Source organism: Symsagittifera roscoffensis, chromosome 1 (genome assembly GCF_963678635.1).
Source record: "Symsagittifera roscoffensis chromosome 1, txSymRosc1.1, whole genome shotgun sequence".
Classification (NCBI taxonomy): Eukaryota; Metazoa; Xenacoelomorpha; order Acoela; family Convolutidae; genus Symsagittifera; species Symsagittifera roscoffensis.
The window spans coordinates 12,521,346-12,661,414 of record NC_087062.1 but is presented as its reverse complement, the minus strand read 5'-3'; the positions used below and the strand labels follow the sequence as shown (position 1 = coordinate 12,661,414).

At 35.5% G+C, this 140,069-nt stretch overlaps 15 protein-coding genes and 1 non-coding gene across 17 annotated transcripts; 8 read left to right on the top strand and 8 right to left on the bottom strand.

Moving 5' to 3' along the window:
- The first annotated feature begins 32,084 nt into the window (after positions 1-32,084).
- LOC134854635 (all trans-polyprenyl-diphosphate synthase PDSS1-like) lies at positions 32,085-33,206 on the top strand. Its single transcript, XM_063870988.1, has one exon. The coding sequence runs from the start codon at positions 32,090-32,092 to the stop codon at positions 33,191-33,193; it is 1,104 nt and encodes a 367-aa protein (XP_063727058.1). The 5' UTR covers positions 32,085-32,089; the 3' UTR covers positions 33,194-33,206.
- A 694-nt stretch (positions 33,207-33,900) lies between these two features.
- On the top strand, positions 33,901-39,971 carry LOC134854630 (nuclear migration protein nudC-like). The gene is made up of 4 exons (XM_063870975.1): positions 33,901-34,342; positions 37,757-37,950; positions 39,008-39,244; positions 39,629-39,971. Exons 1-4 carry the CDS (start codon positions 33,943-33,945, stop codon positions 39,818-39,820), a joined length of 1,023 nt encoding a protein of 340 aa, XP_063727045.1. The 5' UTR covers positions 33,901-33,942; the 3' UTR covers positions 39,821-39,971.
- A 377-nt stretch (positions 39,972-40,348) lies between these two features.
- On the top strand, positions 40,349-41,870 carry LOC134854626 (small ribosomal subunit protein mS35-like). Its single transcript, XM_063870963.1, has 3 exons — positions 40,349-40,643; positions 40,960-41,336; positions 41,473-41,870. Exons 1-3 carry the CDS (start codon positions 40,365-40,367, stop codon positions 41,861-41,863), a joined length of 1,047 nt encoding a protein of 348 aa, XP_063727033.1. The 5' UTR covers positions 40,349-40,364; the 3' UTR covers positions 41,864-41,870.
- Positions 41,871-41,988: 118 nt separating this feature from the next.
- Positions 41,989-47,781, top strand: LOC134838561 (DNA polymerase kappa-like). Of its 2 annotated transcripts, none has more exons than XM_063857606.1 (5): positions 41,989-42,158; positions 42,453-42,710; positions 43,232-43,537; positions 43,778-44,224; positions 46,506-47,781. In XM_063857606.1, the coding sequence occupies exons 1-5, from the start codon at positions 42,057-42,059 to the stop codon at positions 47,721-47,723; spliced, it is 2,331 nt and encodes a 776-aa protein (XP_063713676.1). In that variant the 5' UTR covers positions 41,989-42,056; the 3' UTR covers positions 47,724-47,781. The 2 variants fall into 2 exon arrangements, with proteins under 2 accessions (XP_063713676.1, XP_063720734.1); XM_063864664.1 differs by having other exon boundaries at positions 42,047-42,158; positions 42,586-42,710.
- An 83-nt stretch (positions 47,782-47,864) lies between these two features.
- On the top strand, positions 47,865-54,641 carry LOC134857332 (protein NipSnap homolog 2-like). The gene is made up of 3 exons (XM_063873724.1): positions 47,865-48,171; positions 49,373-49,561; positions 53,904-54,641. Exons 1-3 carry the CDS (start codon positions 47,878-47,880, stop codon positions 54,318-54,320), a joined length of 900 nt encoding a protein of 299 aa, XP_063729794.1. The 5' UTR covers positions 47,865-47,877; the 3' UTR covers positions 54,321-54,641.
- A 117-nt stretch (positions 54,642-54,758) lies between these two features.
- Positions 54,759-56,671, top strand: LOC134854613 (splicing factor YJU2-like). The gene is made up of 3 exons (XM_063870954.1): positions 54,759-55,080; positions 55,376-55,634; positions 55,960-56,671. Exons 1-3 carry the CDS (start codon positions 54,764-54,766, stop codon positions 56,602-56,604), a joined length of 1,221 nt encoding a protein of 406 aa, XP_063727024.1. The 5' UTR covers positions 54,759-54,763; the 3' UTR covers positions 56,605-56,671.
- A 14,192-nt stretch (positions 56,672-70,863) lies between these two features.
- LOC134857330 (NAD kinase-like) lies at positions 70,864-80,352 on the top strand. Its single transcript, XM_063873722.1, has 7 exons — positions 70,864-71,911; positions 72,407-72,506; positions 73,073-73,273; positions 73,470-73,664; positions 76,079-76,236; positions 76,674-76,768; positions 79,160-80,352. The coding sequence occupies exons 1-7, from the start codon at positions 71,552-71,554 to the stop codon at positions 79,548-79,550; spliced, it is 1,500 nt and encodes a 499-aa protein (XP_063729792.1). The 5' UTR covers positions 70,864-71,551; the 3' UTR covers positions 79,551-80,352.
- Positions 80,260-90,879, bottom strand: LOC134857331 (uncharacterized). Its single transcript, XM_063873723.1, has 3 exons — positions 90,296-90,879; positions 82,336-82,515; positions 80,260-81,086 (listed from the first exon to the last, which is right to left on the bottom strand). Exons 1-3 carry the CDS (start codon positions 90,372-90,374, stop codon positions 80,935-80,937), a joined length of 411 nt encoding a protein of 136 aa, XP_063729793.1. The 5' UTR covers positions 90,375-90,879; the 3' UTR covers positions 80,260-80,934.
- Trnam-cau (transfer RNA methionine (anticodon CAU)) lies at positions 82,594-82,666 on the bottom strand. The gene has a single exon. It is a non-coding gene; the product is annotated as a tRNA-Met (tRNA).
- A 1,266-nt stretch (positions 90,880-92,145) lies between the features above and the next one.
- LOC134846943 (regulator of G-protein signaling rgs-7-like) lies at positions 92,146-93,180 on the bottom strand. Its single transcript, XM_063864427.1, has one exon. It carries the CDS (start codon positions 93,178-93,180, stop codon positions 92,146-92,148), a length of 1,035 nt encoding a protein of 344 aa, XP_063720497.1.
- Positions 93,181-99,455: 6,275 nt separating this feature from the next.
- On the bottom strand, positions 99,456-101,957 carry LOC134854605 (N(4)-(beta-N-acetylglucosaminyl)-L-asparaginase-like). The gene is made up of 5 exons (XM_063870943.1): positions 101,848-101,957; positions 101,370-101,456; positions 100,831-101,122; positions 100,130-100,365; positions 99,456-99,757 (listed from the first exon to the last, which is right to left on the bottom strand). Exons 2-5 carry the CDS (start codon positions 101,388-101,390, stop codon positions 99,527-99,529), a joined length of 780 nt encoding a protein of 259 aa, XP_063727013.1. The 5' UTR covers positions 101,391-101,456; positions 101,848-101,957; the 3' UTR covers positions 99,456-99,526.
- LOC134846862 (N(4)-(beta-N-acetylglucosaminyl)-L-asparaginase-like) lies at positions 101,839-110,078 on the bottom strand. Its single transcript, XM_063864303.1, has 7 exons — positions 109,954-110,078; positions 106,163-106,305; positions 105,687-105,773; positions 105,148-105,439; positions 104,458-104,693; positions 103,890-104,091; positions 101,839-101,990 (listed from the first exon to the last, which is right to left on the bottom strand). The coding sequence occupies exons 1-7, from the start codon at positions 110,033-110,035 to the stop codon at positions 101,839-101,841; spliced, it is 1,194 nt and encodes a 397-aa protein (XP_063720373.1). The 5' UTR covers positions 110,036-110,078.
- A 1,985-nt stretch (positions 110,079-112,063) lies between these two features.
- LOC134857327 (peptidyl-glycine alpha-amidating monooxygenase A-like) lies at positions 112,064-119,144 on the top strand. Its single transcript, XM_063873718.1, has 3 exons — positions 112,064-112,945; positions 117,224-117,432; positions 117,777-119,144. The coding sequence occupies exons 1-3, from the start codon at positions 112,829-112,831 to the stop codon at positions 118,972-118,974; spliced, it is 1,524 nt and encodes a 507-aa protein (XP_063729788.1). The 5' UTR covers positions 112,064-112,828; the 3' UTR covers positions 118,975-119,144.
- Positions 119,145-119,342: 198 nt separating this feature from the next.
- LOC134857328 (ferrochelatase, mitochondrial-like) lies at positions 119,343-120,756 on the bottom strand. Its single transcript, XM_063873719.1, has one exon. It carries the CDS (start codon positions 120,743-120,745, stop codon positions 119,600-119,602), a length of 1,146 nt encoding a protein of 381 aa, XP_063729789.1. The 5' UTR covers positions 120,746-120,756; the 3' UTR covers positions 119,343-119,599.
- Positions 120,757-123,513: 2,757 nt separating this feature from the next.
- On the bottom strand, positions 123,514-126,056 carry LOC134854598 (zinc transporter ZIP1-like). The gene is made up of 2 exons (XM_063870931.1): positions 124,878-126,056; positions 123,514-124,398 (listed from the first exon to the last, which is right to left on the bottom strand). The coding sequence occupies exons 1-2, from the start codon at positions 125,157-125,159 to the stop codon at positions 123,613-123,615; spliced, it is 1,068 nt and encodes a 355-aa protein (XP_063727001.1). The 5' UTR covers positions 125,160-126,056; the 3' UTR covers positions 123,514-123,612.
- Positions 126,057-135,187: 9,131 nt separating this feature from the next.
- Positions 135,188-139,754, bottom strand: LOC134857325 (uncharacterized). Its single transcript, XM_063873717.1, has 2 exons — positions 138,565-139,754; positions 135,188-137,392 (listed from the first exon to the last, which is right to left on the bottom strand). Exons 1-2 carry the CDS (start codon positions 138,932-138,934, stop codon positions 135,216-135,218), a joined length of 2,547 nt encoding a protein of 848 aa, XP_063729787.1. The 5' UTR covers positions 138,935-139,754; the 3' UTR covers positions 135,188-135,215.
- Positions 139,755-140,069: the final 315 nt, after the last annotated feature.

Genomic DNA, 140,069 nt, shown 5'->3' with positions numbered 1-140,069 from the left:
GAAAACTTGAAAAAAAAATGATTCATTTTTACCGATTTACAAAAGAAAAAAAGAAAAAAAACCGTTTTTCAATTCAATTGAAAACTTACAATTTTTCTCATCATTATCCCTTACTAGTTTTCAACAACCGCATTTGTAACCGCCTAACATCAGTTGTTCTTGGAAGCAATGATTAATAAAATCAATTTTTTTAAAATTAATACAGCTTCTCATGAGGAATTGAAAACAAGCATTAGTGTAAAAAAATTTTGTGAAAAATTAAGAACAACTATCCGTTAACCTGGATCGAGGTAGGATGCTCACTCGGTCCCTCTGGGACCTGTAGAGGGAGCAGCCGTAACCGTAAATTCTACGCTTAAATTCTGAAATCAGCCTGATCTGAATTATGATTTGAGCGGAGATCAAATAAGTTTTTGATGTTGCGTTCTTATTTTCAACAATTTTTTTCTTTCCTTTTTCTTCATTTTCTATTTTACTTTTGCCAACATCAGTCTCATTGCAAGCCCGGTATTGGCCAAAATTTGATAGTTTTACACCTTGAAATCTTTGCGTTTTTTGGTGGTAGTTGAAAATAAAGTTTAGGAGAACTTTTTAATTAATTTATTGTTTCACCTGGCAAAATTAATTGAGCATTGGCATTTGCGCCCGAAGTGCGCATTGCTAATGGGAATGCGTAGAAGTCCACGTATTTGCTTGACCACATGATGTCGATGCTTGACGACACTCTCTTTTGGTTCCAGACAATTTTAAAAACCAAAATCAAGCCACTAGTACGTGATTGTGCTAGGTGGTCGTCGCGCTTCGGCGTCAGAGATACGGCGAGGCAAGGGTAGGGTCCCTGCCGGTTCTCGTTTCTTATAACCTTATACCCCTGTCGGCGGAATCGGGGCTGATCTCCAAAACGTTTCGTCAGAATTTCTTTAAAATTGGCATGCGGCTACAAAATGCAATTTTAAGGATACGATTGGACGCCGTTTGGCCAGAAAAACTCTATATGTTGACTTATGGCGGGAAATGGGGGGCAAAAACGGAAAAACGAAACACGATTTTTGGTTAAAATGACTCAATAACTCAATTTGGGTCCAAAAAATGGGATAGATTGTTTAGTATTGGATGAAAGAAGACTGTTTAGGGAGTCTAATTGTGTAGAAATTAGAATTACTTTATTTTTAAAAATTTTTTTTTTTCAGGACCGTCTCCTAATTTTTTGGTTATTTTTTTGGAAAAATTAACCAAAAAGGTGTTTTTTTCGTCTTTTCTCTAAATATGGAAATTTTATGGCTTTGATCATGCTAACACTTCTAAACAAGTCCACAAAGCGTGGCCTATTGAAACAATTTGATTGGAACAACTTTTTTTGACTTTTTGAGAAAAATTGGTTTTTCATGTTTCTGACTCAACATTTTATATCAAAAAAACAAAAATTTTAAAAAGTGAGAAAAAATGAGTTTTGATAGCATATTCGAGCTTGCCATAGTCATTTTAGTAGGTTTAGAGTATTTAATTGTCAAAATTGGATGAAAATTTTGGTTTTGACAACTTTTTTTTCTCGGGTCGTTTTTTACTACTTTACTACAAATAAAACTGGCTAAATTTCGAAAAAAAAGACTTGTTTTCGGAAGTGGCTACCACAATTGTTGTAATTTTTTGCAAGCGGCCTTACAAGGACACTACATGTATGCCCTAATTAATTCATTTTTTGATCCTTTATGTTTAAAGACGACTTTACCCGATTTATCTACCTTTATGAGTTAACCAAAAACGTGTTTTTTTTTTACTTTTCTCCAAATATGGAAATTTTACGGCTTTGCTTGTGAAAACCATTCTGAACAGGTTCATACATTGTAGCCTAGTGATTCAATTCAATTGGAACTATTTTTGATGACTTTTGAAAAAAAGAGATTTTTCACGTTTCTATTTCAACTATATTTATCAAATAAAAAAAAAATGTTTTTTTTTTCTATTGCTTCTAATCATTTCGAGACAAAATTAACTTTTAGGACCTAATTCAGGTCCAATAGCCTACTGAAAACAACTAAAAGTCGATAAATTTAAAAACGAGATCAAAAATAAGTTAACAGGACTGTTTCCGAAAACTTGTTTTCGTCGAAACAGTCTTCTTCAAGAATCACAATGTTTTGCATTGTTAACTGATCAAGGCGCAGAGTGACTTGTCATTATAATCAGCCAGCAATGCAAGTTAGCGATCATGGTTAATAGTCTCAGTGAGTAATGAAGAAGGAAAAGTCAAAAAATGTTTGACAAAATGTGAAGGATAAGAAAAAATTAATTGACCTAGAGTTTTCGAGCAGAAAAGAGCACCCTTCGGGTGCTCTTTTTCTGCGAGTGCCACATGCCTTGAAGCCAATGGCCCCCAGGCCACACTTCAAAACTTACACCCGCAAACACCGATGCACCGCAGGTAAAATATTGACCTAGGTGGCCGTCCGCTTTCCGGCGTCTCAGAGCAAGGAGGACAGGGGAAGGGGCCCCGTCCGGTCTCTGAACCTCACCCCAGATACATAGTATTACGGACTTGAAAAAATAATCTACTTTCTCGAAAACTGTCCGTCAGATTTTTTTTATTTTTTGCATGCGGCCCTAACTCGAAATTCTAAGGATACGATTCTTTTTCTTTTTTCCGAAAAAATGTTATGTGTTGACTTCCAGGGGGAAATGGGGGGCAAAAATGGGAAAAATCACGTTTTTTTCTAAAAACGACTAGTTAGCTTTGTTTTGTGCAAGAAATTGAGGTAAACTGTGGTCAAGCGAATGAATGGGCACTGTTTGAGTGTCTGAATGGCGTTATGAAAGGAATTTTGTGAAAAACAAATTTTTGAGATTTTTGACATTTTTTAGAATTTTTTTTTGTCAAATTTCAGATAAGTCTATGTTCCAGTCGTTTTTCGACAATTTTACTGATGACAAAAAATGGTTGTCGTGGCCGAATTAGTTCATAGGAGTGATGAAAGAGAAAACTTGATTTTTATTTTTTTGAGAATTTCCCCGCCAAAAACTGATTTTTTCACTATTTTTTCTATTTTTTCAAAAAAGTCCTTGTCCTTGTTTATTTTTTTATTATAACCAATTTGCTATTTTATATACCACATTGAGCCATACTTATGGCCTCAGAACAAATTTTTCGCTACTCCATCATAAAATGCACTTTTCGAACGCCATAAGTGAAAAAAAATCGTTTTTTCAAATTTTTCAAGTTTTTTTCAAAAATTAACCAAAAATTATATATTAACTGGATAATTTTATCAAATACCTGAAAAACCCTTGACTTGTCTGTTCTGATGCAAAAAAAATTGTCTATATTATCTGAGTAGTTCAGGAGTTATGGATTTTTGATTTTAATCAAAATTCGTGTATGTCGAACAAACACCAAACTTAGTCGACTTTTGTTTGTTGTTTTGATATCGAAACAGGCTTACACTGTTGAAACGAGTCATATTGGGCTCCTCAGGTATCCTTTCCTTAATATGAAGCATTTTATGATATATTGGAGGAGACTTTTTTGATTTTTTGCAAATTTTTTTGATACTTTTTTTTAGTTTTTCTCTTGAGTGTTTTTTTTAAATTAGTACACCTTTAAGATCGTTGTTCTGTGTTTCAACAGTTAATAAACGCAACAGCATAAAGTGGGATCTATTATAATAACCTAGGAATTTGATTTCTCTCTGTTTGCTTTTGTGATCTCAAGTAAAAAAATTGGACTGTTTACGAAAACTTGTTTTCGTTGAAACAGTCCATTTCGTGAATCTAAATAAATTTGATAATTGACTGATCAAGTCACCTAGTGACTTGTAAACACAATCAAGCCACACAACAGTTTTAGGTTTGTCTGACAGTGTAATTAAGAATTTTTTAATTGGACCAATTATAAAAAAGACAAGTCATGAAACTTACAAAAGTGGGTAGATTTACTTTTCGAGCAAAAAGAGAGCACCCGCAGGGTGCTCTTTTTTGAGAGTGCCACATGCCTCAAACTGATAGCACCCAGTCCGCGCAGCAAAAACTTACCCAAAAACACCAACGCACCGCAGGTAAAGGATTGACCTAGGTGGCCGCCGCGTCCGGCTATGGCGTTCAGCAGAGACAGGGGAAGGGGCCCCGTCGGTTCGAAGGAACAATTACCTTTTACCCTTTTCATGGAGAATAAGTCCTGTTCTCGAAAACTGTAGGTCAGAATTCCCTAATTTTTTGCATGCAGCCTCGTATTGAAATTCTAAGGATACACTTTTGCCCCGTTTTGCCAAAATTTTGTTATGTGTTGACTTATAGAGGGAAATGGGGGGCAAAAATGGTAAAAAACACGTTTTTTGATAAAAATCACCTATTAACTCTGTTTTGGTTCAAAAAATGGGGTATATTGACAATAAATGGATGAAAGTAGACTGTTTGGGGAGCCTAAATATAAAGGTTTGAGAAAATTTTTTTTCCTCAAAAATATGATTTTTTCCAAAAACTGCAACAAAAATGATGGTTTTTTTGTAACTAAAAAGGTGTTTTTTCCACTTTTCTCAAAATGGGTGAATTTTCGGCTCTAACCCAAAAACACATTCTGAACAGGTTCATAAAGTGTGTTTTAGTGAAACAAATTGATCGGATCACTTTATTTTGACTTTTTGAAAAAAATTGATTTTTTACGTTTCTGACTCAACATTGTAAATCAAAAAAACAAAAATTTTAAAAAGTGAGAAAAAATGAATTTTGATGGCTTATTTGAGCTTGCCATAGACATTTTAGTACGTATAGAGTATTTAAACGTCAAAATTGAATAAAAATTATGGTTTTTACAATTTTTTTTCTCGGCTATTTTACTACTATTTTACTACAAATTAAAATGGCCAAATTTCGAAAAAAAAGTCTTAATTTCGGAAGTGGCCAACAAAACTGTTCTAGTTTTTTGCATGCGACCTAACAGGGACACTACATATATACCCTATTTAGATCACTTCTCGATCCTATAGGTCTGAAGACGACTTTACCCGATTTATCTACCTCTTTGAGTTAACCAAAAACGTGTTTTTTTTGCCTTTTCTCTAAATATGGAAGTTTTACGGCTTTGGTCTTGAAAACCATTCTGAACAGGTTCATATATTGTAGTCTAGTGATTTAAGCCAATTGGAGCTACTTTTAGTGACTTTTGAATAAAGGGTTTTTTCACGTTTCTGACTCAACTTTTTTTTCCAAATAAAAATTTTTTTTAATTTTTCTTTTGCTTCTAATCAATTTGAGACAAACTTAACCTCTTTGGGACAAATTCCAAGTCCAATTCAGCTATTAGTCACAATTGAAAGTCCACGTACTTTACAATGTGCTCGAAAAAAAATATGAGGACTGTTTCCGAAAACTTGTTTTCGTTGGAACGGTCCTCTTCATGAATCACTGAAAAACATAAGTTACTTTGGTTTAGAGTTCTCTAGAGACTTATCAGGTGTAGATTCAGTCATTGAAAGTATGAGAAATCTTTTTTGATCTTTTCTAATCACATACAGAAAGTTTTTTGTTGTTGCTTTTGTGACACCTAACAAAGTTCATCAGATACCGTTTCAGAAAACTTTCGAGCAAAAAAGAGCACCCGAAGGGTGCTCCTTTTGCGAGTGCGTTAAGCGTTCCCCTGCTCCGCCCCCCGCGGAACCCACTCGTCAAAAAAAAGTCACTTACTTAGCGGGGCCACAGTGACAACTAGGTGGCCGCCGCGTCCGGCTTTGGCGTTCAGTAGAGACAGGGGAAGGGGCCCCGTCGGTTCGAAAGAACATTTACCTATATTACCTTTCGTGCAGAATAAGTCGTGTTCTCGAAAACTGGAGGTCAGAATTCCCTAATTTTTTGCATGCAGCCCCGTATTGAAATTCTAAGGATACACTTTTGCCCCGTTTTGCCAAAATTTTGTTATGTGTTGACTTATAGAGGGAAATGGGGGGCAAAAATGGTAAAAAACACGTTTTTCGATAAAAATCACCTATTAACTCTGTTTTGGTTCAAAAAACGGGGTATATTGACAAGGAATGGATGAAAGTAGACTGTTTGGGGAGCCCAAATAAAAAAGTTTGAGAAAAGATTTTCCTCTCAAAAATTTGAGTTTTTTCAAAAACTGCAACAAAAATGATGGTTTTTTTGTAACTAAAAAGGTGTTTTTTCCACTTTTCTCAAAATAGGTCAATTTTCGGCTTCAACCCAAAAAACCATTCTGAACAGGTTCATAAAGTGTGTTTTAGTGAAACAAATTGATTGGAACACTTTATTTTGACTTTTTGAAAAAAATTGATTTTTCACGTTTCTGACTCAACATTGTATATCAAAAAAACAAAAATTTTAAAAAGTGAGAAAAAATGAATTTTGATGGCTTATTTGAGCTTGCCATAGACATTTTAGTAGGTATAGAGTATTTAAACGTCAAAATTGGATAAAAATTATGGTTTTTACAATTTTTTTTCTCGGCTATTTTACTACTATTTTACTACAAATAAAAATGGCCAAATTTCGAATAAAAGTCTTAATTTCTGAAGTGGCCAACAAAACTGTTCTAGTTTTTTGCATGCGACCTAACAAGGACACTACATATATACCCTATTTAGATCACTTTTCGATCCTATAGGTTTGAAGACGACTTTACCCGATTTATCTACCTTTTTGAGTTAACCAAAAAGTTGTTTTTTTTTTGCCTTTTCTCTAAATATGGAAATTTTACGGCTTTGGTCATGGAAACCATCCTAAACAGGTTCTTATATTGTAGCCTAGTGATTTAGAAAAATTGGAGCTCCTTTTTATGACTTTTGAAAAAAGGATTTTTTCACGTTTCTGACTCAACTTTTTTTTCCAAATAAAAAAAATGTTTTTTTTTTCTTTTGCTTCTAATCAATTTGAGACAAACTTAACCTTTTTGGGACAAATTCCAAGTCCAATTCAGCTATAATTCACAATTGAAAGTTCACGTACTTGACAATGGGCTCGAAAAAAAATATGAGGACTGTTTCCGAAAACTTGTTTTCGTTGGAACGGTCCTCTTCATGAATCACTGAAAAACAAAAGTTACTTTGGTTTAGAGTTCTCTAGAGACTGATCAGGTGTAGATTCAATCATTGAAAGTATGAGAATTTTTTTTTGACCTTTTCTAATCATATACAGAACGTTTTGTGTTGTTGCTTTTGTGACACCTTACAAAGTTCATCAGATACCGTTTCAGAAAACTTTCGAGCAAAAAAGAGCACCCGAAGGGTGCTCCTTTTGCGAGTGCGTTAAGCGTTCCCCTGCTCCGCCCCCCGCGGAACCTTCTCCTCAAAAGTCAAGAAAACAGCGGGGCCACAGTGACAACTAGGTGGCCGCCGCGTCCGGCTATGGCGTTCAGCAGAGACAGGGGAAGGGGCCCCGTCGGTTCGAAGGAACAATTACCTTTTACCCTTTTCATGCAGAATAAGTCGTGTTCTCGAAAACTGGAGGTCAGAATTCCCTAATTTTTTGCATGCAGCCCCGTATTGAAATTCTAAGGATACACTTTTGCCCCGTTTTGCCAAAATTTTGTTATGTGTTGACTTATAGAGGGAAATGGGGGGCAAAAATGGTAAAAAACACGTTTTTTGATAAAAATCACATATTAACTCTGTTTTGGTTCAAAAAATGGGGTATATTGACAAGGAATGAATGAAAGAAGACTGTTTGGGGAGCCTAAATATGAAAGTTTGAGAAAAAATTTTTCTCTCAAAAATTTGATTTTTTTCAAAAACTGCAACAAAAATGATTGTTTTTTTGTAACTAAAAAGGTGTTTTTTCCACTTTTCTCAAAATGGGTGAATTTTCGTCTTTAACCCAAAAACCCATTCTGAACAGGATCATAAAGTGTGTTTTAGTGAAACAATTTGATTGGAACACTTTGTTTTGACTTTTTGAAAAAAAATGATTTTTCACGTTTCTGACTCAACATTGTATATCAAAAAAACAAAAATTTTAAAAAGTGAGAAAAAATGAATTTTGATGGCTTATTTGAGCTTGCCATAGACATTTTAGCAGGTATAGAGTATTTAAACGTCAAAATTGGATAAAAATTATGGTTTTTACAATTTTTTTTCTCGGCTATTTTACTACTATTTTACTACAAATAAAAATGGTCAAATTTCGAAAAAAAATGTCTTAATTTCGGAAGTGGCCGACAAAACTGTTCTAGTTTTTTGCATGCGACCTAACAAGGACACTACATATATACCCTATTTAGATCATTTTTCGATCCTATAGGTTTGAAGACGACTTCACCCGATTTATCTACCTTTTTGAGTTAACCAAAAATTTTTTTTTTTTGCCTTTTCTCTAAATATGGAAATTTTGCGGCTTTGGTCATGAAAACCATTCTGAACAGGTTCATATATTGTAGCCTAGTGATTTAAGCCAATTGGAGCTACTTTTTATGACTTATGAAAAAAGGGTTTTTTCACGTTTCTGACTCAACTTTTTTTTCCAAATAAAAAAAAAGTTTTTTATTTCGTTTGCTTCAAATCAATTTGAGACAAACTTAAACTTTTTGGGACAAATTCCAAGTCCAATTCAGCTATAAGTCACAATTGAAAGTCCACGTACTTGACAATGGGCTCGAATAAAAATATGAGGACTGTTTCCGAAAACTTGTTTTCGTTGGAACGGTCCTCTTCATGAATCACTGAAAAACATAAGTTACTTTGGTTTAGAGTTCTCTAGAGACTGACCAGGTGTAGATTCAGTCATTGAAAGTATGAGAAAACTTTTTTGACCTTTTCTAATCACATACAGAACGTTTTGTGTTGTTGCTTTTGTGACACCTTACAAAGTTCATCAGATACCGTTTCAGAAAACTTTCGAGCAAAAAAGAGCACCCGAAGGGTGCTCCTTTTGCGAGTGCTTTAAGCGTTCCCCTGCTCCGCCCCCCGCGGAACCTTCTCCTCAAAAGTCAAGAAATTAGCGGGGCCACAGTGACAACTAGGTGGTCGTCGCGGTCCGGCTTTGTGAATCCTTTAGGCAAGGGTAGGGTTTCCTTGCCGGTCAACTAGAAAAAATACCTAAATAGGAAAAAAAAAAAATTATTCAAGTTCTCGAAAACGGCAGTATAGAATTTCTTCAAACTTTGCATGTAGGTAGAGGACAAAATTCTAAGATATAACTTGGGAAGGCGTTTTTCCGAAATAATGTTATGAGTTGCACTTTTTGGGGAAAAAGGGGTTGTTTTTTTTGGTCAAAATCACGATTTTTTTCAAAAATGCCCCAATAAATCAATTTTGGTTGAGAAAATGCGAAAAAGTGATGTTTTTTTTGGACACTAGCACAGTTAAGGGAATCGAATGGTGTATTGTTTGCCAAAATTTTTTCTGCAATTTTTTCGAGATTTTTGATGTTTTTTTGCGGTTTTTTTGAAGTTTTTTGTCAAATTTCAAAAAAGTCAATGTTCCGGTCGTTTTTTGACATTTTTACTGATCACAAAAAATGATTGTCGTGGCCGAAATAATTTATTGGAGTAAAGAGAGAGAAAACTTGATTTTTGATTTTTTGAGAATTTTCCCGCCAAAAACTGATTTTTTTACGTTTTTTTCTTTTTTTTTCAAAAAATCACTGTTCTTGTAAACTTTTTTATTATAAACATTTTGCCAGTTTGTATACCCTAGTGACCCAAACTTATGACCTAGAAACAAATTTTTTGCTGGTCCATCATAGAAGGCACTTTTTGATCGCCAAATCTGAAAAAAAAAAATTTTTTGTCAAATTTTTTAATTTTTTTTCAAAAATTAGCCAAAAAATCATTATTTAACTGGAGACAATTTTTATATACCTCAAAAACCCTTGACAAGTTAGTTTTGATGCAAAAATTTTCATCAATTTGTTCAAGAGGTTTAGAAGTAATGAAATTTTGATTGTGGTAAAAAAAAGCGTGTTTGTAAAACAAACGTAAAAGTTAATCGATCATTGTGAGTTGCGAAGTCAAAACGTGCCTAAACTGTAGTAACGCGTCAAAACGGGCCTCTCAGGTATCATCTTTTTCAAACTGAGGTTTTTGTGATATTTAAAAAAAGAAATAAGTGATTTTTTTTGCATATTTTTTTGATGAACTTAAATTTCTTTCTCGATTATTTGTTTTGTTTTTATTTTAATAATATTGTTTTTAACATAGTTGTTATGTGTTTGAACAGTCAATAAACACAAAGACATGGGCTGGGCTCTTTAAGTTTAACCAACGCATTAGGTTTCTCTTTGTTTGTATTTGGGATCATAATTTAAAATTTGGACTGTTTCCGAAAACTTGTTTTCGTTGAAACAGTCCATTTCGTAAATCAAAACGTATTTGGTAGTTAATTGATCGAACCACAGAGTGACTTATAAAAATGCCCTTCCAGGAATATAATTTGAGGTATCATGGGAGTTTAACTGAGAACAACTAGAAAAAAAGTTAAATTTCGGACGAAATATGTAAGATTTAAATCGACTTACAGTTCTCGAGCAAAAAGAGCACCCGCAGGGTGCTCTTTCTGCGAGTGCGTTGAGCGCTGTTCGTATTCTTCCCCACGCAATGCAAGTAACTAAAGTCGAGAATAGACCACACAACCCTGCCCCCTAGGTGGTCGTCGCGCTTCGGCGTCAGAGATACGGCGAGGCAAGGGTAGGGTCCCTGCCGGTTCTCGTAACTTATAACCTTATACCCCTGTCGGCGGAATCGGGGCTGATCTCCAAAACGTTTCGTCAGAATTTCTTTAAAATTGGCATGCGGCTACAAAATGCAATTCTAAGGATACGATTGGACGCCGTTTGGCCAGAAAAACTCTATATGTTGACTTATGGCGGGAAATGGGGGGCAAAAACGGAAAAACGAAACACGATTTTTGGTTAAAATGACTCAATAACTCAATTTGAGTCCAAAAAATGGGATAGATTGTTTAGTATTGGATGAAAGAGGACTGCTTAGGGAGTCTAACTATGTAAAAATTAGAAATACTTTCTCTTTAAATTTTTTTTTTTTTCAGGACCGTCTCCTAATTTTTTGGTCATTTTTTTTGGAAAAATTAACCAAAAAGGTGTTTTTTTCGCCTTTTCTCTAAATATGGAAATTTTATGACTTTGATCATGCTAACACTTCTAATCAAGTCCACAGAGCGTGGCCTATTGAAACAATTTGATTGGAACATCTTTTTTTTACTTTTTGATAAAAACTGATTTTTCACGTTTCTGACTCAACATTTTATATCAAAAAATCAAAAATTTTAAAAAATGAGAAAAAATGAGTTTTGATGACATATTCGAGCTTGCCATAGTCATTTCAGTAGGTTTAGAGTATTTAATTGTTAAATTTGGATGAAAATTTTGGTTTTTACAACTTTTTTTTCTCGGGTAGCTTTTTACTACTTTACTACAAATAAAACTGGCCAAATTTCGAAAAAAAAGACTTGTTTTCGGAAGTGGCTACCACAATTGTTGTAATTTTTTGCAAGCGACCTTACAAGGAAACTACATGTATGCCCTAAATAATTCATTTTTTGATCCTATAGGTATAAAGTCGACTTTACCCGATTTATCTACCTTTTTGAGTTAACCAAAAACGTGTTTTTTTGACTTTTCTCTAAATATTGAAAATTTTACGGCTTTGGTCTTGAAAACCATTCTGAACAGGTTCATACATTGTAGCCTAGTGATTCAATTCAATTGGAACTACTTTTGATGACTTTTGAAAAAAAAAGAGATTTTTCACGTTTCTATTTCAACTATTTTTATCAAATAAAAAAAATGTTTTTTTTTTCTATTGCTTCTAAACATTTTGAGACAAAATTAACCTTTTAGGACCTAATTCAGGTCCAAATAGCCTTCTGAAAACAACTAAAAGTCGATAAACTTAAAAACGAGATCAAAAATAAGTTAACAGGACTGTTTCCGAAAACTTGTTTTTGTTGAAACAGTCCTCTTCAAGAATCACAATGTTTTGCATTGTTAACTGATCAAGGCGCAGAGTGACTTGTCATTATAATCAGCCAGCAATGCAAGTTAGCGATCATGGCTAATAGTCTCAATGAGAAATGAATAAGGAAAGGTCAAAAATGTTAGACAAAGTGTGAGGGTTAAGAAAAAATTAATTGACTTAGAGTTTTCGAGCAGAAAAGAGCACCCTTCGGGTGCTCTTCTTCTGCGAGTGCCACATGCCTTGAAGCCAATGGCCTCCAGGCCTTACTTCAAAGCTTACACCCGCAAACACGGATGCACCGCAGGTCAAAGAGGGTGCTAGGTGGTCGTCGCGCTTCGGCGTCAGAGATACGGCGAGGCAAGGGTAGGGTCCCTGCCGGTTCTCGTTTCTTATAACCTTATACCCCTGTCGGCGGAATCGGGGCTGATCTCCAAAACGTTTCGTCAGAATTTCTTTAAAATTGGCATGCGGCTACAAAATGCAATTTTAAGGATACGATTGGACGCCGTTTGGCCAGAAAAACTCTATATGTTGACTTATGGCGGGAAATGGGGGGCAAAAACGGAAAAACAAAACACGATTTTTGGTTAAAATGACTCAATAACTCAATTTGAGTCCAAAAAATAGGATAGATTGTTTAGTATTGGATGAGAGAAGACTGTTTAGGGAGTCTAACTGTATAAAAATTAGAATTACTTTCTTTTTAAAATTTTTTTTTTTTCAGGACCGTCTCCTAATTTTTTGGTCATTTTTTTTGGAAAAATTAACCAAAAAGGTGTTTTTTTCGCCTTTTCTCTAAATATGGAAATTTTATGACTTTGATCATGCTAACAATTCTAATTCAGTCCACAGAGCGTGACCTATTGAAACAATTTGATTGGAACAACTTTTTTTTACTTTTTGAGAAAAACTGATTTTTCACGTTTCTGACTCAACATTTTATATCAAAAAATCAAAAATTTTAAAAAGTGAGAAAAAATGAGTTTTGATAGCATATTCGAGCTTGCCGTAGTCATTTTAGTAGGTTTAGAGTATTTAATTGTCAAAATTGGATGAAAATTTTGGTTTTTACAACTTTTTTTTCTCGGGACGCTTTTTACTACTTTACTACAAATAAAACTGGCCAAATTTCGAAAAAAAAAGACTTGTTTTCGGAAGTGGCTACCACAATTGTTGTATTTTTGCAAGCGACCTTACAAGGACACTACATGTATGCCCTAAATAATTCATTTTTTGATCCTATAGGTATAAAGTCGACTTTACCCGGTTTATCTACCTTTTTGAGTTAACCAAAAACGTGTTTTTTTGACTTTTCTCTAAATATGGAAATTTTACGGCTTTGGTGTTGAAAACCATTCTGAACAGGTTCATACATTGTAGCCCAGTGATTCAATTCAATTGGAACTACTTTTGATGACTTTTGAAAAAAAAGAAATTTTTCACGTTTCTATTTCAACTATTTTTATCAAATAAAAAAAATGTTTTTTTTTCTATTGCTTCTAATCATTTTGAGACAAAATTAACCTTTTGGGACCTAATTCAGGTCGAAATAGCCTACTGAAAACAACTAAAAGTCGATAAACTTAAAAATGAGATCAAAAATAAGTTAACAGGACTGTTTCCGAAAACTTGTTTTTGTTGAAACAGTCCTCTTCAAGAATCACAATGTTTTGCATTGTTAACTGATCAGGCGCAGAGTGACTTGTCATTATTATCAGCCAGCAATGCAAGTTAGCGATCATGGCTGATAGTCTCAGTGAGAAACAAAGAAGGTAAGGTTATAAAATGTTAAACAAAACGTGGAGGTTAAGAAAATATTAATTGGCTTAGAGTTTTCGAGCAGAAAAGAGCACCCTTCGGGTGCTCTTTTTCTGCGAGTGCCACATGCCTTGAAGCCAATGGCCCCCAGGCCACACCTAAAACTTACACCCGCAAACACCGATGCACCGCAGGTCAAAGAAGGTGCTAGGTGGCCGCCGCGTCCGGCTATGGCGTTCAGCAGAGACAGGGGAAGGGGCCCCGTCGGTTCGAAGGAACAATTACCTTTTACCCTTTTCATGCAGAATAAGTCGTGTTCTCGAAAACTGGAGGTCAGAATTCCCTAATTTTTTGCATGCAGCCCCGTATTGAAATTCTAAGGATACACTTTTGCCCCGTTTTGCCAAAATTTTGTTATGTGTTGACTTATAGAGGGAAATGGGGGGCAAAAATGGTAAAAAACACGTTTTTTGATAAAAATCACCTATTAACTCTGTTTTGGTTCAAAAAATGGGGTATATTGACAAGAAATGGATGAAAGTAGACTGTTTGGGGAGCCCAATTATAAAAGTTTGAGAAAAAATTTTCTTCTCAAAAATTTGAGTTTTTTCAAAAACTGCAACAAAAATGATGGTTTTTTTGTAACTAAAAAGCTGTTTTTTCCACTTTTCTCAAAATGGGTGAATTTTCGGCTCTAACCCAAAAACACATTCTGAACAGGTTCATAAAGTGTGTTTTAGTGAAACAAATTGATTGGAACACTTTATTTTGACTTTTTGAAAAAAATTGATTTTTTACGTTTTTGACTCAACATTGTATATCAAAAAAACAAAAATTTTAAAAAGTGAGAAAAAATGAATTTTAATGGCTTATTTGAGCTTGCCATAGACATTTTAGTAGGTATAGAGTATTTAAACGTCAAAATTGAATAAAAATTATGGTTTTTACAATTTTTTTTCTCGGCTAATTTACTACTATTTTACTACAAAAAAAAATGGCCAAATTTCGAAAAAAAAGTCTTAATTTCGGAAGTGGCCAACAAAACTGTTCTAGTTTTTTGCATGCGACCTAACAAGGACACTACATATATACTCTACACCCTATTTATATCACTGCTCAATCCTATAGGTTTGAAGACGACTTTACCCGATTTATCTACCTTTTTGAGTTAACCAAAAAGTTGTTTTTTTTGCCTTTTCTCTAAATATGGAAATTTTACGGCTTTGGTCTTGAAAACCATTCTGAACAGGTTCATATATTGTAGTCTAGTGATTTAAGCCAATCGGAGCTACTTTTAATGACTTTTGAAAAATGGGTTTTTTCACGTTTCTGTCTCAACTTTTTTTTCCAAATAAAAAATTTTTTTATTTTTTCTTTTGCTTCTAATCAATTTGAGACAAACTTAACCTCTTTGGGACAAATTCCAAGTCCAATTCAGCTATTAGTCACAATTGAAAGTCCACGTACTTGACAATGGCTTCGAAAAAAATATGAGGACTGTTTCCGAAAACTTGTTTTCGTTGGAACGGTCCTCTTCATGAATCACTGAAAAACATAATTTACTTTGGTTTAGAGTTCTCTAGAGACTGATCAGGTGTAGATTCAGTCATTGAAAGTATGAGAAATCTTTTTCGATCTTTTCTAATCACATACAGAATGTTTTGTGTTGTTGCTTTTGTGACACCTTACAAAGTTCATCAGATACCGTTTCAGAAAACTTTCGAGCAAAAAAGAGCACCCGAAGGGTGCTCCTTTTTGCGAGTGCGTTTAGCGTTCCCCTGCTCCGCCCCCCGCGGAACCTTCTCTTCAAAAGTCAAGAAATTAGCGGGGCCACAGTGACAACTAGGTGGCCGCCGCGTCCGGCTATGGCGTTCAGCAGAGACAGGGGAAGGGGCCCCGTCGGTTCGAAGGAACAATTACCTTTTACCCTTTTCATGGAGAATAAGTCGTGTTCTCGAAAACTGGAGGTCAGAATTCCCTAATTTTTTGCATGCAGCCCCGTATTAAAATTCTAAGGATACACTTTTGCCCCGTTTTGCCAAAATTTTGTTATGTGTTGACTTATAGAGGGAAATGGGGGGCAAAAATGGTAAAAAACACGTTTTTTGATAAAAATCACCTATTAACTCTGTTTTGGTTCAAAAAATGGGGTATATTGACAAGGAATGGATGAAAGTAGACTGTTTGGGGAGCCCAAATATGAAAGTTTGAGAAAAAATTTTTCTCTCAAAAATTTGAGTTTTTTCAAAAACTGCAACAAAAATGATGGTTTTTTTGTAACTAAAAAGGTGTTTTTTCCACTTTTCTCAAAATAGATGAATTTTCGGCTTCAACCCAAAAAACCATTCTGAACAGGTTCATAAAGTGTGTTTTAGTGAAATAAATTGATTGGAACACTTTATTTTGACTTTTTGAAAAAAATTGATTTTTCACGTTTCTGACTCAACATTGTATATCAAAAAAACAAAAATTTTAAAAAGTGAGAAAAAATGATTTTTGATGGCTTATTTGAGCTTGCCATAGACATTTTAGTAGGCCTAGAGTATTTAAACGTCAAAATTGGATAAAAATTGTGGTTTTTACAATTTTTTTTCTCGGCTATTTTACTACTATTTTACTACAAATAAAAATGGCCAAATTTCGAAAAAAAGTCTTAATTTCGGAAGTGGCCAACAAAACTGTTCTAGTTTTTTGCATGCGACCTAACAAGGACACTATATATATACCCTATTTAGATCACTTCTCGATCCTATAGGTTTGAAGACGACTTTACCCGATTTATCTAACTTTTTGAGTTAACCAAAAAGTTGTTTTTTTTTTGCCTTTTCTCTAAATATGGAAATTTTAGGGCTTTGGTCTTGAAAACCATTCTGAACAGGTTCATATATTGTAGTCTAGTGATTTAAGCCAATTGGAGTTACTTTTAATGACTTTTGAAAAAAGGGTTTTTTCACGTTTCTGACTCAACTTTTTTTTCCAAATAAAAAAAAATGTTTTTTTTTCTTTTGCTTCTAATCAGTTTGAGACAAACTTAACCTTTTTGGGAAAAATTCCAAGTCCAATTCAGCTATTAGTCACAATTGAAAGTCCACGTACTTGACAATGGGCTCGAAAAAAAATATGAGGACTGTTTCCGAAAACTTGTTTTCGTTGGAACGGTCCTCTTCATGAATCAATGAAAAACATAAGTTACTTTGGTTTGGAGTTCTCTAGAGACTGATCAGGTGTAGATTCAGTCATTGAAAGTATGAGAAATCTTTTTTGACCTTTTCTAATCACATACAGAATGTTTTGTGTTGTTGCTTTTGTGACACCTTACAAAGTTCATCAGATACCGTTTCAGAAAACTTTCGAGCAAAAAAGAGCACCCGAAGGGTGCTCCTTTTGCGAGTGCGTTTAGCGTTCCCCTGCTCCGCCCCCCGCGGAAACTACTCCTTCGAAAGTCACTGATATAGCGGGGCCACAGTGACAACTAGGTGGCCGCCGCGTCCGGCTTTGGCGTTCAGCAGAGACAGGGGAAGGGGCCCCGTCGGTTCGAAGGAACATTTACCTTTTACCCTTTTCATGCAGAATAAGTCGTGTTCTCGAAAACTGGAGGTCAGAATTCCCTAATTTTTTGCATGCAGCCCCGTATTGAAATTCTAAGGATACACTTTTGCCCCGTTTTGCCAAAATTTTGTTATGTGTTGACTTATAGAGGGAAATGGGGGGCAAAAATGGTAAAAAACACGATTTTTGATAAAAATCACCTAGTAACTCTGTTTTGGTTCAAAAAATGGGGTATATTGATAAGGAATGGATGAAAGTAGACTGTTTGGGGAACCTAAATATAAAGGTTTGAGAAAAAATTTTTCTCTCAAAAATTTGAGTTTTTTCAAAAACTGCAACAAAAATGATGGTTTTTTTGTAACTAAAAAGGTGTTTTTTCCACTTTTCTCAAAATGGGTGAATTTTCGGCTTTAACCCAAAAACCCATTCTGAACAGGTTCATAAAGTGTGTTTTAGTGAAACAAATTGATTGGAACACTTTATTTTGACTTTTTGAAAAAAATTGATTTTTCACGTTTCTGACTCAACATTGTTTATCAAAAAAACAAAAATTTTAAAAAGTGAGAAAAAATGAGTTTTGATGGCATATTTGAGCTTGCCATAGCCATTTTAGTAGGTATAGAGTATTTAAACGTCAAAATTGGATAAAAATTTTGGTTTTTACAGTTTTTTTTCTCGGCTATTTTACTACTATTTTACTACAAATAAAAATGGCCAAATTTCGAAAAAAAAGTATTAATATCGGAAGTGGCCAACAAAACTGTTCTATTTTTTTTGCATGCTACCTAACAAGGACACTACATATATACCCTATATAGATCACTTTTCGATCCTATAGGTTTGAAGACGACTTTACCCGATTTATCTACCTTTTTGAGTTAACCAAAAAGATGTTTTTTTTTGCCTTTTCTCTAAATATCGAAATTTTACGGCTTTGGTCATGAAAACCATTCTGAACAGGTTCATATTTTGTAGCCTAGTGATTTAAGCCAATTGGAGTTACTTTTTATGAATCTTGAAAAAAGGGGTTTTTCACGTTTCTGACTCAACTTTTTTTTTCCAAATAAAAAAAATATAATTTTTTTCTTTTGCTTCTAATCAATTTGAGACAAACTTAACCTTTTTGGGACAAATTCCAAGTCCAATTCAGCTATAATTCACAATTGAAAGTTCACGTACTTGACAATGGGCTCGAACAAAAATTTGAGGACTGTTTCCGAAAACTTGTTTTCGTTGGAACGGTCCTCTTCATGAATCACTGAAAAACATAAGTTACTTTGGTTTAGAGTTCTCTAGAGACTGATCAGGTGTAGATTCAGTCATTGAAAGTATGAGAAATCTTTTTTGACCTTTTCTAATCACATACAGAATGTTTTGAGTTGTTGCTTTTGTGACACCTTACAAAGTTCATCAGATACCGTTTCAGAAAACTTTCGAGCAAAAAAGAGCACCCGAAGGGTGCTCCTTTTGCGAGTGCGTTAAGCGTTCCCCTGCTCCGCCCCCCGCGGAACCCACTCGTCAACAGTCACTGATATAGCGGGGCCACAAAAACCTCTAGGTGGCCGCCGCGTCCGGCTATGGCGTTCAGCAGAGACAGGGGAAGGGGCCCCGTCGGTTCGAAGGAACAATTACCTTTTACCCTTTTCATGGAGAATAAGTCCTGTTCTCGAAAACTGTAGGTCAGAATTCCCTAATTTTTTGCATGCAGCCTCGTATTGAAATTCTAAGGATACACTTTTGCCCCGTTTTGCCAAAATTTTGTTATGTGTTGACTTATAGAGGGAAATGGGGGGCAAAAATGGTAAAAAACACGTTTTTTGATAAAAATCACCTATTAACTCTGTTTTGGTTCAAAAAATGGGGTATATTGACAATAAATGGATGAAAGTAGACTGTTTGGGGAGCCTAAATATAAAGGTTTGAGAAATTTTTTTTTCCTCAAAAATATGATTTTTTCCAAAAACTGCAACAAAAATGATGGTTTTTTTGTAACTAAAAAGGTGTTTTTTCCACTTTTCTCAAAATGGGTGAATTTTCGGCTCTAACCCAAAAACACATTCTGAACAGGTTCATAAAGTGTGTTTTAGTGAAACAAATTGATCGGATCACTTTATTTTTACTTTTTGAAAAAAATTGATTTTTTACGTTTCTGACTCAACATTGTAAATCAAAAAAACAAAAATTTTAAAAAGTGAGAAAAAATGAATTTTGATGGCTTATTTGAGCTTGCCATAGACATTTTAGTACGTATAGAGTATTTAAACGTCAAAATTGAATAAAAATTATGGTTTTTACAATTTTTTTTCTCGGCTATTTTACTACTATTTTACTACAAATTAAAATGGCCAAATTTCGAAAAAAAAGTCTTAATTTCGGAAGTGGCCAACAAAACTGTTCTAGTTTTTTGCATGCGACCTAACAGGGACACTACATATATACCCTATTTAGATCACTTCTCGATCCTATAGGTCTGAAGACGACTTTACCCGATTTATCTACCTCTTTGAGTTAACCAAAAACGTGTTTTTTTTGCCTTTTCTCTAAATATGGAAGTTTTACGGCTTTGGTCTTGAAAACCATTCTGAACAGGTTCATATATTGTAGTCTAGTGATTTAAGCCAATTGGAGCTACTTTTAGTGACTTTTGAATAAAGGGTTTTTTCACGTTTCTGACTCAACTTTTTTTTCCAAATAAAAATTTTTTTTATTTTTTCTTTTGCTTCTAATCAATTTGAGACAAACTTAACCTCTTTGGGACAAATTCCAAGTCCAATTCAGCTATTAGTCACAATTGAAAGTCCACGTACTTTACAATGTGCTCGAAAAAAAATATGAGGACTGTTTCCGAAAACTTGTTTTCGTTGGAACGGTCCTCTTCATGAATCACTGAAAAACATAAGTTACTTTGGTTTAGAGTTCTCTAGAGACTTATCAGGTGTAGATTCAGTCAATGAAAGTATGAGAAATCTTTTTTGATCTTTTCTAATCACATACAGAAAGTTTTTTGTTGTTGCTTTTGTGACACCTAACAAAGTTCATCAGATACCGTTTCAGAAAACTTTCGAGCAAAAACGAGCACCCGAAGGGTGCTCCTTTTGCGAGTGCGTTAAGCGTTCCCCTGCTCCGCCCCCCGCGGAACCCACTCGTCAAAAAAAAGTCACTTACTTAGCGGGGCCACAGTGACAACTAGGTGGCCGCGTTCCAGCATTACAAAATTTTTTGAGGTGGGGTAGGGGCCCCCACCGGTACAAGTAATATCCCTCAAATGGACTATAGAGAAATTTTGCAAAAAAGTCGATTCTCAAAATTGTCAGGTTAGATTGGTCTAATTTTTTGCATGCGGCCCTAAAATGGCAAACGAATAGGGGTTTCCTTTTGTGATTTTTTGACCCAACAATTTTTAACAGGTGTTTGGGCTAATTTGGGCTTTTTGCCCAATTTGGGAAAAGTTTTTATTTTGCTTAATTCTCAAAAATAAGTAAAAATTTTGATATACTTATGAAAATACGTCTAAATTGGTTTCAGCAGTCCTATCTAGCGAACTAATCATCATGGTAGTGGAGGTTTTTGAATGTGCGAAAATTGATTTTTTTGACTTTTTTTTACCCATTTTTGAATACTTTTTCAAAATAAAAGCCTTTAACGAAAAAACTTGAAAATAATCTGCTTAATTAATTTATTTGAGCTTAAAGGGCATTGCTTTGGCTTTATTAGCTAAAATGAAAAGTTTCAGCTAAAAATTGGCACTTTTTCAAAACAATCATTTTTTTCAAAAAAATTTTAACTTTTTGATTTTTTTAAAATTTTTTGTTCAGAAATAAAGTTAAAAAACGATTTTTGAGTCAGAGTCAATTTTTTGTTTCCAACCTAATGTACCTTATGTGAGAGTACTGTTTGTACTAATTTTAGGCCCTCATTTTTGTTTTTAGCCAAGATATCGCTTTAGGAATTCTGTCAAAAAAACCGAAAAAACATGTTTTTTTGACCTTTCTCTAATTTTTAAAATAAGTGACCCACTTGTTGTTAGCCGCCAGATAAGGTCTCCCAAAACCTCGAAGACTCCAATAAACAGACTGATGAGATTTTTTTACAAATTTTTTCAAAATTTGAATTTTTTGATTTTTTTTGAACTTTTCAGCTGAAAAATTATTCTAAGTATCGCCATTTGAAGAAGAAAAAAGGTTAAAGTTCAAAATTCCCTTTCTTTTCTGCAGTTTTTTTTCTTCCAGGGGTGTTATCACGCTGAAAATGGCTCATTCAGACTATCTGTATAGCTTGTTTAGGTTCCAGTTTCTCAAGTTGGCTCAAAGGTGCCTTAAGTGGAGGCGAAAAGGAAAAATAGCCAAAATGAAAACTTCATAAAATCTACAATTTTCAACATTTTTTGGTAATTTAAAATGCTAGACCCACTAAGTTGGGTACGCTGAATCGTAATATGCAATTAATTTTCACTTTTTTTCAATTTTGAAAATTACAAATTTTTTGATTTAAAAAAAAATCATAATTTTTAATTTTTTCTCTTTTTTAAAACATTTTACATCATATTGATGTTTTTTCTGCCAAAGTGTTATAAACGGCTAGAGAAGGAATCTTCATTACTTAAGAACAGTGGGTGGTGCGAGGAAAACTTGAAAAAAAATAATTCATTTCTACCGATTTACAAAAGAAAAAAAGGAAAAAAACCGTTTTTCAATTCATTTGAAAACTTACAATTTTTCTCATCATTATCCCTTACTAGTTTTCAACAACCGCATTTGTAACCGCCTAACATCAGTTGTTCTTGGAAGCATTGATTAATAAAATCAATTTTTTTAATATTAATACAGCTTCTCATGAGGAATTGAAAACAAGCATTAGTGTAAAAAATTTTGTGAAAAATTAAGAACAACTATCCGTTAACCTGGATCGAGGTAGGATGCTCACTCGGTCCCTCTGGGACCTTTAGAGGGAGCAGCCGTAACCGTAAATTCTACGCTTAAAATCTGAAATCAGCCTGATCTGAATTATGATTTGAGCGGAGATCAAATAAGTTTTTGATGTTGCGTTCTTATTTTCAACAATTTTTTTCTTTCCATTTTCTTCATTTTCTATTTTACTTTTGCCAACATCAGTCTCATTGCAAGCCCGGTATTGGCCAAAATTTGATAGTTTTACACCTTAAAATCTTTGCGTTTTTTGGTGGTAGTTGAAAATAAAGTTTAGGAGAACTTTTTAATTAATTTATTTTTTCACCAGGCAAAATTAATTGAGCATTGGCATTTGCGCCCGAAGGGCGCATTGCGAATGGGAATGCGTAGAAGTCCACGTATTTGCTTGACCACATGATGTCGTTGCTTGACGACACTCTCTTTTGGTTCCAGAAATTACTAAAAACTCAAAACAAGCCACTAGTACCTGATTGTGCTAGGTGGCCGCGTTCCAGCATTACAAAATTTTTTGAGGTGGGGTAGGGGCCCCCACCGGTACAAGTAATATCCCTCAAATGGACTATAGAGAAATTTTGCAAAAAAGTCGATTCTCGAAATTGTCAGGTTAGAATGGTCTAATTTTTTGCATGCGGCCCTAAAATGTCAAATGAATAGGGGTTTCCTTTTGTGATTTTTTGACCCAACAATTTTTAACAGGTGTTTGGGCTAATTTGGGCTTTTTGCCCAATTTGGGAAAAGTTTTTATATTGCTTAATTCTCAAAAATAAGTAAAAATTTTGATATGCTTATGAAAATACGTCTAAATTGGTTTTAGCAGTCCTATCTAGCGAACTAATCGTCATGGTAGTGGAGGTTTTTGAATGTGAGAAAATTGATTTTTTTGACTTTTTTTTACCCATTTTTGAATACTTTCTCAAAATAAAAGCCTTTAACGAAAAAACTTGAAAATAAATTGCTTAATTAATTTATTTGAGCTTAAAGGGCCTTGCTCTGGCGTTTTTAGCTAAAATGAAAAGTTTCAGCTGAAAATTGGCACTTTTTCGAAACAATCATTTTTTTCAAAAAATTTTGAAGTTTTTGATTTTTTTACAATTTTTTGTTCAGAATTAAAGTTAAAAAACGATTTTTGAATCAGAGTCAATTTTTTGTTTCCCACCTAATGTACTTTATGTGGGAGTACTGTTTGTACTATTTTTAGGCCCTCGTTTTTGTTTTAAGCCAAGATATTGCTTTCGGATTTCTGTCTAAAAAATCGTAAAAACAGGTTTTTTTGACCTTTCTCAAAATTTTAAAATAAGTGACCCACTTGTTGTTAGCCGCCAGATAAGGTCTCCCAAAACCTCGAAGACTCCAATAAACAGACTGATGAGATTTTTTTACTAATTTTTCAAATTTTGAATTTTTTGATTTTTTTTGAACTTTTCAGCTGAAAAATTATTCTAAGTATCGCCATTTGAAGAAGAAAAAAGGTTAAAGTTCAAAATTCCCTTTCTTTTCTGTAGTTTTTTTTCTTCCAGGGGTGTTATCACGCTGAAAATGGCTCATTCAGACTATGTGTATAGCTTGTTTAGGTTCCAGTTTCTCAAGTTGGCTCAAAGGTGCCTTAAGTGGAGGCGAAAAGGAAAAATAGCCAAAATGAAAACTTCATAAAATCTACAATTTTCAACATTTTTTGGTAATTTAAAATGCTAGACCCACTAAGTTGGGTACGCTGAATCGTAATATGCAATTAATTTTCACTTTTTTTCAATTTTGAAAATTACAAATTTTTTGATTTTTAAAAAAAAAACATAATTTTTAAATTTTTCTCTTTTTTAAAACATTTTACATCATATTGATGTTTTTTCTGCCAAATTGTTATTAACGGCTAGAACATGAATCTTCATTATTTAATCACAGTGGGTGGTGCGAGGAAAACTAAAAAAAAACTGATTCATTTCTCCCGATTTACAAAAGAAAAAAAGAAGAAAACTGTTTTTAAATTCATTTGAAATCTTGCAATTTTTCTCATCATTATCCCTTACTACTTTTCACCAACCGCATTTGTAACCGCCTAACATCAGTTGTTCTTGAAAGCATTGATTATTAAAATCAGTTTTTCTAAAAATTTATACAGCTTCTAATGAGGAAGTGAAAACAAGCATTAGTGAAAAAAAAATTGTGAAAAACTAAAAACAACTATCCGTTATCCTGGATCGAGGTAGGATGCTCACTCGGTCCCTCTGGGACCTGTAGAGAGAGCAGCCGTAACTGTAAACCCTACGCTTAAAATCTGAAATCAGCCTGATCGGAATTATGACATTAGCGGAGATCAAATAAGTTTTTGATAATGCGTTCTTGTTTTGAACAATTTTTTTCTTTCCATTTCCTTCATTTTCCATTTTATTTTTGCCGAAATCAGTCTCTCTGCATGCCCAGTATTAGCAAAAACTTGATTATTTCACACTTTGAAAACTTTGCGTTTTTTGGTGGTAGTTTAAGTTAAAATTCATCAGAATTTTTCTTTAAAAAAAAATTTTCACCTGGCAAAATTAATTATGCATTGGCATTTTCGCCCGAAGGGCGCATTGCGAATGGGAATGCGTACAAGTCCACGTATTTGCTTGAGCACATGATTTCGATGCATGACCACGCTCTCTTTTGGTTTCAGAAAATACCAAAAACAAAAAAAAGTCACGTGACCTTGAGGGTGCTAGGTGGCCGCCGCGTCCGGCTATGGCGTTCAGTAGAGACAGGGGAAGGGGCCCCGTCGGTTCGAAGGAACAATTACCTTTTACCCTTTTCATGCAGAATAAGTTGTGTTCTCGAAAACTGGAGGTCAGAATTCCCTAATTTTTTGCATGCAGCCCCGTATGGAAATTCTAAGGATACACTTTTGCCCCGTTTTGCCAAAATTTTGTTATGTGTTGACTTATAGAGGGAAATGGGGGGCAAAAATGGTAAAAAACACGTTTTTTGATAAAAATCACCTATTAACTCTGTTTTGGTTCAAAAAATGGGGTATATTGATGGAGAATCGATGAAAGTAGTCTGTTTGGGGAGCCTAAATATAAAGGTTTGAGAAAAAATTTTTCTCTCAAAAATTTGAGTTTTTTCAAAAACTGCAACAAAAATGATGGTTTTTTTGTAACTAAAAAGGTGTTTTTTCCACTTTTCTCAAAATGGGTGAATTTTCAGCTTTAACCCCAAAAACCATTCTGAACAGGTTCATAAAGTGTGTTTTAGTGAAACAAATTGATTGGAACACTTTATTTTGACTTTTTGAAAAAAATTGATTTTTCACGTTTCTGACTCAACATTGTATATCAAAAAAACAAAAATTTTAAAAAGTGAGAAAAAATGAATTTTGATGGCTTATTTGAGCTTGCCATAGACATTTTAGTAGGTATAGAGTATTTAAACGTCAAAATTGGATAAAAATTTTGGTTTTTACAATTTTTTTTCTCGGCTAATTTACTACTATTTTACTACAAATAAAAATGGCCAAATTTCGAAAAAAAAGTCTTAATTTCGGAAGTGGCCAACAAAACTGTTCTATTTTTTTGCATGCGACCTAACAACGACACTACATATATACCCTATATAGATCACTTTTCGATCCTATAGGTTTGAAGACGACTTTACCCGATTTATCTACCTTTTTGAGTTAACCAAAAAGTTGTTTTTTTTGCCTTTTCTCTAAATATGGAAGTTGTACGGCTTTGGTCATGAAAACCATTCTGAACAGGTTCATATATTGTAGCCTAGTGATTTAAGCCAATTGGAGCTACTTTTTATGACTTTTGAAAAAAGGGTTTTTTCACGTTTCTGACTCAACTTTTTTTTCCAAATAAAAAAATGTTTTTTTTTCTTTTGCTTCTAATCAATTTGAGACAAACTTAACCTTTTTGGGACAAATTCCAAGTTCAATTCAGCTATAAGTCACAATTGAAAGTCCACGTACTTGACAATGGGCTCGAAAAAAATTATGAGGACTGTTTCCGAAAACTTGTTTTCGTTGGAACGGTCCTCTTCATGAATCACTGAAAAACATAAGTTACTTTGGCTTAGAGTTCTCTAGAGACTGATCAGGGGTAGATTCAGTCATTGAAAGTATAAAAAATTTTTTTTGACATTTTCTAATCACATACAGAACGTTTTGTGTTGTTGTTTTTGTGACACCTTACAAAGCTCATCAGATACCGTTTCAGAAAACTTTCGAGCAAAAAAGGGCACCCGAAGGGTGCTCCTTTTGCGAGTGCGTTAAGCGTTCCCCTGCTCCGCCCCCCGCGGAACCCACACGTCAAGAGTCAAGGACACAGCGGGGCCACAAAAACCTCTAGGTGGCCGCCGCGTCCGGCTATGGCGTTCAGCAGAGACAGGGGAAGGGGCCCCGTCGGTTCGAAGGAACAATTACCTTTTACCCTTTTCATGGAGAATAAGTCGTGTTCTCGAAAACTGGAGGTCAGAATTCCCTAATTTTTTGCATGCAGCCCCGTATTGAAATTCTAAGGATACACTTTTGCCCCGTTTTGCCAAAATTTTGTTATGTGTTGACTTATAGAGGGAAATGGGGGGCAAAAATGGTAAAAAACACGTTTTTTGATAAAAATCACCTTTTAACTCTGTTTTGGTTCAAAAAATGGGGTATATTGACAGAGAATGGATGAAAGTAGACTGTTTGGGGAGCCTAAATATAAAGGTTTGAGAAAAAAATTTTTTCTCAAAAATTTGAGTTTTTTCAAAAACTGCAACAAAAATGATGGTTTTTTTGTAACTAAAAAGGTGTTTTTTCCAATTTTCTCAAAATAGGTAAGGTTTCCGGCTTTAACCCACAAACCCATTCTGAACAGGTTCATAAAGTGTGTTTCAGTGAAACAAATTGATTGGAACACTTTAATTTGACTTTTTAAAAAAAATAGTTTTTTCACGTTTCTGACTCAACATTGTATATCAAAAAAACTAAAATTTTAAAAAGTGAGAAAAAATGATTTTTGATGGCATATTTGAGCTTGCCATAGACATTTTAGTAGGTATTGGGTATTTAAACGTCAAAATTGGATAAAAATTGTGGTTTTTACAATTTTTTTTTCTCGGCTATTTTACTACTATTTTACTACAAATAAAATCGGCCAAATTTCGAAGAAAAAAGTCTTAATTTCGGAAGTGGCCAACAAAAATGTTCTCGTTTTCTGCATGCGACCTAACAAGGACACTACATATATACCCCATTTTGATCACTTTTCGATGCTATAGGTTTGAAGACGACTTTACCCGATTTATCTACCTTTTTGAGTTAATCGAAAAGTTGTTTTTTTTGCCTTTTCTCTAAATACGGAAATTTTACGGCTTTGGTCATGAAAACCATTCTGAACAGGTTCATATATTGTAGCCTAGTGAATTAAGCCATTTGGAGTTTTTTTGATAACTTTTGAAAAAAAGGGTTTTTTACGTTTCTGACTCAACTATTTTTGTCAAATAAAAAAATTTCTTTTTTTTCTATTGCTTCTAATCAGTTAGAGACAAACTTAACCTTTTTGGGACAAATTCCAAGTCCAATTCAGCTATAAGTCACAAATGAAAGTCCACGTACTTGACAATGGGCTCGAAAAAGATTGTTGGGACTGTTTCCGAAAACTTGTTTTCGTTGGAACAGTCCTCTTCATGAGTCACTGAAAAATATAAGTTACTTGTAACACATCGGTTTTGGGATGTTTAGGAGGTTGAGCAGGCCACGAGTCAAGTAATGAAGCTGTCAGAAGAGATTGTGTCGTTGACTAATCTGATGCAAATCGTTTGGTGAAATCCATTCCAACACTTGCAGTACAAAACCGTTTCACAAGACTTTCGAGCAAAAAAGAGCACCCGTAGGGTGCTCCTTTTTGCGAGTTCCACATTCCTTGAAGCCAACGGCCCCCAGGCCACACATCAGAACCTGAACGGCAATCACCCATGCACCGCAGGTCAATAACTGGTGCTAGATGGTCGCGTGTAGCACAAAAAGCAATTAGGAAGGGGTAGGGGCCCCTTCCGGTCAAAAAGCAAAAAATTTTTTACGGTGGTAAATATTCCTAGAAACTATCGAGTTCTGCTAAACCGCCCGTCAGAATTTCCTAATTTTTTGCATGCGGGTCTGAATTTGGAAAATAATGGCAGTTTGTTAATGCCATTTTTTGATGGTTTCATTTTGAAGACCCCTTTTCCCACTTTTTCCACTTTTTTGAGTTAACTAAAAATGCGTTTTTTCGACTTTTCTCAAAATGGGTAAATTTTGCTGCGAAGTTCATGAAAACCATTCTGAACAGGTTCCTAACGTGTGGACTGATGAGTTAGTTTAAATGGAACAATTTTTTTTGACTTTTTGAAAAAATATGTTTTTTCCCGTTTGTGACTCAACATTTATCTTTTAAAAAATGAAAGTTTTCAGAAATGGGAGAAAATGGTTTCTGATGGTAGATTCGAACTTGCCATAGCCAATTTAGTGGGTTTTGATCATTTATTTGTCAAAATTGATTAAAAATTGTAGTTTTTACGACTTTTTGATTTGACTTTAATTATAAGTACAGTAATGAAATTAGTACTACCAAAATTCCGGAGAAACTAATCTGTTCTCAAAAACTTCCCGTAGGATTTTCGTAAATTTTTGCATGCGGGTCTGAATTTACAAAATAATGGCAGTTTCTCAATGCCACTTTTGGATGGTTTCATTTTGAAGACCCCTTTACCCATTTTTTCCACTTTTTTGAGTTAACTAAAAAGGTGTTTTTTCGACTTTTCTCAAAATGGGTAAATTTTGCTGCTTTGATTATGAAAACCATTCAAAACGGGTTCTCAACGTGTGGCCTAATGAATTAGCTTAAATGGAACAACTTTTTTTGACTTTTTGAAAAAATATGATTTTTCCCGTTTGTGACTCAACATTAATTTTCAAAAAAATGAAAATTTTCAAAAATGGGAAAAAAATGGTTTCTGATGGTATATTCGAACTTGCCATAGCCATTTTAGTGGGTTTTGATCATTTATTTGTCAAAATTGATTAAAAATTGTAGTTTTTACGACTTTTAGATTTGACTTTAATTATAATTATAGTAATAAAAATAGTACTACCAAATTCCGGAGCAACTAATCTGTTCTCAAAAAGTTCCCGTAAAATTTTCGTAATTTTTTGCATGCGGGTCTAAATTTTAAAAATAATGGCAGTTAGTTAATGCAACTTTTGGATGGTTTCGTTTTGAAGACCCCTTTTCCCACTTTTTCCGCTTTTTTGAGTTAACCAAAAACGTGTTTTTTGAATTTTTCTCAAAAAGGGTAGTTTTTTCGGCATTGCTCAACAAAACCTTTCTGAATAGGTTCATAAAAAGTGTTTCTATGGATGAGGCAGTTTGACACCAATTTTTTCATATTCAGAAATTTTTTTTTTTTTCAATTTCATCTCTAACTTTTTTTGGTCGAAAAATAATTTAAATTTTAAAAGTGAACAAAAGTGTTTTTGATGTATGTTTTCAGCTTGCCATAAGCAATTTAGAGTAGTTTGATCATTTTTCTGGTCAGTATTGAACAAAAATTGCATGTGTTTTTTTGTTGTCTTTGCTCAATTTCAATTATTAATTGACGTGATCCTAATTAAAAATCGAACAAAAAAACATTGAATTTAACAAACCAGATTCAGTTGTCAGTTTTTTTGTACTATTTTTTACATTCACTAGTGTAGCTAGAGTGCACTGACTTAGTAACTGCAAAAAAATGCGAGGGTTCCTTTTGTTTCAAATTTGAAAATTTGTTTGAAATACGAAAAAAAAACAATGTAAATTTTATCAAAAAGTTTGTTTGATAAAAAAACAGGCTCTTCAAATTTTAAATGTAATAGTTTACTGATTGTTGAGCAAAATGAAATAAGGAAAATTGTAACAAATGATTAGAATTTCCCTTTCCACGATTTTACGTTTAGTGCTTTAATCCCTATAGGATGCGCCCTGGGACCCTTCTGGTCCCAGGTAGGGGCATCCGGGACCTCGAATAAAGAGCAGAGAAATAGAGAGCAGCCGCTATGTTGTGCTGATATGTTTCAGCTTATACATTTTTTTGGAAAACTTGCACCCTAGGAGAGCGTTTTCTTTTCCTTCAGGAGACATTTAATATCAAATTTAATAGAAAGGTATTTTAGTTTTCCTGCTTCTTAGCCTTGTGGATACTGGGTTACATTTATGGAACCAACACGGTACTCTATTTGCTTCGATGACATATATCATGAAGGCGCATGATTATTTTCAGGATAAATTTCTCAAAATCTATTAGAAAAAGTTATCCGAAAAATTCTCTATCAAGCAGCTGTGTCTGTCAAACTTTTATTTCTTAGGCAATAACATTAATCGATTCCAGCTACGGAATGAATCAAATTTAAAAAGACGACAAGGAAGTGGCCTGACTGATCAGGTGGGTGGGTAAAGTCTTAGGTCGGGTGGGTGGGGCGAAACAATTTCCTCTAGGTCGAGCACATTGAAACACGGTCGAGCACCGACGGAACATAGCTGATTTTGGTCGAGAAAATCGAAACATAGGTCGAGCTCAGTCAAACGTAAGACGAGCAAAAACTAAACATAGTTCGAGCACAGTTGAAACATACAGTGAGCACAGTCGAATCATGGATCGAGCACAGTCGAATCACAGGTCGAGAACCGACAGAACATACCTCATTTTGGTCGAGAAAGTCGAAACATAGGTCGAGCTCAGTCATACATAAGACGAGCAAAAAATAAACATAGGTCGAGCAGAGATAAATGATACATTGAGCACAGGTCGAGCAGTCGAAACATAGGTTGAGCGAACTGTAAAACATAGGTCAAGTAGAGTCGAAAAAAGTGACCAGTCATTCAAACTTGGGTAGCTTTTCTTTAACCAGGCAAAAATTGGTTTTTTAACTTGCCATTTCCGCCAAAGTACTTGATAACAAACTAAACTCAAATTTCAACTCAAATTGTTGTGATAAAAAGAGTTGACAGAATCTTTACATATCACAATTTAGTCACGCTGCTTGAAAAGAAGCTTGAGATGAATCAAATAATTTTGGAAATTTTTTGTCTGTTGATTAAATCGAGACAATCGAAACAGTCATTTCTGTTCGAGAAAATTGAAACATATCTATACGGGTCGAACAAGCTAACTTTTTAAAATGCCGGTCAAGACAGTCGAGAAACTCGAAACATATCTATGCGGGGTCGAACAAATAAACTTGCTAAAAACGTCGGTCGATATTGACTTGTGGTCAAGGAAGTCGAAACATACCAAAAATTGGTCGAGAAAGTCGAAACATACTAAAATTTGGTCGAGAAAGTCGAAACATACCGAAAATTAGTCGAGACGGTCGAAACATACCGATTTTTGGTCGAGAAAGTCACAACATAAATCGATCACCTCGGCCGGGGTAATTCTCCTATTATAGTTTCCTAGTCACTGCTTGTTCGCAAAGTTTGCTGACATGGATTGAAATAATTTGGAAGTGAAGCATCGTAATGAACTTCAATGGCTGAATTAATCGTCCGATGTTGATACACCAATATTCTTCTCTGCTGGTCTTCAAAGTGAGAAAGACACCACATTGGAGCGCATAGATTCTTGAAATTGTCTATTATTTTTGCGCTAGCAGTAAAATGCTGTCTACTGCTGCCGGAAACTTTTTTGTTATCTCATTGACTGATTGCAAGTCCCCGTCCACTCGTATTTTTTTGGGATGAGCAGCAAAGGAGCACGATTTTTTGTTTGTGCTTACGAGAAACTTTTTGCTTGTACGTTTTCATATTCCTTGGGGAATTTTTTCTTATAACCTTCCTGCAAGTTCTTTGTGAATTTATGTAAAAGTAATTTCAATTTGGCTTACACTTGCTTCATGGAATTTATTTCAGTTTGCTAATAAATTGTTCTTTTTTCATATAAGAGAAATCAGTAATGTTATTATTATAGAGTTGTTATGATTATATTGCGGAGGTTTAAATGTCATCAGTGGAGCAAAAATTTGAAATTATACAGACATTGTGCTTCTTTAGCTTCTCGAAGCTCACTGGATCCTAAGTCCGTTACGAGTTATCTACAAGGAAAAGTTGATGGATTTCAAAGCTACCTTAGTTCATTGACTCATCTAGATAAGTTTCATTTGAATGAAGTCTCCAGTCATGCTTTTGAGGGCAAAGGGAAGTTTTTCAGGCCACGTCTAGTGTCCCTAGTGTCTATGTGCTGTAATTGCGCGACAATAAATTCCAAATTTAGTCTCCAGCCAAATCAGCTTAAACTTGCTTACATATCCGAAATGATCCACGTCGCTAGTTTGATACACGATGACGTGGTAGATAACTCTTCAGTTCGTAGAAGCTGTCCATCTCTTAGCGCACAGTACGGCGAGTCGACCGCAGTCTTTGCAGGAAATTTTGTGATGGCTCAAGCGTCAGTTGAGGTAGCGTCTTTAAAGAATACAGTAGTCACTAAATTACTTAGTCAGGTAACTGAAGATTTGGTATCCGGAGAGTTGATGCAGCTGGGAGTAAAGAAAAACTCTGAAGAAAGGCTAACTCATTATCTTGAGAAGTCGTACAGAAAAACAGCCAGCTTAATGGCACATAGTTGCAAAGCGTCCAGTATTTTAAATGCTCCTGATTTCTTCGAACGACATGAAGCGTGCTTCCAAATAGGTAAAAATATTGGATTAGCTTTTCAATTAGCAGATGACCTTCTTGATTTTGTCAGTGCAGCCTCCCAATCCGATAAACCAACAAATGCCGATCTTGCCTCTGGTCTTGCTACGGCGCCTGTTTTGTTCGCAGCATTCGAACACAATGACCTGAATACTCTTATCATGCGACAATTTAGCGCAAAAGGCGACGTTAAGTTAGCCAGAGACTTGACATTAGATTCGTCTGGCGTTCGAGACACAGAAGTAATGATTCATAATCATATCGAATCTGCACAAAAATTGACACACAAATATTTTGTTGACCACCCAGTTAGAACTGAACTCTTAAATCTACAAGATACGATACTAAATAGAATTAGCAAAGAAAAAATAGAAACTATGAAATAATCAATTCAAGCTACCCTACTGTTGACTTTTTTTTGAGCTGGATAGTTTAGCTATTAGGAATGTTGATAGCTCTTGTAATTTAGTCTGATCGCCCAAAAAAGACAAATTAATATTACTTTTCAACGTAGTTTTTGGGCGTCCGGTAAAAGGAAAATTTTTCCTAAAGTTGATTAAGAGTAATGAACGTAGTGAAGACTCTTATATAAGTCTTGCTGATTTTTGTTTGTTTTTTTTTTAGAAAAAGTCTTAAAAGTCTCTACTAACTACAGATGTCCATTCATACATATTGATGCATTTATGAAGGCACTTAGGTATAAATGCGTTTTTAAGTTCAATTGAAAGTCATCTGCTGAAAGTGACGTAAATAGCTTTCCCCAAATACGAACGTGGAAATGGCGCAAAAAAAAAACATGAACGATTTCTAGTTTCGAAAGTGGAATTAAGTTTTTAGATTTCCAGCGGAAAGAGCTTAAAGGGCATCTATTTTTTCTTTGAAGTTCGAAAGTTGAGATTTTTTTCAAGAAAGTCAAGTGTTTTTTTTTTTGCTTACTTGCGTTCATAACCGTTTCTAATCTTCGATTGGCTATCTTTTAAGACTTAAAGTAGAAAAAAATTAGAAGTTCGATCGAACCAATTTGGTCGGTTGATGCTAAATGAGCGACCAACATTTGGATATTGTTTTCTTAATGAGATCTGGTTTTCAGATACTTTGTTAGCCCTGTGGGCCTGTATATATATTTTTGAGAAAAATGCCTGACAATGAAGTGATTTACAACACGCTTGCGAGTCTAGCCCAGAACCCAGACTTGGGCGGTGTACATGGGATGCTGGATTGTGTTTTTGGCTTCCTAGCTGAACGAACTGATTTTTTCTCTGGCGGAAATCCGGGAGAGGCTAAGAAAATTGTGGATGCTGCGTATGAAAAATGGGCTAAGAAATCAGCATCTATTGCTGCCGAGAAAGAGAAAGAAAAAGAGAAAGCCGAAGAGAAGTTGAAAGCCAGATTAGCAGCTCAAAAACAAAAAGAAGAAGCAGAAATTAAAGCGAACAAAGCAAGCAAAGAAGATGAGCCCAAAATCCAAGAGTTGACCGATGAGCAGGCGGAGGAGCTGCAGAAAAAGTTGGACGCTGAGAAGGCAGAAGCGCCCGGTAAGTAGGACTACTAAGTTGTGTTAGTGCTTTCAAGAGAAACAAATTATTAAGAGTCGATGAACGTAGTTCAGACGCTTTTATAAGTCGCGATGTTTTTTTTTCGTTTTTTTTCAAGAAAAGCTTGGAATGTTTGTTCAGGCTCAATATTTTTTTTGTGGCTGGATTTTTGATTTCTTTACGCTTGCGATTAGTAAGCGTTATCAAATCGGAATGTAGACTTTCGGGTTAACAACTTATTTCACGAATCCAGTGATTCATATGATGCTGCTATGAAGAGGTCATATGGTGCTGCTATTCAGCTGACACGCTAAATTTCATGAAAGTTCAAATTAAACTACTGGGTGGGTACTAGTTACTATCGGGTGGTTTCATTGGGGACTTGAAATTTCTAAAGTTTTTTTTTTTTACAAAATCAAGTTTTTTTTCCGTCTAAACTGGTGTTTGCTCAAAGATTGTCCGCCGTGTTTCCGCTTCGTAAGTTTTGTTCAGTTGCTAATTTGAATTTCAAATCCCTTGATTGGCATGCTTGTCTAGAATTCCTGTTTGATAAAAATAGGCATTATGAAAGTGTATGGGATAGGGTTTTTACTTTACTTTTTTGAGAAGCTTTGGAAAATTTTGTCACTTTTTTCTCAAAAACCCTTCTATCGATTTTCACAAAAGGGAAAACCATAGAAAGAGCGCATACATGTTTTGTGCCCCTGCATACTCCCCTGAACTGTTTTTGTTTTACCCCTTTGTCAACAGCCTTCGAAAAAGTCAGTGGGGAAATATTTGACCAATATTTTGGATTTTTTTTTTGTTTTGTCAAACACAAACCTACCTAATCTAAAACGCGGATTTGAAATGCTTCCCTACAAGGCTGTAGTTTTTTTTACACATAAAATTATGGCACTCTGCACAAATTATGGCACAAATTTTTGATTTTTTTTAAAGAATTTTTTCTAAATCTTTTCAAAACTTTTTGCGAAAACTAACCAAACCAAATTTGAGGTTGTGGGTTCAAAGGAGATAAAGGGTAGTGGGGAGCTCCCCTGCATTGGCGGCCACTCACAATTTTTTTACGAGAAAATTTATTGTCCTCCGAAAGCCAATTTATTGATTTTTGAGTGTTTTCCAAGTTTTAGGATTTTTCCGATAAATACTTTCACATATCTGAGATTTTGGTTCACTCCAAAGAATTGGTTGTGGGAAGCTCCTTTGCATACGCGATAGTCCTCGGAAAAGTCAAAGTTTCGGTTTTTTTACCGTTTTTTGAAACTTTTTGACTTTTCTCGAGAACTACTCTGCCAAACCTGGATTTTTGGGGTCAATCGAAATAAGTTTCAAGTTGGGTCAAGCTGTTCTGCTTAAGCGGCCACGCCCAATTTTTTTTAAAACAAAAAAGCTATGATTCTCGGAAAGGTCAGCTTTCTGATTTTTTGACCGTTTTTGGATTTTTCTCGATAACTATCTTTCCAATACTGATATTATTAGTTTAATCGATACATCAGATTGTTGGAAGCTTAGTTTCATAATTTGTTAAGCCCATTTTCTTTCAGAACAAGTTATGGATTTCAATGAAAGGTTTGAAACTTTAACCGTTTTTGGAATTTTTTTTCGGCTCTACTCGAAAATTACTGTGTTAAGTCTCAGTTTAAGTGTTCAACCGAGAAACCTGATTATGGGAATCTTTTCTACTTTACCAGCCACGACTTGCTTTTTACAAGTTGTAACAGAAAGAAGTTACGGATTGCAGAGAGTCAAGTTTTGACCGTTTTTTTTTAGAATGACCGAACTTTTTGAATGTTTTTAAAAACTACCCTATCAAATCTGAGATAAAAATTGCAATCGAAAGAAGCAAGGTTTACTGCAGAAGCGGCTGCTCCCAATTTTTTTTGTGAGAGTAATCTTATGTTTTTAGGAAAGTTTCAAAAGTTTTTTTTCAGCATTTTTTGTTTTTATTTTGCTTCTGTATGATTGTGTTGCATCGAATTGTTGCGAAGCTCCGCTTCGCCTCTGTGCTTCAAATTCAGTTCATTTCCTTGTTAAAAGGAAGGTAAACTCCACTATCGCATAGCGAAAGTGCGGGTCACGAAAAACGTCATGGATTTCTAATTTCGAAAATGGAATTTAATGATCAGATTTCCCACCGAAATAAGTTTTTCACCGTTGGCTATGTTTTTAGCTTTAAGAGGCTTGTTTCTAAGGGGTTTAAGAAGCAGGTGCCAAAATTTTCGTAGATTTTTGGCCAAACACTCACAGATCTAATAACTACAGTAGTGCATCGTACTTATTAATGCCTTCGAATGCGCTTAGATGTATATACACTTTTTGATTTCAATTCATTCGCTAAAAGGCAAACAAATGGCTCCATTTTCGTTAGTGTAAGCTGTGCGAAAATCGTGATCGATTTCTTGTTTCGAAAAAGATCCTAACTTAAAGATTTCCAGTGGAATAAAATGTTTATTTAGTGATCATGTTTTCTCAAATTGGGTTAATTTTATCGAAAAAGTGTCAATCATAAGTTGTTTTTAAATTTTTTTTTCAAGTTTGTGAAAAAGGATATTTGCTTTATCGAACCTTAAGTACATCGAGGCCCTTCCCGCTTGGTCTGGAGGTAATGCGGTTGCCTTTGCACCCTATGGTCTGGAATCCCGGCCAGAGCTTGTTTATTTTTCCGTGTCTGAATTTGCGTTTCGAAACGTCCAGGCTGGACCTTTTACGTTTCGAGTCCTGGCCGGACCTTTTTTTTTCAGCGTCTGAAATTGATTTTTTGTTCGGGAAAAGTTGATTAGTCTGACTATAGTTTGTCGGCTTAGTTCCACACAACAGCACTTTTCATTGTAGTCTGAAGTGTCCTTCCTTGATTAACTCCTGCTGTTTGGAAATTGACTAACTCTGAATGGTATATTTTCCACTTCCTTGTTTTTTTTTGCTTAGAATTTATGTTCGGCCTAAATGATTTTGGTTTATGTTTTATCGGTTTGGTGAAACGATTTTGCATCGGCTTAAGGCCGGCTTTTTTTTCAATCGACTTTATCAGTTCGGTTGAAATAAAGTTAAAAATGCAAATAATTAAACCGCTCATTTACGACAATAGTTTCCTGTGGCATTTTTGTTTTCGGATTAATGGGCGTCTAGTCTCGTGTTGTCGGCTGAAAGAACGTTCGGTAAAGAATTAAGCTTGCTTAAGGCTAGTGGTAGTGTTTCTGGTCGCTATTTTTCTGAAATTGAGTTTTCCTTTTTTTTCGGTTTGCTTATTTTCATCTCATTTTCTACTTAGTAGCTTGCAATGCTACGCTTCGCCTCTGTGTTTAATGATTAGTTTCCCAAAAGCAAGCTTGATAACTAAATTTTTTTAAAATCCATACGAGTTTGTTACAATAAAAGCAAGCAATATTAATGGATGGAAGGAAAAATCGATTTAAGGTGAAGCATCATCTTCGTCCTCATCTAGTTCCAAAACATCGGAGGGTGCCAAGAAAGACGAAGACAAAGATGAGGACGAGGAGAGTGAAGAAGACAAGGGCAAACTGAAGCCCAACTCCGGCAACGGAGGAGACTATGAAAACTACAGCTTCACACAGACACTCAGTGAACTGGATGTCAGAGTTCCCCTGAAGGTAAGCGCAGTTTTCTTTAAAAAATAACAAGACTAGGTTTGGCAGTTCGTCTTGGTATTTTCGGTGAACAGAGTATACTTGAGATCGTTGTTCCGACTACAAAAAATGGGGCGGAACTTTGTCTTCGGATGTTATTTTAGTTGTTTTTGTTTTCCACGAAGTTAGGTATCACAATAATTATTGGAATGAGTCTAGTGATATATCATGTTAAAGCTCTTTTAGTCGGGATTCGAGCGACCTTAAAAAAAGGTTCAAAAAATGTTCGAGCAAGTACAGCTTTAATTTAATCATTTTTTTCCGTATCCAGTTTTCGCAAATAGGGTTATTTTTATTAAAATTTTTCTAGAAATTCAAAGAACTTTAAGACTTAAAAACGTTTTTTTTTTTAAATTCGGAAGCTGACATTTTTTCAAAAAATCAAGTCAGTATTTTTTTTGTTTATTTGCCTTCATTGACTCTTTTTCATTTGTCTATTAGCTATTTTTCATTTTTTTCCATTTTTTCGTTAATTGTCATTTTGCTGGACGCAACTAATATCGGTTATGCCTAATTCACTAACTTTCAACGCGTTTGTAAAGTTATCTCAGCAGGCCACACCTCATAAAACGACGCTAATTTTGAAGAAAAAGAAAAAACAACTTTTGTAGTTTTTTATGAATTGGTCGGAATATTCTGTGGTAATCGCCCAGCTACCGGATGTCTTTGTTCAATTTTATCATTGGTTAGGATGGTATTTTTGATATACAGAATATAATGTTTATAAAGTAACAGGAATCATTATCTGCAGGAATCATTTTTAATGGGATCGGCGGCGAAGTGGCTAAGTCTCCATCTGTCAATCGAAACTAAGGTAGTTTGAGGCCGTGCTCATTGCTTGAGGGCGTGGCAAATTTACCCAGCTCAGAAAAATATCCGAAAAATGCATGTAATTCTGATTCTGGGGCACAGCAGCGGTTGTCCCCGGAGAGCTGAACAGCTTGCATGTTGGTCCTTTCCCTCGTGGATAATATGTCTTTACATAATGATTTGAATATGTGCGTACTTGTTCACTGAGTAGGTTGACTTCAAAGTGCGTGCACGTGACTGTGCGGTGGACATCCAGAAGAAACGCCTGAAAGTGGGCATCAAAGGGAAGGAGCCAGTGATAGATGGAGAACTGCACAAGGAGGTCAAATTGGAGGAGTGTATGTGGAATATAGAAGGGCAGGCTATTGTGTTGACTATGGAGAAGGTGGACAAAATGAGTTGGTGGTCTCAAGTGGTCACTTCAGATCCTCACATCAACACTAAAAAGGTGAATCTATCAATAACATTAACCTAGATTGTTATCCACCGTTTTGATAAATCTAAAAAGTTCGTCCGCTGATAGCAGTTAATCAAACAGGTTGTCCGCTAGTAATATAGTTGCTTAACTGGCTGTGCAATATTTAGAGGAAACCCGTTTGTCGACTCGTTCTGTTTCATTGCGCTGATTTTTGTACTCTATTTTTTGGCTGCCTATATATGATTCAAGGTAAAGCATATATATTCAATCATGTCTAACAGTTTTCTATATATTTTTCAGAGTGTTTTTAGATATCAACAAATAAGCATGTTTGAAGGGCCAGAAAGTTGTGTTTCAAAACCAGCTCTAATTGATATCTGAAAAGGAGATTGGAGTGATTTTATTGTGTTGCAGGTTGAGCCCGAGAACTCTAAACTATCGGACTTAGACGGGGAGACGAGGGCTATGGTGGAGAAGATGATGTACGACCAGAGACAGAAGGAGATGGGACTGCCCACCTCGGAGGACCAGAAGAAGAACGACATCCTGCAGAAGTTCATGGCACAACACCCCGAGATGGACTTCTCAAAGGCCAAGATATCCTAACATTACAGTTGCCGTCGCCATTACCAACACCATCATCAGTACAATAGATTCTTTTTCTTACCAAGGATTGAATGCTTTCAGTGAAGTCCTTCATATTATGTGTTTCTTCTGATTGAACACGGAAGATTATGAATAAAATTATTGAAACGAATTGGTTTTTTTTTTAATAGTAAAAAGGCTTTCTAATAAATACTACTTTTTATATTCGGAATGGTTAAGGGTTTTAACAGTATCTCAAGGGATTTTAAAAGCGCGCGCTAAAAAACACAATTTTTGGTCAACATTCAGAAAATGCTCAAAACGACGTTCTAGTTTCGACACATCTCGAGACTAGAATGATCTCGGTGATTCCAGAGTTTTGGCAAGTCCCGCGAAACTTTTTTCAACCCCTCCTCCGTTAAAAAGTTTTAACGAATTCCTCGGGATCTCATAATATATAAGTTATTTCCTGTCAATCAATGGTGAATCTATGTCTGAAACAGTCTTTTCGATTGGTATAAATTGACAATTGTTGTCAAAAGTATTTCATTTTCAGATTTTGAAAATGCGACATTTTCGCGACGCAGTGTCGCTATGTACGCTCTGCTCAAAAGTCAGGTTATTGACCCAGTATGATCCCGGTATCTCAATTTCAAGAGGCAATGTGTTTCGGGCGTTCGAACCAAAGCCAGATAGACGAAGTCGGCAAACAGGTGCACAATCAAAGCAAAAGTTTATCAAAAATCCAGAAGATCGAGACTACGAATTGTCTCTCAACCCACAGCCGCGGGAGGAGAGGATGCCAGTTGATCAGGACTGGACTGCAGTTTGGCCAACTGCACAGGTAGGCCAAGACCAAATAGTTAAGAACGCATTCTAGGTTGTAAAAATTGGGAGGATAGTTGGTATGTTGGTAGTATTAAGTTTCGATTCGAGCGAAAAGAAAAATGAGCTGAGAAATTAACTAGCTGTTGAATGCGACTCACTCTCCCTCAGTAATAAAAAGTTACAAAAAAAGACGTCCGACACTTTTAGGAACAATAGCAGTAGTTGTAAATGTTTTTGCAACTGCAGGAATTGCTGCTTTAGTTCGTCTTGCAGATATCCTGTAAAATATTAGGGATGAATTGATCCATTATAACTCTTTATTTTTATCATAGGTGTTTCGTCCCTCTGTCGTGCCTCTTCCGATTAGAATGGGCAAAGGCGCCAGTGTAGTGACAGGGTTCGTCCCTCCTTCAAAGTACGCGAATGTGGAACTGCTCAAAATCAACAACTTCCTACATCTTACTCCTCCAGCAGTTGAGAAACACTGCAATACAATCAAGAAATTTATGACGAAGTTTCCGGAAGAGTTGAAGGATGAGCATCTAAGAAGAGAGCACTTTCCTCTGGAGATCACGACGAGTGACTTCTGTTTTTCGGGCCCAGCTGTACGTCATCCGGATTCAAGAATATGCACCCTGAAAATAAATTTGACTGATTTGAATTTGGAGGAAAGAGCGAGGAATAAATTGATACTTCTGCTCGAAGACAGGTAATTAGACATGCGTTTCTGTGAATTTTTATTAGAATTGAATATGCTTCGTGATGTAATTAAAATTATGGACCAACAATAAAAGTTAGTACACAAAATTGAAGTAAACATTTTGGATCAGCTGTTTTTTTTGTAGGTACGACGTAGAAAATGACACCATGACCATAGTGACAGACAGGTGTCCGACGAGGAAACAGAACAGAGACTACGCCATCTATCTACTCACTGTTCTCTACCACGAGAGCAACCGAGTTCAACCCTTCGAGGAGTCCAAATCAGAACATGACGATGAGAAATTCATTTGGGATCGAAGTAAAGCCAAAGCTGCACTGGAGGAATATCTCGAAATATGCAAAGAAACTGACGAAAGAGATTCGAGTTCAAACATTGAGAAGTTTGGATGTGTGATGACCAAATTAGTGGACGAAGGAGAAACGCAGGAAAACTTGGAAGAGTTGAAAAATGCATCTATTGAGTTTCTCGAGTTGAAACCGTTTTCAATTGAAGCAAAAGAGATATCTAATTAATTTTATTATTCCCATCTTGTTTCTGTAGCGCTTCCTGGATGTAAGTGGCTTACTATTGAAACGTAATTAAACATGCTGTATCTACGGTATTACCCATTGTAGATAGCAAACCTATTTTCAGATAACTTTGAAATGTGATTGAAGCTGTGATTTTTTTATTGTGTATTTGCGAAGGAAAAGAAGGTACTTGGCAATGGAATTGGAATCAGGTGCTGCGAACGTTTCTTTGATTGGACTCAAGCTGAATACTAACAAGGCTGGGCTGGAAAAAGTTGACAAGGAAAAAGTCAATCAGGTGAGTTAATGAAAGTTTATCTGATTTTTGGTTAAGACCATCAGCTTGATTTTTAACAAATATATTTTGTTAAAAATTAGCTTTTCGAAAAGCCAGGCCTATAACTTTTTTTTCTAATAGAAAGTGTCTATTTATGAGGATTTTGAAGATATTAGCGAAATCCTTTCAGGTTAACAAAATCCTGGCGTTTCAGATCTTTTAAACAATATGGAGATCGCTAATATCATCATAATTCTTAATTTTGCTCTCACCAAAAGCGTGGAATTCTAAGAAGCTTTGAAAATTTGTATTCAGATCATTTTGGAGGCGTCGAAGAACTCCAGATTTTACGAAAACGAGAAACGCAAATCAGCCGAGATAGCCAAACAGGTGTCCCAATTGGTGGAAAAACGAAAATCGATCAGCCAATCAGATTTGTTGTTTGCAGCTCAAGAAGTGGAGCTTCAGATGATGTTGATTGAAGCGCAGAGAGATTTGAGTCACTTTGTGGTTCATGTGGATATGGATGCATTTTATGCTGCAGTCGAAGAGAGAGATTGTCCTCAGCTGAAAGTAAGTTGTTAACTCCTCCCCCAATTTTCAAACAAGCCGCCCCTTCCCACTTTTCCAAGATTCTGAGCATCAGGTGGTCAAAAGAGTTTCGGCTCAAAATTAAAATAAAATTAGTGCTCCATCACTAGAATCATGACATTCTTTAGCATCTGAAAACAAAAAGGACATCATTTCTGGCTGAATTATATTATCATGGAGCACTTGCATTGAGCAAGCGAAATTAGTTTCCTAACTGCAATTATATGACTGTTTCAAATTTGACTGAAACTGGTCTATTCAAAACAGCGTTTTAGCATGGCTTAGATCTGCTTTAAAAATGTCTAACTAAAAATAAAAAGAGCAGCGTGAAATTTTGGGAATAGCCTACTTTTGGTTGCATGGACTATTGGATTACACCTACGAGATTTTTTAGAAAGAAAGAAAGAAAGAATTTATTTCTTCAGACAAACAAAAACATTTACAAAATATAAATCAAATAAATTAAGCATTTTTGAATTTGTACGAATGAAAATACATTTTAGACAGTCCCATTGGGCGTCGGAAGTGAATCAATGCTGTCAACGTCTAACTACATCGCGAGGCAGTACGGCGTACGGGCAGCCATGCCTGGATTCATTGCGCGGAAACTCTGTCCGGAACTGAATATAGTGGCTCCTGATTTCGACAAGTACAGATCGGCTAGTAACCTAGTCCAAGATGTGTTCAGAAGGTTCGATCCCAATTTCAGGATGGTCAGTTTGGATGAAGCGTATCTTGATTTGAGTGTCCACATGAGTCAACGAGACACTTCAACAGAGGAAGAAAGAACAGTGGAGTATGTTGATCAGGTAAGTCCTTACATTAATCATTTCTGTAAACTTCAGTCACTATATATACGTCATCGAAGTAACTGCGTCAAGAAGCAGAAGTTTTTCTCAAATGCGGAGTTTCAATTTCTCAACCATCCCTTTAATTAAAGCAATCTTGTAGCTGCTTGTTGGTAGCCAAGTTACAACGTTTTGCTACCTTTGTTTTTGGTATCTAGATTGTTTAACTTTGCAAAATAGATATAACTTATTATTTTTTAGGATTCTGGCGACAAGATCTCGAAAATTTTTGGACGGGATGTTGAATCTGCAGTTGAAGAAATGCGATTCAGAGTATTCTGTGAAACAAAACTAACATGCAGTGCTGGAATAGCTGCGAATTGTCTTTTGGCCAAAATATGCAGTGACAAAAACAAACCGAACGGACAATTTTACCTATCTAGCTCACGTGATAAAATTGTTGATTTCATGAAGACGTTACCAATTCGAAGTGTGAACGGTATCGGAAAAGTAACTGAAAGTTTGCTGAATAGTCTCGGAGTTACAACGTGTGGCGATCTCTATAAGAAAAGAAATGAGTTGTTTTTGATGTTTTCGAAGTCGTCTTTCCAGTACTTTTTGAGGGTTTCGATGGGCATTGGGGCTGTGCCTGATCCTGACGATACCAAGGAAGAAAGAAAAAGCATGAGTTGCGAACGAACGTTTCAGGTAAATAAAATCTGATTAAGCTTGTGCGATCTTTAAAACGAGTGTTTGTTTTTTGCTGATTATTTTTTATTAAAATGAGCGAATTTTAATCTTTAACAACAGTAGACAGCTTTATTGCTTCTAGCACAAAGTTTCGACCACATAATATGAAAAATAATTTATTTTTTCTGGGGGATGAATTGTCAGACTTTCGTTTGTCTGCTCATTTTTTGTTGGCTAAATTTCCAAAAATGCTATTTTCCTCCGATTTAAAAAATTTTCACTACAGTTGAAACTTGTTCTCTTATTTGTAAAGTTATCAACTAGGTATTCGAAAATCGGAGTTGATACCTTTTCGTTTCCAATTTGTCCTAATTTTTTTCCAACGAAATGTTTCGGCTTACGTTTATCGGCTTAGTCACCATATTTTGCTAAGTTTGTTAGTAAAAAATTGTGTTTTCGAATTTTATTGTAATTAAATTCTTTCAAATTAAAAAAGTTAATATTATTTTTTTGAAGTGATTTGCGTCTCCTTTTTTTCGCTACCTTGAAATATTATGCTTGCATTTAAGTTAATGCTCCGTTTTGCCTGCCTCTATATCGTAAAATGAAAATAAAACCAAAATTTTGAAAAAAATCTTGTTTTTCACGGCTAATAGCCAAACATAGCTCGATAGTAGACTTAAAGCAAAAAGTTCACACTTATTTTTCTCGACGCTGAGAGTTTTTTGAAGGCCGATAATTGAAGACAAGGCTTTGATGTGCTATACCTATTGACGCATTTGGATAATTTTTTGTGTTATCTGTTGGAAAACAAGTACTTCCGTGCATTTGCGTGGCGAAAACACACCCAAAGACAAAGTTCCCCTCCACATTGAGCGGTTGAAACAACTTTCAGAAGATCAAACGTAGCAAGAATTTCATCTAATAAAATGATTCTTAGGTGCTCAATACGAATAAATTTTTTGTTTGCTGGCCATACGTTAAAGCTTTCAGTTTCGCTATTAAGCTTTTGTGTAACTAAGTTATTACGCATCGTCCATCATTTAGTTACGTTTGCGATCAGCACAAGTTATCAAATTGGAATTTAGCTTTTCGATGTTTACAATTGCTTAACAAAATCACATAAATGTTTTTTACACTTGCGAGAGCAAGTGTCTTGGAATCGGGAACTAGATTTTTTTCCCATAAACAACTTTGCTTGCAAGAAATTGAGCTTGCTTTATTATTGAACCTCAACAATTTGTAGGTTTGTTCCCCCCTTTATCTGGAAGTAACGCTTAAACGGTCCGGTGTTGGAGTCCTATCACGACTTTGTTTTTTCAGTATCTATGAAATAATAAGATTTTTTCCGTTAGAAATTGAATTCTAGGACTTATTTGTCTGCTCAAATTTTGTCGGCTGCGGTGTCATATTAAAGAATTCTGTTATGCCGTAAGCAAGTGTCATTGTGGTTTCAGGGGGACTTGAAAATTTTTTTTGTAAAATCAATTTTTTTTCGGCTCAACTGGTGTCTGCTCAATGATGGTAAGCTTTGTTTCCCCTTTTGATCCGTTGCTAATTACGCTTGCGATTAGAAAGCGTTATCAAATCCGAAAATAGACTGCTTTCGGGTGAATAACTTGCTTAACACAATCACTGGAATCACTTGGTCTCTTGGTTCATAATGAATTTAAGTTTGTAAGTGTCTCCGGCACACTTAGTCTTGCGGTAACGAATACGCCTGGGACGGCAAAGGTTTTGGGTTCGAATCTAAACAGGGCCTGTAAACTCTACTATAGGACAGAAAAACGTGGTCGCCTTCTAGTTTCGAAAATGGGTTTCAATTTTCAGATTTCACAACGGAATAAAAAATACCTATTGATCCAGTTTTCTCAAATTGGATTTTTATCAGAAATTTTTTTACAGAAAACTGCTGTGGAGTTTTAAAACCATATTCAGAGTTTTAAGACATATGTTTTTTTGAAAATCAAAAGATGAAGTTTTTTAAAGCTATATGTTTTTAAGGCCATATATTTTTCATGTTTTCCCAAAGAATCTGAAGTTTTATAAAGCCATTTTCACAGAGTTTTATGGCCGTTTTGTTTCATAAAAGAAGTCAGTGTTTTCGGTTTCCTTGCTTTCACTAATTCTTTTCCAGCTATCAACATAATTTAGCGGCTTTAGTCTTATTCTCTATGGCTAGTGCTACGAAGCTCCGCTTCGCCTTTGTGTAAAAATTGTCTGTTATCTCAAACATTAGATTTTGGTATTTGGCTCAGCCGAATAGTCGCAATCAGTTTTTAAGATTCTGTGTTTTCAGCGACTGTCAAGCAAAGAAGATCTGAAGTCGGTGATCAAAAGTCTCAGCCAAGAACTCAGTCAAGATTTGACAAAAGAGAAACTCTACGGTCTGAATTTGACCTTGAAGGTGAAATTGACATCATTTGTTGTCAAAACCAGAGCTATCATGTTGCCATATGCCTTACATGACGAGGAAAACTTGTACATCTATGGATGTAAAATTCTGGATCGCTTTTTGAAAGATCTAAATGATAAGAAGTTTGGAGTTCGACTTGTGGGTTTAAGAATGGCTAAGTTTGCGAAGAAAGGAACTGTGTCAAATTCGAAAAAAGCTGTTGCGAACAACTGCTTAATTGATAAGTTGGTTGCGAATTCAAAATCAGTTTCAGCTAAATCGACATCAAAACAAGCTGAAGTTTTAGGAAACAGATACGCTGAAGATATTACATCGTGTGATCAGATATTAAGTTCTGTCGTGGGTGAAAAAGATATAGTTGGTGGCACAGAAGCTGCGAGTTGTTCTAAAGATACCTCAGCAGACAATCCGTTAGATTCTTCGCTTTGTCTTTTCGATGATGACGAAGATGAACTCGAAAATAGCAATAAAATCACACTTCCAACAATTGTTGAAGAATCGCCAAAGTTAGTTCGAGGTGTTTGTGCTGAAATACAACCGCAAATGGAGGAGCAAAATGAATTCAATTTTGTGCATGAAATGAACTCTGATGAACTGACCAGAAAACAATGTATTAACAAAGGTCAGAAAGGACCTGTTATAGGTCATGTTATAAGAAGTAATTCTACTACTACTGATATTTCACCTCAGACAAGCTCCAAACCGAAAAACTATTTGGAGACCAATTCAGCTGCAGAAGATTTAAATGAAGATTTACTTGTCGAGGAAACATTTTGTCCAATTTGTGGCCAACTTGTTTCAGCGAATGAGGATATAAATGCGCATGTAGATAACTGTTTAGCAATTATGGAAGTTCGAAATGTTCTAAAAGAGCAATCTGGCCATTCAAACGCAAAAACTGGAAACTTTGCCAGTCCAGAAGTCGGAAGCCGTCAGCAGTCAAAAAAGAGAACAAGGAATGAAGCAACAAAAGCGCAGAGATCTCCGAATTCAAGTAATGTCGGTAAAAAACGAAAAAATGTGGTGGAAAAACGAAGTCGAAATACGGCCAATAAATCAGATTCTCAAGCTAGTTTGAGTACCTTTTTGCGTCGTAAATGACCTGAATTGAAATGAATTTGTTTTGTTTTGTTTGATTTGATTGCTTGAATAAAGTTAGAATAAGATTGATATAGAATTTGTTTTTTTGAGCTTGTTTTTTTTCCAAGCCTTGTTGTTTTTCATATAATAGTTGTTTAGTTTTACAGATTCGAAAATGAGTTTGGTAACACATAGCAGTACAATCAAACTAGCCGGTAATCTGGCTAGGTCTTCCATTGTTTTCACACAAAATATGTCGAACAGAAGTCAGATTTTTAATCCCTTCAGTAATAATGATTCACCATCATCAGGGTTAGTGCAGACTCAGAGGGAAATGTCATCAGGGGGTAAGGAGACTTGGTTGCAGAAGTTCTTCACTGTGGATACGACCAAGACAGCTCACAGTGACGTAGTCGGCAGTCCAAACTTGTACCGACTGGTGTACTTGAGCACGATTCCGGAACGAAATGTAAGTGTCCTAAATGACATCGAAATCAAAGAATGAAAAAACTTGTGTGGTAGATCTGAAATCTAGTTGCGGTTCGAAAACAGCAAGAATAATGGATTTCATGTTTCTGTTCTTCGTTGCTCTCTCTCTCTCTCTCTCTCTCTCTCTCTGTAGTCGTGGTACCTTGGTATAATTAAGCTTTGTAATAAGCTTCGTTGAGTATAAAGGAAAAAAATTATCCTGTGAAAGTTACATAGGCTCCGAATTTAAACCAATCTGATACTCTGACAGGCGGAAATATAAAATAATGACGAAAATATAACGTCCCTGTACCAATTTAAACTTCAGAGGAAACGGGACGATCATAATTGAAGAGGCTATTTCATTCAGTAGAGCTGTTGGTGTTCAGCCTCAAACACGTTGGGTGCCATTTAAGAAGTTGCTTGGTTCAAGTTATTGATAGAATTGGTTGTTCAATTTTTCGCAATTGATATGTTCCTATTTGCCACGTAGTGCTACGTGAAAAAACTTTACATCAGTAGGGATGTTAGGCGGGCGGCCCCACGAATTCGAAATTTTAAGCACTCAGACATCTTGATTTGGTACTCATTTCACAACAGGTAGTACATGAAACTTTTTTTTTATCTTACGACGATTTTCTGAAAAATTCAAGTTCAAATTTGATTTCAAATTCAAATTTGACAATTCAAAGTCGTCCGCTAAAAAGAAGGCAGTTTACGCTCTCCAATTAAAAAGTACCAAGTGCGAGAATGAATTCAGTTAATTAGTATACTTCCTAGCGTAATAAAGAAAATTAGTGTAAATGAATGAAGCGAAAACACTAATGTTGGTCTTGGTTTTTTGGGGCAAAAGCCTTGAAATTTGTTCACGCTCAAATTTGTTTTTTTTAGCGTTTTCAATTTCATTTTTAAAGTTAAATTCAAAATAATTTGCCGAAAGGCAGGCAATTTCCGTTTTCATATAGCTGAGTGAATAACTTGAAATGTGCCTGACCTCTTGTGTCGAAAAGACACATTGAGTGGAATAAAAAGACATATTGAGCCAGCTATCTCATGTATTACTATTTTGATAACTTTCTTCAAGTTTTTGCGAGAAATTTTAGAGATAACACTATATTGTTCGGATGTTTACTCGTTTTATTTGTTCTAGTTGGTTTTTGCTGCATTTTTACAAGTACACGAAAACAAATGTATGTGTTTAGGAGGATTTTGTGAAGCTGAGCACAAAGATGTTGAGTAAATTCACGGAGGACAGAGACGACTACCGACTGGTGGGGGCCTGGCAGACAAGGATTGGACACGGCGAAGAGATTGTGCATCTGTGGCAGTACAAGAACGGATACCAAAGCATGGACGATGAGACAGGCGACGATTTCTATCCCGACGACAAGGTAAGTTTAAAGAAAAGAGAAGTTAACTTTATGTTCTGTTCTTATAAAACTCAAATGAAGTTATAATCTTCTTGGAACATCCTATTCTCTGATGCCTGATATTTATGAATAATGTAATCGTGTTATCAAGACACCGTGTCCAAGTAAATGAGACAAATGATTTTTCTGCGGAAGGTCAAAGTTTGAATCACGTAGTTTTTTCCCTTGCAAGAGCATGTGTACTTGGAATCGAAAACTAGTCATTTTCCCGTATTTTTTTACCAATCTGTAAAAGTTGACCTGGTTTTATTGTGGATACTTGACATCTTTCAGTCCCCTTCTCTATTGGTGTAGAGGTAAAGCACGCGCGTTCGGAAGCTACGGTTTTGGGTTCGAATCCCGGCAAGACCTTGATTTTTTTCTTAGGAAAGTTAAATTGTCGGACTATTCTTTCTTTCTTTCAACGAAACTTCGGTATTAAATAGCAAAAGCATTAAGGTACCTAAAAATGTCCGACTTCTAGTTTTAAAAGTGGTCTTAAATTTCATAATTTTCAAAAAAAAAATTGGTTTAGTTTATAATGATACTGTATAAGACGTATTGCGCTTACGTCGTGGTTTGAAAAAACTGAGCTTGTAAGTTACGATTTCTTCTTACCTCAAATTTAAATTAATTGAAAATTCGAATTATTTGAAAAAATTTTTTGATTCTTTTTTTTTAATACCGAAAACATAAGAGTAAATTCATGGAGAGACGTTTACATAGTGCAGCCTTAAGTTAACATTGATATACTGTTAAATATAAGAAATTTCCTTAACCTAAATAATAAGTTTTGAATAAATAATTCACTAAGATTATATTTAAAGAAGTTTTTATAATCTTTACTTTCAAGGGTAGACTCTCAGTGGGTATTTACTTTGCCCTTCGTCTATCCTCTCCATGGTCATTTTGGTTCTTTATAATGTTTATCGATGTTGTACAAAACGTGAATTTTTGAGAAAATAAATTCGTTCTTTCTTTGTAGTGTCTGCTGATTTTCTGTTGGGTTGCTTTCCAAATCATAGTTTTTTGCTACAAAGCATCATTCTTCTCTGATATACGCAATTTCAACAACATAAATTGATAGCCGCGTAAAAACTTTTAATTAAATAATTGATAGCCGTTCTTTAATTTTTTAGCTTAGCAACTCTGATTTTGTGTAATTACTTTTTTCTTTTTTTTTGCTTAAACGGGTTTCGCCTATGCGATATCGACTATATGCTTCTGGCTTTGTGTATTTCAGGAGTGCGGCGTGAAAACTCAGCATTTCAAAATTTGATAGCTAAAATTTTTCTATTGCGTTTCGTTTTCGGTTTATTCACTTTCAGCTTAGTTGCCGCTGGGTGATTTATTCTGATGACGTATTTAACGGCGGTGATTGACTTTCTTCGCATTTTTTCTACAATTTAACCAACGTGAAAACTTTTTGTAAATGTATCCTTTTTCGAAATTAGAATATATATTATATATAACTATATATAGTTTTTCTATACAAAGATATATAGGCGAGAACTTGAGACTTTAAAGTTTGAGATTTTTTGGCTTGAATTTTATGAGTATGTTTGCTCCGAAGATGTTTGCTTTAAATTGAAAGATAGACTTATTTCAGGATGAAATTTTGTTTAACAGAATCAGTGATAATTTTGGCAACTTGGTTTACCATAAATTCAGTCCTGCTTGGGTAGAAGAATGCCTGGTGTTTGAGAGTTTGTGTATTCTTGCGTACTGAAATTTTTCTGCTTCTTCGTTGCACATAGGTCAAGTTTTTTTTGTAGAATCTCGTTTGATTGGCAGAATTTGAGGGAAAATAGTTCAGGGTGTAGAGTGGTGTTGTGCGTGGCTCCGCAATTCGTGTCTGAGCATCTGTTCATTGAGTTGCATTCAGTAGCATGATGCGTTCCAAGGCAATTAAAACGAAGTCATTTGTACTTTGCTAGCTTCGTTCTTTGAGCTAACGAGAGCTGAAGAAATTAGGGACTGCGCCCATTATAATGTTGCTCGATGTCTAGTGGACACAAGTGCTCAATTCTTTTAAAATTATCGTCAAACTGCTTATCTGGATTACTTCTACGATGCTCTTGCTTGCTGTGGTGTGCACTGTAGTAAAGTTTTTGAATTTGTTTCCTCCGATACAAGTCCCAGGTTTTCACACGCCTTGGAGTAGTTGTATAGACAGTCGGTTCAAATTTTTAGCGCGTAGCCGTTGATCTCAAAGTTGTGTACTATCGTAAGAATGCATACTTGATGATAGCTCGAGGATCGCTGTCTCATACACTTTCTTAAGTTTCCATTTCTTCAGTGAAAGATGTAACCACAAATTTGGGATAGCCTATAACCTGGTTGTCTTGTGTAAAATTAGAACAAAAACTTTTCTACGAATTATTTAAGTTCCCCAATGCAGAGTGACTGCATGTAGGTTAGTTTTTCCACTTTTTTTCCTTGCAATTATGTTTATCTGGGGTTGTTTCCTATTGCTGTTTCGAAAAGCTCAAACCAATAACTCCAATCTAGAGGATTGACACGGCAGTTTGGTAGCTTCTCAACTGGCAGTTCGAAGCCTTACAATCTAATTGATTTTGAGATAAACATTCCTTAAACGAAAGTCAGCTTCAGATGGTTTTACATTTATGATTGCGTTCGATTGGTAAACAAGTTGTCAAATGCATGGATTCGCTGAAGAGTTGTATACACTTGCGTTCAGTCTTCAAAATTCCATATTAAAATTGTGACCCTGTTGCAGGTAGTTGTTTCTTGATTGCAGGTAGTTGTATCTTGATTCTGATTATGATGAAAAGCTAAACACGGTTGTGGTCTATTGGTTGAGTTTGTGACGTGGTATGCAGGTCAAACGATATAATGTTGTATTGCATAGGTTCGTGACAGGCAGAGAAGTGTGTGCTAGCTATTGAAGTAGAGGGGTCGAAACCTGTCACTAATGTTGAAGTAATTTAGATTAGGTTGTGGGCTGCGCAAGAAGTTCGAACGAGAGTAAATGTTGCTGCTAATGTGCTTTGGATTGTTGTTTGCTGACTTTAGGTAAGAGGAGTAATCGTCTTGAATCTCGCTTTGAAACTTCTCGTATCTTCTCATATGTTTAAATATCGAAAATTTTAGTCTGCGTAGCGTAAAAGTCTGTTGCACTATGTCAATATCTGATAGGTGATTAGCTGATTTTCGTCTTGAATCTCGCTTTAAAACTTCTCGTATCTTCTCATAGGTTTAAATATCGAAAATTTTAGTCTGCGTTGCGTAAAAGCCTGTTGCCCTATGTCAATATAAAAAGCTCCATCCCTTGATTTGATTGCGATTAATTAAACCACCTCAAGCTACGCCGAATCTGATTGTTTTTGCCGTGGTTTACAGTTCTAGGTCATCGAATGGTTTGAAACGGTAGTTCCTTTTGTTGAAAACAGACTATTGATTTGATTTGTTTGATTGTATGTAGATTGTCGAAAAGTAGCACAGTGGGCGGTGTGGCTGTTCTGGAATGTCGAGTTGAGAGGCGCCTTAACGTAAAGTGTTTTCTTGGCCGCGATGTTAGTAGCGTGTGTAGACGCGAGCCATTTTCGCGTGTGAACTGTTATTTCTCATTTCACTTAAAGTAAATAGTCTGGAAGTCCTGCTGGCATTACGAGTGTGTGTATTTCGTGTACGACTTGCTTTTTGAATTTTTTGCTTTGTTTATTTTTTAACAGGTTTTGGGAAAATTTTGGAACGAAAATCTTTATGGAATTTTTGTCGTATTTTGCCTTGCAATTCCACTCAGATTTGTTTTTGATCCTGATAAGTTTGGTATTTTAAAAATGTTGGGGTTTTTTATATCTGCGGGGAGTTTTTCAACTCCAATAAATTTACCAGTGCGCCCGAGGGTTGACAGTTACACGAGACAAAACGGTGTTTGGAAAAGACCTCAGAGACATTCCTTGACGTAGAACTTGATTCACTTGGGGGGCCGAGGTGATGTAGACAGGCGTGTAGACTCTTGCTGCTGTTAGCTTAGGTCTGTGGTTTTTCTTAGTTGACTTCTAAAAATTAAATTTTACCCTTCTTTTCTTTTTCTGTAGTCGCCAAAATATTCAACTCGGGCAAGATGAATAACGCATAATCTTGAATTGTCTTTGGTTCATTTGGAAGTCAAATGTATTTATATTGTGAAAAAACTCCGGTAAATCAGGCAATCAAGTAATGGATTTTACCGCCTTTTATTCATTCGAATAATTATATCATTAATAAGCATGATTGTTATTGTTGAAAAATGTTTGCTACCGGAGTACCTTCTGTAATCAATGTGTTATCAAGTTGGTGAGCATTGTTTGATTTTCAGGATTTTATTGAATGGAAGCATAAGACGAGGTCAATGATTAAGAGTACTCACTCCCAAATCTGCATGGAGTTCGGGTACTTCGACGAGCCTCGTGAGAGAAGCGACAAGCACATATATGAATTGCGGTCGTACAAACTCAAGCCAGGATCCATGATCGAATGGGCGAACCACTGGGCCAAAGGAATTGAGTACCGAAAATCAGATAACCAGAATGTAGCTGGTATGTTCACTCATATTGGAGAGTTGAACATGGTCCACCATATATGGGCATACAAGAGTTTCCAGGACCGAAACAGGATCCGAAGGAACTCCTGGGCGAACTCGGGATGGTCGGAGACTGTTGCCAAAACGGTCCCCCTAATCAAGAACATCAAAAGTCGAGTGATGACTTCACTGCCTTATTCATGGTTAAAATGAGTTCCAAAACTATTAGCTCAAATGTTTTTTATTAGTTTATTCAGATATGATGAGAAGTTAAAACTCGTACAAATAACTTGCCGTAGCCAATAATTAGCTGAGCTACCTTATGACAGTGCTGTATTTTTGGTTTCGTAAATTTACAAAGATGTATCTTATGGTTTGGTTTGATTCAAAATGTTTTGAAGCTCTTTCTATTATGTTGTCATCATGTTAACGATTACACGGATTTATAAACTAGTCGACAAAATTACGCATTGAAAATTAAACAAATATTAAGTTATGATGAGTTGCATAAGCTAGATACAATGTCGTTCCTGAGAGCATGTGTTCTTCTAATTTTTACCGACAGCTAAATGGTTCCAATTAGGTCAAAATGGGAAAACAAATGTCATTTTTGAATTTTAAGCATCTCAATTTCTTCTGAATTTTTAGATTGAGTGATGACTGAACGAAAAGTGCTGAACAAATACTACCCGCCCGACTACGACTACAGAAGAATCCCGAGACTGAAAAGGGAGCGAAACGCGCAATGGGTGCAGCGAGTCATGGCTCCATTCAACATGCGATGCAACACGTGTGGACATTACATATACAGGGGCACGAAGTTCAACGCCAGACGTGAAACGGCGATGGGTGAGACTTATTTGGGCCTGAAGATCTTCAGATTCTACATTCGGTGTCCAATGTGTTGTGGAGACATATCGTTCAAAACTGACATCGAGAATCTAGACTATGCTATCGAGACAGGTGCAACCAGGTACGTCGCTATTCGGTCGCTACTATTGGTCTTTCATTTTGGCTATGCTGCTTTCTTTGGAACTATCTTTAGACAGTTAACTTTCTAAAATTGAATGAGCTAGGACGAGCAAAATAACTGATTCGGTCAATGTCAAAACAGGCTGTTTTTCAATCTACTGTTTTTGTGGGCAATAAGGCTGAAGAGTAATAAAAATTAGCGAATTGTTTCAAAACTTCCGGAAAAAATGTTAGAAACCAAACTTTATGAACAAAATTTTACGTAAACAGACAAAGAGTTTCATTGTTTTCTGCAGGAATTTCGAAGCTGCCAAGTTGATCGCGGCTGAGGACAAGCGCAAACAGGAAGAAGTCGCGGCTGAAGAGGCTAACAACCCTATGGCAGTGCTTGAGAATCGAACCCGGGACTCGAGACGAGAGATGGAGATCATGGAAAACCTGGAGGAGCTGAAAGAGCGGGCGGACAGCAATGCGACAACGGACTTGAATGACCTTATAGGTAACAGTCTAGCCAAACAGCAGCAGTTGTTGTCACAGATTCTACTCAAGCAGGAGGTTAGTAGTCCTATCAGGTTGGCAGCGTAGTCTGTAAATCCAAAGTAGGCTGTAATTTCATGTGCAGGTGGCGGGCCAAAAAAAACGATGATTACTCGAGGAAGCGGGAAGGTTGATTGAAGTCTCTACTGTAACGCTGACAACACATGTTTTTCATTTTTGATGCATGGTCGAATTATAATTACTGGGGTTTTCCTTGCTCACATCTAAGCGATCTATAAATTATCGGAAATGGAGAGGGGTTGGATTGTCGCAAATCGCGTATAGATTGTTTTTTTTTTTCAAAACTCTCATCGATGTATTTTTACAAGTTTGAGTGTTTCAGGAAGACGACGAAGCTTTTATCAGTTCCCTTTATGAGCAAACGAGTGACGGAACACGCATTAAGCGAATAAACACATCTATCTACGAAGCAGAAGTTGACTTGGACGATTGCGACGCTCTTCCCAATCTGCTAAGTGCCCCTTCGTGTAGCAAAGCATCCACGGATATTTTGTCTGCAGATGACGAAGAACCAAGTTGCAAAGTGATCAAAAAAGACAGCAAACAATCCAGTAAAACATCGAAAAGTTCCTTAAGTGGACTTGTCAAGGTGAAAACGAAAAAAACTGATGCGAGTATTAAAGTGACGCCAAGTTGTAAATTGGACAATGTCGCGAATCACACTAAACCATGCGAGATATCTGTTAAACCGGTCGAGTTTAGTCAAATAGACAAGGAATTGGATAAATCGGATGCTCGTTTGAAACCTGAAACAGATGTTAGGGATGTAGAAAGTAAAGAATCTTTTGAAGCAAATGGCAAATCGGATTCCAAAGCAATAACTGATGGCAAAGTGGCCGCTAAACCTGCATGTTCACTGATGCAAATTCCTTCCTCAAGTGAAATTCCTTCTTCAGTGGCTCCTAGTTCTTTGTTATCATTAGGAGCCTACAGTGACTCTTCTAATAGTGATGATGGAGATGGATGAGTTTAAAACCATGAACGTTGTGATTGTGTTTTATAAATTACATGGAAGTAAAGTGTTAATTGATTTTGATTAAACCAATAGTTTTTACTTCCTACATGAAATTCTAGTAAACTGAGGAAAAAATACAGTTAAACACCAAATATGTTTGTTCAATAAAAGCATATAACAGGGTTAATTAAATAGCGTTTACCTAAAGCTAGAAGAAGCACTTGTGTACAGAATTCGAAAATGTGGAACGCGATACATTTTACGCGAAGTTATACCTAACAAGACCGCTCGTCTTAAGTCGAAACTCTGAACAATCCGACCGGCCAATCACTTATTTTTCGAATGTTTCCGTGTTTTTAGCCGCGTACAATGCCAAAAATTACCAAGGATGCCGGTTACGACCTTATTCTCAGAAACTTTTATTTTATTATTTATTTTTTCTCATGAGTCTTTTTTTTGCGTCGTGTGATAATAGAACTATAAGAACGCATAGAAGTTAAACGAATCAGGCATTAACGACTACAGTGTCTTCAAAAAATGAATGAACAAAAAATTGAAAAAAAAAATCAGTTTTTTGCTCAACATTTTTTTTATTTTTGAAAGTCTTTTGTCACAGAAGCGCTAATTTAAGCTTTCAAAATTAGTTTTCATTCAAATAAAATCAAGTTATTTTCAACCTCAATTGCTTATTTTCATATATAACAAAAGTTAATTCACTTTGGGACAAGTTTTCTAATGTTTTCAAAAATTGTTCGGATCACGACTGAAAATATTTTAAAACGATATATCTCTTGACCCAGTACGGTTGCCAAGAATTTTTTTTTGATCTAGAACAAGTTTCTGTTGTTCCAGAAAGCATGTCTAAAAATCGTGTATGCTCTGAATCGATCATTTTCGGCATGTTTGATGCAAAGTTTCCCTCCCAAAGTGCTGAAAAAATAATTTCACATTGAATTAAGGCAAGCTAATTGGCCACATTTTATTCAATATTTGACGTTAAACATTTTTAGTTTTTATAATATCCAACTTTTGAAAAAATGACGGAATATTTCTGCTCGGGTCGACCTAGCAGTTTTTGACATGGTAGCTTGGCAATTTTCGTAACTAGCATTTTTGACAAGTTTATTAAACAGTCTGAGAGCTTATGATACCCATGGCTAAAAATTAAGTTAAGTGGTTTAAATTAAGGACTATTTTAACGTCATTATCTTAATTTGTGATGGTTAACACGACGGGGTTAGGAAATTAGATGACAAGCAAATTAGATGGCTCCAATAAAACGGAATTAAGACGTTAAATTTTTTTTGCAAATAAACGTCCAAAAATACAAAAAGAGTGTAGAATCCTTTTGCACATCAAATTATTCATTTAAAATGATTTATAAAACGTTAATCGGAATATTATAAAACATTTTTGAAATGCATAAATTATACAATTACGATATGTGAAAAATTGATTCGCATTTAAGAAAGCTCGAACGAAAGTTAATTGAAGTCAGCGAAAGTTAATTGTAGTCAGTAAACAGTTTTCACACACGTTAACAATACAGTTACGTCTAAATATTTTCCTATTTTGTAGTTTTACATCGACTTCCCGGTAAACACGCTATATTTTTCGTCCATCATAGTTTTTCAAATTGAGCTGAGACAAAGCAATTTGCTCATATTTTTCAGCTTCCGAAGAAAGTTTTTTTTACTCAATGTCAATTTTCAATATTTAACTGCGTATATGACGGATTTCTTAAATACCATTTGAAGCATATAAATGTCTGCGGCTGAAATGTGAAAAAATTTCACCTGTTATCATTTTTCGTAAAGTTATCGGGGTTTGAAATATGCTAATTTGGGATATTCAAACTGCGATACTTTGCGATCTTATAATACGGGGAAGCGGCGTATTAATGCGTTAAAATTGAACTGAGGCAAGTCGTTTGGTCTTATTTATAGGATAGGAGACGCTAAATACGTGTTTTTGTATTTTTCATCAGCGTGCAGAGGGATAAATTGAAAAAAAAAAATTGAATGGCCTTAAAGTGCAATCAGAACATTAAGCGCTGCATCCTGAGCCTTATTGATACGTATCCGCAAATTATATCACTTTGTGCTTAAAGAATTTTTGGGGATAAACTTGAGAAATAAAAGAAAATTCAAAATCTCTTTTTTTGAACAAGTTTGTTATTATTTTATGTTGAATAGCCTTTGATCAACGTTAGAGGGCGGTATGAAGATTCAAGGTTTTCCCCTGATGCTAGTAGTTTTGCTCCTTCTAATGTTGATTTTCTTTGCGATCCTTATGAGTTAAATATTGTATACGTATATTTTCTCACTAAATAATTCAAATAATAATTCAAATTCAATTTTTTCGGACTATTCAACATGGTTTTTCAAGTGAGACATGCGAAGTTCTTGAAGAATTTCTTGAATAATCTGATTTTTCTTCACAGCCGTCTGAAATTGAAGTTCCTTGCCATCAAAAGTGGTTTGAATTGAAAGCTCTGTGCTAGTTCTCAACTCAAATTTCGAAGTTTATATTTACAGGAACAATAGAATGAAAATCTAAAGAACTAAGTTTGAACAATATCAGTAACTCATTTATGCTTCTAAATGAAAATAGCTGTTTGAGAATGAAGTTTGAGGTGTGAAGAATTTTAAAAAAGACTTCGTTTAATTGAAAAGAAATGTATATGCGCCTGGCTGTATGCGACATTTTAATGTGTTATATGTTGATGTTCATTTTTAAAGTGTCAATCAATGTACCGAAGAAACCTATATAAGTCGTAGTATATTCTCCGTTTATTTTTTCAATTTTGTATTTTAGTGGTTTGACTTTGATATTTTTTCAGGTTCAAGTTTATCATTTATTAGAATGGCAGATTATGTTCTCTACTTAAGTAAGTAGAAATGGCGCGAAAAAAGTGAATGATCTTTACGTTCGAAGGTCAATTTTAATTTATGGATTTACACCGTAAAAAACACCCATTGATCCAGTTTTCTCGAATTGGTTTTAAAAAAGAGTTGATCGTAAAGTTTTCTTGTAATTTGATGAGCTTCAACTTGATATTTGAGTTTCCAATTTCTTTTATATTCGGGTTTAGTTGAGTTCATTGACTCTTTTCCAACTGCTTGTTGACTATGTCTTGGCTCAATGCTTACAAATGGTCGAGTAACGCTCTAGTTTCTCTTCTTTTACATTAACTCATTTCCCATTCCCTTTTGGTTCCGTTCCTTTCATTAGCTTTAATTATTGCAGCTCAGTAATAATCATGCACGCCGTAGAAAGTTTTGATTTCCTACCGGCTAGAGTTACCACTGCAATACGCAAGGGTATTTCATCCGGGTACTGTACTTTTCCTTCTTCCCATAAACTACCGCATCTGCAGGGCTTCTGTAATAGTTGAAACTGCTTATTTTTCCCATTTGGCGTTAAAGTAACGTCCATGCTTGAGGCGACACAGGTCAAAAGTTCGATTCAGGTCACGAACTAATTTTGCCATCTGCTATAATCCATTTTTTGGTCAAAAAGTATCATTGGGTTATCATTTATCTGCTCAGTCACCAATTGTTGGTTCGTTGAAAGGGCGATTTTTTTTCACAAACTATGTCTGCTTCAATGGAGTTGAAACCTTACGGTTGCAAATTCATTTTTTCTGACAAACTTTTTTCACCGTTACTTCAATGCTAACTTCACACCGGCAGTTGTCTTCCTAGACACATTTTCCTCCCACAAAATGAATTTTATTCGATTGCGGATGGTCGATTAGTCTAGAAGCATAAATAAGCTTGGTTTTCTGAAAAATTTTCAAATCAAAGTTTTCAATAATTTTTTTTTGAATCACTGCTAATTGCTTTGATTTTCTATTCAATCTATGTTAACTAATTTTGGTTTTCATTGCTTAAAAGTTTTATAAGTGAATTTTTGAGATTGTTTTTATGTCTCCATGTCCTAATTTTAAATGTCAATGCTGCGATTAGCAAGCGTTATCAAATCGGAGTATAAATTTTTTCGGGTCAATAACTAGTTTAACAAAATCAATTGAACCACTGGTGATGCTGCTATGCTGCTGACTTGCACAATTTCATGAAAATCCAAATGTAACTACGGGGTACTAGTTACTAATCATGCTAGATCTAGAAGCTCTGTCGGTTTAGTTTTCAAATTATGTAGTCTAGTTTGCATACGCTATTTATATAGCTATCGTAGATCCTATGTGTGTGTTAAATAAAATTTTTTCATATAGGTTTTTTTGACGAAAATGTTCGCCACAATTTAAAAGGAATTTCGCCTTTTTTTTCGAAAACATTTTTTAAAAAAATTTAAAAAAGATTCGTACTTATGTAAAATTTATGTCAACAGTTTTGAATATTATGCTCGTGATTAGCAAGCGTAATCAATTTGGAACAAGATTGTTTTATAAACAATTTGTCAAACAGAATTACTCAATCGTTTTCTCAAATCTGCCATTTCGTCAATGAACAGATATATTTTGATCATTTTTGCTAATCAATATTTCTTGATTTTATTTTTAGTTTCACCAAATCTGATTCGAAATATTATTTGTCTTTTTTTGGGATTGAAAGTTTTTCCGCTTCATGCCTGATAGGCTTAGTGGCCGCATTTTGCGCCGTTGGATGGCCGAAACAAGTTTCTTACGTGTTAATCTTTATTCTATAAAAGGATAATTTTTCTAAGTTATCAAGTTTTTTCATGATTTTTTGCCTCAATGAGTTTCTGCTCAAAATTTGTCGGTTTTGTTACCGCGTGATTTTTTAACTGCAAAGCGAACTATGGTAGATTCAATTTTTGTCGACATTTAAATTTTTTTTTTCGACTTTGAGGCTTGCGTAGCAATTTGTGCCTGCTAGTTTGGCATGCTTTGTTCGTTTGTATCGCAAGTGGCTTATATCTCAGAAACATCAAAAGAGCTTCAAAACAATGACAAAATAAATGAAAGCGCTGGATTTTGTTTGTCAAGAAAGTTTTCTGAAAAATTGAAGCGTTTTCTCTTGGTAAATTCTCTTTTCCAATTGGCAGCCTGGTATCAAGTGCTCCGAGCATCAACTCTCGTTACAAGTTTAGTGAGGGCGTTAAAACTTCGTGATGTTTCTATTTTGTGAATATTCAGTTTTGCTATCATTTTTTTCCCTTGCGATAAGCTGGGGTGTTGCAACCGGATATTAGAATTCTTCTCAAAAACAGTTTAGTTCACAAGATTCCGCAGATGATTTACTTGGCTTCATTCTAGTTGCAAAACTAATCTTACACCGCGCGCATCTGATGTAGAGGTTTTCCTCCCACAAAATGAATTTTTTTCGATTGCGATTGGTCGATTAGTCTAGAAGCATAAATAAGCTTGGTTTTCTGAAAAATTTTCAAATCAAAATTTTCAATAATTTTTTTTTGAATCACTGCTAATTGCTGTGATTTTCATTTCGATCTATGTTAACTAATTTTGGTTTTCATTGCTTAAAAGTTTTATAATTGAAATTTTGAGATTGTTTTTATGTCTCCATGTCCTATTTTTAAATGTCTATGCTGCGATTAGCAAGCGTTATCAAATCGGAGTATAGATTTTTTTGGGTCAATAACTAGTTTAACAAAATCAATTGAACCACTGGTAATGTTGCTATGCTGCTGACATGCCCAATTTCATGAAAATTCAAATGTAACTACGGGGTACTAGTTGATTAGATCTAGAAGCTCTGTCGGTTTAGTTTTCAAATTCTGTAGTCTAGTTTGCATACGCTATTTATATAGCTATCGTAGATCCTATGTGTGTGTTAAATGAAATTTTTTTCATATAGGTTTTGACGAAAATTTTCGCCGCATTTTAAAAGGAAAATCGCATTTTTTTTCGAAAACATTTTTTAATAAATTTCAATAAAAAGATTCGTACTTATGTAAAATTTATGTCAACAGTTTTGAATATTATGCTCGTGATTAGCAAGCGTAATCAATTTGGAACAATTTTGTTTTATAAACAATTTGTCAAACAGAATTACTCAATCGTTTTCTCAAATCTGCCATTTCGTCAATGAACAGATATATTTTGATCATTTCTGCTATTCAATATTTCTTGATTTTATTTTTAATTTCACCAAATCTGATTCGAAATATTATTATTTTTTTGGGATTGAAAGTTTTTCCGCTTCATGCCTGATAGGCTTAGTGGCCGCATTTTGCGCCGTTGGATGGCCGAAACAAATTTCTTACGTGTTAATCTTTATTCTATAAAAGGATAATTTTTCTAAGTTATCAAGTTTTTTCATGTTTTTTTGCCTCAATGAGTTTCTGCTCAAAATTTGTCGGTTTTGTTACCGCGTGATTTTTTAACTGCAAAGCGAACTATGGTAGATTCAATTTTTGTCGACATTTAAATTTTTTTTCCGACTTTGAGGCTTCCGTAGCAATTTGTGCCTGCTAGTTTGGCATGCTTTGTTTGTTTGTATCGCAAGTGGCTTATATCTCTGAAACATCAAAAGAGCTTCAAAACAATGACAAAATAAATGAAAGCGCTGGATTTTGTTTGTCAAGAAAGTTTTCTGAAAAATTGAAGCGTTTTCTCTTGGTAAATTCTCTTTTCCAATTGGCAGCCTGGTATCAAGTGATCCGAGCATCAACTCTCGTTACAAGTTTAGTGAGGGCGTTAAAACTTAGTGATGTTTCTATTGTGTGAATATTCATTTTTGCTATCATTTTTTCTCTTGCGATAAGCTGGGGTGTTGCAACCGGATATTAGAATTCTTCGCAAAAACAGTTTAGTTCACAAGATTCCGCAGATGATTTACTTGGCTTCATTTTAGTTGCAAAACTGATCTTACACCGCGCGCATCTGATGTAGAGGTTTTCCTCCCACAAAATGAATATTTTTCGATTGCGAATGTTCGATTAGTCTAGAAGCATAAATAAGCTTGGTTTTCTGAAAAATTTTCAAATCAAAATTTTCATTAATTTTTTTTGAATCACTGCTAATTGCTGTGATTTTCTGTTCGATCTATGTTAACTAATTTTGGTTTTCATTGCTTAAAAGTTTTATAATTGAAATTTTGAGATTGTTTTTTTGTCTCCATGTCCTAATTTTAAATGTCTATGCTGCGATTAGCAAGCGTTATCAAATCGGAGTATAGATTTTTTTGGGTCAATAACTAGTTTAACAAAATCAATTGAACCACTGGTGATGTTGCTATGCTGCTGACATGCCCAATTTCATGAAAATTCAAATGTAACTACGGGGTGCTAGTTACTAGTCATGCTAGATCTAGAAGCTCTGTCGGTTTAGTTTTTAAATTATGTAGTCTAGTTTGCATACGCTATTTATATAGCTATCGTAGATCCTATGTGTGTGTAAAATGAAAATTTTTTCATAAGGTTTTGACGAAAATTTTTGCCACATTTTAAAATCGCAAATCGCCTTTTTTTTCGAAAACATTTTTTAATAAATTTCAATAGAAAGATTCGTATTTATGTAAAATTTATGTCAACAGTTTTGAATATTATGCTCGTGATTAGCAAGCGTAATCAATTTGGAACAATATTGTTTTATAAACAGTTTGTCAAACAGAATTACTCAATCGTTTTCTCAAATCTGCCATTTCGTCAATGAACAGATATATTTTGATCATTTCTGCTATTCAATATTTCTTGATGTTGTTTTTAATTTCACCAAATCTGATTCGAAATATTATTTGTCTTTTTTTGGGATTGAAAGTTTTTCCGCTTCATGCCTGATAGGCTTAGTGGCCGCATTTTGCGCCGTTGGATGGCCGAAACAAGTTTCTTACGTGTTAATCTTTATTCTATAAAAGGGTAATTTTTCTAAGTTGTTAAGTTTTTTCATGATTTTTTGCCTCAATGAGTTTCTGCTCAAAATTTGTCGGTTTTGTTACCGCGTGATTTTTTAACTGCAAAGCGAACTATGGTAGATTCAATTTTTGTCGACATTTAAATTTTTTTTCCGACTTTGAGGCTTCCGTAGCAATTTGTGCCTGCTAGTTTGGCGTGCTTTGTTTGTTTGTATCGCAAGTGGCTTATATCTCAGAAACATCAAAAGAGCTTCAAAACAATGACAAAATAAATGAAAGCGCTGGATTTTGTTTGTCAAGAAAGTTTTCTGAAAAATTGAAGCGTTTTCTCTTGGTAAATACTCTTTTCCAATTGGCAGCCTGGTATCAAGTGCTCCGAGCATCAACTCTCGTTACAAGTTTAGTGAGGGCGTTAAAACTTCGTGATGTTTCTATTTTGTGAATATTCATTTTTGCTATCATTTTTTTCCCTTTGCGATAAGCTGGGTTGTTGCAACCGGATATTAGAATTCTTCTCACAAACAGTTTAGTTCACAAGATTCCGCAGATGATTTACTTGGCTTCATTCTAGTTGCAAAACTAATCTTACACCGCGCGCATCTGATGTAGAGGTTTTCCTCCCACAAAATGAATTTTTTTTCGATTGCGAATGGTCGATTAGTCTAGAAGCATAAATAAGCTTGGTTTTCTGAAAAATTTTCAAATCAAAATTTTCATTAATTTTTTTTGAATCACTGCTAATTGCTGTGATTTTCTGTTCGATCTATGTTAACTAATTTTGGTTTTCATTGCTTAAAAATTTTATAATTGAAATTTTGAGATTGTTTTTATGTCTCCATGTCCTAATTTTAAATGTCTATGCTGCGATTAGCAAGCGTTATCAAATCGGAGTATAGATTTTTTTGGGTCAATAACTAGTTTAACAAAATCAATTGAACCACTGGTGATGTTGCTATGCTGCTGACATGCCCAATTTCATGAAAATTCAAATGTAACTACGAGGTGCTAGTTACTAGTCATGCTAGATCTAGAAGCTCTGTCGGTTTAGTTTTTAAATTATGTAGTCTAGTTTGCATACTCTAATTATATAGCTATCGTAGATCCTATGTGTGTGTAAAATGAAATTTTTTTCATAAGGTTTTGACGAAAATTTTTGCCACATTTTAAAATCGCAAATCGCCTTTTTTTTCGAAAACATTTTTTAATAAATTTCAATAGAAAGATTCGTATTTATGTAAAATTTATGTCAACAGTTTTGAATATTATGCTCGTGATTAGCAAGCCTAATCAATTTGGAACAATATTGTTTTATAAACAATTTGTCAAACAGAATTACTCAATCGTTTTCTCAAATCTGCCATTTCGTCAATGAACAGATATATTTTGATCATTTCTGCTATTCAATATTTCTTGATTTTATATTTAATTTCACCAAATCTGATTCGAAATATTATTATTTTTTTGGGATTGAAAGTTTTTCCGCTTCATGCCTGATAGGCTTAGTGGCCGCATTTTGCGCCGTTGGATGGCCGAAACAAGTTTCTTACGTGTTAATCTTTATTCTATAAAAGGATAATTTTTCTAAGTTATCAAGTTTTTTCATGTTTTTTTGCCTCAATGAGTTTCTGCTCAAAATTTGTCGGTTTTGTTACCGCGTGATTTTTTAACTGCAAAGCGAAGTATGGTAGATTCAATTTTTGTCAACATTTAAATTTTTTTTCCGACTTTGAGGCCTCCGTAGCAATTTGTGCCTGCTAGTTTGGCATGCTTTGTTTGTTTGTATCGCAAGTGGCTTATATCTCAGAAACATCAAAAGAGCTTCAAAACAATGACAAAATAAATGAAAGCGCTGGATTTTGTTTGTCAAGAAAGTTTTCTGAAAAATTGAAGCGTTTTCTCTTGGTAAATTCTCTTTTCCAATTGGCAGCCTGGTATCAAGTGCTCCGAGCATCAACTCTCGTTACAAGTTTAGTGAGGGCGTTAAAACTTCGTGATGTTTCTATTTTGTGAATATTCAGTTTTGCTATCATTTTTTTCCCTTGCGATAAGCTGGGGTGTTGCAACCGGATATTAGAATTCTTCTCACAAACAGTTTAGTTCACAAGATTCCGCAGATGATTTACTTGGCTTCATTCTAGTTGCAAAACTAATCTTACACCGCGCGCATCTGATGTAGAGTTTTTCCTCCCACAAAATGATTTTTTTTCGATTGCGAATGGTCGATTAGTCTAGAAGCATAAATAAGCTTGGTTTTCTGAAAAATTTTCAAATCAAAATTTTCAATAATTTTTTTTGAATCACTGCTAATTGCTGTGATTTTCATTTCGATCTATGTTAACTAATTTTGGTTTTCATTGCTTAAAAGTTTTATAATTGAAATTTTGAGATTTTTTTTTATGTCTCCATGTCCTAATTTTAAATGTCTATGCTGCGATTAGCAAGCGTTATCAAATCGGAGTATAGATTTTTTTGGGTCAATAACTAGTTTAACAAAATCAATTGAACCACTGGTAATGTTGCTATGCTGCTGACATGCCCAATTTCATGAAAATTCAAATGTAACTACGGGGTACTAGTTACTAACCATGCTAGATCTAGAAGCTCTGTCGGTTTAGTTTTCAAATTATGTAGTCTAGTTTGCATACGCTATTTATATAGCTATCGTAGATCCTATGTGTGTGATAAATGAAATTTTTTTCATAAAGGTTTTGACGAAAATTTTCGCCACATTTTAAAAGGAAAATCGCCTTTTTTTTCGAAAATATTTTTAAATAAATTTCAATAGAAAGATTCGTACTTATGTAAAATTTATGTCAACAGTTTTGAATATTATGCTCGTGATTAGCAAGCGTAATCAATTTGGAACAATATTGTTTTATAAACAATTTGTCAATCAGAATTACTCAATCGTTTTCTCAAATCTGCCATTTCGTCAATGAACAGATATATTTTGATCATTTCTGCTATTCAATATTTCTTGATGTTGTTTTTAATTTCACCAAATCTGATTCGAAATATTATTCGTCTTTTTTTGGGATTGAAAGTATTTCCGCTTCATGCCTGATAGGCTTAGTGGCCGCATTTTGCGCCGTTGGATGGCCGAAACAAGTTTCTTACGTGTTAATCTTTTTTTACTATAAAAGGGTAAATTTTCTAAGTTGTCAAGTTTTTTCATGATTTTTTGCCTCAATGAGTTTCTGCTCAAAATTTGTCGGTTTTGTTACCGCGTGATTTTTTAACTGCAAAGCGAACTATGGTAGATTCAATTTTTGTCGACATTTAAATTTTTTTTCCGACTTTGAGGCCTCCGTAGCAATTTGTGCCTGCTAGTTTGGCATGCTTTGTTTGTTTGTATCGCAAGTGGCTTATATCTCAGAAACATCAAAAGAGCTTCAAAACAATGACAAAATAAATGAAAGCGCTGGATTTTGTTTGTCAAGAAAGTTTTCTGAAAAATTGAAGCGTTTTCTCTTGGTAAATTCTCTTTTCCAATTGGCAGCCTGGTATCAAGTGCTCCGAGCACCAACTGTCGTTACAAGTTTAGTGAGGGCGTTAAAACTTCGCGATGATTCTAATTTGTGAATATTCAGTTTTGCTATCATTTTTTTCCCTTGCGATTAGCTGGGGTGTTGCAACCGGATATTAGAATTCTTCTCAAAAACAGTTTAGTTCACAAGATTCCGCAGATGATTTACTTGGCTTCTTTCTAGTTGCAAAACTAATCATACACCGAGCGCATCTGATGTAGAGATAACACGCTAGCTTAAGACGACTCCAGCCGGGGCCTTTTTTCAAAGTAGAAATTTTCAGCTTTTCGGACTATCGTCCGATTTTTAATTTTTTGTCGGCTTAATATCCGTAACACTCTTTTTGAAGGTTGAGCTTTCTTTGCATTTCCTGAATGGCGTTTATAAAGCTTCATTGGTGGAGCTAATTGAATTCCAAGATTTTCTGCGCAAGTTTAGTTTTTTTGAACATGAAAAATTTATATTTAAAATTTTTTTTTGCTCCTATAATCGTACTTCGAATTTTCACGTAAGCGTTGATAATGCTCATGATTAGCAAGCCCTAATAATTCTGAACATATACTTATTCTTGTAAGCAACTTGTCCAACAAAATCACTGAATAATTTTCTCAAATGTTCACTTCGTCAGACATTTTAAACGCGCTTGCTTTAAGACACGCGTTTTATTCAATATTTGTTTTTTAAGGTTGGTTTTAAGTTTGCCAACTCCGATTCGGTTCGTTTTTTTTACTTTTTTTCCGTAATTCGGCTTTTAAGTTTTTTCATTTTATTTTTAATTGGCTTAGTGGCATCATATTGCATCCTTGGATGAGCGAAATAAGCTTCCTATGCGTGATTTTACTAGGGGGTTGAATAAGTAAGATATATTTTGAAAGATTTATTTTTGTGAAAACAGTTTCTTTGCTCAACGGGTGTCTGCTTTAATACCGCTCCGTCGGCTTTAATACCGCTTCGTTTGTATGCAAATTTAACTTTCAGTTTTGTATTTGCCGTGTTTATTTTTCAACTAAAGAACTTTGTTCAAAACAAAGATATGTAAAATTTGATAGATCTTGCTTTAGCGGCTTTTATCTCAATTTCTCTATGCTAGTTCGTCATGCTATTTTTTGTATTGTATCGTAAGTTTTTTTCTATCGCATGCTATATTTGCCGTCTTAGTTGCCACAGCATGGACCTTCATTCTGCTGCAAGCATTTTTTTTTTAAACTTTTAAATGCCGGTGATTGTGTTGCTGAACGTGTCTTCTTCAAATTGAACATCATTTGAGACAAATATTCGAAATTCTAGTTGTGGTTGTCATATTTCCACCAAAAAAATCCACACAGTGGCCTTCGTTTCATTTTTGTCTGCTACCTTGCAATGCTAAATTTTTGACGTGTCCCAAAGGGTGCGACGATAAGCGTCGCTTCTCGCATGCTTAAAGTTTAACGGTTAACATGGACAGCATTTCGCAGCGATTTTTTACCGATGATATTCTATTTGGTTTAGGCAGTTTATATTCCGCGAAGAGTGGAATTCGAATAAATCTCATGTTCAAAATTCTTTTTGAACTTAAAACATGGATGAAAAAGGCAAAAAACAGTGGTAGCTATAATGCAAGCACGTCAACTTATACCGTTAAATTTTTAATAGCAATAAAGTTGAAAAGCCAGCTTCACAGCAAATTTCGTGTCATTTAGTCTGAAAATCGAAAATATTCACACCAGCTTTTCTTGACATTGATACAACTTTTTTACAATCCGAATCACGGCAAAAAGGGCTTAAAAGTGATACACGTTACCATCAATCAGTTTTCCTTGAGGTATTCATAATTGGCTGGAAAAAAATTCAAAAAATGAACCCTAATCGATAGTTCTTTTTCACTCTTTGAGAGATATGGAACAAAAACAGCTTTCTGGTGTGTTAAAATTTTTGTATATTAGATAAACAAATTTGTTTTCTTGGAAGGGTTGTTGTTGAGCTATTCAGCTATTCCATCCTTTTTTACACAAGCAAAGCTTGTGTGATATTACGAACTCTTTTTGTTTTTCAACCTAAGTCGCAAATATTAGTGCTCTTTTTGAAAGTGCTCTTTTATTGCAGTATATGCATAAGATCAATAACCAGCGATTAAGTACAGCAAATACTAAGGATATTAACACACACTATTGTAGTACAAATAGCACTGTAGCTTCAAGGTGTTATGGTTCTGTAGCGTAGAGGTAGGGAAAGAGACCAGCAGCAAAATAAGAGGGTTCGAACCTCAGCAGGGTCGCATGTGTTTAATGAATTTTTTCGTATACTAGTTAAAATGCTCGTATACTAGTTAAAATGCTCGTATACTAGTTAAAATGCTCGTATACTAGTTAAAATGCGTCCGCTCTATAAATTGAGGCATGTTAGTTGGTAAATTTCTTTTCAAATTGACTGCTAATGCGTCATAATTGGCTTGCTTCACTTAACAATTATGTAGACTCATAATTGGCGTGCGTCACTTAAGAAATTTGGTAGACCCAAAGTTTTACTCATTCAGTTTTTCCCAGTAGCGTTGTCGGTCATATTTTTGCTTGTGTATGCGAAGTGCAACTTCGCCTCTGTGTGTAACGATTTTGATGAAGGCGTGGGTGAAAAAGTTACGTCTCCTTCTTTCAACTGAAAGTTCGAGGCCCACCATGATCCGTGCTGGTTGGCTGAGGGTGAGGCAAAACTACCCACTTTTGAAAAATAACCACAAAATTGCATGTGATTCGTAATCAGGATCGAAACAGCGGCTCTCTCCGTAAAGTGCTGAGCAGCTTATATATTGGTCCTTTCCCTCGTCAATAAATATCTTAATCGTATCCAGCTTTTGTCGTCCATACCATTTTTGAAAAAAAATAATTGTCAATCGATGCAATCGAGGAGGATACAAACTCCAAATTATGCTTTTGAACTATAAGAAACTAAGCTTTCAACACATTTATAGTGGTTTTATGTGGGTTGTTTGTTTCATTTATAACGACACATTGCCTACACAAATAACTTCAACTTTGCTTAAAAATCGGTTGGCTGGAGTTTTCGGGTTTTCGCATGAAAGCAGTATTTGTTCTGCATCATAATCGCTGTGTGAAGATTGACAGTATATAACCAGCCGTATAAGTTCAACTAAAAGAAGGTGCCATACTGTTTGTTGTCTTCTGCTTTGAAGACTACTTATGTCAGTTTCTTTCATCTTCAGTTTATTATAATCTAATTACCAGGAATAATTATCAATACAAATGCATCTAAAACCACACAAAGACAGTAATTTTTCGCTAATGTTTAAAAAGCTGGTCTCTTTTGCTTCATAATCAAATTTTCTTGCTAAGCATTGCACATTGATTTAATAATTGATACATAAAAAAGAAAAAGTACGTGGTACAAAATAAATGCTTGATGGCGCTTCGCTGTGAAAGTATTTGACCACTGAGTGAATCATTTTTGTCTGTGATTAGCTGCAGAAAGTTTTCTTGAGACCATTTGCTACTCTTTGAACTCAACCTTTTTTTGCGCTGTTGCAATACAGCTTGTTGCTTTGACTAAAACATAGCTGAAAGTTCAATAAATATTACCATCTTTTGAATGTAGCTACAATTTTGACTCTTTATCGGAGATTTTAATGCCGTATGACCCGAAATGAGTATCGTGCATCATACTGAGAGATATGGCGTTCATTTTGCTATAAGCGATGACGAAGAAGACTATTATTCCAACGATTCCAATTTTCAGAATAACTTGTCCAATTACAGAGATGGACGTAAGATTGCGACTGCTTCCCAACCTTTAAGCTGTCATGAAGAGAAATTGGAGAAAAAACTAGAATATTCTAGAAAGAAGTCATCTAGTCTGTTTCCGATTTCGTCGCTGAAGATGCTGTTGAGGTGGAACTCGGACCAAGGCTACCCGAAGACTGTGTTGTTGATCAAGAGCTCGTATGACAACGACGAGAAGCAAGTGAAAGAGTCATTCGTCCCACTGGCGCAGTACATACTTGATGTAAGTACTGGCGTTGTTTGTTTTGTTTGTTTGTTGTTGTTAATTTCCCACTGATGTAATTACTCTAAGTTGTTGGGTTTTCTAAGTGGTCCCTGCCCACAACGAGGTTATAAAAACTATTAACAAGAAAAATAATTAACAATATTTTTTCAAAAAAATTAAGATGATCATCACTAGAATGCTATAAACATAGGTAAATTCAACCTTGAGAAGTTCCAGTCAGGATCAAATCAAGGATTTTTGCATAGGGGGAAGGAATTTTCAAACCTTAAAAGTAATTTTTTTACTGAGAAGATCTGTACCACGAGCAAACTGTCAGAACTATGCCAAATTGCTGTTTTTGGGTACAGCTTGAAATGTACAGCACTCAAAACTCGAATAAATTGGGCTCAAAGGTGCCTTTGAAAATTTTTTGCAGGTTTGGTCAAGCTCATTAGGATCTTAACTTAGTCTATTTAGGGGAAGGATGTTAATGTGATCCAGATTTTGTTGTAGAAAGGGAAGACGCTATTCCTGGAGCCCTCTGTCATTGAGCTAACCAAGGATTTTCTGGGAAATGGAGCTTTGCAACCAGACCGAATACAAGCATTCAAAGGTGAGTTGAAACATCAAGAAAAATGTCGGAGCAAGCAAGTCTATTTTCTAGAGGTTAATTATTGATCGTTTGGCGTCAACTAATAATAACAAGTTAATCTTGAATTTTAACGAACTATCTCGATTCAAATTTTTTGATTTCAGATAGTTCCAAATTTTTTTAAAACAATTGATTGGCCTCGAAATAATCATCTCTGTGGTAGGGAGCGAATATAATATCGAATATTGCAGGCTATCATAAATACTCGTCAGAAAACGTGTTATTGGTAAAGGTGACATTTCAAAACTTGGTTTTTTCAAATATTTTTAAATGAAAATTGTTTTGTAGACAGCAAACAACTTCAATAAAATTCGTAAAACTTTTGAAAAGCAGCAACCCTGGCAAAATGATCCTTGATCCTCTTCCGTTTTTAATTATGTTTTACTGTTTTTTATTTAATTTTGTTCATATATTCCTTATGAGTAACCAAGCTTTTTATCATGTAATCAAAGGTGCACTTTACATACATTAACGTTGATTTTGATGAGCCTGTTGAAAATCAATCAGCTTACTACTATTTGTGTCAGGTGGTAAGGAGGAGCAGGAGAAGATAGACCTCGTGATCACCCTGGGGGGAGATGGGACGATGTTGCGGAGTGTGTCTCTCTTCCAGCACTCCCACCACATCCCAGTGTTCCTCTCATTCCGCTTCGGCACCCTTGGATTCCTCACTCCTCACGTCTGGTGCCCCGACTCATTCCAGACATTTATCGACAAAGCATTCTCAGGCACGCTTATTCTTATGATTTCATCATACTGCTGCAATCATAAGAGTTTTTATCACATGTTTTAATGAAGGTAAATTATCAATATGCTTTGCCATAATGGAGCTTGAAATTTTCTCAATTTAAATAATCTGTTGAAATATGTTACATATGCGAGGTTTCGAGTTTCGTGAACAAAATCATCATTCGTATTTTACAGGGCAAATTCCAGTGCAGCTTCGATGTCGTCTCAAAGGTCAGATATGGAAGTGTGACTCAGGTCCTCACGCAACCCCAAAATTGACTTCATCGCGCAAAGTACTCAATGAAGTGACCATCCACCGCGGTCTGGGGTCCAGGGTGGACTTGGATGTCTACGTGAATGACAACTTCGTCACCACCATCTCCGGAGACGGTCAATAATAATTTTATTAATTGTCCTGTCATAAGTTTTGCGTGACAATTGAATTAGGGAAAGGTGTTAACTACCGTGTAAATTAATTATCAAAATGCTTCCTTAGAAGCTGATAGAGCCTGAATTTTGCATACAGAGTTGATCGAGCTTTTAAATTGACTATTTGTTTATCCATTATGTCAAAAAATGTTGAAACAAAACTATTTGGTCTAAGTTTTGTTGCTTGGTTTAAATGGTGCAAAATTTTTAGTGATATCTTCCCCCAAATTAGACATGATGTCTAAGAGAATAAAACGTACTTAAGTTTGAGGGCACAATATGCAACGTTAATTATTTGTTCAGACTTCTCAAAATGGAATGAAACTGTAGCCTTGTCTGATTTTTTTCTCAGTAAATCCACATAGCTCAAAAAAACTGAAAAAAGTCGAGTTTTAAATCATTCTATTGGGTTTACTTTCCATAGTTATTCACATCACCGCCGCTATTCTTGGGAAGAAGTGACATCTAGGATTCTATAGGCCGTGTTGTTTTCTTTTCGTTTTTCCAGAGTTGCAAATTTAACCCAATTTTCTCCAATAAGATTATCCTGACAGTTTTCTACTAGCTTTACAAACTTTGCTTGCCCAAAATCTTGGCTTTCGTTCCGATCATTTCTAAAATCACGATTGAATAAGTTCTTTGAAATATCAAGAAATTGTTTTTTTTTAATTAATTTTGTGAGCGGAACTTTCTGTGCTTCCTGCGCAGCAACTGGCTATTATTGTTTATATTATTTAACTGTTGCAGTTCAATCATTTTTATTTATTAAGAGTAATGAACGTAGTGAGTACTCTTATATAAGTCTTGCTGATTTTTCTTGGTTTTTTCAGGAAGTCTTAAAATTTGTTCACGCTCAAGTTTGATTTTTCGTGGTTTGACTTGTGATGTCCTTTTAAGTTCAGTGCATTTCTATTGTTAAAAGAGAGGCAAACTCCACTATCGAATAGCAAAATAGTAAATGTCACGAAAAACGTGATCGACTTCTAAGTTCGAAAATGGAAATTAATTATCAGATTTTCCAGCGAAATAAAAGTTTTATCTATTGATCCAGTTTTCTCAAGTCGGGTTATCTTTAACAAAAAAGTGTGCATCATAAATTGTTTTTCAAATTCAACGTTTTTTAAGGCCATCTTTTTTTCGAAATTCAAAACTTAAGATTTTTGAATAAACAAGTCGTTTTTTTCTGCTTTCTCGTGTTCGTTACTCTTTTCCAACTGTCAGTTGGCTATGTTTTTAAATTATAGGATAAAAAATGTTTTTGAGAAGCTAAACCATGCAGCTTTTGAGTGATTTTAAAGTCGTTATTTTTTCGCCATTTTTGCAGAATAATTTGAGCCATCTCTATTGAACTGTTTTTTATTTCCGCATCAAATTGAAAAGGATCTAATTATCACATGAACTTAAAGAGTTTGCAGTGATTTGAATTTAGAAGACGTCATTTCAAGAAGATTGTGTAGTTGTTTTAGTTAATTTGTTTTTTCCCGGTGAAAGCCCAAAAATTTTTTTACGGATCTTATTTTTTTTAACGGATTTGAAGTTTTTTTCAAGTCCTCATCAAATTAATTTGCCAAATGCCACTTTCAAATTAATTTTTACAATTTTCAAAAGTAGATTCTGTTGAAGAGCTCTTACGTCATGTATTTTTTTCTGTGAAACCCATAATTGGAAATATTGGCTATGTTTGTATTTTCCTTAGTTATGCGGATTTGTCTATAGTGCGGGTCTCTGCGCGTTCCTTTTGAAAGAAAGGTATTTTTATTCGTGCAAAACTTTCCATCTATTTTGAACTAGCCTTCGTGCGAAAGTTGTCCTCGTTATTTTTTTATATTGTTTGGCTTCACAATATAGAAGTATCTTCAAATGAAAAACTACATAATTTGTATAAAAATGAAATTGTTTTCAAGTTTTCTTAAAAATATGGTGGGAATTTTCTGTGCTACTTGCGCAGCAACTAGCTATCTTTGTTTGTTATTAAACTGCTGTAGTTCAATCGAGATTATTTCTCTAAAATTAGATAAAGTTGAACGTTTTTTCAGAAGCTATAACGTTTTAAAAAGCTTAGGGGTCAGCTTGAGTCATTTTAAAGTGTTGTTTTTTGTTATTTTTCATTTTTTTTCTAAATTTTAGCTTTTTGATTTTTTTGGTCAACTTTTGAGCTATTTTAATTGAAATGTTTTTTATTTCGCATCAAAATTATTTAGAGTGCCCTTTTTGTTATATGACTTTAAAGAGTTTGCAGTGACTTTTTAGACAACGTGAATTGTAGAAGACTTTAGATTGTGTAGTTTAGTGTTTATTTGTTTCAGGTGCAACAATAAGTCTCATTTTTTTTTGGAAACTGCATTAATGATAAGTATGCGTTGTGGACTTAACAGGTGTGCTAGTGTCGACACCCTCTGGCAGCACAGCCCACGCCCTCTCAGCCGGTGCGTCCCTGGTGCACCCGGACATCCCCTGCATCATGATCACCCCCATATGCGTCCACTCTCTCTCCTTCAGACCCATCATACTACCATTCAACTCAGTCATAAAGGTAGAAAAAGTTGCAAAAGTTTCATCCGAAAAAGTTGATCAAATGACCTTTCAAAAAATTTGCTAGTTCAGTTAGACGAGAGTTTATATATCAATTTACTTGAGCTTGAACTTGTTTTCAACAGTTGATCAAAACTTTCAGATTGTGCGTTTCAATTTTGTAGGTTTAAACTTTTCAGCTGGCTAAAACAGCGTGGATTTTACGTGGAATGCAACACTGTAAATAATTTCCAAAGGCCTTTTGAAACGAACTAATACTATATTCCAAGGAATGTGTGGGTTGAAAAAACTTCCCTAAGAATTAAACTCTTACTAATTTACCTGTGAGGCCATATTATACCTTAAACATTTTCTAAAAGTCTCAAATGCTTGAAAGATATTGGAAGTGCTTTCATGTTTTTATGACATGATGTGAATTGAATATAATGACGTTATCAGGTGTTGCCGGCTGACAACTCGAGGTTCTACCCGTGGGTTTGTTTCGACGGGGACGAACTTATCCAGCTCACTGGAGAGAACGGCACACAAGAAGTGTGAGTTGAGCACAGCAAATTATTCATTTGATCCGACTTTCGATCAATATATCTGCCTGGGATGTTTTTTTGAATCGGACCGATTTTTGAAAGTTGACTGCGTATGGGTATCCATCCCGATATCTTTGGATTGCAAAGCGAGTGTGGTTGCACAAGACCAAAATGCCGACGGCATCACTGCTCTAATAATACCTTGATAGTTTCAATACGTTCCAAATTGAATTGAGGCCAAATATAATTGGTCATATCAATTTTACTCACATGTTAGCACTTGCATTTGTTATTGGCATTAGAAAACTTACTGTTTATCAAAATAATTTTAAAAAATGTAATCAAGGCCAGTTAAGGGGCAGTCAGAACATTTAGGGCTTTGCCATGATATACGAGCAGTCTTGTTGTAATTTAATAAAGTGCTTATACTGTGCCACATAACTTAATTATTGCCAAAGGCGACAACCTCCAGCTAGCATTAAAACCTAGCAGTTTACAAAAAGTAGTGCTCTTATTTTAGTTCACAGACGCTTCTCTGCTTAACATAATTTCAGAAGAAGAATATATTTCTCTGGTATAATTGTGTCATCAAACAGGTTGAAGAGAAAATTATAATTAATGCTTCAGAGAGGGAAGCTAAAGAGTCCATAGAGATTTTATGCTTTGCAGCCGTAATCTTAATTAAACAACAAAGTGGATATTTTTTCTAAAACAGTTTCAAATGTAATCAATTTGTTAAACGGTTTGGAAAGGCGAAATTTCTGCGTTCTTCAGTTTTAAGTGAGTTTTAGGAAAAAGGGAAAATTGGGTGTAGCAAACCCGTCTAGCGAGCCATTTATAGCCGTTAATGAAATTTTAAGGCTTAAGTGCTATGCTTAATAGATGCTCTACATCCCCAAGGATTTTTTAAGAGTCGATGAATGTAGTTCAGGCTCTTAAATAGTTCGCGATTAATTTTTTTCGGGAAAAGTTCTTAAATTTGTTCAAGCTCGAATCTACTTTTTCGTGAGTTGACTTTTGGTTTTTTTAAATTCAGTTCAGTCAAAAAGGAAGGTAAACTTCACTATCCTACATTTGAAAGTGGAATTTAATTTTCATGTTTTCCAGCGAAATAAAAATTTTACTTTTTGATCTCCTTTTCTCAAATTGGTGTAATGTTATCGAAAGAGTGCCGATCATAAATTTTTCTAGAAATTCGATTATATGTAAGGGCATCTTTTTATTTCTTTGAAATTGAATGTTGAGATTTGTAAACAAACAAGTATTTTTTTTCTGTTGGCGTTCATTGACTCTTTTCCAAACTGTCTGTTGGCTATGTTTTCAGTGATTGAAACTCACGAATAGTCTCTCGTACTCAACTATTGTAGAAGGTGACAAATCCTTGGTGGAAAGAAAAACATTTTTAATTCGGATTCCAAAAAAATTTTCACAAAAAATTTGTTACCAAGGTCGAAAAAGCCTGGTCTGATTTTTAAAATTTGCCGCTTGGCGAGTTATGAGCAAAAAGGCGGGCTCTCAAACTGATTTTCCCGCAGTATTTTATTTATGAGGTAATCGGGATGTCATTGGTTTCGCCCATGCCATGAAAAGACTTGGAGAGTCTTTAGGGTAAGGTGAGTTTTAGCCCGATATTAGGTACCATCATGAAAGCCCGTAGGGAGGAAAATCTAGCATCAAATTGCAACCGTTTGAGCGAGACTACGTTTCCAAAAAAAAAAGATTTTAAAAGTAAAGAGTTTCGTTAAAAATTGGTCTGGGAAGTCAGGCATGAACTTAGTAGAGCCGATAATTTTGCTTCGAATTTCGAAAATTCAAAGTTACATATAAAAAGAAAATTCGACAATTTAAACTATTGTTTGTTTTTCTTTATGTGCAATTGTAGGAGTGGTCGGAACATTGTGGTACTTGCACACTGACCGGCTAATCTTTCTGTATTATGATTACCTATAAAACTTGCACAGCAGCGGAGCTGTTATTTTTCGCTGTGGTCTCGATATTTACTCAAGCGGCCCAACGTTCATTGATCTTTTTAGTTTTAGTAGTTGCTTTTAAAATGCCTAAGCGCTGTGAGCAATCTTTTTGAAAACAAGCTTACGACATTCGTTATATTGGTGTTATGATTGATGCAAGATGGACTAGTACAAAAAGTGCTCGATAAAAGTAAAGTTAATGTAGTCATTAGAAATGTTCTAAGCTGCTTGATCAGGTACTGTTAGTTTTGGTAAAAACTTGATGTGGAGGCACGAACGGTTGTTACCAAGCAATCATGAAAGAAGTAACAATGTTTGAAGACTAGCTTTCATGTCTTGAAAAAATGAAGTGTTATTTCCAAGCTTCTTAGAAAATGATCCCGATGTATAGCCGCAATTGGTAGATACGAATTTAACCGACTTTGTTTAGAATCGTGATCGAGTCAGCTGGGCCAAGTGACCTGGTTCCCTGCATATGCTCTGAAGAGCCGGTCGGAGACTGGCTGGCAGATTTGCAGGAGCGACTCTACTGGAACGTTTCCAAAACCGCAAACTCAATCAACCCTCTCATCCAGAACAAGTTGGATACCTGTTCTACAAGTAGCGAGGAGCAGTCAAATAGTGCCCATCATCATCCTCATGCGAAGAAAGCGATGACTAAAAGTGCCTCGTCTATCACGTTAACAGATCCACTTGCCCCTTTAAATGGGAAAAGTGATCCGAATGTTAAACTGTTCAGGCCTAGACAGGGCTCGTTGTGTGTTGTAGATAACAAGTCGTACTCTATTCTGAACCCGGAGAGTAATTTAAACCATTTGTAGTCTCGAAATTGCCATGACCAGGGTTTTGGCACCGCTAATTGACACCTAATTTTTGTTTGAATTAAGAGGAAGCTTTCGTCGGAACTACTACCCTTAATTGAGACTCATGTCGGAAGTGAAAGTCACTGCCCCTAATAAAATCGCTAATTTTTTTGCCATCCGCTGATAATCTGCTGTTAGCGGTGTCAAAAGTCTGTCTACAACCCCTAACCAAACACCAAACAATATAATTAAATATGACAAAACATCTTTCGAAGCCAATACAATCAAAAACAGCTAGTTGAGAAATCTCGTATTTTTTTAATTAGCCAATATTTTTTGATTTTTGAATTAAGTTTATCATTGTTGCTGATAAAATCAAATGAGTTTTATTGAAAATTTAGTTCAGATAGCGTAAGCGAGTGTTGGTTCGGGGTTTTATTTCAGGAAAATTCCCAAAATTTCAGGCGCAAAGCATAATCAATGAGAATCAACATCTAGTAGCTTGGGGGCACCATGCACTATTTGGCGTCTTTTTCTCAGTAGTTAGACTTGTGAACTATTTTAAATCCAGTTTTAGTACCCATTTTTTCGTATTATCCCGATGAGCCACTTTAGTATGCTTTAATTGAAGCAGTTATTCCGTTTCGATTAACGAATTATTTATTCGGATATTTTATCTCCAGAAAACTGTCCTATTTTTCGATCTTTGTTCAATCTTTGATTATAATTGTTTCTTGTTTCTATAATTTGGACTAAATAGTCATGTAAAATTAAACAAGATATTTTTATTTTACAATTCCGAATATAAACTAGCAATATACCATTGTTTTGTAATACAGAGAAATAAATATTCCTCAATACAATTGTTGAAAGCGCAAATTGACTATAAAGTAAAGCGCAAAAGTGCAATGAGCAGAAGGATATTCACAATCACTCGTGGTTAGAAGATGATTTATTTTTTCGGAGTGGATATATCGCAAAAAAAACTGTTATTACTGTATAACCCAAAATCATAGAATGTTTCCCATGTAGCTATAAGTAGCGCAGCTCAATGCTGGGAATCTTGGTTAACCTATTTGTTGATAAAGTACCACCTTTAGGATTTTGGATGGAAAAATTCTATGTCACGCAATGTCTACAAAAAATATTTTGCCTTTTATCTCCTATTGTTTTAAAAGTATGAAGTCTTAGCTTGATGAACCATTTTTGCAGTCAAAGTCGTTTGACAATTTAGAAATCCAAATTTGATTGTCGCAGCCGGCCATCAAGATGAAAAATGGCAAGATACACTAATAGAAAAAACTAGAGTCATTGGTCTCTATCCAGAGCTGATAACTCGAATACAAAACATAAGAACAGTAACATCAGTTCTATTTCAGTTTTTAAAAATTTGCCGAGGCCATCATGAGTTCTCGCCGTCGTCGGTGGTGGATCCGAGTGGCTGTGGTATCTCGACTGGAGTGGTGATGTAAGTCGCCTCCACCTCTTCTGTCTTCTCCAACACTAGATTGGCATATGACATGGGATTGGGACTACTCGAATCTCGCATCGGTTCTAAAATGTATTAAACTAGTAACTCTAATGATGGGAAATGAAAAAGATCCTGATGATGAGTCGTTTCAACTTTATTGGCAATTGAAAGGAAATGAAAGGTTATATAGTTTGCGGGTCTTTTTGTTTATACCCCAACACCCAGAAATTATTTAATTGCGCTGCTCAATTTTCGAGAAGGAAAAAGGAAGTGAACGCAAGTTTTATTAACTGTTTTATTAATGCTGCTAACCATAAGCTGATTTAGGGACAATCACTCCTCAGGTATTTGACCCCCTGGTCACCAAAATTTACTTCCATTTTGGTGCCAATATATCTCTAATAATTTAATTTTGGCCAGTTTTTTTTCATGAGATGACCTCGCAGAAAAGTAAGGGTTATAAGGAGAGCGTGTAATATCAATTGTGCTTCACAAGCATTGAATGAAACCGACAAAACGCATGAAGATGCGGAAAAAATGACTAATTGAATTTATGTGGAGGTAAAAAGGGAAAATCCAATTGTAAAAAAAAAATTATGGTTTTATTGTGGAAGAATTGCTCTTTTGACTTTCCATTTAAAGTATTTTGCATGTTTTTTTCGTAAACAGTCTAATAATGAAAATAAAAAAAACAATTTCAAATTATTAATTAGGGTTATAGCAGGAAAACTTGGTTTTGCATCATTTTTTGTGAAACTAGGATTATAACCGGTACAAATCGCCAACCAAATGCAATTAATTTTTAGCATCATTACAAGCAGAGCAAAGAGCTTGTGTATTAGTTAGAATCAAACACTAGGCGTAATCTAACCTTTTTAGTTCAACAGCCAGACGCCTAATCGAAAGGTTAATTATTTAAATGAAACGGAGCGATGACTACAGTGCTGAATTAAATTAACCGGATACGAGAAAAATTGAAATTTCAAAAGCTTTTTCTCAAATTGGTTTAAATTTAGACAAAAAATGAAGTTTGCACAGGTTTTTACCAGAAATAATTTGGTGCAATTTTTTTTCGAAATTCGCAGCCAACGCTTTGTACCAAAAATGGGTTGTTTGGGCGACAGGTCTTGGGCTCGATCAATAATTACGCTGAGACGCAAAATAATGAAAAATATCTTTTTCAAACTGAAAAACCAAATATGTTTTTCAAATTAGTTGGTTCTCTTCTGTTATTTGGCCTGAAATTGTCAAGCTGTTGAAATTGTCAAATTCAAATTTATTTTACAAGCTTCAATTTTGAAAGAAAAATATTTTCTTTAGCTGAAATCTAACCTTGATTGGCCGAGTCTGATAACTTCTGTTGGTCATTCTGAGATGCCTCCAACTCCTCTGCAGTTTCCAGGAAGGTGTCCAGCTCCTGCTTTTCTTCTGCCAGAAGACCCTCTTGCTCCAGAGATATTTGGGCCAGATTTGCCTCCTCTTCTTCAATTGAAATGCTGCCGGTTGATTTCACTAAAAGAAGTTGCAGGTCTTGGCATATGTTTATTAAAGCAAATATCTGTAACAAATCAGCTTGTGACAAAAAGAATTTGCGACCAGTGAGGCTCGAACTCACGACCTTAAGATTATGAGACTTACGCGCTGCCGACTGCGCCATGGTCGCTGTACTGCCAAGAATAATTTACAAAAATTCCAAAACAAAGAATGATCTCAGGTTTAGTTCAAAAGTTGTTAAGTCATGCTCTACAAGTCTATTTGGACAAACATATCTTAAGCTCAGAATAAGCTCAACATCATTGAATTTAGATCGAAGTGAGTTGGTCTGAAAGAAAATAGTTCATAAATGTAGACTTTTGGTTTCTCAATGGTTACGGTGGTTTATTAATGGTTTCTATCATTTGCAATAGCGTGCAGAGGGGAGGGGGCAGGGGGTTTGAAGCGTATACTGACATTTTCATTAATTTTTCAAACTTTGAAATTTGATGAAACTTTTTTTTTAGTTTCGGTATTTTGACTTGCGAGAGCAAGTGGTTTGTATTCGGGAACTAGCTTTTTTCCAAGTAAACAATTTTTTGCAAGCGACAGGTCTCGGGCCTGATTCCCAGCCGGACCTTGTTTTTTTCCACTATGCATGGATGGGCACCTTGCTTTTTTTATTGAACATCGTAGTCTGTCAAGGCAGTTCCCGCTTGGTCTACAGGCAAAGAGCCCGGCTTAGGTGCATAAGGTTCCCAGCGGTACAGTTTTTTCTCTGAAGTTTAAAAAATTGACCTCGCTTTTTAAGGAAAGTCAAAATCGTTCAAGCCCCTCTCAATTGAGCCAGAAGTAGCGCAAACGCCGTCGGAATAGAAGGTCTAGAGTTTGAGTCTCGGTCGGACGTTATCTTTTTTTCGATTGATGCAAGTTGTTTTTTTTTTCGAAAAGTTAAATTTTCATACTATCCTTTGTCTACTAAATTTCTGTCAAATTTATGTACGAAGCATTTTATCTTCTAAACATTAGTAGTATCTTTTTTTTTTCAAGATGCTTTATTCATATTATATTGTAGTTTTTTATTATAGGTTTAACTGAAATTGAAAGTCGTAACCTAGTATGAAAATAAACAGAATTTGATTTTCTATAATTATGTGCTGATTTAACTTGTTGGTTTTTTCGCTTAATGGGTTCGGTTTTTGCTTTCTCGACTTTGCGTCGAGTTGGAAAGCTAAAATAGATGTTTCTGTGTTCGTGTGTTTCAGTGAATAGAGCGTAAAACTTCGAGCTACAATTTTTTTCAGCTCAAACTTTTTTTGGCTTTTTCTCAGCTGGCGTTTACCCAAGTTTTGTCATATTAGTTGCCGCTCGTAGAAATTCCAGCTTCAAATTTTTTTAGCTCAATTTTTTCTTGGCTTTTTTAAAACTCTGCTGGCGTTTACCCAAGTTTTGTCGTCTTAGTTGCCGCTCGATAAATGATTTCGAATGCTTAAATAACGGCAATGGTTGTGTTTTGTGGCAGATTGTCTCTGAGTTGAAGAACATTCAGGCAAATTTATGGTTGTAAATGTCAAATTTTCGAAAAAAAATTCATCGACTTAGTTGCTTTGGTCTCATTTTCTGTCTGCTAAGTTTATTGCTATGTTTGTGTTGTATCGCAAGTGTTGCGTGGCTACGCTTCGCCTCTGTGCTTAATTTAATTTTCGTCATTTTAAACTTTTGAAAACTCAAATTTTTGTGAACCCAGTATACCGTGCATAAAATGCAAACTTCTGATTTCAAATTTTGTCAATTTTTTTTCTGCCCTTTATTAGGCCTTAAAACTTACAATCCAGACCAGAACGTCTCCTGCTGTGTTAAAATTTAACAATGACTTTTTCCATTCGTAATGAATACGATGAAATGATAAAATGTCTAACTTTATCATCCTTGTCTGGACACCATTTGTCATATCCAGTGAAAGGTTTTTGTAAATAGCTTTTTATCCTAAGAATCTGTTTGTTATTTTGAAAGGAGAACAACTTGTCCTGACCAAGAAAAAAAAGTTTTTTTTTGTCAATTTACGAAGCATACTGAGAAAGACTCTAAATCAGTTCAAAAAATTTTTGATATAGTTTTGTGTCAAGCTTTTTAAAGCTATGTGCTCTAATCATAAAACTTAGTATTGTAGAGTTACAAATCCCGTTTGAACTACACTTTCCATAACACAGAGTTGTTTCATATTTATATAACCTAGTTTTAATGATTCTTTTTTACGCTTGCCGATGTATAGCCAATATACATATAGATTTTTTACACTAATATAGATGATTTCACGATACATACTGGGAATGTCTCTAATTCACAAAATTTTTGATGAAGTGTTATGCCAAGCTTCAAAAAAAGTTATATGCTCTAATCATAAAACTTAGTTTTGCAGAGTTACAATATCCATTTGAATTACAAGTTTTTCGAACACAGATTTTTTGATATTTAAATGAACTCTTATTTTTTTGTTTCTTTCTACGCTTGCGATAAGCAAGCGTTATTACCAGATTTAAACAATGTAAAAATCTGGGAAGCAGAAAACAGAACTGACTTCAAATTTGACAAATTTGAACAAATTAGATTTCAAAAATCTAACAAGCGATACCCTTTAAGCGATCTTTCATCTTTTGACGGCGAACAAATAGTTTAAAAAGACACGGTGAAAGACTTTGGTGTTTGGTGCAATTTCAAAATGTCGTGGACTACATCACCGAAAGGCTTAAAAACAATCATGCAATTTGATTACACCAGAAGATCTTCGCCAAACTCACTGAGTAGCTCTGTTCGGGTTTCGCTTTTTAAAAGTTGCATACTATCAATAATTTTTTAAGCATATCCAGTTTGGTTTGCGACTACAAACCAATGTAAGCAATTGGAAAATTTTCAACGACGATGCATAAAAAGGTGTCACAAAAAACATGAAATGAATGATGAGGATTATATGTTTTTTACTTGAATAAAAGCAATTTGTTGCCAATTTCACTGTCGTTATGTAAAAACGATTTAACTTTGCTGAATAACATTCTTAAATAGAGTTGCTGATAATTTTTCTTGATTTGTGGACTGCCGACAATGGCCTTGATTCAAATCGAACGGGAAACAAGACCTTTTTGAGACTGCCAATGATTTTTGGAGCAAACTTTGTGAAAATTTCTTTTACCGTGTCACCGAAATGTCAAACACCCTCGCGAGATCAAACAATTTGCCTGGTTATGATCCTTTTCACGAACCTGTAATCTTTTGAATGAACTTGAACCTGTTGTTGGTTGACAAACTACAAACATTTAAATACTCGATTTATCTTGAGTCATGGTTTTTCAGTTTATTTTACTAACTTTGTCATCAACGACCAAGAGTATCTAATCCCCGCTTTGCGGGTTTATTTCATTATTATATTTTTATTAATATCCAACTGGGTTATAGATTTTTTTCTACTAAACAACTAGTTTAACAGAATCGCTTGAATCATTTGATAGCTTGTTTTATTCATGAAGGTAATTTTCATAAAAATATGGGGCCATTTGTATATGGGGCCATTTTTTCCTGGGGCTTTTTTTAGTGTGGTGGTAAGAAGCGGGACTAAGTCGCGAATGATCAAGCGTTCGAAACCGAGACCATGACTGTTTTTATAGTTCGATGAATGTAATTCAGACTTATATAAAGGTCGCGATAATTTGTTTTTTGTATTTTTTTCCCGGAGAAAGAATCAAATTTTTTTTCAAGCTCGAATGTTTTTTTTTTCAGTTTAATTCTTTTGGTAAAAGGAAGACAAAATCCTATCGAATGTAAAAATCACAAAAAGCGTGATCGACATCTATTTTTGAAAAAAGAATTTAATTATCAGATTTCCCAACGGAATAAAAACTTTACCCAATGATCCAGTTTTCTCAAGCTTCATCAAAAAAAATGCTAATCATAAATTTTTTTAGAAATTCAAAGAGATTTAAGGCTATCATTTTTTCTGGAAAATCGAATGTTTTTTTCCGAAGCACAAGTTAGTTTTTGTTGTTTTTTCTTGCGTTCATTTCTTTTTTCCAAATATCAGTTGGCTATAATCATTATAGTTGCAACTGTTGACACTATACTTTTAGAGGAGGTGAAATTTTTGCACAAAATCTATTTTTTGTTCCGGCTCAACTGGTGTCTGCTCAAAAACTGGCGGCTTTGTATCCGCTTCGTCATTTTTGTTCTGCTGCTAATTTAAAATTCAATTATTTTGCTCGGCATGTTTGCCTAGATTGAAATTTTATCGAGACATACGAAAACTTAAGTATATCTATTTTTTTCATCATTTTTTGTGCTGCTAATGTTTTTTTTGATGTTTGTGTTGTATCGCAAGTGATGCGAAGCTCTGCTTCACCTCTTTCTTAAGTTTCGTATTTTTTTTTTCTGTTCCAAAAATAGTGTGAAACTTTGGTTTGCTTTTGTATGTATTTATCAGAAATCTGATTTGGGCAAAACATTCATTATGAAAAATTAGATTGTCCTAATAACAGATGTTATTATTTCCGTAGAAAAAATTGGCAATACGGTTTCAAAAATATCCAACAGTCGGAGAAAGTGAAGAAAATGTTTGTTTGATAATATATTATTTTTTTAAAAAAAGAGTTTTCAAACAAAAAATGTTTCAAAAGAACAAAACCTGGAATCCAAATATTCCTAAAAGGATGTGCTACGCACTATCCTAAATGTGCTTTCAATCTATGCAAACTTATCGTTCGTTAACTTAAAGTTTATTTACGATGCTGAAAACTTAACTTGAACGTAACTTTTCCAAACTTGTCCCGAACTGAAATGAGGCATGTTAACTGTTCATTGTATTCCCTTATACAACTCAATTTTGATAATGATATCAAAAGTGCAACAATTGTCTGCTTAATTTTTTTTTCTGTCAACGCGTAGCGCAAGCAGCGTCTTAATCTGGTTCAGCAATCTTTGAATTTTATTTGCTCGAAATACTCCAATGATAAATGAGAATTTTTCACCTTGTGCTTGAGTTCGCGTATGGAGGTTAATACAAAAAGAAGTGAATTTTCAAGGAAAAAAAAATGAAAGTATCTTTCCTCAAGTCATAAACTGCTCGTTCAAGGTTTCGATGGAAAGACTGCAGGGTTTGTTTTTAGATTTGCAACATTGTTCATTTATTTGTGATCTACATCAGGCCTCGGATTTCGCAATCCAGACAAAAGCGTCCTCTGGTGATTTTAAATTTAACAATGATTTTGTACTCGTTTTTCCTACTGAAACTACAAAACCTTAAAACATCTTACTATATCGTCCTGATGTATACATCATTCTTCATATCCAGATATTGCCTTTTGTCATATCCAAAGCCTTTTAATTTTTAAACTGTGTTTTTTTTTTCAATCTGTAATGAGAACCTGACTTGAACAAACTAATGACATTTCTCTGAAAGTAATACTTATCTCGTCCCGCGTATGTCTCTATTTTAGTTCAGAAAGGTTTTGATGTTGGTTTGTTTCGAGCTTCATTAAACTATGAGCTCGAATCATAAATTTTTTTTTATTTAGAGTTCTATCGCCCATAATGATTAGTTATCAGAAACAAAATAATATAGATTTGTTTAATTTTCATTAGAAGTATTTTAGTTGCCTTTTAACTGTGAATTGTCAAATTCTGCTTTTTTTGTGTGTTAATCATAAGATCGTTTTGACAAAACTTTAGTTTGGAAAAACTAGTTTGTTCTTTTATTGGAGTTTATTTAGCCTTTTAAAAAAATAAACAATAGGTATTCAAACGTATGCAACAGTCGAAGAAAATGAAGCATAAATTTGTTTAAGGTTAATTCCTTTTATTTGGGGTAACTTTCAAATGAAATGTTCAAAATGAACTGAACTTGGAACTTAAATGTTCCCAAAGGGATGTACTACTCACTATCCTAATTGCATAAATTTGAACTTACGTAACTGCTCATTCATAAGTTTAAAATTTTTTGACGATGTTGGGAGTGTGAAATGAGCAATTTTTTGCACACAAACGTGTTCCGAAATGAAGTCAGGCAAGTTAACTGATCAAATCACTACCTCTTACAACTCAAGTTTGGTATTGACGAGCTAATTTTCAAAAACGCGAAAAGTTTTGAAACAAAAATTGTTGAACACTGCTTATTTTCACATATCTTGTTTTTTTTTGCAAGATTACCGTTATGTAAAAAACTATTTAACACCTTTTGTTTTCACCTGTCTTGATTTTTGTAAGATTACCGGCATGTAAAAGTTCTCTACGGGCGGCCAAAGTGAACTATTCACCATTTTTTATCAACGCGTAGTGTAAGCAGCTTAATAATCCGGCTTAACAATCATTAGAAAATGATATGCTTTAAATACCTCGAAGATAGAAGAAAAAATGTCACTTCGTACCTGAGATTGTGTATGTGTGGATTTGGAAAAAGTGAAGTTTTCGAAGAAAATTAAGTTAATTTTTGAAACCAAAAAGTTAATAAATGCAAAATATATCAGTTTAGACTACACAATGGGTGTGAGGGAATTTTACAAAAAAAATTCGAATTTTCAACCATTGTTTTCTTGGATCTATTTCACAAAAACCTCTGCTTAGGGTATTCAAAAAAGAAAGGTACATTTGAAACCAAAGCACTTATGTTCAATTTGAAAATTTACCGTAACAGCTGTTGCTGTTTAGAGCTCTCTAGTCTTGAGTACTCCATTTTTCTAATTTCCTACTCTAATATCTGCAGTCTTGGTTTTTTGTCTTTATTTTTAAACTTACGTCCATTTAATGGTTATTGAGTCTGACTTGAATGAATTAAAACAAAAATGCAACTTTTTTTTCAGTTTTTCTGATTTGATGCCAGCAGTTTTGTTTTTTTTTCTATCTTCAGCTTTAAACCCATGCCCATTTGATGTTTATTGAGTCTGACTTGAATGATAGATAACGAAAATTTTCAGTGCTCTAATAAAATTTCCTGTTTATCAGCGTAAAGCCCTAAATCTTCCTACTGCCCCGTTTTGCTGAAGATAAAGCCTTTGCTTTTTAAAAAATATTTAATTAAAAAAGAGTTTTATTCCTTTTTGCCTTTTGTTTTCTCACCCGGAATGTAATTAACTACCAAATTGGATTACTAAGACCAAAATGCTGGCCTCAATTCTGTATTGAAATATATAATTTGTGGCTTAAGCGTGTTCTAAGAACGCAACATAACGCTCGTTAATTATTCCCAGTCGGATAGTTTTGCAATTTTCAATTCCCAATAACTTTACAAAAATTAATCACAGGTGACAAATTTTTTTGTATGTTTGATCTCAAGGCCTCAATAGTTTCTAGATCATATCGAAAGAAATCCCCGCAAAATAACTAGTTGAAAAACAAAATTTGACTAAATAAAAAACCACTCAAAGCATACATATTTCGTCAAGTCGAAAAAACAACACAAAAATCAGTACAAACGCACATATTAGTATAAACATGACTGTTCGTATCAGGGCAAAACCAAAATGTTCCGAGTGCTGAGTAATTGAATTTGAAAAGTCTTCGGTAAATTAAAAAATGACAAACTATGAAATTTAGGCTTATCAAATTTAAAGTGGAACTAATAACCAATTAGCTTGTTTCAATTCAATTTGCGGTAAAGGTGTGCAGAACCGGTGGGCAGCAGGCAGATCAATGAATAGATCCCCTGACTAAGCAAATATTTTTTTCTTCAACTGGTCAGAATAAGAAATCCACCCCAAGTTTATATATTGCGCACTTTCGACGAAAGTTGGAACAAAAAGCATACAAAAAAGGCCAAAATTTTACCAATTTAAGTACTCACGTTTTTTGTGTGTTCGCTTCGAAGTTGGTTTCTTTTCAAATCCAGCATCTGCAACCTTTTTCTCTTCAGAATCTGTCATTTTTTTTTAACCTGATGAAGGGTCGGTGTGATGTTTTAATTCTAACGTCGAACTGGGTTGAATTTTTAAAATTCTATCGTCAAACTGGCGTTTGTAATTCTAACGTTTAACTGAGTTGAACTGATATTTTTTCTCTCTTCTGTGTAACTGTGGTACAATGGTATTATACTGTTAGCTGCTCAACAGTAGCTGGAAGTGCAGAATTGGGTGGAATAAAACACTGTTTTCAGAAAGGTAAGCGGATTTACCAGAAAAGCAGAAGGGTCATTAAACCGAAAGGCTTAAAAAGACTTACACGAAGATATTATTCTCTAAAACGATATTTCACGCTTAGAAAAATGTATATAGAGGTACTTTATGGTGCCTGAACTCTGTGTAGAAGTAGCCATGATTGATTAATTAGTTTTCTCGGCGGCTTTCAATCTGTGGTATGAATTTTATCAAGGAGCAAGGAAGGATTTTAAAATCTTTTTCCCAGTGTTTCGACCGATTTATCATTTGAGTGCTTTTTTTTCAGCGCGCTCTATGCTCGCTTCATAATACAATTCATTCCTCCTTTCTATAAGCTTTTCCTTTTCCTCTTGCCGCGCTGCGAGAAACTTCTTAAGAAAAAAATCAACGACGCTTTTTTTTCATGGGACGTAATAACAATACTATTGCTTCTTACGATTGCATCTATAGTCTCTTTTCTTGCTCCCTCTGTTTTTTAATCAGATCAACTCAGAGCTTTACTCTATTTCTGTTTGTATTTGAGGGAAACAAGCTGGGGAATTTGATTGGATCAGTCCAGTCGGGGAAGTCTTCTAGTTGACAGATGACTTTTTAATTCATATTTTTAGAAGAACCGAACTAAGTGAAAATTGGCACTGAATTGTCTTCCACGCTCTACTTCCGCGGATGTGCCCCTGTGTAACTATTTTTCAGTTTTGAAGTCTGTACGTACCGATGAAAATAACCGCTACTTTGACCGTAAAACACTTCATGACAATCTAGGGGCAGCTCGCGCCCAAGAAGCGCAATTGGGTTCAAATCTTCAAAACACAACGCTACAACAAAATCTGCATGGTAGAAACTTGTAATAAATATGGCTATTCTGACAGGGTTTTGACAGAAAATAAATGGTAATTAAACTTATAAACAATTATTTCAAATCTTTTTGTGACGAACGATGTTGATATTATTTGAATTTTTTCCCGGCTCGTTTTTTTAAAATTATGGTCTTGATTTTTTGGCCAAGAAATTTTTTGGCCAATCTCTGTCTTTTTTGAGAACTTTCTTGTTCGCTTATTCTTGTTGAGTCACAATCCTGATGTCATGCCCATATTTGCCCAACACCGAATAACAGTAGATCTGAAAAGTTTATGACCTATTGTTGTCAATTTTGTGTGACCTTTTGCTGGTATATTTCAGATGATTTCGAAAAAGAGACATTTGAAAATTCTGAGACGATTGAAATTGAAGAACTCATCTTTCTGATTTGCAAACCTGCGAGCGGAATGAACTTGATGATGATTAGAAACATCTCCTGGGTACCATTTGAATGCCAGGGGAAATTTCATCAAAGTAATTTGATTGAAGCTTGTGGAAATCAAACTCTGTGATTTGCCCAACCTGGCAACTACTTATAACTAATGAAAATGAACTTTGCTTTTCAGGAACTACGGCTTCTTCGGTCAGGGGTTTTGAAAAAGTCAATAGTAAATTATTAACTAAATTATCAAAAATAATTGCAATCTCATCAAGAAATCTGTACAAATATGAAATTGAAAGTTCAAAATGGTTCGTTTGATGTCTGGTTGAACAGCTTGTTGTCTGTAAGAGTCGCTTGGAACCGCGGAAAAGAATCCCGCTCCATTAATTTGATCACGTGGTCCAGAGCCCTGTCAAAGCACTTTCGGTTGGGTTTTCTGATTATGGAGTTTGCAACTTCAAGTTTAATTTTAATGTCCACATTCAGCTCCATAGGCGAGTCGTCGCTAAAATAGATCCCATACATTTCGATTACGCGTTTTACAAACATTTTTCCATGAAGCTGTTTCAATTTTTGACAGTCCAGCCAGAAGTTTAGATTCTCAGTTGAGAGCTCGTTTTCTAAATGCTTTTGAAACAGTCTGAAACCTTCATTATGGTTTAATGTGGCCATTAACGATGAGCTCCAGTCCGAGTTCTCCGATTTTGACTTTACCGGACTATTTTGGTCATGAAAAGTTTTCACGCTGAAGTTTCGGTTCTTTCCAACTGACTTCTGAAGTGATTTGGTCACGTGTGAAAACGTAGAACGAATTGATTCATGAAGCTTCGTTTTGGAAATCGGTTTAATTGGAGTTGTAAACTGGGTTTCACTTGTAGGTCGATCCAAATGATTGCTCGTTTTGTCACTCGAGTGATTGTCGCGGGCTCCGTTGTCATCGCAATTTTCTTCTTCTGATGCATGTTCTGATTTTGAATTTTCGCTGTGAACTGAGTAGCTACTGTCGCTTTTTCCTATTGTGAACGAGTGTATTTTGATGCTTTCATTGTCCAGGAAATTATCGTCAAAGTGTAATTTGGATGAACTCAAATCATGGGTTTCGTTTTTACTTTCAGGGTCGTACATTTCGATTGCATAACTCACATTAAATGAATCTTCACTCGTGAAGGAATTAATTCGCTCAGATAAGGGCCGAGATGGATGTTTGCTCTCCGCTCGTAGCGAGGGGGTGTCAGCGGAAGCATCTATGCTGGAATCCGAAAGATCAAAGATGCTGCAGAATTCTTCGTTGTCGAACAACGCGGACCATTTCCCGAAAGCTTTGTTCTGTGCCATATACCGATTCATAAGTTTGAATTTAAGCGATTGAATAAAGACTGATTTTCAGACGGTGAGATAAGAAAATTTGTTCAAAGGCCGTGAAAAAATATCTTTTGAAGGTCAAGTGTCATTGAATGGTAAATTTTGATAAGTTAGAAAGTTTGAAGAAATTCAAATAGGATTTGATACAGGCTTAAGCAAATTTGTCCTGATTACCAGTTGATTAAAACTGCCTAATTTAAAATCAAACAAGATTTTACTGATCGAGGTAATTATTATCAATTTGGATTCTATTTTAGATATATGCAGAGAATTGGTTTGATTATTGAGTAAATTTGTGATTAGATTGTGGAATTTTTTTTGCAAATGATGTCTTTGAGGTGGTTTGAATTCGAACCTGATGAACTAATAGTTGCGTTAGCCACCGGAAATTAGGAACCATGTCGAGCTAATTGATAGAAGAAGCTTCTCTGAGTTCTGCAATATACAATACTTACTCTGAAAATTGAGCAGAGTTTTAGGAATCCGATTTGAGGGGCCTCGTTCTTGGTTTGAAACTTGCCTCCAATTAATCAAAAGTATCCGAAATATTGAACATCTTTTAACGCCTATCAATTACTGAACGTTTCTCATAGCAGCTTTGTCTGATTAAAAAAACGTTTTCAAGGAAAATTTTAACAATATATTTTGTTAACGAAAAACAAGTAAAAATTTCCTGCATTAAAAACTTTCTCAGTTTTGACCAACAAATGTTCCAACAGACACGGGTGCAAAATGGTTTTTATAAAATGAAAAGGATTTTTTTATATCATAATTTAAGTACAAGTTCATGAAATAGTTACTAATAGCCTGTATAAACGTTGATAAATTATGATAATAGACAGGTGCGGATCTAGGATAGGTAATAGTCTGCATACTTAATTTATGGTGCGTTGCATCGCTCATCGTTCAATGGCTAATTAATTAAGTCTAAGAAAAGTAATATCTCCAACCCTTTTTTTCTCAACACGGGTGATTTTTTTAGAATTGCTAATGTTACTAAGTGACGAGCAAAAGGACCCAAAACTCATAACTTTCGCGACTCAAACCTAAATGGAACATTGTCAGAACTTCTTAAGTTTTAGATACAATCGATGATATTATTGAAATCTTTTGAGCGCTAATTAGCTTATCACCTCTGAGGATAGAAATAGTAATAATCTAATTTATTAAACTCCTCATTGACTGAAAACAGAGAATCATCATTTTATATTTTATTTGAAGTCGCCTCTAGATTCACTTTGGATGAGTTCGATGTTGTAGTTTCTATGCTTTTACCAGTAATGGCAGTCGAGCGGCGTCTTTTTTTCTTGGAACCGAGTGTGTTTCTGGAAATTGAACCTGCTTCTAAGCTCAAGACTGTAGGCTCAGAATTAATTTGCTCCTCCGTAACAACTTGGTCGTCTTGGATAAAGGTTTCTTTTATCAATTGTTTTGATGACGAAACTGAAATTTGGTCTTTTAGACTTTCAGAATTCACTGTTGGTTGTGCAACATTGATGATTTCACCGTCGAGATTTCCATCGGACATTTTTATATCAGTTCTCACGTCAGGATCTTCGACAGAAATTGCTTTCGTTGTTGATGCGCGATTTGCTTTTTTCATCTCTAGAGAAATTTGGCGATCTTTTTTGCTCTTTCGCGACTTTCGCCAATAAAGAAGGCACAAAAGAAAAGCTGATCCCAAGATAACACCTGCAACGATTGCTACAACCAATCCACCAACAATATTTTTCATTTCCATGTTCCAGTTTTTAAAAGTTTAAGCAAAGTTAAATTACATGTTTAGCGTTGTTTTAAGGCATGATGGGAGAACTTAAAATACTCCAAATTTGTAAATTGAAATGTGATCAAACTTTTAAAGTTGCAGATAAAAAGTGAATCCATGTTTGTTCACATCATTTCATTGATGATTGATTGCATCATTTTACGACGGTTTATACGTTACGTAAAAAAGACAAGTCTTGCAAATCCTCGAAAGAAGTTGACGCTTCTTATGGACTCATAATCACGCGGAACAAATTTGGTATGTGTACAATTGTAGTCAATCGATGTAGCAAAAAACGTACCAAAATTTATAGCAAAAAAAATTAGAAAATCTTTTTCATTTTTTGGAAAATTTTATTTTATTTTCTGTTTCGTTTTATGTGAAATGATAGACCAACAGATCATAAGATGATTTCATAACTGACTAGTTAACCACTATATGTCGTTAAAAAATTATCTTTTTGTTTAATTTTACCATATTTTGTTCAATTTTTCAATATACTTCCCCCCAAATCCGCTACTGGTCGGAAGAACAAGTCCTTGATGGAACCTTAATCTCGCTACTATAACCAAATACATACTGGATCCTCAGTCATGCATCTCACTTCTCAAAAACTAAAATAGTGATAGTTTAATTAAATTAGTTGATATTTCACTATCAGTTAATTTAGAGAGCTGTTTAATTAGTTTTGATTACTAACAATTTCACTGTTCTACCAGAAGAAAGAGGAATAGGAAGACGCCGATAATACCGTGCCCGCAAATAGGGCGGCAACTCCGAAGTAAAATTGCCTTTGAAGCCAAAACGGAGTTCTCCTTGGCATCTTTGAGCATCTGCAAACCTTCCAGTTCAAATATCGACACTTGTTAGCAAAAATTTCGCAAACTGACACGTCCGGTTGTAAGATATCGGGTTGAATTCTGGTCCCAATAAGTGCCCTTGCCGATGTTGCAATGAACCGAGGCTCGCGTGAATTCAGTTTAGTGTCCAAGTCATTGCATGTTTCCGGGATAACTTCATCATCAAAAACTTTCTCAACTGACTCAATTTGAACTGATCCTTTTTCAGCGTGAACAATTTCTCCATTTCCGACATAAATACCAAAATGAATAAATTGGTGATCTATTTTTTTGCACCCAGTTGAACATAATTGCTTATTTTTATTTATTTTGTAGCCAATTTTATCTCCCAAATCAAATTTTTGCAGGTGAATTTTAGCACTCATTGTTTGCTGCTGCAGTAAGTTTTCAAATATTAAAAATCATCAAGACTAAATGTATCTGAATGAGTATAAATTTTCAACAATAAAACTTGCAATCAAGCCAAAAACTGAGCGTCTCAAGTTGTTTACAGACCATCAGAAACGTCAAAAACCTTCATCAAAGTCTTGCGATGCTGTGCTCGTCTTTGAGTTTACTTGAGTACAAACGAGACTAGAATGTTTAGCTGCGAACACCTTTAGAAAATAGCTTCTACAGACAGCAGAGGACCTGGTGTGTTTAGAGTGAAGACACCTTGCGTCACAAGAGGATGATTGCTTTTTTATACATTTCGATTACAAGCCCTTTACAAAATTCTAACTAATCGAGTCTATAAACTTTCCTATTTTTATAGTCGCGGACAATGTCTGTTTCTGTTCTGATAGGCAAGCTGGAAATTATCGACAGTTGGTATCAAAAATGGCTCGACAGCCTAATAAATAGTTAATGATTTTAAACAATGTTCAAAAAGCTTTTTGTGAAGTTAAAATAAGGTAGTGAACAAGAATTAAAAACTTAATTATCATGAGAAGCAATTTTTTGTTATATTGAAATGGCGTACAAATAATTCGGCCAAATAAAATTCAGCCAATTAATCAGACAATTCAGGCAAAATTATGCTGACAAATCAGTCGCAGACAATTCAGCCACTTTTCAAAAAGGTTTAGCCATTTTTTCTTCAGAATTTGAGTTAATTATTGGCTTAAGGTCGCCGGTGGACGCACTGTAAAGCACTTAAAGCGGCACGAGAAATCAAATTGCAAAAGAAAAATTTCAACGCAGGCAAAATTTGCTCGGGGCGCTGAACTTTTTTGTAACCACTTCGGCCGCGACATTTTTCTTTGGTAATCAGACCTTTTTTCGGTCGCACCAGCCCCGAAACTTTTGGAAAAGTTTTGATAAGTTTGGGTTACTCCATGCATTACCGAGAAGGAAACATTGGAAGAAAATTTTTTTTGGATTTTTTAAAAGTTTGATTTATCGATTTCTTATTAAATTTTTTTGATAAATTGATTCGTCTCACGTCAAATATGAGTAAGGATAGCCGGTAACTGTGCAAATAGCACAGAATACTCGTCCATGGTTTTTACAAACACAATTTTTTTTTCATAATAGCGTCGTTTTTTTCTGTTAGATGTGATAGTAAGATCTGAACGAAAAATATAGATTAGATATATTCGACAGTCATAGTCAACAAGGCCAATTGGAAATCAGTTTCTGTAGAAAAATGACACGAAAAAAGAAAAAAACTCCCAAAAATAATATTTTATATTTTGCATTCCCAAAACAGCGCTAAAAAATTTCCATGGCTCAAATTAAGCTTAAATGAGCTATTTTAATGCTGCAAATTTTTTTTTTGACAAACCTTATAAGCTCGAAGTTAGACCAAAGTTCAAAAATTTCAACACAGAAAATTGTTTAAATTTGTTATGTAAGTCATTCGTATCACAATGCAAAGGGCTTTAATTTGATATAGAATTGGACCCATTCCAATTACTATGTGAGGTACTTCATTTTGCTTGGAAAACAAAAAGAAAAAAAGAAAAAACGAAAACACACCTGAATGCAAAGTTCCTCCTTATTTTTCAAATTGTCGGAATAATTATTTTTTAAGACAATTTTCCTCGTATTGTTCTTGCGACGACTTGTATCATTCCCTTAAACGAACAGAACGAAATTTGCATGTCGATGAAACTTAAAACAACGTGGCTAGGCATTCTTTATAGAACCCGGCGAAAATGCGATTTTCTGGAACAGAATCTTAAAAGCTAAAACACTACTGATACCAAAGTAAATATTTTGATTTATTTTTTAAAGAGTTTCTACCGTGATTTCTGACTTTTGAATTGAACGTCAAACACCAAAAACATTTCCAAGATCAAATACCGGTGGCTCATGTTTTGTTTTCTTTTAATCTTCGTTTACTTGAAGTTTAATACTTGTTTATCTTTTAAGCCATTCATTGAGTTTGTGTTTTCATATTTGTCACAGATTTTACTCTAATGTTTTCCAAATAATACGTCGGTATACATGAGAAATGAGGGTACTAAAAACTGTCGAGCTCAAATTTACTTTTTGAACAAGCAATTTTTAGTGTTATAACTTTTAGATATTTTTGTTTGTGTAATTTTTTTTCAAGTAATTCACTAGGTTCTTCTCAGCTCGAATTTTTGTGTAATTTACCCAAATTTAACTGTCACCAGGGGCGGATCATGGATTTTCTCGAGGGGGTGGGGCGGATTTTTTAAAAAAAATTTTGTTTGTTGACCTTTTTTTTAGGTCGACCAATTTGATTCTCCGAGCTTTCTCAAAGTACTATAAAGACCCTGGTTTGGCCAAATTTGTGCGCCGCCGGCAAAAGTTTGAAAAACAGGCCAAAAAAGCGTTTTTATGCACTTTTTGGAAAATTTTGACCAAAAAAAAAGTTCTATAGGCGCCCTTGGCGCATATATGTTCTAATTTTGAGGGGGAGCTCAAAATTAGTTAATATTGGCGCCAAAGGCGCCTTTAGAAAATTTTTAGGGTCCGTCGTCAAATATGGACATCTCAAAATAGTACAAAGTGGGGACCCTTTGGGTTGGTAGGGCTAAATCCCTGAGAAGGGGGCATCCGCCCCCGCTCCCTCCTAAATCCGCCCCTGACTGTCACATAGAGTCAAAATTATTTCTTATCCTAACCGACCTAGCCAACATCTCCACAAAATTTCGAATGGACGAATCGGTCGTGGATGCTTTTGCTTCGGTCGCGACTGTCCTGGTCAAAGTTTTTTCAGTCATGAAGGTTGCGTCGTTGGATAAATTTTCTTAGGATAATTTTTCTTATAACTCATAGTCTCGAATTACTAAAATTTGACCGCGGCGGTCTGGAAATATCCAAATTTGGTCAGAATTTTCTGAAAATAAAACCACAACCTCGACTATGGTGTGGAGTGGACCAATATAAGCAAAGCTCTGAAAAATTACTGTACAATACTCCACTGATCAGGGACAGAATCAGCGATATTAGATTCTGAAAAATCGCTGATCCAGAGATATTCAATCCAGTTTGTATAGGTCTTTTTATGGGGCGGAACTTGGAGGGGCCTTATGGCCCGTGAGTTGAGCCCCTGTAAGTATAATTCATGACTGCTGTTGTTAAATGTACTTATTCAAGAATTCAAGTTTCAAGTTTCAACCCGGAATGATACTTTTGGTGACGAATCGACCAAGATCAAACATAAAAGCTTTAAAACAGCAGGTTTTATTGAAAAGCTCTTTTTGTGTACGAGTTTTTCATATGAAAATAGAATTACTTTCTATGAAAATAAATCTTGGGCGCTGCAGCCCATGGTTATAATAACAGTTCCGTTCCCAGTGTTAACACAGTACTCGAACTGGGAAAACCCGACACAAGCAGCCGCATATTCCAGTTTCGTGTTCACAGCTACAATAGCCCCACTGAAGTCGGGGTTGAACTTGTAAATGTCCATCAATGCAGTTCTAGTGGCGTTCAGAGGAGATACTCCTTGTTTCATCAATTGCACCACCTGGAATCAGGATGAACAAAAACACTTTTGAAAGTTTTCACGAGTGCACTCACAAAAAATGATGACTTCATTTTTTTAAAGTGGCTCTCGGAGAAAAAAGATCGCGAGAACGACACTAAGGATACAAATATATTTTGGTTAGAACAATGAATAAGAATAACTTTTTTGAATAGCAACAAAAAAATGAACAAAATGATGAACAAGAACAAGTTTTTCTGAGGAATGAGCTTATTTGAGCGCATTTTTAACGTTATTAAATCAAAACTTTGGAGCCACAGGATTTATGATCAATAATTCATGGGATTCGTTTTTACAGCTGAAAAAGCTCAAAAAGAAAGAGCTTAACTGAAACTCTTAGCCTGTCTTTTATACCTGGAACGTCGGCAAGAATCGCAGCATGACATCTCCGTCTCCAGTTTGGACTGCAGCTCCTCCGTCGTCACTTGCGTAGCCTCCCGCTCCGACTAAGGGCGAGTCACCTACTCGGCCGCTGATTTTGTGGTCGGCCCCGTTAGTCGTGAGTCCGACAGCTGTGTTGCCATTTTTGTTGACTGCTATGATCCCGATAGTGTCGTGGTCTTTATCTTCTCTCTCCATGTTTTGAGATTCTGTTGAAGATAAATCTTAAGCTTAATTGTAGTCAGTATTGCAGCGTAAACTTGGTGCATTTACTTGTTTTGCAAACAATTTACTTTTTTTCCTCAAAAAATTACCAAAACTAAACCGAACAATGGCATCATAATGAAATTTTTACCCGTGTATTTCGCGCACTATTGTCGATGTCCAGAATTTTTGAGAAAAGACGTTGAGTTGGCTATTGCAGAATGCCTGCAGACAGCTCCGAACCTAGGTACGCGGGAAACGGTACTCTTTCATCCCTTTTTCTGCACAATTTTAAAAAACCATCATTTCTAACTTTGATTTGAAAACAGATAGGAACACTTTAATTTGCAGAAAAGAAGCTAGTCAACATTTTACCTATGACGGAATTAAACTTTATCTCTAAATTCTTTTTTTACTCATTCGTTCATTCGTTTGATGATTTCATTATTGGAAAGGAGAAAACCACTAACTTTTAGCAAGATAATGAGAGGGTGACGCCGGTTGGTAAGGCCCACAACTATGAATCGGATCTGGAACCACATTCCTCCAGTAGTTCGGCTGGCATTTATTATCCTTCCACTGGGTGTAATCCGACTTGGAAACCGAAGACGAGAGACTCTCGAGGGTAAATCCCATCTGTTGTCCGAAGTCGGTCGCTGATTGGCCGACGAGGAGCGAGTGCTGAGTCGAGTTCATGACGTAACGAGCTACCGAGACTGCTTTTTTGATCCTCTTCAGATTGGCCACTGCTCCCGTTTGCATCTTGAGAAAAAAGTAGGTTTGAAAATGAACCATGCTTTAAAAAATTGTGTTATGCAATAAAATGATAAACCAGCTCAGATGTTTTATTTTGAAACCCAAATGATTTAAACTTGTTTTCATTCAAAAGGAAAATGCTTGATAAATCGATGCAGAGCTAAATAAAAAGTAGCTTTTACTGAAAATGGATGTGCAAGAAAGTCGAGAAAAACGAAAGAATAGATTTTGAAAATAGATAATTGTGTCTAACATTTGTGCCATCGAACACCATGGCGTCCAGAGTGGTCTCTCCTGCCTCGTCCGGATGGGACCCCCAACCCACACTACCGTCACAGTCCTGAAAAACATCATTTTCTATATAACTTATATGAAACATGAATAGCAGAGACAATTAAGAGATGCAAACAACCGTGTTTTTGTCACTTACATTTATGCTGGTGGGTTTGGGGACTTTTGCTACAAAAAATTTCTAAAAAAAATTGACTCTATCGCGATCAAATGAACACCTTGTTTAATGCGGTAGTTTTTTTCTGATTGATTTCAAACCAAAAACTTTCATCAATCAGAAAACACAGAAAAAAAACGATTAAAAATTTTTGAAATTTGGCCGCTATCAGAGATCCGAACTTTCATCACAAATATTAGTTTTCTAAACCAGAGGCAAAAGCCAGTTATTTGCTAATAATCATTTTTGTTGTGTTGAAAAAATGAAGTTTGGGTTAAAGTACACTAGGGTCCTTCTTTTCCTCGCACACATTGCAGCCCAGTTCCACAGCGTCCAAGGGACTTCCAGTCTCTGCCAGAGTATTCCATGCCACTTCATTCGACTTGGCTCCGAAGGACCACGTGTTCAACACTATCTGCGACTGAGCTAAAAAAACACATGGTAAAAAATTGACATGCTGGCAATTCTTGACAAGCAAGTAGAGCAATCAATTCTTCACTATTAGAGAAAACTACGCAAAAACTCCATAAAAAAATTTGATTCTCAAGTTATCACTTTAAAGATTTCAACGCGGTGAACCCAAAGGTATAAACACTTTATGTGCGGTTGTTTTACGTTGAGGTTTAAAGTAGTCAATTTAGCAAAAAGTAGTCATTTTAGCGTTTCTGCCATCTTTGGTTTTGTTCCGATTTTTGAAGAAAACTAACTGAATAATTGTATTCGGGGTGTTTTTTTCACCAGACAAATTTCGGCTTTTCAAATAGAAATTCTTATTGGATTTTTTTGTTATCTTCCAAATCGATAGTCCAGAAATAATTTTTTTTAAAAAATTTTAAACCTGTCATGGTCGTTTTTTGTTAAGTCTGGAATTTAAAGATTGTCCCATTATTTTGAGACAATTACCGCGAGATTTGTTTTGTGCTATAAACTCGTAAGCGGAGATTTAATCCGTCTAAGAACCAAATCCAAATTGAATGGAGGTAGCTATTTAGTCTATTTAAAACTGTGCTATACGCAAATTATATCGCTTTGTAATTTACATAGCATGTGAAGTGATGGTTTTCGAAAAGTAATGAACATGTTTTTTTTTGGAAACTTCATCATTTTTTTTCAAAAGCAAACACAATACTTACCCATAGACCTTAAAAAGCAGTCTTACAAATTTTGCCCTGACACGAGCAGTTTTTAGTAAATGTGCTATAAAAGTTTGCTAATTGTGACAACTTTTCAGCACAGAATTTTCCACAGAAAACAACGTGAAAACACGCATTTTTTTATTTTCCGCGAAAAATCAGGTACAAAAAATAATCATTGGAATGGGTCAAATGATATAAATTGAAGCACTTGCAGTCGTGATTGAAAAGACAAAAAAATTAAAACATCACTTTGTGTCGCGAAGAACCGATTTGAAAGAAATATTTTGACTTAGAGTCCAAATTTGAGCTACAAACCGACCGAGCAGACATATAATAGGAAGATACGTTTTAATTAAGGCCGCAAAAAATTAATTTTGCTTCTTCTAAATAATTTTTTATATTTAAGCATGTTTTAATGGGTTTTAAAAAAATTTTTTTCCTTTTTTATCGGCACAATGTTTATAAAGATTTGCGACACTTTTCAGATCTACTCATCACTCAGAGGTCAAAAACGATTCAATTTGGTCAGAAAAAAAAAGAAATTATATACATTTTTAATGTAGTCAAAATCTTGTGCGCTAGTTGCACATCAACCAATTGTTTTTTGTTCAGTTTAGTCGCAATGCCTAAAAAAATTTTTGAAACGAATATATACCCAAGTATGGTCACAGTGTTCTGAAATTAAAACCACAACCTCGAACCTGGTATGGACCAATATAAGCAAAGCTCTGAAAAATTACTGTACAATACTCCTCAGATTGCAGTGGTGTTGAATTTTGTCTGGTCAGGCAAAAGGGGCCACTGATCAGGGACAAAATCTACAGCGATGTTAGATTTCTGAAAAATCGCTGATCCAGAGGTTTTCATCTATGACAGGTTCTTTTCTTTTTATCTTCTTATTTTTCTCTTCAACCCAATTTTAATAGGTATTTTTATGGGGCGGACCAGGAGGGGCCTTACGGACCATGAGTTGAGCCCCTGTTAGTATAATTCATGACTGCTGTTGTTAAATGTACTTATTCAAGAATTCAAGTTTCAAGTTTCAACCCGGTATGATACTTTTGGCGAGGACTCGATTAACATAGAAGCTTCAAAACAGCAGGTTTTATTCAAAAGCTCTTTTTGTGTACGAGTTTTTCATATGAAAATACAATTACTTTCTATGAAAATAAATCTTGGGCGCTGCAGCCCATGGTTATAATAACAGTTCCGTTCCCAGTGTTAACACAGTACTCGAACTGGGAAAACCCGACACAAGCAGCCGCATATTCCAGTTTCGTGTTCACAGCTACAATAGCCCCGCTGAAGTCGGGGTTGAACTTGTAAATGTCCATCAATGCAGTTCTAGTGGCGTTCAGAGGAGATACTCCTTGTTTCATCAATTGCACCACCTGGAATCAGCAGAAAAAAAAACACTTTTGAAAATTTTCACGTGTGCGCTCACAAAAAATGATGGCTTCATTTTTTTAAAAAGTGGCTCTCGGAGGAAAAAAGATCACGAGAACGACACTAGTGATAAAAATGTAGAATAATGAATAAGACCAACTTTTTTGAATAGGAACGAGAATATGAACAAAAGTAAAGAACAAGTTTTTTTTGAGGAATGAGCTTATTTCAGCGCATTTTTAACGTTAATAAAAAGATTTTAAAAATGTGGAGCCACAGGATTTTTGATCAATAATTTATAGGATTAGTTTTTAAAGCTGAAAAAGCTTAAAAAAAGAGCTCAACTGAAACTCTTAGCATGTCTTTTATACCTGGAACGTCGGCAAGAATCGCAGCATGACATCTCCGTCTCCAGTTTGGACTGCAGCTCCTCCGTCGTCACTTGCGTAGCCTCCCGCTCCGACTAAGGGCGAGTCACCTACTCGGCCGCTGATTTTGTGGTCGGCCCCGTTAGTCGTGAGTCCGACAGCTGTGTTGCCATTTTTGTTGACTGCTATGATCCCGATAGTGTCGTGGTCTTTATCTTCTCTCTCCATGTTTTGAGATTCTGTTGAAGATAAATTTTAAGCTTAATTGTTTTCAGTATTGCAGCGTAAACTTGGTGCATTTACTTGTTTTGCAAACAATTTACTTTTTTTCCTCAAAAAATTACCAAAACTAAACCGAATAATGGCATCATAATGAAATTTGATTTCGCGCACTTTTGTCGATGTCCAGAATTTTTGAGAAAAGACGTTGAGTTGGCTATTGCAGAATGCCTGCAGACAGTTCCGAACCTAGTTACGCGGAAAACGGTACTCTTTCATCCCTTTTTCTGCACAATTTTAAAAAACCATCATTTCTAACTTTGATTTGAAAAAAAAAAACAGATAGGAACACTTTAATTTGCAGAAAAGAAGCTAGTCAACATTTTACTTAGAGAGAATTAAATTTTATCTCTAAATTCTCTTTCTACTCATTTGTTTGATGATTTCATTATTGGAAAGGAGAAAACCACTAACTTTTAGCAACGTAGTGAGACGGTGACGCCGGTTGGTAAGGCCCACAGCTATGAATCGGATCTGGAACCACCTTCCTCCAGTAGTTCGGCTGGCAACTATTATCCTTCCACTGGGTGTAATCCGACTTGGAAACCGAAGACGAGAGACTCTCGAGGGTAAATCCCATCTGCTGTCCGAAGTCGGTCGCTGATTGGCCGACGAGGAGCGAGTGCTGAGTCGAGTTCATGACGTAACGAGCTACCGAGACTGCCTTTTTGATGCTCTTCAGATTGGCCACTGCTCCCGTTTGTATCTTGAGAAAAATGTAGGTTTGAAAATGAACCATGCTTTAAAAAATTGTTTTATGCAATAAAATGATATACCAGCTCAGATGTTTTATTTTGAAACCCAAATGATTTAAACTTGTTTTCATTCAAAAGGAAAATGCTTGATAAATCGATGCAGAGCTAAATAAAAAGTAGCTTTTACTGAAAATGGATGTGCAAGAAAGTCGAGAAAAACGAAAGAATAGATTTTGAAAATAGATAATTGTGTCTAACATTTGTGCCATCGAACACCATGGCGTCCAGAGTGGTCTCTCCTGCCTCGTCCGGATGGGACCCCCACCCCACACTACCGTCACAGTCCTGAAAAACATCATTCACTATATGACTTATATGAAACATGAATAGCAGAGACAATTAAGAGATGCAAGCAACCGTGTTTTTGTCACTTACATTTATGTTGGTGGGTTTGGGGACTTTTGCTACGAAAAATTTCTCTAAAATTGACTCTATCGCGATCAAACGAACACCCTGTTTTATACGGTAGTTTTATCTGATTGATTTCAAACCAAAAACTTTCACCAATCAGAAAACACAAAAAGAAAAACGATTAAAAATTTTTGAAATTTGGCCGCTATCAGAGATCCGAACTTTCATCACAAATATTAGTTTTCTAAACCAGAGGCAAAAGCCAGTTATTTGCTAATAATCATTTTTGTTGTGTTGAAAAAATGAAGTTTGGGTTAAAGTACACTAGGGTCCTTCTTTTCCTCGCACACATTGCAGCCCAGTTCCACAGCGTCCAAGGGACTTCCAGTCTCTGCCAGAGTATTCCATGCCACTTCATTCGACTTGGCTCCGAAGGACCACGTGTTCAACACTATCTGCGACTGAGCTAAAAAAACACATGGTAAAAAATTGACATGCTGGCATTTCTTGACAAGCAAGTAGAGCAATCAATTCTTCACTTTAAAGATTTCAACGCGGTGAACCCAAAGGTATAAACACTTTATGTGCGGTTGTTTTACGTTGAGGTTTAAAGTAGTCAATTTAGCAAAAAGTAGTCATTTTAGCGTTTCTGCCATCTTTGGTTTTGTTCCGATTTTTGAAGAAAACTAACTGAATAATTGTATTCGGGGTGTTTTTTTCACCAGACAAATTTCGGCTTTTCAAATAGAAATTCTTATTGGATTTTTTTGTTATCTTCCAAATCGATAGTCCAGAAATAATTTTTTTAAAAAAATTTTAAACCTGTCATGGTCGTTTTTTGTTAAGTCTGGAATTTAAAGATTGTCCCATTATTTTGAGACAATTACCGCGAGATTTGTTTTGTGCTATAAACTCGTAAGCGGAGATTTAATCCGTCTAAGAACCAAATCCAAATTGAATGGAGGTAGCTATTTAGTCTATTTAAAACTGTGCTATACGCAAATTATATCACTTTGTAATTTACATAGCATGTGAAGTGATGGTTTTCGAAAAGTAATGAACATGTTTTTTTTTGGAAACTTCATCATTTTTTTTCAAAAGCAAACACAATACTTACCCATAGACCTTAAAAAGCAGTCTTACAAATTTTGCCCTGACACGAGCAGTTTTTAGTAAATGTGCTATAAAAGTTTGCTAATTGTGACAACTTTTCAGCACAGAATTTTCCACAGAAAACAACGTGAAAACACGCATTTTTTTTATTTTCCGCGAAAAATCAGGTACAAAAAATAATCATTGGAATGGGTCAAATGATATAAATTGAAGCACTTGCAGTCGTGATTGAAAATACAAAAAAATTAAAACATCACTTTGTGTCGCGAAGAACCGATTTGAAAGAAATATTTTGACTTAGAGTCCAAATTTGAGCTACAAACCGACCGAGCAGACATATAATAGGAAGATACGTTTTAATTAAGGCCGCAAAAAATTAATTTTGCTTCTTCTAAATAATTTTTTATATTTAAGCATGTTTTAATGGGTTTTAAAAAAATTGTTTTCCTTTTTTTTCAATTTTTTTTTATCGGCACAATGTTTATAAAGATTTGCGACACTTTTCAGATCTACTCATCACTCAGAGGTCAAAAACGATTCAATTTGGTCAGAAAAAAAAAGAAATTATATACATTTTTAATGTAGTCAAAATCTTGTGCGCTAGTTGCACATCAACCAATTGTTTTTTGTTCAGTTTAGTCGCAATGCCTAAAAAAATTTTTGAAACGAATATATATTTTTTTGCTGATAATTTAGTTTTTTTTTTCAAATGACTGCCTGAAATAGACTTGGTAGAGAGCAGAAGAGATGACAAAACATGCTGAACATGATCAGTTTTAAAATTTTCCAAATTTGTTGTTAAGTTATCTATGTACTTAAGATTTGGATTTCGTTAGTTACTTAGTTCATGTGTACTTAGATTTGGATTTCGCTAGTTACTAAGTTCATGTGTACTAAGTCCATTTGTTTTAGTCTTTTTTTATTCGAAAAATAAAAAAAATCGAGTTAATAATTTATTTATGCTAAATGTCTTCCAATGCTTGCTTTATTTGGTTTAAAACAGTTGTGTTTATGAATCTGGACTATTGATTTTAGCAAAAGTTTAAAATTGGGCTGGGCTTTCTTCAGAGCTCGACTCACTTACCTTCTACACTTACCGTCAATAGTTGTTGAAAACATCATTGCGTTTACTTCCTAGAAAATTAGCAGCAAATATACTGCTGTTTAGACCATAGCAAGAACAAAAAAAGAGAAGTATCTGCTCTTTTTCATTGGTTTTAAACTTTCCTAAGAGCAGTTTCTCTATGAGTGGAAACTTTTCTGCAATTTTGGCACCAATTTTTACTATTTTTGAAGACAGTGCCAAAACATGACAAACTAACGGTAGCTTCGACCTCAATTTTTTTTACATCATCTCTAGCGCAGAAAATTTGGCAAAGCAGGTTTTTTTTTATTCTGAGAAAGGTCAAAAAATCAATTTGATTTTATGGTTATGGAAGTTGACAAAGTTTCAATAAATTTGCCTCTCTTTCGAGATTTCCTCGCTCTTGTGTTGAGATCAATTACTTTTTAGTTTTGACAATGAAGCAACATTTTGCGTCTTTCGCTAAAGTTTGCAATTTTTTCACTCCATAATCATTTTGAAATGAAAAATTCTATTAAAATACCTGATCATTGAATTGATGAAAGTAAGAATTGAACACAAAAATTGAAGCTGTTGAAATTTTGTTCTAGATTCCAACTAGTTTTATTCTAGGATTCCAGAAACTACAGGCATCAAAAATTGCACCTATCCAGTGCACAGTTTGGCCTCGTAATGTTAATTTTTCCGGGCGCTCCTAAGTTACTATACGAGCGCTAATTAAACAAAAAAAAATTGAAAAAAAAAACGGACAAAAGGCCGTCTTTGGGCAATTTTTGGAAAATTTTGACCGAAAAATTGCGTTATAGGCGCGCGCTCCCTTCAAAATTAGAATATATAGGCGCCAAAGGCGCCACCAACAATTTTTTAGGGTTGGTGGTTCGAAAACAAAATCGAAAAATCATACCAAAAGCGGGACCCTTTGGTTGGTGAGGGGGTCGAATCCCTGAGAAGGGGGCATAATGCCCGCCCGCCCCCTAAATATGCCATTGGTCAAATTGCTGGATGATTTTTTTTAGCAATCGTCGTTTTCTCTCTGATTTTCAGGCTGATTGTTTTTACTTAGCGTAACTTTTTTCCAGACAAATTTCGACTTTTTTCTGGTAAATTTTGATAGAATTTTTATACTGTCAAGCTAGAAAAAAAATGCAATTTAATTCATTCTAAATGGGACTGAAGCAAGCACTTGGCTATTTTTTACACACTACCATTGGAGAAATATTTCAATTTGTACTTTACATAGCGTTTTTGAACATAAAAGGTCATGATTTTAAAAAGTCAAAAAAGTTTAAAAATAGTTATTTTTTTTTAAATTTGATCAAAAATCTTTTGATTGACTTTGCCTAGCCAAACACTTCTACTAGTGTTTGGTTCTTTTTTACCTTTGTGGTCATTGTATAAATATTAGTTTTAAAATTTTTAGTTCCATTGTTTTGAAAAAAAATCAGATGTTTACCAACGAATGTTGTCAAACCCTCAGGGGCGTATTTAGTCTGACGCCGAAATTGGGGAGTTGGGGCGCCTAGAAACTTTGAAATTTTTCTATAGGCATCTTTGTTGCCAATGCTTACCATTTTTGACGGGGAGCGCGCGCCAAAGAATTTTTTTGTCAAAATTTCCCAAAAAGTACCGAAAAACAAAATGTTTGGGCTGTTTTTAACAATTGCTTATGGCGCAGAAATTTTGCAAATAGGTTGTCAATATTGCTTTGAGGGAGCTCGGAAAGCCAAATTATTCACAAGCTTAACAAATATTTGAGAAAAATTTAAAAAACTTTTCAAAACCCTTCCATCACTCGAACTATCATAGATCCTGCCTTTGTGTGCAGAGATTGTATGTAGTTTTGAAAATTTTGCAGCATCAAGAATTTTGCGTCTTTATAATTTTTCGACCCTATGAAAGATAGATAGCAGCAAATACCTGATTGAATTGATGACAGTAAGATAATCACAAATTTAGCAAGATAACCGTTAAACATTGTGCTATGAACAGTTTGAACCATCGAAGAATGCAGAAAAGTAATGTTTAATTTTGGATTAAAGTGCTTAAATTGAACTTCATTGAAAGATATGAGATGGTTCGTTTTCTAAGTTCGTCTGTAGAAGAAGAAAGAAAAATAAGATCTTAATTACGACATGTTTGGAAATTATTGAATCGGGGCCCCAAACAATTGCAAGTTTTTTTAGAAATTTTCAATTGAAACTAAAACAATAAAATTGTGAATCCTGAAGTGCAAAATTCGAGAAACAAAAACAAAGTTATGCTGATTGGTAAGTCAGGCTTGTTTTTTTTTCATGTCGGTCGAGCTAAAGCTAGAAAACGGGGCAAAGCAAGCGCAGATTGGCGCTGCAAACGTAAGATAGTGAGCATCCAGTGGGTCGCTGCGAGCCATTGAATCAAAAAGCGATTGAAAACCCGGAAGAGCAAAACTGGGGCGGGAAATGGGCGGACGCAGAACTAGACCAGACTGGACCTCCGAAAGAGCAAGGGCGAAAAAACGTGGCGGCAAAGAAAACAAATATTGGTCTCATGTCAAGATTCCGGAAGTCAGATCGAGACTTGGTCGTGGCGAAGCTCAAGAAAAAGGACTGCGCTCCAAAAATTGGGATTATAGAAGATAAGGAGGGGCTAGTAAAATATCCAAAAAAGAGAAAGCAACAAAAAACCGGCTCAAAAATCTAGTTTTCAAAGTTTGTTAAACTATCACCAGCCACGGATCGGCTGTAGTGTTGTCCAAAACAAAACTTTCTGGTAGTAAAAATTCCGAACTAAGATTCAATATTTTTAAAAGGGGAAATGTTGCGTAGGGCTTATTTTTGTATTTTTTCAAGCCCATGTAATCAGTTTAATTTCAGATGATTGTATGTTCTTTTTCACCCTAGGAGTAGCTGTTATTTTTGGTTCTAATTAGTTGTCTGGTTCGTGGTACCAATCTGCTGCCGCTGTTTTTAAGCTAACTTGACCTCGTTAATACATTTTTTTGGCTGGGATTATTTGTTGTTATAACCTCTAAAATACATTGTATTGATTGAATTATTCAAAAACTTTGAGCCCAAATTTCTCAAAGGTAGTCGTGACATACACGACTTCGCCCGTTTTAGACTCGATATCACTTTAAGAACATCAGGACTGTTTAAAACTTCTTGCCAATTATACAAACATCTATCAAATATAAACGCATAGAACATTGAATTATATGGAACAATATGAACAAAAATCAATGCTTTTTTGAGCCCCCGGCCCAGCTCCCACAATCTTACCATGGGCCTTTCTTCCGTGGGGGAGAGATGTCATCCATTTTACCGCAGCCAGCACCACCTCGAGGAGGCGAATGACATTGGGACCCCATATGGAACAATATGGGTAAGAATCAACCCCAGACCAGGCTCACTTGGGCGGAACATAGTGTCCTAAAGGAATAGAAAGCTTATTTTCATGAGCATAAGCGTAACTTTTGTTCTTCCGTTTTTATTCCATCAAAAAATTTAGGCCACTTGATGCATATTTTTTAAGTTTCAGTTAAAATACTCATTTGATACGCTAGAGTAGACATTTGTTTTTAGAGCTCATAACCAGATTTATGCGTTGTTAAACATTATTTGTTTCTTTCTACTGAAGATTTATTTAAACCATCATATCTGCGCTGCACTATTCTATGAAAATTCTCAACTAGATAAAATTGAAGAATGCAAGATCTACACTCAATTTATAGCTTTTGTGAACCTTGAGCCCAGAAATTTCTTAATATAAATTAGTTTAAAATGCATCTGACTGAGTTGCTTGGTTTATTTGGGAAAGAGTTTTGCAATTTTATTATAGTTTACCTGCGCGGCAGATGAAATGCTCAGCATCAAATTATCTGTCAATTTTTTTCGAGTCCTCTCAAAAAGTCTTGAAAAGCTATGGAAAAATAATTAGTTCTTGTGATATCTTCTGAATGTTTTGACTGCATAGCTGGAATTTTTAAAATTGAGGTTTACTTTTTATTTCTTGATATTTGAGATGAATCAAAATAAAATCTTTTTTATTTAATTCATAATTACTAAATGGTTTCATTTTGCTTCATTCAAATAGCCACAAACTTCAATTCATGACCTCATTTGCCATAAATTCGACTCGTGACGTTATTTTATGCCTGTTTTGTTGAAACGTACTATAATTGTATCTTTTCCCTCGTTTCAATTATTGTTTTAAGCTCAGCAGCAAATAGTAAAAATTAATTAGAATCAAATTACCACGGCTTACCACCAAAAAACGGAGGCTATTAATGGGCGCTTTGTTTTTCTAACTGCGTGCATTTTTTTCCTTGTATTATATATATTTTTATTCGCGTTGCTGTTTTACTCTTACGTAGTGGTTTTCAATTCCCCATTTTTGACTTGCACGTGGTGTATGTCAGTGTATGTGTGTTCTAGTTTTGATGTGCCACTAATGCGCTAGGCCGCCTTGTGTTTTTACAACACACAATTTTTTTTTATCCTTTTCGCTGTTTGATTGCGTCCTACTGTCTTTGTGTGTGTGTGTATACATATAAACATACAACTTTGATTGCACCCGCAAAAAAAGTTACCTCAAAGCCATTTCGCCTACTGAGGAAGAAAGAAAATCTCTCACAAATGGGTGACAACTAAGCTACAAGACAGCCAACGGTCCACTACAAGCTTAACTTAATTTGAACTTCCTGGCGCGCACAATTGGAACCAAGTAGAAATTTAATAACCCACTGAAAAATTTGATTATTCAAAAATACCCACAAATTGAATATTCCCACAAATTGTAAATTGGTCCAATTTAAATGGCAGCTTATAAAATTTGTCTGTATTTTGTCCTGGTTTCCAACTGTTTATTTTCGGCGTCAGCTTACCATGTTTCTGAGTTCGAATATTATGGGTCAGAGCAAGTGATGAAAGAGGTGAGCACATGATCTGATCAAAAAATCTTGGCTTGAGTATGATTATTGGGCTCCGTAATTGCGTTTGATACTCAAAGAAAAGTGTTTTAGCCTTTTAAAATTTAGGAATACTTTTTCACAACAATTGTGGGACCCATCTTTCATACTTGTACCGAGGTCCTGTCGGTTACAACTAAACCCTCGAATTTGACGTTGCTTTTTCATAAGGTTTTTTTATAGTTAATTATGTTTGCGTATGTTACTATCATTCAAACTCGACAGATAGGGTCAGTGGCGTGCGCATAAATTTTTGTAGGGGGGGGGGGGCAAATTAAAACAAATGCAAATTAAAATTTTTTGAAAATTTCCCGGGCCTTTTTTTGTGGGTCGATCCATTTGATTTTTCGATCTCTCCAAGAATACTTATTTTGTCAGAAATTTTCTGCGCCGAAGGCAAATTTTTTCAAGAAACAGGCCAAAAAAGGCATTTTAAAAGCACTTTTTGGAAAATTTTGAAAAAAAAATGCGATTTTTTTGCGCGCGATCACCCTGCAAAATTATTTATATTGGCGCCCATAGCACTTTTAGAAAAACTTTGAGGTTGGTCAGCCAAAAATGGATGTCGGAAATTATACCAAAGGGGGACTTTTTGGAAAAAATTGGCAACCAGAATGCAGGGGGACTTTTTGGAAAAAATTGGCAACCAGAATGCAGGGGGGGTGCCGTTGCCCGCCCCCTCGGCACGCTACTGGATAGATTTAACATGAAAGTTCATATAGATGTATCTAGAGCACAGAGGTTTATAGGTCAAAGTCTCAACCGCCTCTTTCTGAAAAAGCAGTATTCCAAAATGACATCTTGGCCCATCAAGAATCATCTTTTTTACATGACAATTTTTCCTTTTCCTTTTAACTATTGCGTGCATAGAAAATCGTTTTGAGCTAACGCACTGCTCAAACCAATTTGGCGAACAGAAGAAAAATAGAGCTTTGCATATTTTGCAAATTAATTAGATTGAAAGTGAATAAGTTCCAAATTATATTGAAATTTAATTTGCAATGACTTTGTAGTTTAAATGACTTTCAATTAAAAACATAGCAAACTGTCTCTAGTAACCAAACAGTCTCCAGCCCAAAAAAAAATGTTTTTTTTTGTTAAAAACGCGAGATTTTTTTGAGGTCAAGAAAGAGACTAACTCAAAAAGTATAGTTTTAAATTGCATGGCGCTATAACTGCGGTAAACGTTTTCCTGTCATGCAAAATTAAGCATTCTAAGTTGGAGTCGGACTGAGATTTAGCAATCCCAGCCATGGTTGGAACAGCATAGAATCGATTAAATGTTTTCTGCGCTTGATTTCATTTCAAAATTTCCGGTCGGTCATGTAACTAAAAAAATTTTCATTGAACGCAAAGTTCTCTCGTGTCCTAATTTTTAGTGTTTTTGGTTGAAAGTTGAGCTTTCAATGTTTTTAAACACCCTCGCAATTATAAATGTTGCTTGCAACATGTAAAATTAACCAGGTTGACTATTTATTCATACTAGCATCACCGTCGATGCCAATATGCCCTTCGATAGCTATGCTTTTTGAATAATTTCGAGTCATCGACTTTTGACGGTTACTTTGATTAAGAAGATCGTAACTGCCTGTCAAAAAAGCATGTTGAAAAATCGAGAACCGTATGACTCGAAAGCCAGCAGATTATGCTCATGATGAAACAAACATTGACTTCTTGGGCTAACTTCTCAAGTAACCATGTTGACTTCCGTAAATCTTGCGATTACTGTGAGCGCTTTTATCAGTTTCATACTTTTCTGCACTAAAGGTTTCTTATTTTTCAATTCGGCACACAAACTTCCTCGTTTTTATACGCAACAGGTCCGTTTAATTTAATCAACATTTTGGAAATCATTTCAGGAATGCGGTGCAAAATTGACTTTCATGAACATTCAAAAGAGGAAAACACAAATATCAATGGCATAAATTTAGTCGGACTTCAAAAATTTGGGAAATCTTCTCAGATTTGTTTTTAATATTTACTTGGAGCACAGCTTGGCCAACTGCAAGAAACTTGATAACTTTACAGAAAATGTTCAGCTGAAGAAATAGTTGCTTTGCTTTCATTACACATGAGCTGGAGGCTTAAATTTTTTCTACTTTACTGGAGAAAAAAATAATGCAACCAAATAATTTTAAAAACTCGGAAAACTTTACAATGGAATCCTGTAACTATAAAGTCTTTTCAATCTTTGTGTGAAAATAACACGTTAGAGAAACATTTTGACTGACTAAAACTGAGACCCTTTTGTTCAAAAGAACAAGTTTTGTACACTAGTGGACGAAATGAAACGCAAAATTACTATTTTACTTTCTAAAAAGCCTAACCTCAAGGACTATTTTCGACTACACTTGATTAGAATTTATCCAAAAGTTGTACAGTGACCGATTGCAAATGATCTAAACTATCCTTTCTGAAAGTCTCAATAATTAATTTGATGCTTTTTTTCAGCTTTTTCCGGGTCTGAAAATGCCAGTTTCATAGTTTGTATTGAGTTTTCTAGGGGAGTGAATACTTTTTTGAATAAGCTGAGTAGAAAAATTTGATCATGCAACGTAAAATTATTTGAAGAAGAAAAATGCGTTGTTCAGTGTTTTTGGAAAATTGCGTTGTTCTGTTGTCTCCTATACGCTATAGGGACAAAACCAAGTGCAAATTCAGGTTTTTATTTTATAAAATGATTGTTTTTAATAAGTCCATTTTGGACAAAATTTACTTCAAATTGAGCTAAATTTTTGAATAGATCAAAAGCAAAGTTTGGTTTCAGAGCCTTCCTAACTTAATCCAGGCCTAAAAATTCAAATTTTCCGCATCTGCACTAAGTTTTTCAATCCGTATGAAAACAGAAAGAAAGAGTCGAGTGTATTAAAGTTCTCACACTGATTATTTCAATTTTCTCACTGAGAAAATATCACGTCGCATGAACAAATTTTTCCTCCGCTTATTCAAGAAAGAAATTACTGTGATACTAAACTAAGTGCAGATGAAGATAACTGGCATTTTCAGACCCGGATTACATTGGTGCGTCTTTGAAACCGAATGTTGATAGTTTTATAGATAGTAGCTCAGTAGCTCTGATGATTTGCTCTCGGTCAATGTCAACCTTAACTGAATTACGAAGTAAATGTTGTCCAAAATAGACATTGCGACATAGAACAAGCATTTTAGAGAAAAACCTGAGCTTAAGCTAATTTTTCCACTAGTGTATTTTCACAGCGTCGGAACAACAGACGCAGAAGAAATCTGGGAAGTGCTTCAAATTAAAAATTGAGAGTTTCAGAGAAGGTAGCTTAGATCATTTGTAAATGTTCTTTATAAAAATTTTGTTGAAACTCTGATTAGGGGTCGATGAACGTAGTAGCTCAGACATTTATATAGGTCGCAGTTTTTTTTTCGCTTTTTTTCAGGAAAAGTTTTAAAATTTGTTCAGGCTCAAATTTACGTTTTCGCTGTTTGACTCTCAATTTATTGAAGTTCAGTTAATTTCCTTTTTTAAAAGGGGAGCAAACTCCACCATTGAACAGAAAATGTTAAAAAGTCACGAAAAACGTGTTCGACTTCGTTTCGAAAATGAAATTTAATTTTCAGATTTCCCAGCGAATTAAAACAATTAATCTATCGATGCAGTTGTATCAAATCGTGTCAACTTTATCGAAAAAGTGCCAATCATCAATTGTTCTAGAAACTCTAAGAGCTTTGAGGGCACCTATTTTTTTCTTTGAAATTCGAAAGAAGTTTTTTTCATAAAACAAATCAGTTTTTTTTTCTGTACTTGCGTTCATTGACTCTACTACAAACTGCCTGTTGGCTATGTTTGAATGCTGTTCAAAACGTTCATGAAAATTAAGCATTTGTTTGAAAACCTGAATTTACATATAATTTTGACCATTAGTGTACACTTCGATCAGTAGTAAAACAGTAAGAACAAAAAAAATTCATTTCAGTTTTTGAGAGATGCAACTTCATATCATATTTTCTCGCGCGATTCAAACTTTTTGCAAAACTGCTATAAATTTTTCAAATGAAGTTTTAAAAAAATTAACTTATTTCAGCTGTTTTTTTTTAATTCATAATTTTTTTTTGATTTTTTTAGAAAACAAATAGTTACATCACAATCTACGGGCAAAAATTAACTTAGTAATAACCAATTTAATTTGTGTTTTAAAAAAACTTTTAATTTCTCTAGCTGCGTTCCTTTTTTTACTCTGTAAAATTCGTTCTTTCAAAAAGGTATTTTTTCAGCTGCTGATTCCCTCATTTGAAACCCACGGATCCTACGACCACCCATCTCAATTCGCGTACTGCAGAGCCACCCCGGTCAGTGCAGCCGTGCAGATCAATGACGTAGTTGAGCATCCAGTTGCAGAATCCAGTTTGGACGGAGACGGTGGAAACACCATCAAAGAAATTGAAGTATTCTTGTGCAGTGAGATCGCAAGCAGCCAATTAGTGTCAGTTCATTAGCTAATTTCAATTAAAAAATGTTTTTTTTTTAAACATTACTGAAACAAATTAACGAGCTGCGCAAGTTACAGTTATTGAATCCTTACCTCAAAGCTTAGTTCAGTTCGTTAGACGATTTATCCACGAGGTAAAGGACCAACATACGAGCTGTTCAGCTCTTCACGGAGAATCGCTGTTGTGCCCCTGTTTAAGATCTAGATGCAGTTTATATTTCTAGGATGGGTAATGTTGCCTCACCCTTAAGCGATGAGCACCGCTCCCTTTAAGCTAGGATTTAAGGCAACGACCTTAAGCAAAAAACACTAATCACATTAAAATTCTTTTCGTTTAGTTCTTGCGACACTCCACAACAAATCAGCAAATTATGTCAAAACGCTGAGCTGACCAATCCTTCGTCAACAGCCCGATCAAATATCTGGCATGCAGATGCAATAATGCTGCGAGTTATTTACTACACGGAAAAAATAGCCAAAGTACCAGCAGTCGGAATAATTTTCAGCGAGTTCGCTTATGAAAACGAAAAGTCTCTTGTCGAAGGCCCACCCAAAGGTTCCGAGAGTTTCCTTGACAACCCAGCGTGGAACAGCATTCGATCGAACCCGGAACCCGAAGTAAAGCGAGATGGTTTGTGGCAACTTAAGTGGAAATCTGGTGCAATCGGCCAGACTTCAGGGGTGTCAGTTCTGGACGAGGAGTTCACATATGTATTCCACAGGGGCGATCGAGCTTGGGGTATAAACACGTTTGATCGCCACTTTAATGTCCAGAACAAGACCAAAATCAACACGGATACGATTCTCAAATGCAAGGTCGAAACCGGTGAATGTGGTTCATCTTTCGGGAAAAACCAATTCCTGTTACCGCATGGAATAAGCGTAACTCCTGACAAGAAACATCTGCTGGTTACGGATGTTGGCTCCCACCAGGTGTTGAAACTCAATATTCAATCCGGTGATGTTGAGATGACGCTGGGAACTTTTGGTGAGCCCCTACAAGGAGACGATCCGAACTACTTCTGTCAACCTGCTGATGCTGAGATGGACGCAAAGAGCGGTCTTATTTTTGTAGCTGATGGCTACTGCAATAAAAGAGTGGCAGTTTTCACCGGAGACGGAAAGTTCAAAACGAGCATTAAAGGATGTTTCGGACAAGAGTTCAGAGTGGCACATGATTTGGCTATTGACGAAGCCAACCGAATGCTCTTTGTAGCCGACAGAGAAAATGACCGAATATGTGTCTACAACATCAGCTCAAACTCATTCGGAAAAGAATTGGACGTTATCGAAACTGGGAGCTCGGTATACGCAGTTGACTACAACATCGGCAATTTGTACTCAGCCGAGAACAAACGAGAGGCGCGAAAAGCGTTTGGAGTCGTAATGCCGACTGTTAAAGAGGGCAAGGTCACCATGTTTTCGGATTCCAACATGCAAGATCCTCACGACTTGTCCGCTTTTGACAACAAGTTCATTTTCGTCAGTGATTTGAAATCCGAAGCCAAGGTGTTCAAATTCATCTACACCAAATAAATTTGAGCTCAAGCTTTTCCTATGACAACAAGCTAACAGAGCTGATAATATCAGTCAAACTCAATCACTTACTTGTTATCGCGAAACACCCTTTGCTGGCGACTAAAGCAAAGTTTATAGCCAAAATATTTTGAAGTAGAATAATTTCAATTTATCATTTCTGCAACAAATGCTTTTTACAACCTGAAATGCAAGCTGCTATGCAAACTATACAATTGGTTCCAGCCACTGTTACCGTGGCTAAGTGAAAATTTAGTTTTTTTAGGGGGGTACTTTAGGATCGAGAATGTGAATTTTTGAGAATTAATTTGAGCAATTAAAACAAAGCTTAAATTACTTTTTCTCAAGTTCATTTTAGTTTGCACAGGTCAACATTGAATGATTCAGAATTAAAAAAATGAGCTTATTTTTCTCAAAACCGCAAGAATTTTTTCAATTTTTTATGCATCGATTGACCCCCGATTTTTAGTATGTGATTCTGCATGAAAAAAAAACACGAATACAAATTTCCTTCTCATTTTCAGTGGTCGGAACAAAAATAATACAGAATTTAGAATAAAGTGTCTGTTAAGTAAGTATGCCCATTCTGAGTGCATGAAGTTCTCTGAGCCCTGAGTTCGAGACCTTAGTATGAAGGAATAAAAAATTTTCTCATAGCAGCACAAGTGGGGTTTACACAGTTTGGACATCTCACAGTTAACTGTTTAGTATGATTGTATCCAGTTTCAACGTGTTCTTTCACAATTTCCGCCAGCGCTTCCAGAAACACTGGTCGGTCGTTCAGAGTTTTCGCTCTTTTGATATTGACGTCCAGTTTTTCACCCAACTCTTCCATATACTCAATGTCCAATTCATGCAGTGTCTCAATATGATCATTCACGAATGCAATTGGCACAAGCATTATATTCTTTTTGCCCAATTTTGCCAACCCTTCTATCGCTTCATCAGTCTGGGGACCGAGCCATGTCTGGGGTCCCACTTTAGACTGCCACACAAGTCTGTAGTGGTTCGAGAATTTGATATCATTCATTACCGCCATCACGGTCGCGGCTACTTCCGCTGGGTACGTGTCGCCTCGGAACGCAACACTAGTCGGCAGCGAATGCGCTGAGAACAGAATCACTACTTCGTCTCGTTTATCCTCGTCGAATTCTTCGAGGCACTCTCGAACTGAGTCGGCGAAAGCACGGACGAGTTTCGGATGTGTGGGCCATCTGTCAATCACTGACCATTTCAGCTTGCTAGCCATTGAGAAAGGATCGTCTTCTGGCTTTTTGCATAGACTAAGGTAATGTCTGTATACTGCGTTGAGATTGGAACCAGTAGTGGAGCATGAATATTGAGGATACTGAGTGAATGCAATGGCACGCTCAATGCCATCCTTTTCCATTTCCACTATTGAATCTTCGACTAAAGGGTCTACGTAACGGAACCCTATGTAATATTTATGAGGCGCTGATTGAGGGCTAATTTGATCTAACATTTTAACCATTGCTTCGCCTTGTTTTTCAGTCCACATACGAATTGGCGATCCGCCTCCAATTTCCGAATACTTTTTCTGGATCTCCGGCGTCCTGCGCTTAGCGATGAGGGGTCCGAGGTATTTCTGAAAGGGTCCCAGCGGGATTAGATCTCGGTCCTGGAAAAGCCTGGTCAAAAACATGTTCACTTCGCCAACATTCGCGGGTCCTCCCATATTTAACATTAGAATTCCCGTTTTGGGCTTCGCAGATGAGGAGCAAAACCTGCGAGACAACAAAGACAAACTCATTCTGAAAATGAAGCTATGTAAGGGATGAATGTAAGAGACTAACGAAATATTATAAATTTGATGAAGGCATTACTTGAAATGCAGCCCATGCTGTTTTGAATTCAATGTAAGAAAAATTTCAAGTGAAATATCAAATTTTCATTTGAAACAAAGAACCAACAAATGGGGGAGATAACTGAACAAAAGAGAACATAAAGAAACAACAAAATTTGCAAATTGAAATGTATTTTGAAAAATATCACAAAGACATCTTTCTGATAAAATAAACACTATTTGTGAAAGCCCAAAAACAGATCGTTTCCATTCAATACAAAACCTTTATATGACAGTTTCATACGACTGCTTTTTTGTGCCTATTCTAATTTCGAGTAGAGCAATTTTTCACTAGAATCATTAGAGCTATCATGTACTTTTAACTCGGCATCACTCTCTACACGAAAACTATTTATTAGAAACAGGAAACAAACACCGATGGAAAACAAGTAGCCCGTTGCTGTGCAAGTAGCTCAGAAAGTTCCGACCACGTTCATATTAAATTTTGAAAAAAAAACATTTGAAAAATTTGAGTCGATTTTTTTGGTGATAAGAAAAATGCTTAGAACGCTAATATATTAATCAACATCTTTTTTGACACTTCACATTTTTTTGACAAATTTTGTTTTAAATTTTAAACAATTTTATTGACAAAGCTCAGAGTGAAGCATCAAAAACAGGTTTTCCTAGAATAAAACGAAGTTTTTTAATGCTTGAAAAAAAAATTCCCTTTTATAAAACCTACTACAACACGCTCAAAATTAGGCGAAATGTTTGCAAATCGGTCTTTCTCGACAATGGAAAAACTTTTGATTTTATCAATCTCGTTCAAATCACGACTGAAAGAGTTCTCAAGATGATATATTACTCTACATATTCTGAAGAATAATTATAGTAACTGATTTTGCGGGGTAAAAATTTCAAACACGATGATATTTCGTCAATCTGCAAACACTGACCACCACTAAGTCTGATACGACAGATGCGATTTATTTGCCCAATATTTGATATATACCGGAGTCGAATCCCCCGACCTGAAGATTAAGAGCCTTCTCTCCTGACATCTGCACTATGATCGCTTATCACTCAGTAAAAAATAGCCATCAATCGAGCAGTTACAATAGATGCTATTTAATTGCCAATGGTATGCAAAAAATATTTAAACACAGAGGTGAAGCGGAGCAAACAGGAAAGAGAAGAAGAGCCTCTTAGTCCCAAAACTACTGAAAAATTTTCGAAGAAGCCACAACTAAAAAACTTTAAAACTTGCGGAAAAAACGTCCAGAAACACATTCGACGGCAAAACTTCAAAATAATTATCGAGCGAAAAAAAAATTTGTTTCCATGAAAATTTTGAACAACAATATCTATTCGTTTTGTGCGATCCGCAGGAAAACACACATATTAAGGTTCCTTCGAACGACCCAAAATTAGGTTAGCAAGCCGGTAACATATAAGCCGAAATCATTAAGGCCGAAAAATTTTCTAAGAAAAAAATAAAGAAAGTAAAATATACGAAGTCAAGGCTAGAAGAATGACAAATTGCAGGAGCAAATGAATACATAGAAAAGCAACTGTATTGAAAACATAAAAACCGGCGAACAAAAAATCTATGATAGGGCAACTAATTCGACAAAACATAAGCAGACAAATGATACGCCAACAATTTTTTTGAAACGAATATTTCACATTTACAAAAAAACAGGTCCTGATCAGATTCGAACCCAGTACCTTTGGCGTATTCTTTACCTCCAGACTAAGTATGCCAGAGACGCTTGCAAATTTGAATTCATTACGAACCAAGAGACCAGGTAATTAAAGTTATTCTTTTAAGCAAGTTGTAACACAAAAAAAAACTATACTCTGATTGGATAATGCTTTCTCATCGCATGCGTAATGACGATTATTATTTGCGAGCTGTGCATTTTTTTCATGAACCTGCTATTTGTCATTCTACGAAGTCAAGGCTAGTAGAATGACAAATTGCAGGAGCAAATGAATACATAGAAAAGCAACTATATTGAAAACATAAAAACCTGCGAACAAAAAATCTATGATAGGGCAACTATTTCGACAAAACATAAGCAGACAAATGATACGCCAACAATTTTTTTGAAACGAATATTTCACATTTACAAAAAAACAGGTCCTGATCAGATTCGAACCCAGTACCTTTGGCGTCCCAGGCGTATTCTTTACCTCCAGACTAAGTATGCCAGAGACGCTTGCAAATTTGAATTCATTATGAACCAAGAGACCAAGTAATTAAAGTTATTCTTTTAAGCAAGTTGTAACACAAAAAAATTTATACTCTGATTGGATAATGCTTTCTCATCGCATGCGTAATGACGATTATTATTTGCGAGCTGTGCATTTTTTTCATGAACCTGCTTTTCTCTTAATATCTAAAATTTTTAATCCGAGCACTGAAAAATAAATTTTCGGAGGCATTTTTTCGGAATACTTTTTTTCATAACATTTTAGCTTTTAGGAGTTAAATTGGGCCCGTTACAGTGCCAATTTTATTGAAAATCTCAAATGAGCTGTTACTAAAAAGCCATGAAACTCTATATAGCCCGCACAATCCGAAATTCGAAACAGCCTATTGGAATTTCAAATAATAAAATCGTTGTTTCTAAATCTGATTTGATCATTCTGATCTGCTCGCACAACAAGCAACCTATCTTATTTTCGCTTGATGCTTGCTTGTTTAGTTTCTTGTCAAGAAAAATAACTGAATCTAGGAAGTGTAAAATTGAAATAAATATTGTTGATCAACTGAACATAGTTTAATTGAGTTGAGAACTGAATTAACACTGCCTCTTTGAGTGGCATTAGTCGTGAGTATAAATTATCATGAAACACATCACTCCGAATCCCAGTATCAGAGAAGCCACCTTTTGCATTCTCCATCTACTGCAGTTGAACTCCAGAGGCAGAACTTCGAAGAATGTGATGTAGAGAAAGGTTCCAGTCGCCAGGCCCTGCAGCACTGTACTAAGACCCAGACTGAACAAGCCCTGTTGTTGTGCCACTAAGATTCCAATCGCGATTCCGACTGGCGACGCCGAGGCGAATCCGAGAACCGAGAAAAAGGTTTCCTTCATTGTCATATCACTTTGAACCACACTCATTCCCAAACTGAATGCAAGAACAGACTTGTGCACAATGAGAGCACTGAATAGTTGAAACACTTGGCTTGTCGAGGGTTCTAGACCGACAGCTAAACCTTCGAACACTGAGTGGATAGATAGAGCTAGAAGTAAGATGGCTGCTCTGAGTTTAGATGGTTCCATGGAGTCCGCGGCCTCTTCGCCCATCGTATTTGTGATGTCAACCTCCCTATTGACATAATCTACTCTCGTTTTTATACCTCGCATTGAGCCCAAAGTGGATCCACGCCTGCTACTGCCACTTGAACTCAGTCTATCTATGTCCATGAGGTCCCCTTGACTGCCAGTCTGATTGATAGAAGAGGTCCGGCTCATACTGTCCAGAGACTCTGCCCTAGGTCGGGACAGCTCTTTAATATATAGCACCATCTGTTCGATGAAAAGAATGAAGAAGAAACCGACGCAAGCAGTGAATTCGGCGAAGGGAAAGTCAATGTCCAGGTCTGCCTAGAAAAAACTTAGTTAAGTAGTGCTATCTAAAGTTTGATTACAGAATCCAAGCATAATAATTGCAGACGAAAATAAAGACAAGAGAAAAATTTTTACAGAAAAATGTGAATTGTGGATAATACAACCATAAAATACGACGGCAACTCATTTAATGCTTAATGCAGTAGCCGGTTTAGCGAGGTGGTGGATGCGAGGACGCACCTCCCTTTAGAAACCCGATAACCTTAATGATACCCGAAGATTCCCTCTTTTGGTACAATTTTAAAAACCAATTTTGAAAGGGAAACGAGCGTCGAAAAAAACCTCTCGAAAAATGCTCAAAATAGTACTTTGTCATTTTTGAAAGTCTGTTTTTGAAAAATATAGTCTTGGGAGAACTCAAAAGATGTCGACAAAAATGGAAAGACCAAGAAAAAAGTGCTCCCCCTCGCTGGTGAAATCCGAGATCTGCCCCGTGGCTGCAAGAATTGTACTACCTGCTTGAAGAACTCTTCGAAGTCCTCAGTGACATCCACGAGCAGGTCAAGCAGACACGTGGCCAGGAACACCCCTCCTCCAAAAGTGCCCACCAGAGAAACGAACATGCGTCTGTACTTCTTGGACACGTGGTACCACTTGCGTGAGTCGCGCACATAGTCGCGATAAGACTGACCAGGACGTCTAGGGGGTGGGATGATTATTCTCGGGATGAATCCGAAGATTAAACAGTCGGTGAGAAGCGACACGAGGCAGATTAACTTGGCTGCCCATGCTTCCATTTTTGTAGATGCAGGAACACTATAGTAACTAACTATTCAACTTAAGCTGAAATCTAATCCCTGTGTGCCGAGTTTAACTTCAGGCTCTTTTGCGGCAATCAAGTTGCAAAACTGATCATAACAGATGCTCACAAAAAGGTGAAGGTCAAAAACTTAAGTCCAGTTTGGAAATTGCCAACGTTGAGTCGCTTGTATAACTAAAACAGTTGCCCTTTCAATGGCGAGATCTGCTGATTCGAATTCGAACCTGTTGCTTGCTCGAGATGTTTGTTTCCCTTAATTAGCATCAAGTTTTCATCCGCAAATCCTGCTACGGATTTAATGCGATCGCATTTCCAGTTCTCAAACCAAATAGTTCTAAGTAGGTGTTTCTTCAAGAAGGTTTTAAATTGGTTCCATATTTAGCCAACCACAGAAATGGCAACGTGGCAAGGAACTGGTAAGCAACTGATTGGACAGCGATGTTCTATTCGAGTAAATAAAATTTAATAGTTCCAGTCCAACGTCACAGATAAATGTTGTTACTAACTAATCTTTATCATCTTTTATATGAATTTGAATTACCTTTGGACTTGTATGCTATACTGCTTTGAATCCAAGTAATGCTGATTTAAATAGACGTGCAACAAGTGAATTACTGCGCAATTTACGGTTCTCTATTTAAGATGGTTACAATTTTACATAAATCGAGAATGTTATAACTTATTCAGTTCGTCAAAACTTCGGCCACATTTAATGATTGAACGTTGATTGATTGATCACGAAACGATGACATAAACTGAAAAGAATTCTTGAACATGTAGAAGTAGTTGATGAAAACTCCGCCCGCTGCCCTTGAACTCAAAAACCTAGCAGTGCAAACTTCACATATTGATCTGAAAGGATGTTCAGAGCTAATACGTTTTAACAATAGACCCAGATGTAAATATAGATTGAAGTTCACAAAAGGCAAGAGCTCTTTTATTGTATTTTGAGGGCCCAACTTTTGCAGAGAATGGACTTTTGCAAAGGTACTGATACTGAACTATGTTCAACGCTGGTTAATAATTGACACTTGGTTCATGTAAAGCAAAATAGACAACTTAATTCAAGTTTCCTAAAACATTTCACAAAATTCTAAACTCCCAGAAAACGATGATAGATACGGTGATAGCTAAGTAAAAAAGACAACAAAACATTTAAACGACACCAAAACTAAAACACAAGCGAGACGAAGCGGAGCACAAACATAGCATGGCAAGCTGGCTCATAGAAAATGACACAAAAGCCACTCGAAAAATAAATGGAAAAGTATACCAAAAATATCATAGGATCATCCAAAAAGTTGTTCATTAGAGGGAAGTATTTCAAAAAAGACAATCGATAGCCAAAAGCAGTGAAAATTTATAAAAGCATTAACTTAGCCGATAAAAATAGGTCAACAATAAAAGTAACAATGGCCGAAATGCCAGAAGATTTCTGGCAAACTGTAAATTTTGAGAGTTGTGAGCGGATTTCGCAACAATGACGCTCCCTTTGTTCTTTCATTTTCTTTGATCGTTCCGACAAAAATTTAATATGTTTGGGGACTTGTCTCTGGAATCCAGGACCATACAGGCACAAAACTGTCTGCCCAGCCAGTGCACAGTTTGGCTTCATGACGTGATTTCTGAGTCAATTGATTTCAAGTGTTTCAGAGATTCTATTGACAAGTTGCTGCCCTGAAAAAAGTCTAGTTCAACAATAAGTCCTTTAGTTGAAGAAAATACAGAGTTGACCGAAGAGTTCTCGAAGAAGTGATTCAGAGATGCTATTGACAAGTTGCGGCCCTAAAAAAAATCTAGTTCAACTATATGTCTACTAGTTGACGAAATGACAGAATAGACCAAAAATTTTTCGAAGAAAGGATCTAGAGTTTCAAGTTATAAAGTTGCTGCCCTGAAAAAAGTCTTGTTCAATAAAATGTCTACTAGTTGACGAAATGACAAAGTTGACTGAAGAGTTCTCGAAGAAGTGATTCAAAGATTCTCTTGACAAAATGCAAGTCTGAAAAAGTCTTGTTCAACAATATTTCAACTAACTGACGAAATGACAGAGTTGAGTTCAGTTCAACAATATGTCTAACTGGTCAAATTAATTTGTCTAACTTATTTGCTAAAAGACATATTTGATTGAAGAGTTCTCGAAGAAGCGATTCAGAGACTCAATTGACAAATTGCTGCCCTGAAAATGTCTAGTGCAACAAAATGTCTACTAGTTGAGGCAACAGAGTTTACCGAAGAATTCTCGAAGAAGTGATTCAGGGATTCTTTTGATAAGATGTCACCCTGAAAAAGACTACTTCCAACTTGATAAAGCTTGATAACCGCAAGGCTAATGTAAAATTAAATTTTCAGTTCCCTGGTTAAAAACATTGAAACGAGAGCGGTGTAGATAAATGCCTAGTATTTCTTCGCTCTTATTAATTTGTCTTCTTGATGCCTCCCTCCTAATAACTGTCGCCGTAACAGCTGTCGTCTTATTTGACCGATACTCCAGAAAAATGAATGAAAATGAGACAATGATCTAAAGGTGTCTGTTTCTGTAGTAAGCGAAGACTTGAATAATAGGAATCCAGTTTTGCTATAAGTTAGACAGACAAAGATAGACGGTTGCTCTGCAAGCAGCACAGAATGTTCCGACCACACTGATTAAAAAAATCAACTCAGCGTGAAACAAGCTTCCCACGACTTGCGGTGCAACTCAAACGTAGGCAGACAGAAACGAGACGAAAAACGAAGAAAACTTTCATTTTTTTTCGCAAAAAGTCGAAAAGTTTATTTATCTACTAAAATTTTCAATCTTTGTCTAGATATTGTCTTCAATCAAATTGCGTCCGTGAAAAACCTGCCAGTTAATCCAATTAAAAGCTAATAAAGCATCAAAACAAAACTTGCAAACGGTTACTAAGCAGATACAATCTATTCTGAACTTTTAACCCAAATGAAAAAAAAATGAAAAGGATATGCTGAAAACGGAGTTAATATATTGACAACCAACACAAAAAGTAATAACGTTCTAGAAGAACGGGCAACCAGAAACGCTAGAACTTTGTCTGTTAGTTGAAAAAAAAATACAGATGTAGAGATGACCACCAATTTGATACATCCTGTGACCAAATTTATTCACGGGGAAATGTCGAACACCCGGTTGCAACCTACTCGCTAATCGCAAGGGTAGAAAAAATTCAAGCAACTACCTAGAGATTTTCATTTTTGCTTGTCCAAAATTAACAGCCAACATTTTTCAAGAAAAGCTATCGAAGTAGGTGAATAAACTTGGGAGAGAGAGAGTTAAATATTAGCTTAAATAGCGTTGAAACATTAGTAGAATCAATTTCCGAGGCCAGCTTTTAACTCCTGTTTCGTCTAATGTAGTCTGAAACCTTTGAAACGCAGACCAGATTTTCTCTATAATCAGACAACTTGTTTGATTTTTTTTCGGAATCCGAATCACGGCTCAAAGAACTAGTTTTTTGAAAAATTTCAAATTTGACAACAAACACCTTTCACCACAGTTCCTTCCAAATCGCTTCGGAAGTTAGGGAATAAAAAGTATTAAATTGGCAAAATTTGAGCAACATAATGATAGTCAAAATACAGCTTTTCCAAGGGTAACTAGATGAGATACCACTACGTCAATGATTTTTAGCACAAAAATGGTGAAGGAATATTTGTCACTTTAGATTTTAAAACGAACGGTATCCCACTCTTTAACCCCACGTTGTTTAACCCCCTATGTTAACATCCCTCATTTTTTAACCCCGTAACGATATAAACCCAAAACAATTTAACCTCTTTCAGCATTGCACCCTTTTTCAAACTAAGTCTCTTTACAACCGTAGTAGTATTCCAATTAAGTGAACTAATTGATGCCAGAGAATCCATTGTATATCCACTAGTTGATTTTAATTAATCAATAGTTATGGAATTTCGATTAGCCCCAGAAATTCCCACATTCACGCGTTCAAAACAGATATCCTACATGGTGCTAATCGAAGGCAACAAAAGGCGTTTCTGAGATTTGTTTAAAAATCATACTACCTTGTTCTTTAACCATTGTTGTACCATTTTCTGAACTATAATGTTTGAAGAGTTTTCTATTCGCTTTAAATTCAGCCGATTATTCTCTTTTTAGCAAAAATATTTTCAAGGTCCAAGTCCAATTTCGGATGAAACTAAGCATTTTCGATACTAATTTAAATCATACCGCTCGGATTAGTTTTCAATTTCATATCAAAAACTAGACTATCGGCAAGCTCATTTCAGTTCAAGTCTACACCGCATTTAGCAGCTTGTATGTAAATTCGTTTTGTTTCGCAAAAAAAATTTCCATTAAATCTTATATGTTTACCGACGCTATGGTTCCGAATTCCTTTCAAGTAAGTTTCTCTTTAATTCTAACAATTGGTAAAAAAAAAGCGCTTAAATTGTAGTGGGGTTATCTAATGCTAGGGTGATAAGAGAGGGGGTTAAAAATACGTGGAGTGATAAACTTGGGGACCGTTTTTTAAAGGATGCCAAGCTTAAAATTCTCTTTAGCGAGTTGAGTCGGGTTCAAAACATATACCAAACTGAACGTGGTACCATGGGCAATTTTTTGTCTGAAACATTTTCTATGTTTCAAGCCTCCCAAAAGTATTCGATACACAATTGATTAGCGTTTCTGACATTAAAAAACTTTTTTGTTAAACTTTTCAGAGTCCGAATGATGACTGAATTTGCTTCAAAACGACATTAGAAAAACGAGAGTAGCTGCTGAAAGCTCTAAGAAAACACAGCGACAAACTCAAACTAAGCCCAATTAACGCCAAAAAAACTAATGTCGGAGGTGGAGATCAGTTTGCTCTAATCTTTACAAGCAGTAGCGGATTCAGGCCACGAATATTTTCGTAGGCGCAAAAACAATGCAACGAACTGGAACTGCTAATCATAAAAGGCGAGAAACAGAAAATATGGATAAATACTTTTTTTATTGAAACGAGGGGTGAACATAATCACATTTTTACGGCAATACCCGCATGCTCGACAAGTTGTGAAAAACATGAAGGTCCTGAGCGATAGTAATACTCCAAACTTCGCAGTCGCAAACGCTATTCAGCCCATAACAGACATTTCCACACACTTGGATAGCATCCCAGTATATCGATAGTAATTGCAAACTTGCAAAAAGACGCTTTAATCCAAAAACTTTATTTCCAGAACGACTTGAGTGGGCACTTATTTACAACAATGAAAAATTACCGGTTCCTAAATGAAAAAAAAAAGAAAAATATTATGCATGCGAAGGAACAAAAAAGTGATTTGCATTCCAGGAGACGTAAGAAAAAACGCAAGGTCTTGACTCTCATTTGAAAGAGGCTGTTTCTGGCATATTTATACCGAAACGAGCGCTCGTTTGGCTGGACGCTAGGTTGGGACTAGGTGCTGGCAAACCTTTTAAACCTTGCGTTGAAATCCGACAAATCAGAACGAAGTGACAAACTTCAGCTGTTTCCAAAAATTAAATAATTTTTCTTAACAATGATTGGTATTTGAATAAAGCTCAGACTAGTTGAACGTTCTGGTCACAACCAATTTCAATTCCAGATTTCATTGATACAATTTCAATTTCGGAAAAATCTCATCTGTTTTGGTTACTAATTTGAATCAGGCCGGTCGAATTAAATGCCTGTCGGACTAGTGGCTGGGAAACCCTTTAAACATTGCGTAGAATGCCGACATTTCAAAATAATCACAAACTTAAGATGGTTCAAAAAATTAAATAATTTTTCTTTAAAGTGATTTGTATTCGAATAAAGCTCAGATTATATCAACGTTTCGGTCACAACAAGTTCCCATTTCATATTTCATTTCAATTTAGCCAATCGCTCTTTTATTGCACAGCTTCCTCAAATGTGATTTTGAAGGCCTGGCTGAAATACTGGTCGAGCAGCCTTCAAGTTAACTTCGGAGTTAACTTCAATGTCAAACTATGCTAAGACTGCGTTTTCAGACTGATCTAAGACTTTACACCCCGGAGACAGAACAATTCGAAGCCAAAATCATGATACATTGAATTCGTAAGAAGCTCGAGACGAACAGAAGAAAATAAAGTTTTCTGCTGCCGAGACTGTTAAGCAATGAGGCGGTTCTGAACGCCGATAAAAGCGTTTTTTATCTAATACTTCTCGGCTGTCGTTAGGAGTCTGGACGCTACGTTTTTCCGGCCCAAACCTTCTCAAGCGATCGTAAACGAAACTGTGGAAAGACACAAGGCCGACTTAAATATCACAACAGAGCATCAGTATTTCAAAGGGCAAGTGGTCAAACGAACAAGGCTGCTTCTTTTCATAAGAGACAGTGAAAGTAACTCCAGCTCATTGAGCTACCATTTTTTAGAGATCAAATGACCCGAAGTTCTAATGAATAGAAAAAACGGAATGTCTCTAACTATCAGCCTATAACCTCAATTGTTATTGTGAAAATTTTTTTTTTGAAATTTTCGTGCAAAATTTGTGCGAAAAGATGTGCATGATTTGTAACTCACGCTAGTACACAAGTTGTAGAAAAATATTTATACAAATCGAAATTGAATCAAATCCGATTTCCTGCACTGCCGAAATAACTCGTGACCTAGCGTTGGCTCTAAAAAGGAATCAGCCGCACGCAGGTGCTTTTTTGATGAAGCTCGATGACTCTTGTAATTATTTAAATTTGAAAAAGAAATGAAATTTTAACAGAACTATTACAGAACTAGAAATAAAATTATTTCAATTCGCGAAATTCATAAAAAAAAACAAAGCTCACAGAATTTGGATAAGGTTTTTAGTTTCGCCTACGTATACTTCCTTTCCACCCCCTTAAAATACAACTTGAAATATAACGCATTTGAGCAGCCTCATTTGGAGACAAGATTTGAACCTCTAAGAAAACGCGGACAGCACCCAACTACAGGGTTGGAAATTTCAAATACGGTGAAACTTTTTATATCTAAGATTTCTGGTAATTTTTGAAAAATCCACAAAAATTGTCGTACCTCGCAATAAAGGAATTATTGAATTTAAAAAAAATTGAATTAATTTTAGGATCGAATCACTTCATTTCCTTTTTTGAAACGAGTTACATGTTCTATACGCACTAAATTGGCACTCGGTTCATTCAAACTATCCAAAATATAGCCAACAAACAGATCGATGAAACCGAAAAACGATCGACTTCTACATTAAAATACTTAAATTTTGGATTTGGAAGAAAAATGAACATCACAAAGGCTCTTTGTCAACGACTTTTATTCTGCGGAAAACTTTGAATTTGAAAAATAAATCACACTTATTCGCACCACTTGCACTTTTGCAGAGCTTTAATTGTGATACTTTTAGCGAAAGGTTTAACTTCGGAAGTTAATTTTCAAAAAAATCTATTTCAGCAAGCTAGGAAATACGATCACGCCTGGTATAAAAAATTAGATAAAGGGCCATTCAATAAAGGACTGTGCAATCTCCGCAGTCACTTAAGCACCCAGAGTACCTTCATACAAATGAAAGTCCTCGGATATCTATTCTAGAACTTCTTCCAACTGATGATTTTTGAGCTATTTTCTGGAGACAAAAACACAAACTCATTTGAGGATTAATAATTTTTACCTGGTCTTAACTGTTGTCGCCATTTACAAGACCAAACTGTGCATTTTGTGAACTGTGGACGGATTGTGAGAAAACAAAATGAGCTGAAAAAGCATTGTCGTGGAATCCGCAACAAAGCTTTTTCTTTGATCTTTTAGCTGTTTTGGATAGCACACACAAATGGCTGAAACATTTTTTCGCTCCAATAACTCCAAGACCAGAAACCTTGCAGAATCTGCGACAACAATTTCGAAATCCAGCACAATTGACGAATCTGCATGCAAATAATCATACATAAGTTGACAAATTGTTTACATTCGAATGGTTCGCCTCAAGACTTTTATATGGACATCAATTTATGATTTCATTTTAAGTCACTTTTCCTTGTGATTGTGTGTTTAGATTATGTGATTGCATGAATATTATAATTTACATTATTAGTTATCAGCAACTAAGATAGAAAATATTGAAATTATCGGCGGTTATAACGATGAAATTACGACCTACATTTTAAATCTGACTTACAAATATTTCTAAATTTAGTTGGAAATTCAAAGCAATTATCAGCAACTAGGATAGAAAATATTAAAGTTATCGTCAGCCATAACGATGAAATTACGACCTACATTTTAAATCTGACCTACAAATATTTCTAAATTTAGTTGGAAATTCAAGCAAACGATCGATTTCAATCACAAAATGAAAACATGATAAAATTCTACACAAACTGAAAACGGAGCTTCGCAACTCTTGAGATACAACACAAACATCACCATGTAAATTAGCAGAGAGAAAGTTAGACGGCAGCAAAAATTTCTAAACTACATCTGTAATATCAAAATATGTCTCGAGTGATCTTCAATGTGAGGAAAATATGTCAAAAACACTATCACCAACGGGAATTAACCTTTCAAAATCATTTGCTGAGCGGCAACTACGCCAACAATACTTAATTAAATGCCAGTTTAGCCAAAAAAAATCCTTCTGAAAGCTGAAGAAACAAAATAATTCAATTTTTTTCGCACTTTAAAATACGCTAAATGAGGTAACTGAGTAATATAGCATAAACCGAACCCATTTAAAAGAAAAAACACGAATAAAATTTAAAATAATCAAGAAAAGTCAATTGGAAAACCTTCAAAACAAAAGAACAACTTTCAATTGTACTTAAATATGTTTGAAACACTTAATGATCTTAGACAATTACAGGCTTTGGAAACTAAACCGACAAAAATAAATAGAAAAAAGATGGTCGGACAATTCAAGTTTTCAAAAAACCAATTGGTACATCGAAGAAAACAAGGTCCGACGGAGACTCGAACTCTAGTCTTTAAAGTCCCAAGGCACCTACTTTACCTCTAGACCAAGTTAGAGGGGTCTGCTTCATGTTAAATTTCAAAATTGAAGCAAAGTCAATTTCTTAAAATCTGCCCCGTCGGGGATCAAAGCTCGCACCTTATGTTCCTAAGTCACGTGCTTTACCTCTGGATCAAGTGGGAAGGGGCCTGAAAGTTGTCAAGGTTCCATAGCAAGGCGAGGTATACATACATACATACAATAACATATAAAAAATAAAACGAGGTCCGACCAGGACTCAAGCCCCAAACTTATCGCCTGTAAGAAACGTTCATTTCGAGAACGTTCATCCGAAATTCTGAAAAAATATATTTGGATTTCAACTGCTCATTTTGATTTTCAAAGGGGTATTATATCCAAGGTTTCAACTTAACAAATAATTAAAGACTTTGAAACTAAGTCCAAAAACAATAGTTGAATCCTTGTTCTTGATTTTCGCAACTGCTTTTGATTTTAGCTATAGCTCTTAATTCTTCACGCTCTCTCTCTCCTCTCTCTCTCTCTCTCTCTCTCTCTCTCTCTCTCTAGCTATCTCTGAATTGAGAATTGCTGGTTAAGTATGTTTTGCGGAATCCAATAACAATTTGCGGAACCTATTTACAAATGCGGAATCTTGCCGACAAATCATGTGCCCACAGATTTTACGTTAGAATTGTTTGCTTGTGGATTCCGCAATAATTTAGCAGTGGATTCCACTTAGAATATAGAACATGATTGAAGGCTGGTATCCGGATTCCAGGTGCGCGTATCAACAACACATTTTGGCCTCGTAAGGATATTAAGATTGGAAATCTACTTTGTTTTACTATCATTTATCCTTACCAATAAGCATATCCTAGCGAAATCCCGATAACAATTAAGTTGCTTCAGAATTCGTGACTCATTTAGTTGAATTTCATTTGAGCTTTTACTAGTATTGAGATTTAAATAAGAGCTCGTAATCACTTCGTTTATTCTCGCAAACTCTTCGCGGCGAAAAATAGCTTTAGCAATAAAATAGATTAATAACTATTTTTTAATTACGGTTGACATAACCATTACTGTTGACAAAACCTGAATTTAATGCTTCATTTTTTTAATCACAGAAGAGATGTGCACAGTCCTATTTCAGTTCTCGTATCTTCCTCCGAATCAAACGAATCGCTTCCGCCTCTGTTGCTATGCGAGGCAGTTGTCGAGTTTGATATCCGATTTCCACTTTCCAGATCCAAATCAATCGGTCTCGAGTCTCGCGCTCGGGGCGTCGCTTGAGCATCCGAATCAGCACTCGGTTCCGGTTCATTAAACGTCGCCGTCCTCTGACTCCTCAGAGTGGCTGGATTACTCTGACTTCCACTCGGCATTGCACTCTGGTTTTCCACTTTCCTGTCACTTGTAACCAGCGGTGATAAGGGCTTCTTCCTCCTCAAAGCCACCGGACTCGCGTTGTACTGACTCAAAATTCGTCTGTGACTCTCGGGTATAAGATACACTCCCAGACTTTCATTCCCACTTTCCGGTTTAGCCGACCTGCTTGAAGCTTTTCTACTGCTACCTACTGATGAGCTCCTGTGAGACATCACCGGTGAACCGGGAAAGCTCCTGGAAACAGTACTGGGTGCCGCCGGGACGTTGATACGAGGACTTGTCGGTACTTGCAGAGGGTAGACTGGGCTAAATGTATTACTACTAGTCGGAGATCCAGTCATACAATTAGCGGTTAAGGTTGGAATCCCTCGTCTGTTTGGGTTCGCGAAGTGTTTCCTTTTTGGGGTGGGTTGTGGCAGGTAATTAACCCACGTGGCAACTCTGATAGTCTTTGCGCAATCTGGGCAATTAACTAACTGATGGTCTTGATTTTTGTGCTGCTGTTGAGGTGTGTAATTGTTACTCGTTGTCGCCGAATCGGGGTTCGAAACTTCCGCCCTGACAATCCCTTGTTTGGGACTTCTACCACTTTTCGCTACTTCTAGAGAAGGCTTGAGCTGCTTCATCTGTATTCCTTTCTCTTGAGAACTATGAGCTCCCAAATGGACAATTTGCGTGTCCTTGAAATTCATCGAAGGCGAAGGGGAGTAAAAGGTCTCAATCATCCCGTCACTGCTCGGATTCGAAACCAGGACGGTCACTTTTGGCTTCGATTTTGACAACAGACTTGAGCTCGTGGGCTGCATGATTTCTTTGATAGAGGTCAAAACATTGAAGGGTCTTTTGAATGGTAACAACAAGTTGATAACATAAAACAGTAAGATATAATCAATTAGTTTAAGAATTAAAAGAAACACATCAAGTAAAGGAGAAATAGAAGGTAGAGCGACTGCACATTCCGTTAGAGCGTCTAAATTACAAGTCCATATTTTTTCGAAGTAAAAGTTAACAAACGATTCCTGAGCTTTTCTCGAACTGTGGAAGCAGTAAATCCGAGCCGCGTTGGCTAAACATATAAAAGTCCCCAGAATGACGTAGGAAAGTTTGAATGCTTGATGGCGCACGGAATCGACAAACAACATGATTGAAACTCCGAACTGAAGTAGGAAAATAACGACCGGTTCAAATGAGAACAAAATCGGATGCTCAATATATATTTGTGGGATCCGTGAGCTGAAATTGGGACTCACTGTTCCAAGAGATACGACTCCCAGGCTTAGTAACAGCGCAAATAGCAACACAACGAAACTAATGGTGTTCACTTTCTTTGGTGAAGCTATCGTTTGATACTGTCGGTCGCCAAAAGCTACACATTTTGCCATCGGGAAATACTTCAGTCGGAGCAACATCCAAAACCACTCGATAGTTATGAGAAACGACATCGAAAACGCGACTGCAAGCTCAAACGCAAACTTGCCGCTCCACCCAGGTCTGATATTCATAACGAGCAAATCTGAACTAGAGTCGCAGAAATTCGAGAAGTTGTGAACAAAGGGCATGAGAGAAATACAAAACGTCATCAGAGAGTCTACAGTTAAAACTAATTTCAGAAACTTGAACTCGGCAGCCCCATATTTTTGAGGACTGAAGTGAAGAAAAAGTAGAATGCAGAGTTGGATCAAAAAGGACGATAGAATGAGAGCAGGGTTCCATGATGACAAGGGTTCCAACTGGTCGCAAGGCATCCCGCAGTAGTCCACCTTCGTAAGCCAGAGATCGGAGGAGGGAGTGACTTGCGCGGGAGGAAGGCACTGAAAATCGGCGACATCTGGCTTGTCGTAGTGATTCAGTAGTGTTTGTCCTGGGCATTTCATGTTGACGTAGAATTCACTACTACACGTGACGAATTCTAAATGATACAAGAAAAGCGGGTTGATATGCAAGAAGTAGCACACAAAGAATAGTAAGCTACCCATTTCTCAATTGATATAAAAAATTGATGACCTTTGTTTGGTCGACCAAATTGATTTTCCGAGCTCTCTTAAAACACCATAGACGTTATTTTGACAAAAAAATTCTGCCCTCAATACCCCCTCACGGATTCGACCCCCTCTACTACCAAACAATTTTTGCGTGTGTTCGAATCCAACTTCGGTCACATTCGCAGGGTTCCCAATATCATCCGCCTCAAGGAGGGAACGGCTACGCAAAATGGATGACACTATCCAAGGAAGTAAGGCCCGAATGTCAGTTGCGCGCAAGGGTGCAGGGGTTAAAAATGCCCAATCAGCTTTTTTGCGCAAATACTTCTTAAAACGCCTGCGTTTTGACCCATTTCTCTAAATTTGTCTACGGTGCAGAAAGAGTAACTCTTCGACGCTTCTTTGTGATACCTATTTTGCGTTAAAAAACACCTGAACCATAATTCGATCGTCGGTATGAAACTAAAAATAAAAAATCTTAATCGAAAAATGATAGCCGAATGCTGTGTAAGTTGCACAGAATGTTCCGACCACTATGATTAAAGAAAATTTCTGTTTTGAAAAAATCAAGTTTTAGAAAAAATATAATTAATTTCCTTATTTCCTGCTAATTTTTCCAGGTAAAGCGCGATCGAATGAGGTGAGAAACTACTGAAATGAGATTTTATTACATCTAAAAAGCGCACGAAACTGAATGAGACTTGAATTGGGCTCAAACTCAGTGTCATAAGTTGGCATAAAAATTATGCTGGAATTTTTAAATCCAATTTTTCTCCAAATAGACAAGATTTGAATTTGAAACTTTTTCAGAATTGAAATCACAGCTGGAAGGACTTCAACGTGATAGCAAATTAATCCCTACGAGATTTCTTTACTCCACGAAAAAAAAGTAGCCAAAATCCGCTTTTTGATCTCATGTCGGCCAAACCTTTTCCCAAATTATAAATTATAATAATCTTATAAAACGTAGTATCAAAAAAACTTTAACCTGAGCAGTTATTGCAAAGACTACTCCGACCTTTAAGTGTGAAACGTATTGCCATTATAACTAACACAACTACGTCATATGAGTACAACTTAATTCAGAACATATACTCACTGTTAACATGTTGATACACGTGCTTCACAAATGGACACACATCTAACATCTGGTTGCAACCGTGTTGATGCAGCTTCGTCAAGGAAGGATAAATCCTCGAGGCATCACTGTTATTCTGACAAGAAGCCCGCAACACTCCACACAGAGCCGGTTCCAGAGTGGTCCAGCACTTGGGCAAATATTTGTACACGGACCAATTTCCATGATGGTCGTTTAGAATAGCATTATCCTCGAAGAAACTCCCGCGGAAAGAGGAAGGAGACGAGGTCTCGTACTTTGCACATCCCGGCAGCTTCGATTCCATTTCTGCAGAGTACGTCCTTGAACAACCAGTGGCAGGGTCATTGCTCACACATTGAGGCATGGTCATCGCTTCCAAGTAAATTAAGTGTAATAAAAGAAAATTTTGCTATTATTATAATTTTACTTGATTACTCTGATTATCGGAAAGCTTTTTTAAGCCTCAAGAAATGACTAATGTAAGCGCTAAAGGCGAACGGGAAAACTTTCGACAAATTAAGAACTAAACAATCCCAAGGCTGAACAATACACAATCAACTGCTTTCACGTCTGAGCAGAAGTTTGCAAATCATTGAAAAGTTGTTAAATTTAAAGGCCAAATGGATTTTAAAATAAACAAATTACAACTATAGCTTTCTCGACGTACTTACGAGCAATCTAAGGGCTACACTACTATTTCATTGAGGTAAAACCGGAACATGAGCTGAGGCTATTTCTTTTCAGGCACTTGAAACAAAACACAGCACGTAATCTGGTACAGTTTTGGAACCATTTGTCAAGCTACACAGTTTGAAGATTGATTTTCAATGAACGGTCCTCCGACTTGAAGCCCACAGAATTAAAGAGGGCATTTCGGGTGAATGGGATTCAGAGTTCAAAATTTGGTTTGGGGCAAAAACATTTCCGTGACGTAGACTGGGCATTTAGCAGAGATAATTCAGAGCAGTCTTCCGCCCGACAAGAACTATTGGGCTATATTGCACTGAAGCTTCAACTAGTTACGATGATCCACGAATTTTTACGCTACTTATGTGCAGTTGCTTGGGCTACCCAAAAGCGAAAAAAGTAGTAGTAGCAGATTTAGCCTTCAGTTTTTCTGCCAAAAAAAAACCTTTTACATGTAGATTCGTTTTCCGTAAACTTTAGTTATTTTTTTTTCGAATTTGAATTTGAGTGATTTGAGTTATAAAAAAATTGATATAAATTATTTTCACATTTTTTATAACACAAAGGACTTGTCAAAAAGCTGTTCAGTTTGTCAAGGCATGTTCAGGAAAACCTTAACTTGAGTAAAAAACCGAAAAAAACTAGGAGTTCACGTGATCAAAAAAGCACATAGTAAGAAAGCGATTGCCTTTAAATGCATAAAACGAAACCTTTAGAAACTAAACTTTGAGTCGTTCTGTAAAACGCACTGAATTTGATTGCGACGACAGAAGGAGGCTTTGTGACATTTGAGATTACAGCTGAAACTAATCCCAAAT

Coding starts and splice junctions, on each gene's coding strand:
- LOC134854635 (XM_063870988.1), top strand. CDS start 32,090: ATGATTATATTGCGGAGGTTTAAATGTCATCAGTGGAGCAAAAATTTG.
- LOC134854630 (XM_063870975.1), top strand. CDS start 33,943: ATGCCTGACAATGAAGTGATTTACAACACGCTTGCGAGTCTAGCCCAG. Junction 34,343..37,756: donor TGAGAAGGCAGAAGCGCCCG/GTAAGTAGGACT, acceptor AATCGATTTAAG/GTGAAGCATCATCTTCGTCC. Junction 37,951..39,007: donor ATGTCAGAGTTCCCCTGAAG/GTAAGCGCAGTT, acceptor TTCACTGAGTAG/GTTGACTTCAAAGTGCGTGC.
- LOC134854626 (XM_063870963.1), top strand. CDS start 40,365: ATGCGACATTTTCGCGACGCAGTGTCGCTATGTACGCTCTGCTCAAAA. Junction 40,644..40,959: donor CAGTTTGGCCAACTGCACAG/GTAGGCCAAGAC, acceptor TTTTTATCATAG/GTGTTTCGTCCCTCTGTCGT. Junction 41,337..41,472: donor ATACTTCTGCTCGAAGACAG/GTAATTAGACAT, acceptor TTTTTTTTGTAG/GTACGACGTAGAAAATGACA.
- LOC134838561 (XM_063857606.1), top strand. CDS start 42,057: ATGGAATTGGAATCAGGTGCTGCGAACGTTTCTTTGATTGGACTCAAG. Junction 42,159..42,452: donor ACAAGGAAAAAGTCAATCAG/GTGAGTTAATGA, acceptor ATTTGTATTCAG/ATCATTTTGGAGGCGTCGAA. Junction 42,711..43,231: donor GAGATTGTCCTCAGCTGAAA/GTAAGTTGTTAA, acceptor AATACATTTTAG/ACAGTCCCATTGGGCGTCGG.
- LOC134857332 (XM_063873724.1), top strand. CDS start 47,878: ATGAGTTTGGTAACACATAGCAGTACAATCAAACTAGCCGGTAATCTG. Junction 48,172..49,372: donor GCACGATTCCGGAACGAAAT/GTAAGTGTCCTA, acceptor GTATGTGTTTAG/GAGGATTTTGTGAAGCTGAG. Junction 49,562..53,903: donor ATTTCTATCCCGACGACAAG/GTAAGTTTAAAG, acceptor TTTGATTTTCAG/GATTTTATTGAATGGAAGCA.
- LOC134854613 (XM_063870954.1), top strand. CDS start 54,764: ATGACTGAACGAAAAGTGCTGAACAAATACTACCCGCCCGACTACGAC. Junction 55,081..55,375: donor ATCGAGACAGGTGCAACCAG/GTACGTCGCTAT, acceptor TGTTTTCTGCAG/GAATTTCGAAGCTGCCAAGT. Junction 55,635..55,959: donor AGATTCTACTCAAGCAGGAG/GTTAGTAGTCCT, acceptor TGAGTGTTTCAG/GAAGACGACGAAGCTTTTAT.
- LOC134857330 (XM_063873722.1), top strand. CDS start 71,552: ATGAGTATCGTGCATCATACTGAGAGATATGGCGTTCATTTTGCTATA. Junction 71,912..72,406: donor TGGCGCAGTACATACTTGAT/GTAAGTACTGGC, acceptor ATTTTGTTGTAG/AAAGGGAAGACGCTATTCCT. Junction 72,507..73,072: donor CCGAATACAAGCATTCAAAG/GTGAGTTGAAAC, acceptor TATTTGTGTCAG/GTGGTAAGGAGGAGCAGGAG.
- LOC134857331 (XM_063873723.1), bottom strand. CDS start 90,374: ATGACAGATTCTGAAGAGAAAAAGGTTGCAGATGCTGGATTTGAAAAG. Junction 82,516..90,295: donor GAAGCGAACACACAAAAAAC/GTGAGTACTTAA, acceptor AACTTCTTTTAG/TGAAATCAACCGGCAGCATT. Junction 81,087..82,335: donor ATCAGACTCGGCCAATCAAG/GTTAGATTTCAG, acceptor AATACATTTTAG/AACCGATGCGAGATTCGAGT.
- LOC134846943 (XM_063864427.1), bottom strand. CDS start 93,180: ATGGCACAGAACAAAGCTTTCGGGAAATGGTCCGCGTTGTTCGACAAC.
- LOC134854605 (XM_063870943.1), bottom strand. CDS start 101,390: ATGGTGTTCGATGGCACAAAT. Junction 101,123..101,369: donor TGGTGTTCGATGGCACAAAT/GTTAGACACAAT, acceptor TTTTTTCTCAAG/ATGCAAACGGGAGCAGTGGC. Junction 99,758..100,129: donor GATTCTTGCCGACGTTCCAG/GTATAAAAGACA, acceptor TCCTGATTCCAG/GTGGTGCAATTGATGAAACA.
- LOC134846862 (XM_063864303.1), bottom strand. CDS start 110,035: ATGGTTCAAACTGTTCATAGCACAATGTTTAACGGTTATCTTGCTAAA. Junction 104,694..105,147: donor GTCTCACTACGTTGCTAAAA/GTTAGTGGTTTT, acceptor TATCTTCAACAG/AATCTCAAAACATGGAGAGA. Junction 104,092..104,457: donor GATTCTTGCCGACGTTCCAG/GTATAAAAGACA, acceptor TGCTGATTCCAG/GTGGTGCAATTGATGAAACA.
- LOC134857327 (XM_063873718.1), top strand. CDS start 112,829: ATGGCAGCTTATAAAATTTGTCTGTATTTTGTCCTGGTTTCCAACTGT. Junction 112,946..117,223: donor CAGAGCAAGTGATGAAAGAG/GTGAGCACATGA, acceptor GTATTTTTTCAG/CTGCTGATTCCCTCATTTGA. Junction 117,433..117,776: donor ATCGCAAGCAGCCAATTAGT/GTCAGTTCATTA, acceptor CTTTTCGTTTAG/TTCTTGCGACACTCCACAAC.
- LOC134857328 (XM_063873719.1), bottom strand. CDS start 120,745: ATGAGTTTGTCTTTGTTGTCTCGCAGGTTTTGCTCCTCATCTGCGAAG.
- LOC134854598 (XM_063870931.1), bottom strand. CDS start 125,159: ATGGAAGCATGGGCAGCCAAGTTAATCTGCCTCGTGTCGCTTCTCACC. Junction 124,399..124,877: donor TCGAAGAGTTCTTCAAGCAG/GTAGTACAATTC, acceptor AGTTTTTTCTAG/GCAGACCTGGACATTGACTT.
- LOC134857325 (XM_063873717.1), bottom strand. CDS start 138,934: ATGACCATGCCTCAATGTGTGAGCAATGACCCTGCCACTGGTTGTTCA. Junction 137,393..138,564: donor CGTGTATCAACATGTTAACA/GTGAGTATATGT, acceptor TGTATCATTTAG/AATTCGTCACGTGTAGTAGT.